Source organism: Bufo bufo, chromosome 2 (genome assembly GCF_905171765.1).
Source record: "Bufo bufo chromosome 2, aBufBuf1.1, whole genome shotgun sequence".
NCBI classification, from domain to species: domain Eukaryota; kingdom Metazoa; phylum Chordata; class Amphibia; order Anura; family Bufonidae; genus Bufo; species Bufo bufo.
The window spans coordinates 43,398,580-43,542,758 of NC_053390.1; the positions used below are offsets into that span (position 1 = coordinate 43,398,580).

Genomic DNA, 144,179 nt, shown 5'->3' on the forward strand with positions numbered 1-144,179 from the left:
ATCTGTCCGTTCTGCAAAAAGATAGAAAAAGTTCTATCTTTTTGCGGAACGGAAGCACGGAACGGAACCCCAGGGAAGCACTCCGTAGTGCTTCCGTGGGGTTCCGTTCCGTGCTTCCGTACCGCACCGCATCTCCGGATTTGCAGACCCATTCAAGTGAATGGGTCCGCATCCGTGATGCAGAATGCACACGGAGCCCTTACGTTCGTGTGAATAAGCCCTAACCTTGTCTATTGATCTTAGTTATAAATGACAAATCCAACTCTGCTACATCCCCCAGCTATACCTATAATATCATCTTAAAGGGGTTGTCCAAGATTTTGACATTGATGTCCTATCCTCAGGATCCAAAAACTCTTTTCACTTTTTAGAAAAATGATCATAGCGTTAAATGACAAACCCAGCTCTGCTACATCGCCCAGCCATACCTATAATATCTTAAAGGGGGTTATCCAAGATTTTGATAGTGATGGCCTATCCTCAGGATCTGGAAACCCTTTTGACTTAGTAAATTGATCGCGGCGTTCACTGACAAACCCAGCTCTGCTACGTCCCGCCGCGACACCTATAAGATAATCTTAAAGCGGTTGTCCGAGATTTTGATACTGATGGCCTACCGTCAGGATCGGAAAACCCTTTTCGCCTGGTCAACTGATCATAGAGCGAAATCACACACTTGGCTCTGCTACATCCCGCCGCGACACCTAAAATATAATCTTAAAGGGGTTGTCTGAGATTTTGATACTGATGGCCTACCGTCAGGATCGGAAAACCCTTTTTCACCTAGTCAATTGATCATAGAGCAGAATCCGCACACTCGGCTCTGCTACATCCCGCCGCGACACCTCTTAAAGGGATTGTCTGAGATTTTTATATTGATGGCCTACCGTCAGGATCGGAAAACCCTTTTTCGCCTAGTCAATTGATTATACAGCGAAATCACACACTCGGCTCTGCTACATCACGCCGCGACACCTATAAAATAATCTTAGAGGGATTGTCCGAGATTTTGATACTGATGGCCTATCCCGAGGATCAGAAAACCCTTTTTTACCTAGTAAATTGATCCTAGCGTTGAATGACACCTCCAGCTCTGCTACATCCACAACATCATACTAACAGGGAATGAATGGCGCGACGTCAAGCGCTCTGCATTCTCGGCATGCTTTTATATTATTTTGCAGATTGCCTGCATACCAAGAAATGGCTGCGCTCCCGTAGGCGCCTCTAGGGGACCCCTCTGCTCCGTCACCAGCTCCCAGTCATTTTGGCTGTCAGTGATTTTTTTTTTTTTGATTTTTTTTTTTTTTTTTCCCTCCTTGCCTTTAGACAATACCCTGCCGCCTGGAGGAGGTGTGTTCAGCTTTAAGAAGGAGGCGGGTGTGCGAGGAGTGACGTGGGGCGTTAATAAGTAACCCTTGGGGCTCTTGTGCCTTCACCATGTGCTGATAGGCTCGCCCGCTGCACTATTTAAAGAGAGGATGATACAGTAAGGAAGAAGGAGAATCAATGAGACCCATCAATGAGGCTGTAACCTTAGAGAACCCTTCCACCGCAGAGTAGTGTTCACACTGCGCAGGGTCCGCCACACCTGAGGAGTAGCGCTTCTTCTTTAAGGATGACCTCTTCTCTGCTCTTTGACCTCCTGGCGGTGGCTTTGGTGGTCGTCCTAGTAAAGAGCGCCCCCGCGGACGATAAAAAAGTCACCATGTTAGTGATCTTACCCAAGGATGACAAGTACATGTTCTCAATAAACCGGGTGCGACCCGCCGTAGACTATGCCTTGCGAGCCGTAGAGGGCAATGCCAGCCTGCTGCCCGGCTTTGCGTTCAACGTCACGTATCGAGACTCCGACTGCGGCAACCAAGCGCTCTTCAGCCTGGTAGACGCCGCCTTGAAGGAGCGGAAACCGGACGTGGTCCTGGGTCCGGTGTGCGAATACGCGGCTGCCCCAGTCGCCAGGTTGGCCTCCCACTGGGACATCCCCATGATCTCTGCCGGGGCGCTGGCCACCGGCTTCATGCAGAAGGCGGAGGAGTATTCCCACCTCACCCGGGTGGCACCTGCCTACACCAAGATGGGCGAGATGTTCCTCGCCATGTTCCGCTACCACAAGTGGAGCAGAGCCATGCTGGTGTACAGTGACGACAACGTGGAGCGGAACTGCTTTTTCACGGTGGAAGGGGTCCACACGGCCTTCAAGGAGGAAGGCTACCACATGGCCGTCCACAACTTCGACGAAGCCAAGCATGTGGACGTAGAGGACATCATACACTCCATCCAGAATAAGGAGAGAGGTAGGTGCCCCTTGTCCGCAAAAAGTGCAGATGCAGCAAAGATGAGTTTGTCATTTGGTGCAATTTATGTGGAGAGTATGGTGACTGTGTTATCTGAAGGCAGCAGAGCTGAGTTTGTCATTTGGCACAATTTCTATGGAGATCACAATGATTGTGTTATCTGAGAGTTATTTCAAGGGAGTAGAGCTGAGTTTGTCATTTGGCACAATTTTTATATGAAGAGCATGATGTTATCCGGAGGCAGCAGGGCTGAGTTGGTTTGTTATTTGGCACAATTTATATGGAGAGTAGGATGATTATGTTATCTGAGAGCTAATTGGAGGCAGAAGAGCTGAGTTTGTCATTTGGCACAGTTTATATGGAGCTCAGGATGATTGTGTTACCTGAGAGTGATAGTGAGGTAGCAGAGCTGAACTTGGCACATTTTATATAGAGATTGTGATGAGTGTGACAGAAGAGCTGAGTTTGTCGTTTGGCACAGTTTATATGGAGCTCAGGATGATTGTTGCAGTAGGGCAGAGTTTGTCGTTTGGCACAGTTCACACCAAAATCAGGATCATTGTGTTATCTGGATGTAGAAACGATGCAACCTCAAAGGTGAGGAGGCACCGAGCTCTGCTCCATCTGTAACTACTGTATGGATTGTAGCAGTAGAATATTAACCCTTCACATCGTAAACTCCAACCAGAATAATAAGGGGATAGGTAAGTGCCCCTCGTCAACGCTCCACCAGTTAGTTCCCCACATAAAAGGTGCAGACACAGCAGAGCTGAGCTTGTCATTTGCACAGAGATCATGATCCTAATCTGGATGCTGCAGAGCTGGGTTTGTCATTGGAACCATGAGTATTTTATCCGTGGCTGAGCGTTGATAATGAAGCAGCCTAAAAGTAAAAGTGAGGCACCGAGGTCTGCTGCATCTGTAAAAACTGTATGTCATGTAAGGGGAGAATATTAACCCTTTGCATCATATACTACATCCAGAATGAAGAGACAGGTAAGTGTGCCTCGTCCACTTTTCACCAGGTGCAAGTGCAGGGGTGCCGAGTTTGTCATTTGGCACAGTTCATTGAGTTTATTATCTGGATGCACAAATGATGCAACCTCAGACTAAACTTGAGACACTTAGCTCTGCTGCATCTGCGATACTGTAGGCATTGCAACAGTAGAGCATTAACCCCTCACATGTCTCTTAGCTGTGCCCCTATAGATCTGGTAAATTGATAGGGCTGCAGATCAGGTGAGTCACCTGCAGGGGGTACATTCAACTGCAACAATGTAACAAATGTATTGTGCTACGAGCTAGTTATTAGCAATGTAGTAGAGCCGAGTTTGTCATTCACAAAACCAAAGATGAATTCACAGTGTGTGGTGATAGGTTTACAGTACCTGCAACTAACTGACAACCAACTCAGCTCTGCTACATCATGAATCTTGTAGAAATTTTTTCAAATATGCCGTGGAGATTTAGATCCTCCTCCCACGTTTAAGGATGACTTTTTTTTGTCAAAGTGAACCCCCCCCCCAAATCTCCAGATATCTGGGGAGATCTCTGCCGAAGATGAGGATAAAGAGAAAGTATATTCAATGCAGATGAATTGCTTGTCATCCAAACTGAAGCTGGAATGCATACAACTCCATGCAGCATCGCAACACACCACATCATATCGGTGCACTTTTGATGACAAACTCAGCTTTGCTACATCTACATCTCAAATAAAGTCCATCATTACTCAGCCTTGTTTAACATTTAACTGATGTCAGTGCAGCAAAGCTGAGTATGTAAACTGGCACAGCTCATTGTGACCTCCTCATCTGCGATTTGCGGTTTTCCAGTACTAAGCAAAGGAAATAGTCAAAGTCCACATGCAGCAGAGCTGACTTTGTCATTTAGCTTAGAAGTGCTGTATTTCGCACTGTGGAATCTTATCAGGTTCCGTTTTCAAACCGAGATCCGTTGTAGGTCCAGATGTAGCAGAGTTGACATTCAGCCCTGCTCATTGTGATCTTCTGTGGTTTTTCTTAGGGCTGCAGATAAACCTACTGGATTGTTTAAATGACATATTCAGCTCTACTACATCTGTATTTGCATCTGCTCATAATCCTGTACCTTGGCACCCGGTTGACCCGCTATCTGGAGCTGGGAGCGCTGAGAGTGCGCGCAGGGATATAGAGCGGCTTGTTGTCACCTATGCCCGGGGTTGCCCAAGGAGAAGGGTGAAAACGTTCCACGTTTCTCCTGCGAGGTTAGACTGAAGTTATCACGGTAATTACTTTAGTTTTACACTCCAGCAGTCGCCGGACATTCCACGCCGCGCTCAATTCCAAGATTTCGTTAATGTCATTAAACCGTATGAATTGTGACACGTCTTGCTTAAGCAGTTTTTCCTGCAGTCCCATGTAAAACTTTAAACACTATGCACAGAGTCCTGCTCTATAGGATTTTCAAGACCATAACATGGCATAGCTTAGGCTAGGTCTACACGACGACATTTGTCGCGCGACCATTTTTATAATGATAGTCTATGGTGTCGCACTGGCGACGCGACAGTCGCTAAAAAATCCTTTCGAGGTGGATTTTTCTAAGACTGTCGCAGTATGTCGCATGTCGCAGCGCGACACCATAGACTACCATTATAAAAATGAATGTCGCGCGACACATGTTGCAGTGTAGTTGTGCCCTATGTGTCGCGCGACTTATTGTCGCGTGACACATGTCGTTGTGTAGACCTAGCCTTAAAGGGGAACTCCATCGAAAAATACATCTAGACTCCACTGATTCTTAGGCCTCTTGCACGCGTCCGTTCCGTGCATTGGGGACCGCAATTTGCGGTCCCCAATGCACGGGCAACGTCCGTGCGGCGGCCGGGACGGATAGAGACCCATTTAACTTGAATGGGTCCGTGATCCGTCCGCACCGCCAAATAAATAGAACAAGTTCTATTTTGCGGGGTTCCGATCCATGCTTCCGTTCCGCATCTCCGTGATTGTGGACCCATTCAAGTGGATGCGGAGTGCATCTCCGTGTATTGCGGACCCACCGTATGCGGGCACACAGCGTTCTTAAGTCACACTGTGCCTGTTTGGCGATTTCTATCAGTCGGAATCTCTGACACTAGAACCAGGGCACAGTATGCGTAACATATAGTCTACAATATACAGCAGAATTATGGTAAATGACAAATTCAACTCTGCTACATCTGTATCTCCCAGAACTAAATGTCTAGAGAGCTGCCAGACCGCTATCAGATCAGAAGTGAGATACGGTAGGTTCTTCCCAAAGCTGTACCAAGGTACATACCATGGATATAATACAGATGTAGCAGAGCTGAATTTGTTATTTAGCTCTTCGAGGATGCCTTTGTGCATTAGGATGCCTGAGTTAGGAGTTAGGTAGGTTAGCAAGTGTACAATCAAATCTGATGAAGATCTGATGATTAGAACCATATGACAAACTTAGTTCTGCTGCATCTGTATTATCCTTCGGCAATGTGGAATTGCATCACCTTTAATGATATTTGTTTGTAGATAATGTTTCCATCCAGTTCTATAACATCTGGCTGCGGTCCCATACAGGAATAGCAGGGCGGTCTTGAACACCACGATTGGTTGTGGTTGTAACATACAGAGCCTTTTTTTCCCCAGGAGACACTGGGGCGGTGTCAGTAGGTGCGGGCTGTTTTTTACGACAGAATATAGGGCGCCTTAAACAGTTGCCCAGTCTGTCCGTAGGGGCGTCCCTTCACCGTATCGACCTCATCATACATTCTAATGAACATGGAAAATTAGAGAAAACTCACTTGGTCACAGGTCGATCCCCAGAGATCTGGGAGCAAGTGCTCAGTTTCCCTGCAGCACCACCGCAGGTGAAATGAAGTATTACACCTGGTCCATTGAACTCAATGGCTTATCTGTATAATGCATGGACATGCTGGGTCCTCCAGTGCGAGTGATGCTCAACTGCTCTCCCAATAGGATTATCAGGACTTCAGAGAGGGGCTCCTGGGCCCCAATACAAAATCTGTTAAGGGTCCCCCATTTATAACACTGTGTCTTCTTATGTGGTAGAGGGGAGCTTAGCACCCGTCAGACACCAAGGCCCTTATAGTTATGCCCCTGGGGGGGGGGACGTGACGGTCAGGCTTCCCCCCCTCCCCTAAACATTGGATTGTAGGCAGATCCCGTTGATTTTGGAGGGGTGTGCGTCGAAATCCTGTGCCCAGCGTTAGGTCAGTCCCGCTGAGGATTCTTCGAATCCAATTCCCATGGAAATCCATCCAGGTTAATGACCACAGAAAATCCTTGACCCACATCCCCCCCCCCACCCAGCCGTGCTGTACGTGACAGGTGGACAGTGACCATCGCGCTCCTCCAGCTACAGCCGCCGTAAAGCGCACACTGCAGCCATCGCCTGAGCAATGTCCCCTGGACGTCATTCCATAGAAAGGGACTTGTACAGCTCCAGATGTTTGCAACTTTGTTCAGATCGTCAGTGACGTCGTATGTTGTACTCTAGTTGCATCCAGAGCTGCATTCAAAATTCTGCTGGATTCCTATTAGAAGTCATACGAAATCATTCCCATCAGCTCTTCTATTTCTGTAATAAAATAATGACCTCTTACGCCCGCCGTCTCAATCGTACCAGCCAGCGAGTGTGTGGGCAGCAGCTCTGGTGGTAACTGTATATGTCCCATGATGCCATACTCGGGCGTGGCTAGCAGATGTGGTCCTCTAGATCAATTGGTGAGCAGAAGGCTGGAGGAACATAAATGAAGGTCTAAGGCGCAGGAGAGGCGTCAGGCTGCGCTCCGTACAGCAGCGCGCAGCGTGTTGCAGGCGGCGTACTGACTCTAGTACAGAAGCAAGGGGCGTAAAGGATTAGTCGGCAATGGCCTTACTACATCTACAGGAGACCAGAAGCAGGATGGACCATCAATGGTCTGATCGGTGGGGGACCTGAAGAGCGCCGCAACCTCTTCAGGCAGCTGATCAGCCGGGGTGCTGAGAAATTAATGGCCTTACTACATCTACAGGAGACCAGAAGCAGGATGGACCATCAATGGTCTGATCGGTGGGGGACCTGAAGAGCGCCGCAACCTCTTCAGGCAGCTGATCAGCCGGGGTGCTGAGGAATTGATGGCCTTACTACATCTACAGGAGACCAGAAGCAGGATGGACCATCAATGGTCTGATCGGTGGGGGACCTGAAGAGCACCGCAACCTCTTCAGGCAGCTGATCAGCCGGGGTGCTGAGGAATTGATGGCCTTACTACATCTACAGGAGACCAGAAGCAGGATGGACCATCAATGGTCTGATCGGTGGGGGACCTGAAGAGCACCGCAGCCTCTTCAGGCAGCTGATCAGCCGGGGTGCTGAGGAATTGATGGCCTTACTACATCTACAGGAGACCAGAAGCAGGATGGACCATCAATGGTCTGATCGGTGGGGGACCTGAAGAGCGCCGCAACCTCTTCAGGCAGCTGATCAGCCGGGGTGCTGAGAAATTGATGGCCTTACTACATCTACAGGAGACCAGAAGCAGGATGGACCATCAATGGTCTGATCGGTGGGGGACCTGAAGAGCGCCGCAACCTCTTCAGGCAGCTGATCAGCCGGGGTGCTGAGAAATTGATGGCCCATCTTGAGGACAGGTCATCAATATATGAATCCAGGAAACACCCCTTTAAATGAGTTTGATTTAAATATAATGAAAAGTTCTACAACTTTCTAATATGCGTTCATCATTGTAAAGATCTCTGTTTGCTTTCAGTGAATGAGCTTGAAGGACGAAAACCTGGATACTGTAGATACTGGATATACAGTCATGGTATACATTTTACTGGCACTGATACATTGTAGCAAATTGTTGTATATTTCCATTCACTTTCAGGAAGCGGAGATACTGTATTATAATACAATGGGTAATTCTTCATTATGTGCTGACTAAGCTTTATATAAACCCTGAAAAACCTATTTGTGCAGCAGAAAAAAAACTTCCTGTCACTACTTCTGTGCACTGTGAGGGTGGTCACCCAGGTAGTGTGGGAAGTGGTTGCTAAGCGATGAAGATCTGTAAATCCTGCATAATACATTAACCCTCTCAAGCACCGTGATGTCCATCTATGCCACATGGGCGTGGGGGGTGTATGGGGTGGCCGGCTCCGCACACAGCAGCCGGGATCGGAGAGAACTTGCAGAATAACAGTAAAACCGCAATACCCTGCAATACAAAACGAGGTCAAACCATTACAGGTTCAGGTTCTCTACAGGGACCAAAAAAAACAGATTTTTTAAAAAGTTTTAAAAAATATATATAAAAAAAAAACATTGGTAAAAGCACTTATTTGGGTGGCACTCCACTATCTGATGGTTGTAGATCAGTATACCGTAGTTGTAAAATGTATATTTATTAGTACAAATATGAAAGAATAATTGATCAACTGTGAACTTAAACTTTAAAACATCGATGTCAATTAGAAAATACACAAAGTAGCTTGGAAGTGAAATGAATAAAGATAAAAGTAAAATAAAAATACTCCAAAAATCCAGCAATTGATGTGTTGTCTGTCCACGTGTAGTACTTATTAAATCTGGTGTTTGTGATACTTTTATAGTATTTTTAGATACTGGGTTGTTCCCATAGGATCAATTTGAGACATGCGCGGCGTCGAATGTGTTAATAGCAATCAGCCGGGTGTATTGTTAGTCTTCTGAGGACGCGGCTCGTGAAGTGCGGTGTAATAAATGACGGATTATCGATATGGTCTTTAGGTAAATAACCGATCATATAAATAAAAGCCGGTCCAGCGCGGTATGAATGGCTAATCCAGCGGGATGAAACAAAGCAGCAACAAGCTATACAGTCGTGTAATGGTCCGTTACCGATCCTGGGGATAGCGGTGTGACGACCGCACTGGTGTGTGGATGGATCCGCTGGATACATCCCCTTCTTATGTAGCCGGCAGATGTTAGATATTCAAATACAGTCTGATTACATTGAAGCCTGCTGTGGTCTCCCATTGCTCCGATACCTGCTCCTGTGTGACCGTGGCCTCCCACGTGGTCACGCATTGGTGCTCAGGTAGTGGCTTGTGTTCACTCCAAAAGCCGGTGTAGATGCAATCAATTTTCCAAAAAAAAAGGGCCGAGCCTTCATAGTATTGGAGAAGTGGTGAGGATCGCGGTCGAAGTCTATTCACTGCACACAAAATCCAGCGTGCAGTGAATAGACCACCGCAATCCTCACCACTTCTCCAATACTATGAAGGCTCGGCCCTTTTTTTTTTGAAAATTGATTGCATCTACACCGGCTGGGTGGTTGTTGGTTGATTGCTATTAAGGCCTCTTTCACACAACCGTTTTTTTTTTTCTCCGTTTACGGGCCGTTTTTTGCGGTCCGTATACGTTCCGTATACGGAACCATTCATTTCAATGGTTACGCAAACAAAAAACAGAATGTACTCCGTATGCTTTTCGTTTCCGTATTTCCATTGAAAGATAGAACATGTCCTATTATTGCCCGCAAATCACGTTCCGTGGCTCCATTCAAGTCAATGGGTCCGCAAAAAAAAAAACGGAACACATACGGAAATGCATCCGTATGTCTTCCGTATCCGTTCCGTTTTTGCGGAACCATCTTTTAAAAATGTTATGCCCAGCCCAATTTTTTCTATGTAATTACTGTATACTGTATATGCCATACGGAAAAACGGAACGGAAACGGAAACACAACGGAAACAAAAAACGGAACAACAGATCCGTGAAAAACGGACCGCGAAACACTGAAAAAGCCATACGGTCGTGTGAAAGAGGCCTAACACATTCGACGCCGCGCAGGTCTCAAATTGATTATATAGGAACCACCCAGTATCTAAAAATACTATAAAAGTATCACAAATACCAGATTTGATAAGAACTACACGTGGACAGACAACACATCAATTACAGGATTTTTGGAGTATTTTTTATTTTACTTTTATCTTTATTAATTTCATTTCACTTACAAGCTATTTTGTGTATTTTCTAATTGACATCGATGTTTTAAAGTTTAAAGGGCTTCTGTCACCCCCTTACAGTCATTTTTCATTTTTTTGGCTACTTAAATTCCCTATACTGCGATATATCAATATATAGGGCTCTTACTCTTTTTCGTTCAGTAGTTTCTTAAAAAAATGGACTTTTATAATATGTAAATGACCTCTCTACCAGCAAGTAGGGCGGCTACTTGCTGGTAGCAGCCGCATCCTCCTTTCATAAAGACGCCCCCTCCGCATGTTGATTGACAGGGCCAGCGAGCGCTCTCGTCCTCTGACTGGCCCTGTCTGCGTTCTAAATCTCGCGCCTGCGCTGTACCGGTCTTCAGTTGGCGCAGGCGCACTGAGAGGAGGGCGCTCGCTCGGCCGCTCCTTCCTCAGTGCGCCTGCGCCGGGTGTAGATGTGACGTCATCCGCGCAGGCGCATTGAGGAAGGAGCGGCCGAGCGAGCGCCCTCCTCTCAGTGCGCCTGCGCCGACTGAAGACCGGTATAGCGCAGGCGCGAGATTTAGAACGCAGACAGGGCCAGCCAGAGGACGATCGCGTTCGCTGGCCCTGTCAATCAACATGAGGAGGGGGCGTCTTTATGAAAGGAGGATGCGGCTGCTACCAGCAAGTAACCGCCCTACTTGCTGGTAGAGAGGTAATTTACATATTATAAAAGTCCATTTTTTGAAGAAACTACTGAACGAAAAAGAGTAAGAGCCCTATATATTGATAAATCGCAGTATAGGGAATTTAAGTAGCCAAAAAAATGAAAAATGACTGTAAGGGGGTGACAGAAGCCCTTTAAAAGTATAACTGACATATATATTTTTTGGAGTATTAGATTGTGGGGATTAATATAACCTTGGTGGCCCTATTTCAACTTTTCACTGTCTATTCAATTACCCCTTAATTCCATATTCCACAGTTTTGTTCCCTGTACTGCCTACTTTTACCTGTGCTTAAAATAGGGTTGCTAGGCATTGTCAAAGGACGGAGGACGCTGCGTGCAAGCTCAGATTACTGACAGCCAGGGACTGTAAGTAAATGATTAAAGCCAGGTCCTCCCCAGCAGCTGATAACAGTGCCTGCGCTGTGTGCACTTCTCCCTGTGCCTGCGCTTGGCAGACGCTCCCTCACTCAGCAGAGCTGGAGGATGCAGAGTTGGAGCAGCGCAGACCAGGGAAGGGAGATCTGCCGTCTGCTCAGTGTATAAATGAAAGCAACATGTGGTAAGAGGGACCCCTTTGTGCTGCAGGAGATTAACCCTTTAGGGGGAGGGCTCTGGTTACTGACACTTTTGGGGGGCTATTGTTACTGGCTAGTGAGGGCAGGTGGGATTAGCCTCAGGGGGAGGGCAGTGGCGGCCATCTTAACTGAATAGTGAAACTGCAGTTTTATGCCGACTGGTTGCTAAGGGCTGAATCTTATTAAATATGGGGTAAGTCAGTCTAATAGGAACTGATTCTGGAATATCATGTTATTAGTAACTACATATATGAAAATTGAAATTAGGGTCTAAATGTGACAGTTATCCTTTAAGTTCACAGTTGATCAATTATTCTTTCATATTTGTACTAATACATATAAATTTTACAACTACAGTATACTGATCTACCATGCAACCATCAGACATTTGAGTGCCACCCAAATAAGTGCTTTTACCTATTTTTAACTCCGTATACGGTGGGTGTGCCGTACGGGTTGTGCACCGACCCACTGTTATTTGATTGGGTAGAGCCGTTGGTATTTTTATACATAAAAAAATAAATAAATAAACGTTGTCATATAAAAAACGAACAATATAATTGCATCCAAACACGTCCAAAATCTTACAGTGTCCCATTATTTATGCCGTGTGGTGCATCCTGTAATTAAAAAAAAAAAAAAAAATGCACAATGCCAGAATTCCCTTTATTTTTTGATCACCTTACCCCCCCCCCCCCCCCCCACAAAAAAGGAATTAAAAAATTATCAAAAGTCATCTATATCCCAAAATGGTACCAATAAAACCTGAAGTTCGCGCCACAAATAAAAAACCACAGCTCTGCCAATTTTTTTTTGTTTAAAAAAAAAAAAGTTTTTAAAGGGAGTCTGTCAGCAGTTTTGACCATGTTATACTGCTGACAGCACCAGGTAGAGGCTAGGGAGAGCAAGATAAACATGCCTTTTGAGGAGTAGTGTGAATATGATGTTTTGTTCTGCTCCTCTAAGTGCCCAGGAGGTGGAGCTTCACTGTGAGGCGCTCTCTGCATTGAGCTGCTTCGCTGCCCCTCCCCTCTGCTCTGATTGGCAGCTGTAGTGTTGGAGTCTACAGCTGCCACTTATACTGGGTACAATATGTAACTCTATGGATACTACCTCTGTGTAGTTGGGTCATCTTTGACTAGAGCCGGCCGTGTACGCGAGATACAAGGTGATGGGTATCTGGATGACTAATTGGACATATGACCAACCCAGACCCATCCATTTTTGACATGCTTGACTGTTGTAAGTCATGGTAGGGCCCAAGCCAACTGGCCAAAATCTATGGTCCACAAGCAGCCAGGTGCCATCTGCTATGACCAGTCATATATGGCATAAATGAATCCCGTAGCTTTTTTTAATCCACCGCCCCTTTCGTCAGCCCTCGGCTCCCCCTCTGTCGGCCCGCGGCTCCCCCTCTGTTGGCCCTCCGTTACATGGACTGGTAAAATGGATGCTATATGGAATGATATATGGACCTATATAAGGTATATAGGCTAATATATAGTATACTGTATGGAGTGATATATGGCCTGATGTATAGGATATTAAATGGGTTGATATATAAGATGATATATGGGAAAATATGTGAGATCATATATGACCTGATATATAGGATATTACTTTAAGGGGTGATATGAGATGATAAATGGGATGCTATAAAGTATATTATATGAATTAATATATCGGGAGATATAGCGGGTGATATATAGGATATTAAACTGTTGATATATGAGATGATGTATGGGCTGATGTATAGGATATCAAATGGGGTGATATACAGTATAGGATCATATATGGGAAAATATGTGAAATGATACATGGGTTGACATATTGGATATTACTTAGGATGATATACGAGATGATATATGAGATGCTTCATGGGGTAATGTGAGATGATATATGGGATACTATAAAGTATATTATATGGACCAATATATGGGGTGATATATGGGATGATATATAGGATTTTAAACAGGGTTATATATGTAATAATATATGGGCTGATATGAGACGATATATGGGCTGATATGAGACGATTTATGGTCTGATATGAGACGATATAAGAGACAATATTTGGGCTGATATATGAGATGATATATGAGACGATATATGGGCTGATATATGAGATGATATATGGGCTTATATGAGACGATATATGGGCTTATATGAGACGATATATGGGCTGATATGAGATGATATACTGGCTGATATGAGACGATATATGGGCTGATATATGAGACGATATATGGGCTGATATATGAGACAATATATGGGCTGATATATGAGACGATATATGGGCTGATATGAGATGATATATGAGACGATATATGGGCTGATATATGAGACGATATATGGGCTGATATGAGACGATATATGAGACGATATATGGGCTGATATATGAGATGATATATGAGACGATATATGGGCTGATATGAGACGATATATTAGACGATATATGGGCTGATATATGAGATGATATACTGGCTGATATGAGACGATATATGGGCCTATATGGGATTTTGACACCATATCCAATATCTCAGCCAATGAATTGGCTCCTTATAGACTTGCTGTATTCTCCGCATCTTCCCTGTTGTGGAAATTTCCAGGAGATGTGGGCGGATTCCACGGGTTCCTGATCCTAAAACCTCATCAATTTTGTGTTGTGCTCTTACGTCAGCGGGGGGGTCAGCGGCTCCGGGAGGAACTTTTACAAATATTTATTTCCAGCCTTCCTTTGTTTTCATTGCTTGCCAACTGAGCATCACCAGCCACCCGAGCTGGGAATGGGAACCATTGGGCGCGCCACCAGTATCCCCCATTGCTTAGGTGATCACATCTCGGAATTTAGGGACCCCCCTAGTACTTTAGCCTCAGGGACCCCTCAGTACTTTAGTCTTCTATCTGAAATATAGGTTTCATTTTGATGGGCGCTCGAGGTACCCCTTGTATTTTGCACATACAAACCACATCAGGTATAAAAGATCAGGCACGTCTGTATCCAGGGGCGCTGGGTAGATGCTACAGGGGCTCATCTCAAGCTTCCCAAATTGTATTTCCACCAAACTTGCAGTTCTTGGGCCCCAATGAAAATCTGTAATGGGCCCCCACCTTCCATGTGCCATTTATAATGCTGGGCCCTTCTACCTCTGCACCCCTATAGACGCACCCTTGCATCCAGCAATCTCAATCTCTCATGAATCCTACAAATTAGGTCAGGCTTTAGCGGCAGCTTATTGGCATTGTTGAAGAAGGGGGCAGTTTGCTCTCTCTTTTTTTTTATGTAGGGGGTCTGGTAAGAGAGGAGTAAAGGGCCCGGATGGTGGTGGGGGGAAGGGGGGGGGGACATGATATTTTTGTTGCACCCCATAGAATGAGCTCAGTTCTATCCTCTGTATATGATTTCCAGCCGTCAGTGCCCGTCCTTGGGATGAGCCCCCAATGTATTCCTCTCCTCTTCTATGAAATGTTCTTAGTTTCTTTTTTTTTTTTTAATTCCTTGTAAAAAGCGGCATATTCAGGGTAACCTTATCATGTGGCAGAAGGTTACTGGCATAAACAGGCATGGCTGGAAACGGAGGCCGCCCTCACTGACACCTCCGCACAGCTATCAAAGCAGGCTTTAATCCCTGGGACGTGTTACGGTAATCTCCTGACCAGGACCTCATTACCATAAACCCTAACAAGGTGATAATTCCCATTTAGAAGCTATTCAGACGCTGGAGTTGGTAAAGATGTAGCAGAGCTGAATTGTTTCTGAAAGCCTAAGTGCACTGAAAATATGAAAAAGGGCCATGTGCGACTGCAGCGAAGGCCATATCCTCCCATACGGAAGCTGAGATATACTGGGATATACTCTCTTTAGGACTGCTGATGGACACCAGTGAATATATTTATAGTACAAGATGGTAGAATGAAATGGTCAGAATGGATTTTGTCCCTTCAGATTCCCCGTTGGGAAGGAAAACATTGATTTTGGTGACGCCGAGGATGCATGTGTATGGGGAGGACGGGAGGTCCTGGCAGTGGTCAGGGGGCTAGTCAGACACTGCTACCCCCAACAGGAACAGCTGTCCAGAGGCTGTCATGTGTCAGTCCATGGCGATCAGCTGAGCCTGCATTACAAGAACGCTGCAAACAGCCCCCCATAACTCAGCTTCCTAGGAATCAAAGGGGTCAAGAGGTTAATTTCAATTCCACCTAAATTTTCAGATTTGGAATCAAGTTTTAAAAGAATGCAGTCATAGCAAGGCCTTTGAGGGGCGTTTGGGACCCCCTAAGGTATGAGTGCTTGGGCAACTCCTGGCTGATTGGCATCAGGGGTGCTTCCATGATGAAGCGAAGACTGTGAGAGGACCATCTAGCACCATATATGAATTCGGAGAGCTCCTCATTAGATGCTATAGTCCCGTCATAGTGACAGACCCCTTTCATTTTGGACTCCTGATCACATTGAGAGACGCATGGTACGCCCGCAGGCCCTCCGTAGACGCTTTCCATGAGAATGGTGAGAACTTGAAGTTCCTGTACTTTTTGGCTCCATCCACAGGTTTATGAATCACGTGTAATTATTATTGTACGTATCTGAGAAAATTAGGTCATTACCTGCAGCGATTTCCTTCCGAGACGTCTATTTTAACGAGCATGGGAACTGGTCTCCCTTTTCAAATTGCATTAATTAATCATTCACACGGATCGTTACAGTATGTAAAAGTCTCCATATAGAGAAAATGTACATATACAGCTGAGTCACTGTATGCACGGTGATGTAACGTATCCTGTACTGATCCTGAGTATTATGCTCCAGAGCTGCACTCACTATTCTGCTGGTGCAGTCACTGTGTACATACATTACATTACTTATCCTGTACTGATCCTGAGTTACATCCTGTATTATACTCCAGAGCTGCACTCACTATTCTGCTGGTGGAGTCACTGTGTACATACATTACTTATCCTGTACTGATCCTGAGTTACATCCTGTATTATACTCCAGAGCTGCACTCACTATTCTGCTGGTGCAGTCACTGTGTACATACATACATTACTTATCCTGTACTAATCCTGTGTTACATCCTGTATTATACTCTAGAGCTGCACTCACTATTCTGCTGGTGGAGTCACTGTGTACATACATTACTTATCCTGTACTGATCCTGAGTTACATCCTGTATTATACTCCAGAGCTGCACTCACTATTCTGCTGGTGGAGTCACTGTGTACATACATTACATTACTTATCCTGTACTGATCCTGAGTTACATCCTGTATTATACTCCAGAGCTGCACTCACTATTCTGCTGGTGGACTCACTGTGTACATACATTACATTACTTATCCTGTACTGATCCTGAGTTACATCCTGTATTATACTCCAGAGCTGCACTCACTATTCTGCTGGTGCAGTCACTGTGTACATACATACATTACTTATCCTGTACTAATCCTGAGTTACATCCTGTATTATACTCCAGAGCTGCACTCACTATTCTGCTGGTGGACTCACTGTGTACATACATTACATTACTTATCCTGTACTGATCCTGAGTTACATCCTGTATTATACTCCAGAGCTGCACTCACTATTCTGCTGGTGCAGTCACTGTGTACATACATTACATTACTTATCCTGTACTGATCCTGAGTTACATTCTGTATTATACTCCAGAGCTGCACTCACTATTCTGCTGGTGGAGTCACTGTGTACATACATTACATTACTTATCCTGTACTGATCCTGAGTTACATCCTGTATTATACTCCAGAGCTGCACTCACTATTCTGCACCCACTCAAATGACTTACCCTGTATTATCTGTGCATTATTAGACCTGCAGTGTTCAAAGATTTTATTTTTATTGTGCAATTTTCAGACACATTTTATGACTGTTTTTACTTCTTTTATGTTTTCTTTTTTTTTGTAGTTTTATGTATTTTCTTTTTATCCCCCTGCTGAATAATATAGTCATTGTAAATTTGCTGTACAATGTGACCTGTGTAGGTTCAGTGTGTGATGTGTGCGGCAGGGTTACATCTGATTGCTGCTTCTTGGCCATTACATTAGATAGTGGACAATGGGTCCAAGCATTCGCCCTATTGATCAGGCATCCTAATTGAGCTTCTGTTGACTCCATTCATGAGAAAGTTCCCTGATCGCCTGGAGCACCAACCTCCCTATGGAGTAGGGTTTCTGTGACAATGGCTCGGTTTCACGCACGGGAACAAGCTGTGTTTCATGGCACACAGAACAATAACACAAGTTGTGGACGGAAGAATTCTGGAGCCCGGAGATCCACACTAGAAGGTTCTCCACAGCCAAACAATTCAAGAGCTTGTGAAGGTTTAGATTTCCTGATAACCCAAACTCCTAGTGAGTGCCAGGCCGCTGTATGGGGCATTATGTGGAGGAAAAGAGAAGGCACAAAACACCATTGTCTCCCTCAAAAATGTCACTTACACTGCTGCCCCTGAAGCCGGGCCCAATCCTCCTCCTTTATACTCTATTGACATGGCCGCTCTTACACCAGCTTCTGTGCAGTGGTGGAGGAGGGAGGCGGTGACGGACTGGGGTTTACTGGACCCCATTACGTAAGTCAACCCTCTATCGATGGGATGCACTTATAGTTACATTATACACAGGAGGTATCATCTATAAGACATGGTAGGTTCCCATAGACCCTATGGTAAGTGATGGTCCCAAAATCACCTCCAATGGGGGTGTCCAATGACCGACCAGCAAGATTGATTATTTTCTGCTGGACCAATGGTGTATTATTACTGTGGGGATTCGCTCTGGCAGTTAGGATTAGCGGGTGCAGCACAGAGGCAAAGTACAAGTTCTTGGTTCAAAACATCAGTGTTTATTTAAAAGTGAAAGCAAAACAAAACCGCAAGTTCCTTGGTGATTGTTCACACACATGAAAAGTTCTTATACAAAACTATCACCTTTTCTCCTGGGTGTTACTTCACACCCTGTTGGAAGTTCTGCCTTGTCAAGTCCACAGGCAGGCGTTAGGCGGCCTGTTCGCCCTCACAGGGGTCTGAGCCCTCCAGCCCGGCTCAAGCCGCGGATCCGAACACAGCCCTCATATCACAGCACACAGACCTCCTGAGCTCCACTGTCAGACGGAGGTAATCCTCATCACCTGGCAGTGCTGGCTGGTTTTTATGCCTGACAAAACCCGGCCTGGAACATGGGGAGTAGTCACCCACCCAGCACTTTGACTACTCCCAGTAAGAGCCGTCCCGGATCAGCTATTACAGCCATACTAAGTATCAAGGTGTCAAACAGCAACTGCTGCTGACACATAAAAACCGTCTCTTACTCCACCGAGGCCAGGAACCTTGGTGACACGTACCTATCATCCACGATGATTCCTTGTACCTTCTTACATACCTCCCTCTGAGGGGGTGAACACATGCCATACAGTATACTCAGGACAGGGCATCCGCGTTTCCCTCAAACGGCTTGCCCTGTGTTCTACGGAGAACTTAAAGTTTTGTAAGGACAGGAACCACCTGGTGACCCGAGCATTCCTCTCTTTGGCCTGGCTCATCCACTTGAGGGGAGTGGTCAGTCACCAGACAGAATGTTCTTCCCAACAAATAATAGCGGAGAGACTCGAGTGCCCACTTGATAACCAGGCACTCACTCTCCACTATACTGTACCTGGTCTCGGCTGGGGTGAGCTTGTGGCTTAGGAAGACAACGGGATGCTCCTCCCCGTTGACTTCCTGAGACAGTACAGCACCGAGGCCTACTTTGGAGGCGTCTGTCTGTACTATGATGTCGGGCGTCACCAAAACCGGGGACCCACTTCAAAGCTGAGAAAGCCTCTTCCGTCCGGTCATTCCAGTGAACAATCACTGACTTGCGTCCCTTCAAGAACCCTGTCAATGGCGCGACCACCGTAGCAAAGTGAGGAATAAATCTCATGCAATAGCCTATCATTCCTAGGAATTACTTTACTTGTTTAGTGGTGACAGGTCGGGGCCAATTTCTTATCGCCTCTATTTTGTTTACTTGGGGTTTGATCACTCCGCTCCCAATGACATACCCCAGGGATTTTGTCTCCTCTAACCCTATTGCGCATTTTTTTGGGGGTTAGCGGTTAGTCCAGCTTTTCGAAGGGAGTCCACTACGGCCTGCACTTTGGGCAGGTGACTTTCCCAGTCTCGGTGACACGTACCTATCATCCACGATGATTCCTTGTACCTTCTTACATTACATAAATAGGCTTTCTTTCTCTCTTTCGCTCTCTTATATTTCTATCTCTCTCATATCGAAGGAAAACAAAATACAAACGCAGCATCAGGTAAAAGAAAGAAAGGCCACGGTTCAGGATCCTCCAAACATAAAAATTTGAAAAAGCAATGCAGCACACCAAGAAGTGTGAAAAAAGGGGACCTACTTTATTCAATCTATTTAAATCTATATTTTTAGATCTTTATTTTAATCTATCTATATATCTATCTATTATGCCTTGAAAAAGTATTCATACCCCTTAAAAATTTTCACCTTATACCCACAAACTTAAATGTATTTTTTTTATTTTTTTTTGTGATAGATCAACTCAAAGTGAAGTGAAAAGAAAAATGATACATGGTTTTCAGATCTGTAAAGTGTGGTGTGCATTTATATTCATCCCCTTGTTTATACCTCTAAATAAAATCCAGTGTGATCAATTTCCTTCAGAAGTCACCTCATTAGTACATACAGTAGAGTCCACCTATGTGTACCTTACTATCAGTATAACTACAGCTGTTCTGTGAAGGCCTCAGAGGTTTGTTAGAGAACATTAGTGATCAAACAGCATCATGAAAACCAAGGAACACAGCAGACAGGTCAGGAATAAAGTTGTGGAGAAGTGTAAAGCAGGGTTAGGTTATAAAAATTTTTTTTAAGCTCTGAACATCTCACGGAGCACTGCTCAATCCATCATCCAAAAATGGAAGGAGTATGGCAACTGCAAATCTACCAAGACATGGTTGTTCACTTAAACTGACAGCCTAGGCAAGGAGATTACTAATTAGAGAAGCAGCAGAGGCCCATGGTCACTCTGGAGGAGCTGCAGAGATCCACTGCTCAGGTGGGAGAATCTGTCCACAGGACAAGTATTAGTCGTGTACTCTACAAAAATGGCCTTTATGGAAGAGTGGCAAGAAAAAGGCCATTTTTGAAGGCAAGCTATAAGAAGTCCCATTTGCAGCTTCCACAAGCCATGTAGGGGACACAGCAAACACGTGGAAGAAGGTGCACTGGTCAGATGACACCAAAGATGAACTTCTTGGCCTTAATGCAAAAAGCTATGTGTGGTGGAAAACGAGCACTGCACATCCCCCTGAACACACCATCCCCACCGTGAAACATGGTGGTGGCAGCATCATGCTGGGGGGAGGCTTTTCTTCAGCAGGGACAGGGAAGCTGGTCAGAGTTGATGGGAAGATGGATGAAGCTAAATACAGGGCAATCCTGGAGGAAAACCTGGTAGAGGCTACAAAAGACCTGAGACTGGGGCGGAGGTTCACCTTCCAGCAGGACAACGACCCTAAGCATCCAGCCAGAGCTACAATGGAAGGGTTTAGATCAAAGCATATCCATGTGTTAGAATGGCCCAGTCACAGTCCAGACCTAAATCCCATTGGGAACCTGTGACAAGACTTGAACATTGCTGTTCACAGACGCTCTCCATCCAATCTGATGGACATCGAGCTCTTCAGCAAAGAAGAATTAGAAAAAATGTCAGCCTCTAGATGTGCAAAGCTGGTAGAGACATCCCCTAAAAGACTTGCAGCGAAAGGTGGTCCTGCAAAGTCCTGACTCAGGGGGGCTGACTACAAATGCACGTCACACTTTCCAGATTTTTATTTATACATTTTTTTAAAAACCCTGTATCATTTTCTATACACCTCACACATACTCGCTACTTAGTGTTGGTCTATCACGTAAAATCCCAATGAAATCTATTTACGTTTGTGGGTGTAACGTGAAAAAATGTGAAAAACTTCAAGGGGTATGAAGACTTTTTCAAGGCACTCTCTCCCTCTCATATCTTCCCATCTATCTATTGAATTGGAATACTACATTTCTTTGACAAGTTAATTGTATTAAATAATGGGAATAATCCCCTAATATCCATAGATTATTCGCCGCCCACGTGTTTTTTGTTAAACGACCCTTGCGATGAAGCAGAGCGGTAAATGAGCCGGCGTCACATCTATTCCGGGTCAGTCATGCATGTCCTGGGTACATGGCGCTGCTGCCCTCAGACATATTTCCACTAATCTCTTGATTTCCAGGCTCCGCGCAGCTTTCGGCTGATGGTAATTTCCACGTAAGAGGCCGGAGCCTTGCGCTGCTGTAATGAACGCTTGCGACTGGTGCCCCCAAATGTAATTGCTGGGGGATTATCTAGTCTACCATAAAGGTATCATTATAGTCTTACATGTCTGTAAGGGTCAGTTCACACTGACACACAGGGCATCTCCTGCCTGCAAAAATTGCCATTAAAGGGGTTGGTCAGAATTTCGGAAAAATCATTGCCAACTTCTTCCAAAACAGTGCCCAACTCATCTCCAGGAGCTCTTCCTTGGTGGGGTCAGCCATGGGTTACCTGGGCATGGCCAGCCACGTCTGTTCCCTTCTTGATCTGTGCCGATCAGCTCATCACTGATCCGTCTTCAATTTTTAAAGGGGTTCTCCCATGACTAATGTAAAAATAAAAAATCAGACATCATAGAGTACGTATGAGAACCAGCCCTGCACCTCACATGGATCCAGAGATCTCCACATCTATTGCTCTGCTGGATGTATTCCAAGCTGGCAATTTAGGGGACGTGCCATTCATCAGAGGGCATGTCCTGTCTGCTGCAGCTGATGGCGGTTGATGGATAGAACTGAGCATGTGCTTCCGTCTCAGTGATCAGGACAGAGACATTAGAAAAGGAACACACACCAGGTGGCGCTATACAGATAGATTTCACTGAATAAGGCCTCTTTCACACGACCGTATGGCTTTTTCAGCGTTTTGCGGTCCGTTTTTCACGGATCCGTTGTTCCGTTTTCTGTTCCGTTTTTCCGTATGGCATATGCAGTATACAGTAATAACATAGAAAAAATTGGGCTGGGCATAAAATTTACAATAGATGGTTCCGCAAAAACGGAATGGATACGGAAGACATACGGATGCATTTCCGTAGTTGTTCATTTTTTTTTTTTTTTTGCGGACCCATTGACTTGAATGGAACCACGGAACGTGATTTGCGGGCAATAATAGGACATGTTCTATCTTTCAACGGAACGGAAATACAGTTTTGTTTTTTTTTGCGGACCCATTGAAATGAATGGTTCCGTATGCCGAACGCAAAAAACGGCCCGCAAACTGGAAAAAAAAAAATCGGTCGTGTGAAAGAGGCCTAACTCACATGCAATTACAAAAGTATTCAGGTCCAAGTGCTGCTTTGAAAACTGTAGAATATTTTTGCGGGACAACCCCTTGAAATGGAAGTTGAGCACTGATATAACAAGTATGCTCGATCCTAGGCAGCTGCTGGCCGCGCTCCTCCGGAAAACCGCTCGCTGGAGAGAGAAAAAAATAAAATAAAATGGCTTCTCTCTTCCAAAAACAGCGCCACACCTGCCAACAGGCTGTCGGCGGTATTGCAGCTATATTCCATTCACTCCAGTGCGGTTGCGCTGCAATACTAGACACAACCTATGGACAGGTATGGCGCTGTTTCTTGAAGAAAGCATCCGTGTTTTATCAATCCAGTACATCCCCTGGGATCTGATGGCATCGAGGGCCTTCCTAAACTGAGCATTACTGAAGTGCGAGGGGAGCACAGTCTCTTCCAGCAACTCATTTACATGGAATGCGAAGCGCACAAACAAGCTGCCTGCTATTTGCAAAAAATGATATTTATCTGGGTGAATGTGCCCATTGTGCCCGGCTCTGCCGCTCCGCTGGTCAATTAGCACAGCCTGCGCTCACAATAAGGTTACAGCAGCTCACAAACCAAGTTTATTTTACCTTCTGAGGGTTTTAGGTTTTCTTCTGCAGAATATTACCGCAAAAATGTGAAGAGCCACTGATGTATGGAGTAACCCTTTAAATAGTGGGGAGCATGGCACTGCAGTTGGGCAGAGTCGGGGTCAACTCAAAGGGGGTGCATCAGGACCTGCTGGTGCAAACTATGTTAGAGGATGTTGCGCCTATTTCTGTCCAGTTCATTTGTCATTGCATAGTTTAACTCTAGCTGCGCTGGATGTAGCAGAGTTGAATATGTCTTCTGCTGCTTTGGGTTGCATGATGACATTTCTGTGAGTCAAGATAATACATTGGATTTCTCAGAATGTCATAATATCGGAATGACAAAATCAGCTCTGCTACATCTTTTTTTGCGATACATCGCTACTGCCTAAGCTTGATGTGGAGTGGTGTTTGACTTTCTGCTCTCTCTTCTTCTCCCTCAGTTGTGATCATGTGCGCGAGTAGTGACACCGTCCGGAACATCATGTTGGCCGCCCATCGACAAGGACTGACTAAGGGGGACTATGTCTTCATCAACATTGAACTCTTTAACAGCTCATCATATGGTAAGTTTGTATGTGCTGAGGAGGGCTTAGAAATAATAGGAGTAGTAGTCGCAGCAGTACGTTGAGGTGCACTACATATGACCCATACTTTACTAGCCAGTTCTGTTGAGGGTCTCTGTTCTTGTCTGACCTTGTCCAGATTAGACAGGTCACTGCCTATCTCATAATCAACATACTCTTCTCCTGCGGAAGTCATCATTTACACACTCTCATTGGCTACAAAGTGTTCTATTCCCGCCCTCTGTATGTCACTGGCTCTATCTCATGTAGCCTCATTTATATAGTCACATGACTGGATACCTCACTATCTGCCACAAAGTCACCATTGGCCATTTCCATAATCTACCTGGGCTCACAGACATAACTTGAAGCTCCTGGGCCCCAATGCAAAATCCTGTTCCAGGTCCCCGGCCTACCATGTGCCATTTATATTATTATTTTGGACCAGAGCCTGAGTGCAACCGCTACCTCAGCACCCCCCCCCCCTTGTGGTGGCACAATGTTACTACATACAGCTTTGCCTTGTCCTTACTAACCTGGACATATTTGGCAGGTCACTACTGCTCACATGTTCGGCACACTCTTCCTCTGCTGCTGTAACCACTCCTCTGATTGGATGAATAGTGTTCTGTCTTTACCTACTTTAAGACACTGACTCTGCCATAGAAAGCCATGTTATTTATAATACAGTAACAGGAGTGGACTGGTCACTGCCTCTCACAAGATCAGCACACTGTCCCTCTGCTGTAACCACTCCTTAGATTGGCTATATAGTATTCTGTCTTTACATACTTTATAGCCCTGGCTCTACCATAGGAAGCTGTGTTATCTATAACACAGTAACAGGAGTGGACAGGTCACTGTCTTTCACAAGATCAGCACATTCTTCCTCTGCTGCTGTAACCACTCCCCTGCTCTTATTGACTGTATACTGATCTGTCTTTACCTATGTACTTTATGACTCTGACATAGAAAGCCATGTTATCTATAACACAGTAACAGGAGTGGACAGGTCACTGGCTCTCACAAGATCAGCACACTGTCCCTCTGCTGCTTTAACCACTCCCCTGCTCTTATTGACTGTATACTGATGTGTCTTTACCTACTTTATGACACTGACTCTGACCTAGGAAGCCATGTTATCATCTATAATGCTGTGACAGGAGTAGACAGGTCACTACCTCTCACAAGATCAGCATCCCCCTCCTCTGCTGTAACCACTCCTCTGATTTGATTGACTCTACAGTGATCTCTCTTTACTTACTTTATGACACTAACCCTACCATAGGAAGCCATGTTATCTATAATACAGTGACAGGAGTGGAGAGGTTATTGCCTAACTAATAATCAGCACACTCTTCCTCTGCTGCTTTAACCACTTTTATCATCTGATACACTGCCTAGTGCTCTTACATTACCTATTTTATGACGCTGACCCCGATTTATGCATCAATGTTCTCAATATTACAGTCACATAGGTGGCGAGGTCACTGCCTCCCACAAGGTCAGCACGTTCCTCACCTTCTGCTTTGCTTCTGTTAATACGTATGTTATGTAGCTGACCTTTTTGTACTATTTGCTCTTATAAAACCTACACAGTCTTTCATGGCAAGAGATAAATAAATCGATTGATGAGTGAAACCAGGTTACCATCTGCCATGTGTGTGACGACCCTGGAAATCCGACTTTACAGGTTTGTTTAGAATCCTGAAGGTGCAAAGTGTTCGAAATGCTTTCTGTGTCCTGGCATCGATGTGTCAACAAATCCGAGTCCTTGACAGAGCCAGATGCTGTTTGCTATGAAGCCTGATGAAAAGTAAACTTAGCTTATGGCTTTTCAGGTGGAGCATTAATCTTGTAAATTGTAAGCTCAGGGCCCTCGCTTAGGGAAAAAAGGGGATTTTCTTGCATAAGGCCTCATGCACACGACCGTTGTTTTGGTCCGCATCCGAGACGCATTTTTTGCAGCATGGATGCGGACCCATTCACTTCAATGGGGCTGCAAAAGATGCGGACAGGACTCCACGTGCTGTCCGCATCCGTTGCTCCGTTCTGTGACCCCGTCCTATTCTTGTCTGTTTTGTAGACAAGAATAGGCATTTCTATTATGGGCGGCCCGTTTCGTTACGCAAATTGCAGGAACACAGCATCCGCCTTTTGCAGATCCGCAATTTGCAGACCACAAAACACGGCACGAGGCCCTAGGTGAACTACGTGGCTGCGCTCCACTAAAATCAGCTCCACGTCTCGTATTGTAGCTCTACTCTAGTAAAGTGAATGGGGTTTGCCTGCAATACCACACACAACCTGTGGACAGGTGTGACGCTTTTTTTAAATATTTTTTTGGAAGTAAGCAAACATGTTTTTCTAATTCTGGACAATGTCTTTCAGATTAGAACTAAGAGTTTGATACAATGTGACAGTCTAGTTAATCCTCTGTAAACTAAACAGTCACTTACCTGCACTGATACATTGTTGTAGGCACCTATAATCAGAATGACTGCATGGTGGTCTGTCCTTACCTATTTTATGACCCTGACGCTGCCATAAGGAGCCATAGTATCCATAGTACAGTGATAGAAGTGGACAGGTCACTGTTTCTGTCAAGATCAGCACACTCCTCCTCTGCTGCTGGGATCATTCCCATAATCTGATTGGCTGGATAGTGGTCTGTTCTTACTTACTTCATAACACTTCCATAGGCAGGCTTAGTGTCTATAATTTAGTGACAGGAGTGGACAGGTCACTGCTTCTCTCAAGATCAACACTCTCATCATCTGCTGCTGTAACCACTCCTATCACCTCATTAGATGCATGGTGTTCTGTCCTTTCCCCCTTTATGACACTGTCATAATGAGCCACGTTATCAATAATACAGTAACAGAAGTGGACAGGTCACTGCTTCTCTCAAGATCAACACTCTCATCATCTGCTGCTGTAACCACTCCTATCACCTCATTAGATGCATGGTGTTCTGTCCTTTCCCCCTTTATGACACTGTCATAATGAGCCACGTTATCAATAATACAGTAACAGAAGTGGACAGGTCACTGCTTCTCTCAAGATCAACACACTCATCCTCCGCTGCTGTAACCATTCTGATCATCTAACTGGCTATATGGTATTCTGTCCTTACTTACTTTATGACACAGTCATCAATAGCACAGTAACAGAAGTGGACAGGTAATTGCTTCTCTCAAGATCAACACACTCATCCTCCGCTGCTGTAACTATTCCTATCATCTGACTGCCTATATAGTACAGTATTCATTCCCTACCTACTTTATGACACTGCCATAAGGAACCATTTTATCAATAATACTGTGACATGAGTGGACAGGTCACTGCTTCCATCAAGATCAGCACACACCTCCTCTGCTGCAATCACTCCTATCATCTGATTGGCTGTATGTTAGTCTGCCATTGCCTATTTTATGACACTGACCATGCTTTGTATTTATGAGGACATGGCTATATAATCACATAAGTGGCAAGGTCACTGCCTCCAACAAAATCATCATATTCCCATCCTTCTGCTTTGCTGATGTCAAGCAGATCTTGGATTAATTAAAATGCAACATGTGTAACAAAGTTGCAAATGTTTTCACTGTACAGTGCTTAAAAGCTTATTCCTATAATATCACCAACACGTTCTGCTCAGTGGGGGTTATAATACAGGTACAGGACCCCAATGATCGGGAAAGTAAGGGGGCTGCAAAGTTTCTCCTGTCTACTGCAGAGCCCTGTCAACTTAAATGGAGCTGTGTTGCAGTTCCCTGCCCAGTGGGCGGCTGGTACTAACTTTTAAGGCACTTTCAGCCCATTTTTTCCCACTGTAATACATAAAAAATGATGTCATTCGTGTACACCAGGCAGCAGGGTGGCACGGTGCTTGTGCAGTATTCACCAATATTAAAGGGATTACCCTTTTTTTTATGAAACTTCTAAAATAATATAAACTGATGTGTACTGGCATAGGAAACACTAAAATGCCCCAAGCTGAAGCCCCCCGCTGTACATGGGTATAGCATGTAAATATTAGATGTGGTAGTCACTACTCCCAAAGCTCTCAAGATGGCGGCAGGCATGTGACTTACCCACCCAACGTATCTCCAGCTGCATTCTCTTGAAAGTGTTCAGCGCATGTGCAAATACAGGTCGGAGAAATTCCCGGGCCTGCACATGCGCAAAGAGGAGGCAGTCAAGTGGGTAAATCATGTGACCGCCACCTATACCGCGTCCACTGTTTACATGCCGTTTCCATGTGCAGTGGGAGGCTTCAGCTTGGGTGCGGTGCTAAAGAGGGAAGTTGTTTTAGGATTCCCCATCACTTTTATGACATTTTAGAAATTTCATTACAAAATGGACACTCCCTTTAAAATTTTCCCCATTGTTCCTATCCCATGAGCAATATACAAAATCAAATCCATCCCGGGGGCCAGAAAATGATAGACAACAAATACCTTAATATAACATAATCTGGGCCGGGTGCAATGGCGGTTATGACAGGTGCACAAATCCCGTCTTTCATGCAGAACGCCTCCCCCTCCCCCTCTCCCTGCATTATCAGAATGAAATAACGATCACTAAGTAAATACATTCATTTCTATTTGTGTATTACCAGGAATTTCCCCGTCACCTGCGCCGGGCAGATCCGCATTCTGACATGCCGCAGGGGATGAGCTTACAATGGAGCACGCGCTTCGTTTCCTTGTGCAATATTTTCTTTGGAATAAAAGCCTGTTGACTTTTGAAGGGTTTTAGGACTATAACCATCATCTCCTGCTCACTGTATCTCTGCCCCATACGAGCTCTGAGATGGACAGCCATGGTATGGCACCTATGGAAGTCTACCGACCAGATGTCTGATTTACGGCTGCAGCTATCAATCATTATAGCAATCAAGTATTCTACCGATTAATCCAGGCGTGCTCAACCTGCGGCCCTCCAGCTGTTGCAAAACTACAACTCCCATCATTTTCTAATAGCTGTAGGCTGTCCATGCATGCTGGGAGTTGTAGTTTTGCAACAGCTGGAGGGCCGCAGGTTGGGCATGCCTGGATGAATCCAACAATTAATCAAGTACTCTAATAAGTTAAAACAAATTAAAAGAACATTTTCTATAAAAACTCATCATCCCCCACATGCCATCATCAGCCCCCCTCGACCCCAGACTGATACATTGTAACAAACTAGCACAGTTGTATCCAGTGTAGACAATGCTCTGTGAGCTAAACAGCCCGGACTCCAGACTGATACATTGTAACAAACTAGCAGAGTTGTATCCAGTCTAGACAATGTTCTGTGAGCTAAACAGCCCGGACTCCAGACTGATACATTGTAACAAACTAGTACAGTTGTATCCAGTCTAGACAATGCTCTGTGAGCTAAACAGCCCGGACTCCAGACTGATACATTGTAACAAACTAGTACAGTTGTATCCAGACTAGACAATGCTCTGTGAGCTAAACAGCCCAGACTCCAGACTGATACATTGTAACAAACTAGCAGAGTTGTATCCAGTCTAGACAATGCTCTGTGAGCTAAACAGCCCGGACTCCAGACTGATACATTGTAACAAACTAGCAGAGAGATTTGTGCAGCTGCTTTCACACTTGCGTCGCTGGATTCCAGCAGGCAGTTTCGTCGCCGGAACTGCCTGCCGAATCCGGCAATCTCTATGCAAACTGATACCATTTGTAGACTGATCCGGATGCGGATCCCTCTCACAAATGTATTGCAATACCGGATCCGTCTCTCCGGTTGTCATCCGGAAAAACGGATCTGGTATTTATCTTTTTCAAATTTTTAAAGGTCTGCGCATGCGCAGACCGCAAAACCGGATCCGTTTTTTCCAGGACACTTAGGGCCGGATCCGGCATTAATGCATTTCAATGTAAAATAATGCCGGATTCGGCATTCCGGCAAGTGATCCAGAATTTTGGACGGAGAAAATACCGCAGCATGCTGCGGTATTTTCTCTGTCCAAAAACCTTACAGTGACTGAACTGAAGACATCCTGATGCATACTGAACGGATTGCTCTATATTCAGAATACATTAGGATAAAAATCCGTTTTTTTTTCCGGTATTGAGCCCCTAGGACGGAACTCAATACCGGAAAAGAAAAACGCTAGTGTGAAAGTACCCTAAAGCTAGTTTCACACTAGCGGCAAGGAACTCCGACAGCCTGTCGGATCCGTCCTGCCGCTAGTGCACGGCTGTCCCCGGACTACCGCTCCGGCCCCATTGACTATAATGGGGGGGGGGGGACGGAGTTCAGGCGGCAGCACATGCCGAGAGGCGGCCAGATTAAAACTACGACATGTCTAGTCCGGCCGCCTCTCGGCATGTGCTGCCGCCGGAACTCCATCCCACCCCCATTATAGTCAATGGGGCCGGAGCGGTAGTCCGGGGACACGCGTGCACTAGCGGCAGGACTGATCCGACAGGCTGTTCACCCGCCGGCCGGAGTTCCTTGCGAAAGTACCCTAAGCTTCATGTACAGGGTTTGAACTTTCCATCCCCGAAGCTCTGACTTGTCTCAATACAAGGTGCGAATAGACTTTCCCATGTTATGTGCGCGGATTGGACATATTGATCCCCTGTGCACATCGTCTCACTGGTGCTGAATCATTCTTCTCTATGGACTGATGATGTCACCGTGTGGAGGGAATTTAGTGTTCAACCTTGGATTGGCCTTGGTGTCCAGGGAGTGTGAAAAACCATATGGAGAAGATGTCATTGATCTCTATGGGGAGCGCAAGTGAATGCATGTCCACAGGACATGGCTGGTCTGTTCCGTCACAGCAGGGATGCAGAGGAGGCAGCCTGCACCGTGCAGTGCATCCCCAGATAGTTTGACATCTGCTCTCCATTGAGGTCATTGACCTCCATCGGCCTCATCAGTGTTTCTGGCCTAATGGTTGTTCACCCAGAGCACAGGCAGCAAGCAAGCACGTAGACTAACGTTGGCTTCCCAGGTGGCAGATCTCCGCGCTGCTACTTTTCCCTTCCAAATAATAAAGCAAACAAAAGTGTTCCACATGTGACTGTTTAATCTGTTCTCCCAACAGGAACAGTAATTATGACAGTAAACATGGCTCTATAACCCATTCAAGTCCATAGAAGGGAGCAGTCATGGGACACATTACAGGGTGCAAAAATAATCCCATAAGAGATCAATGCCAAAATCCATGGCATTTCTATCACTAGGGAACATTACTGTAAACACCCCTGGTGGTCTGGGAATAGGAGAGGTTAATGTATTTATTATTGATGTCAATAATATGTCAACATCCCTGGAGGTCGAGGGCAGACGAGGTTCATGTCAACATCCATGGTGGTCTATGGGAGTAAGGGATTAGGTTCAGCATCCTATAAGAAGTAAATACCCATATCCCTGGTGGTCTTGGGTAGGGTTTTAATGTCCTCGTCACTGCTGGTATAGGCCAATGGATGAGTTAGTATAAGGATCTCTAGGTTGGTCAATGTTAGCATCATTGATGATCTAATTATGTTAATATCCACACCCCTGGTGGTCTAGGGCAATGGTTGAGTTAATATAGCGGTTCCCGAATTGGGGCATGTTAATATCATTGGTGATCTAGGGCAGGGAATTGTTTAGCAAAGACCCATGGGTTGGGGAATGTCAACATCATTGGTGGTCTATTGTATTACGTCAATATCCATATTCCTGGTGGTCTAGGGCAGGGTTTAATATCCACATCCCAGGTGGCCCACGTCAATGAATGAGTTAACATTCAAGGATCCTTATATTAACATCATTGCTGGTCTAGTGAATTTGGTCAATATCCATATCCCTGGTGGTCTAGGGCAGGGAATGGTTTAATGTAAAGATCTATTAGATGGGAAATGTCAACGTCATCTATGGTGGGTCGTTGTAGGAACATGCGGTTCTCCTTGTGAAGACATTTCCAGGAGGAATAACAGAGGGACAGAACAATGCAGAGTTGTAGAATTGTTAATTCTGGGGGGAATACCTGTTAAATTCAACATGGCCGACCCTTTTGTCCCCCAGCATGATCTGTAGGGCGAGTGTTGCCGAAATCGTAAGTTCATCCAACTTTGCTCTTATGTCTATGGGTACCTTAAAGGGGTTGTCCAGGATATGAATATTAATAGCCTATCCCTAGGGGTTCTGACACCCCACAACAGCCAATGGGTAGAGCAGGGATCAGCAACCTTCGGCACTCCAGCTGCTGTGAAACTACTACTCCCAGCATGCACACTTTCTTGGCTGTTCTTTTAACTCCCGTAGAAGTGAAAGGAGGATTCTGGGAGTTGTAGTTTCAGAACTGGTGTAGAGGACGGAGCTAGTCACCTTTCGCTTCAATGGGAGCAGCGCTGCAGTGACCAGCTCTGTCCACTACCCAATGGGTGGCGCTGTGCAGTTCGGACTTCTGACATGAAACAGCTGATTGGCAGGGGTGCGGCGAGTTGGACCCTCGCCGATCTGATATTGATGACCTATCCTGAGGACAGGCCGCCAAGATCAAAATCCTGGAGTCCCCCTTTAAGGCTCTGTTTAATATTAATTCTGGGGCCCTTTGGGACGTCTGATGCCACCACCGCTTGCAGGAAGCAACGCATAGAGACGTATTCATATAGACACGGCTATGACCAACCTGCGTTGTAATGTTCATGGAAAGGCCGGTGACTGTGACAGACGAGGTGTCTTCGAGAGGCGGGACAGGCCTAAATAAAGTGCTCCCCGGGCACATTCCTGCCGTTTTTATTTTCCCAACTCGCCTGGAACTTTAGTATCTTGCAGACAATAGGCTATACTGTTATTTACTAACATCTCTATTCACTGCGGGGGAAATGGCCGGGGAGAAACGGCTTCTTTCTGGTGGCCGGCCGAGATGGTAAATATTTTTATGTGTCCCCTAGGAGATGGCTCGTGGAGGCGAGGAGACAAGCACGACCTTGAGGCGAAGCAAGCGTACTCATCCCTGCAAACAGTCACCCTACTCAGGACAGTGAAACCCGACTTTGAGAAGTTTTCCATCGAGGTGAAAAGTTCTGTTCAAAAGCTGGGCCTGACCGAAGACGATTACGTAAGTAGCTGATGACCGGCCTAGCGCGCTCGCTGTCTGTAAACAACCTCATAATTTAATCAAAGGTGGCAAAATTCTATGTTCTGCTCCGCCGGCCGCAAGAGCTGCTCCCGAAAAAATATATATTTTAAAAAATAAATAATAAAATTTGAGATGTGGTTGAGCTGAGTTTGTTATCTGTCACAACTCCTATTGATATCCTGAAGCGCTTGACCTGTTTTCAGTTCCTCGCCATGTTCAGGATCTCTACTTGCAGTCAATGAACGGGAACCTTCTTCTTTTGCATTCACCCATGCAGAACTAACTCTAGCGCACTCCAAATCCGGCCCGCGGCCTTGTTTTTTGTGGCTCGCCGGCGATATGGGCGGCTGATAAGAAATAAGGCCCGTAATATGTTTGATTAGTGCTGCAGCAGCGCGACTCTTATCAGACTCTCTGGGGGCGCAATATGGCAGCAGGCTCTCTGAGGGCGCAATATGGCAGCAGGGTGTCCAGGGGCAATATGGCAGTAGGCTCTCTGGGGGCAATATGGCAGTAGGCTCTCTGGGGGCAATATGGCAGCAGGCTCTCCATGGGCAATATGGCAGCAGGCTCTCCGGGGGCGCAATATGGCAGCAGGCTCTCCAGGGGCAATATGGCAGCAGGCTCTCTGAGGGCGCAATATGGCAGCAGGGTCTCCAGGGGCAATATGCAGCAGGCTCTCTGAGGGCGCAATATGGCAGCAGGCTCTCCGGGGGCAATATGGCAGCAGGCTCTCCAGGGGCAATATGGCAGCAGGCTCTCTGAGGGCGCAATATGGCAGCAGGGTCTCCAGGGGCGCAATATGGCTGCAGGCTCTCCGGGGGCAATATGGCAGCAGGCTCTCCGGGGGCAATATGGCAGCAGGCTCTCCGGGGGCAATATCGCAACAGGCTCTCCGGGGGCAATATGGCAGCAGGCTCTCTGAGGGCGCAATATGGCAGCAGGGTCTCCAGGGGCAATATGGCAGCAGGCTCTCCAGGGGCAATATGGCAGCAGGCTCTCCGGGGGCAATATGGCAGCACTCTCTTCGGGGGCAATATGGCAGCAGGCTCTCCGGGGGCAATATGGCAGCAGGGTCTCCAGGGGCAATATGGCAGCAGGCTCTCCGGGGGCAATATGGCAGCAGGCTCTCCAGGGGCAATATGGCAGCAGGCTCTCCGGGGGCAATATGGCAGCAGGCTCTCTGAGGGCGCAATATGGCAGCAGGGTCTCCAGGGGCAATATGGCAGCAGGCTCTCCGGGGGCAATATGGCAGCAGGCTCTCCAGGGGCAATATGGCAGCAGGCTCTCTGAGGGCGCAATATGGCAGCAGGGTCTCCAGGGGCAATATGGCAGCAGGCTCTCCAGGGGCGCAATATGGCTGCAGGCTCTCCGGGGGCAATATGGCAGCAGGCTCTCCAGGGGCAATATGGCAGCAGGCTCTCCGGGGGCAATATGGCAGCAGGCTCTCTGAGGGCGCAATATGGCAGCAGGCTCTCTGAGGGCGCAATATGGCAGCAGGGTCTCCAGGGGCAATATGGCAGCAGGCTCTCCAGGGGCGCAATATGGCAGCAGGCTCTCTGAGGGCGCAATATGGCAGCAGGCTCTCTGAGGGCGCAATATGGCAGCAGGCTCTCCGGGGGCAATATGGCTGCAGGCTCTCCAGGGGCAATATGGCAGCAGGCTCTCCGGGGGCAATATGGCAGCAGGCTCTCCGGGGGCAATATGGCAGCAGGGTCTCTGGGGGCAATATGGCAGCAGGCTCTCTGAGGGCGCAATATGGCAGCAGGCTCTCCGGGGGCAATATGGCAGCAGGATCTTTGTGTGGGGGTTGGTTATTTGACAGCAGGTTTTCTGAGGGGGCACTTATGTGTCCTAAAGGACATCTTGGTCTTTTACTTAGGTGGAGCATCACAACATCTCTGGTGGAACATGATGGCATAAGTTACATTTATACAGTCGCAGAATTACTAACGGCCTTTTGAAGACAACCATAAGGGCTCATGCACACGGCCGTTGTGTGACCGTGGTGGTATTGCGGCCCGGATATGGCGGGTCTGCAATACACCGGCACCGGCCCGTGTGCACTCTGCATCGCGGATGCGGACCCATTCACTTGAATGGGTCCGCAATCACGGAGATGCGGAAAGGAAGCGTGGATCAGAACCCCACGGAAGTACTACGGAGACCTTCCTTGGTGTTTCTGTCCGTGCCTCCGCACCGCAAAAAAGTAGAACATGTTCTATTTTTTTGCGCTGCGGACGGATCACGGACCCGTTCAAGTTGAATGGGTCTGGATCCGTTCCGGCCGCCGAAAGGATGCTGCCCTTGCATTAGGGACCGCAAATTGCAGTCCCCAATGCACAGAACGGCTTCACAATGGCCGTGTGCATGAGCCCTAAGCCTGATGTGGCCTGCTTTAGCGGCTGAGAGTCGACTACAGTTGTGCTACCAGAGAGGTGTCTTGTAGAGTAAGGGTCCATTCACACATCCGTGTGTGTTTTGCGGATCCGCGGATCTGCAAAACACGAAAACCGGCAATGTGCGTTCCGCATTTTGCGGACCGCACATTGCTGGCACTAATAGAATATGCCTTTTCTTGTCCACTATTGCGGACAAGAATAGGACATGTTCTATTTTTTTCGGGATCGGAATTGCGGACCCAGAAATTAGTGGGTCCGCAATTCCGTTCCGCAAAATGCGGAACGGAATTGCGGATGTGTGAATGAAGCCGAAAGGCCTCATGCACACGACAGTTGTTTTTTGCGTCCGCAAATCGTGCGTCCGCCCAAAAAAACTGATGCGGCATCCGTTTTTTTTGGAGGATCCGTTTTTTTCCCACAGATCCCTTGTAATAAATGCCTATCCTTGTCCGCAAATGTGAATAAAGTAGGACATGCACTATTTTTTTTGCTGAAGGGAAACACGGACAACGGACGCGGAACACAAACGGATGAACTATCAGCATTTTTTTGCTGACCCATTGAAATGAATGGGTCCCCATCCTATCCGCAAAAAAAAAACGGAACGGAGGTCGAGAAAAACAACTGTCGTGTGCATGAGGCCTAAAGGGAAGATTTATTACCAGGGGAATATTTGGAATCTGCTTTGCCATAATTTTAAACATTTTTGATAAATTTGGTGCCACTTTACAAATACCACTTTGGACAACAGATTTTACTCTTTTTTTTTTGCCATCTCCCCCTTTACTTGCGCAACTTTTTAAAAAAGTGACATTTGACACTGGCTCACCACCCCCCAATTTCCTACCCACTATTCAAAAGCATCGAGAGCGGCACAACATCACAAAAAGTCACAATTTTTGCTGTACGCCCCAAAAAAAATTCAGCCGTGCGAACTTTCAAAAACATTCTATGAACAGTCTGCACTTCAGGCTGATACATTGTAGCAAACTATCAGGGGAGGAGGGACAATTGTGCTTTGTTTTAGCTCTTAAAGAATTAATTGATCAGAGGGTTACCGCTATGCGCGTAGCGCGACATTTTTATGGCAAACTCGGCTCTGCTAAATCTGATCAATGTAATCTTTGGGGAGATTTCTTTCATAATTTAAAGGGGTTGTGCTGTGGTTTAAAATTGATGACCTATCCTCAGGTCGGCGGGGGTTAGACTCCCAGTACTCCCGCGGTTTGAAGGGGGTGCGGCGCTCGTCTGAGCGCAGCTTCCTCTTCAAAATGACCTGCGTGTTGTCTTGCTTGCATCGGCTGTGTAATTACAACTGCTCGGCCCGTTCAAGTGACTGCATTGTAATTACACTGCATGTAGTTTTTGAAGAGGAGCAACGCACAAGCGCTAAGACCCCTTCAAACCGCTGATCGGGGGTGCCGGGAGTTGGACCTGATATTGATGACCTATCCTGAGGATAGTAGTAATAAAGGACCGACGCTCGCTCTTAAAGTTTTGCTAATATTTCTTTATTGCCCCATATCTGTATCTGTAACAGATACGTGGCAATAAAGAAATATTTGCAAGAGTTCAAGAGCGAGTGTCGGTCCTTTATTACTACTATTACACGGGGCGCCAACCCTAGGACACGTGCACTGCCACGCCATAGCCGCAGTGCCGACTGACTTACAACATACACTATCCTGAGGATAGGTCATCAATACCTTTGCACTGCACATCCTCATGCACATGACCGTATGTATTATGCGGTCCGCAAAAAACTGATCCTAAAAAAAATACAGATGACGTCCGTGTGCATTACATATTTTGCGGAACGGAACAGCCGGCCCCTAATAGAACAGCCATATCCTTGTCCGTAATGCGGACAATAACAGGACACGTTCTATTTTTTTGCGGAACGGAAATACGGACATACGGAAACGGAATGCACACGGAGTACCTTCCGTTTTTTTTTTTTTTTTGCAGACCCATTGAAATGACTGGTTCCGCATACGGTCCGCCAAAAAACGGAACGGACGCGGAAATAAAATACGCTCGTGTGCATGAGCCCTAAGGCCTCATGCACACGACCGTATGTATTTTGCGGTCCGCAAAAAATACGGATGACGTCCGTGTGCATTCTGTATTTTGCAGAACAGAACAGCTGGCCCCTAATAGAACAGTCCTATCCTTGTCCTTAATGCGGACAATAATAGGACATGCAATATTTTTTTGCGGAACGGAAATACGGACATACGGAAACGGAATGCACACTGAGTAACTTCCATTTTTTTTGCGGACCCATTGAAATGAATGGTTCCGCATATGGTCCGCCAAAAAAACGGAACGGACACGGAAAGAAAATACGTTCATGTGCATGAGGCCTAAAGGTTTAGATTTACTAATCAAAACTTTTTTCTAGTCTAATTCTGATTAAAGATTTTTTTTCTTTTATTCTATTTTCGGTACGATTATGGTGACGGCCATCTTGCCTGAATTGCCGCTTTTGTCTGTGAGCAACAGTTCAGAGATTTACTTTACAGCAGATACATGGACATAGGACACTAAGGCCTTTTTCACACAGGCGTCGCGGGTGAGGGCCGGATGCGATGCAGGTGCGTTCAGGGAAAAGCGTGCGAGTAGGCACACAATTTCAGTCAGTTTTTACTGCGATTGCGTTCCGTTGTTCAGTTTTTTCCGCGTGAGTGCAATGCGTTTTGCACGTGCGTAAGAAAAAACTGAATGTGGTACCCAGACCCGAACCCTTCTTCACTGAAGTTAATACAGAATGCTAAGTATAATGTCAATTGAGGGTTAAAAAATAATAAAAACATAACTCACCACATCCAGCCGGGATCCTCTTCTTTGTTCTTCTTGAAGGACCTGCAAAAGGACCTTCGCTGACGTCATCTGAAGGACCTTCTATCTTCATTCAGCAGGACCTGCGCTGACATCACCACGCTCACCACGTGATCACTTCAGCGAAGGTCCTTTTGCAGGTCCCTCAAGAAGAACAAAGAAGAGGATCCCGGCTGCGCGATCGAGTGGATGAGGTGAGGTGATTTTCACGCAGCCCCATTCATTTTTATGGGGCCTGAGTTGCGCGAAAAACGCAGAATATAGAACATGCTGCGATTCTCACCCAACGCACAAGTGATGAGTGAAAAACATTGCTCATATACACCGTACACCGTACATCGCTCAAGTTCACCTCACGCATTGCACCCGCGTGGAATACTCGCCTGTGTGAAAGGGGCCTAACAGTCATTGAATTCTTTGGGCATGCTCTGTGACCTTTTGGAAAGGTCATTGTGCAGGGAGGGGGAGAAGGTGAGCTGTGAACATCACCTATCATGAATGGTGAATTCTATGTAATCTATATATAGATATTATCTGTCATTCTACCTGCAATAATAATGAGATGACTGCTGTGAAGTGATCTCTACGGAACTAGAAGTGTCCGCTTATTATGAGGCTCAGTGTAAAAAGTGTAGGGTTTCAGGATTTAAAAAATGGAAAATTAAAAAAAAAATTGGTTCAATATCAAAATGTGATATAAGCAATAGCTAATTTTCTAATCATGCATTACCTCTTAGCTTTTAACCCCTTCCCGACATTTGCTATACATGTACGGCAGATGTTGGATTTTTAAACATGGGGACTTTTAGAACTTTGGGGTACAGACTCATAGTTCGACTTGGCATATCTGGGGAAAAGATTCAGTTTTCTGCCCTAGCCCTGTATCTAAATACCCAGGCCAAGGCAGAATGTCATACTGGCCTACCGTGGTAGACATCTTGCCCTCGTATGTCCACGCTGCGGATCCAGATTGGCCAAGAAATTAGATTCGGGTACGAATAGATTCTACCAGAATCAAAAGTACTTTGAATGCCTGGAAAAGTGTCTCTCTGTCTGTGTGTCTCTCTCCGTCTCTTTCTCTCTCATAACCTTGGAAATATTCTCCTGAAACAGAATAAAAAAATAAATAAATCTGGGTCACATTTTGCTCATCTCTAGTCGAGGATGATACTTAGCCTCTCCTTCCCCTCTGTTCCTAAGACGTGCCTTTGTGGTTTTTTAGCCTTTTCTCTCTCTAGATTCTGACGTTTTTTGTTTTTTTAAATTATTTTGAGAATTAAAGGACATTCAGATAAAAGATGTTCATGGAAATCCTCCGCGCCGCCTGGGTCTCCTGATAACAGGGACTATCATGAACCATTGTAGGGCCTCAAAATAGACAGCTTGTCCCTGACTTTTCTATGGAAAGAATGCTATCTGCCGTAGCATATTGTTGCACGGACAAGACAAACATGGGCCGGAATCCAGCGTCATCTAGTTTCAAAGAAAAATATTTGCTCCATTGAAAAACCATCAAAAATGCAAGTGGTTTGACTTTGCACAAAGTTTATTAGGGGAAATTGGCCTTTCTCATCAGAAAGTAAGCAGCACGGTAGGAAACCTTTTTATATTCCCCTTAAAACTCTTAAATATCTGACAACTCAAAAAAAAATGGACATTTTATGAGGGAATGGACTGTGACAACACTGATGACCCTCACCTGGGAGGTCCATGGTGGCTTTCCTGTTGACTCTCTGTATATCATAGAAGATCCTTTGCTTATCTCCACTATCATGTCCATGTAAACATGACCTTCAGTCCACAGCCTTCATTAGCATGAGAACGCAATAAAACATTAATTATAATTTCCCTGTATTTGTAAATCCGGCTCTGAATCAGAATTTATATCCAGTTATATAAATGTTTACTGCCTAAACCCTCTGCAAACAAATATCTAATTGGGACTGTGTAATACACAGGTCTGTTTAGGTTGCCTAGCAACCGCTGTAGGTGACCACTGTTTGAGCCCATGTAGTTGTGCCAGGAAGACTTTTCTTTACACTCCTCCCACACTGGAAATGGTGGGGCGGTTGTACAATAAATTATGCTGGTAGTTTTAGGATTCAAACAAGGATAGTTTTTAAAAAAAAAAAAGAAAATTGTCAGGGACTATGACATCTGACCTGTGGGACCCATGCTGGTCAGCACAATGAAGGGGCTCAAATCAGTTCCTTCTTTGTGCTGATTGATTGTTGGGGATCAGACCTCAGGAACCCCCACCAAATATTGATGGATGTCATAGTTCAGGAAAACATCTGTAAGGAAGATCTTTCCCTGAAACTTGAGTCTTTTTCATGTTTTTGACAGTTGGATCCGTGCAGGAATTTTTTGAAAATATAACAAGATTGGATTACACTGGAAATGGAGGGAAATGGTCATTGGGTCAGCCATAGCTTGAATCTTCTTCAGGAGAATGACCATTGAACAAAGTCATAGCTTGATTTTCCTGGAGGAGACTGGTTATTAGGCAGAAGTAGATCTTGAATCTCTAGGAGGAAACTGGTCATTCGACAGAGGTAGAGGTCAAATCTTCTTCAGGAGATTAATCTTTGGACAAAGGCATAGCTTGAATCTCCCGGAGGAGAGTGGTCATTGGACAGAGGTAGATCTCGAATCTTCTTCAGGAAACTGGCCATTGGACAGAGGTAGAAGAACTTGAATCTCCTGGAGGAGAATGGCCTATGGACAGAGGTAGAACTTGAATCTCTTGGAGGAAACTGTTGATCGGGCAGAGGCAGAGCTTGAATATCCTGAAGGAGTGTGGTCATTGGGCAAAAGCAGAACATGAATCTCCTAGAGGAGAATGGTCTTTGGGCAGAAGCAGAATGTGAATCTCCTGGAGGAGACTGGTTATTGGGCAGAGGTAGATCTTGAATCTCCTTCAGGGAACTGGTCATTAGACAGAGGCAGAACTTGAATCTCTTGGAGGAAACTGGTCATTGGGCAGAGGTAGAGGTTGAAACTTCAGGAGTAGTTATTGGACAAAGGCAGAACATGAATCTCCTGGAGGAGACTGGTTATTGGGCACAGGCAAAGCTTGAATCTCCTAGAGGAGACTGGTCATTGGGTAGAGTCAGAGCTTGAATCTCCTATAGGAGGCTAGTCATTGGGCATAGGTAGATCTGCGACACATAGACTAATGCACCTGATAACTGTACACAGCTCAGGATACTACAGGCCCATACATGATATCCTCCATCAAGTGTCAGCACCATGGACAGTGACTATAATATAGTGGTTTATCCCTGCACCAATCTGCCCGAAACGCTGAAATCTACAGTACATTGGCTTTGTGGAAAAATGTGCACAGCATAGGTGTCTTCTCGGGTACAGAGTAAGAAAAATGTGGTTATCGGGCACACATGCATTTGGTCGTACATTCAAGCAGCAGATGTGATGCTAGGATGACCACTAAACCCTAGCACTGAGCAGAGGTGACCATTAGGATGCTTATTTATTAGAAATATTTCTCCTATTTTTTGCTGGTTCTCCCCACATCGGTCTTGAGTTCCATTTATTAAAGGGGTGTTCCAGTTGTAGCAAGTGGCAGCATATCGCTCTGATTCAAGGGGTTCTGGCCACTAAGACTCTCAATTGATTTATACCACCTCCACCAAAGATGTCTGGGTGCTATGCCAATACTGCGGGGCTGAGTTGCAGTTTTCTGAGCAGTGCCTGGATGTGAATGGCAATGTACAAAGAGTGCCTAAGGGGCTTTGTTCTCATGATTGGTGGGAGTTCTTGCAGTTGGGCACCCAGTGTTCGGCATGTAATGTCCTATACAAAGGATGTTGTGAAACTTCAACTCCCAGCATGCTCCATGCACTTGTTCTGAGTACAGCTGGGCAAGTGTGGAAGCTGGCACTCCAGCTGTTGTAAAAACGGCATCTCCCAGAGGTTGCTGACCCCTATCATAGTTGGAATACCGCTTTAAGCATGGCTGACATTGTCAAGGACAGGGTCTGGTCAGAACAGGTCAACTTTAAAAAAAAACTTTTTTTTTAAGTTTAGTCTTCAGTTTCTATAGAGGCTATCAGGGATCTCAGGACATGTGCCTCTGGTGCTGGGTGGTGCCACTATGCCTTGGCCAGGCTGTACAGATGCAGGACTTAGGGTGGGTAGTAAAGTGAACCTCTGCCTCGGGTGAAGGAAACCCTGACTATGACCCTGCAGTGAGTATCATCTTTAGGGCTTGTTCACACGATCGTGTGAAGCCTGTGCCCGTGCTGTGGACCGCAAATTGCGGTCCGCAATGCACGGGCACCGACCATGGCCCAGCCGCATGGGGATCACAGACCCATTCACTTGAATGGGTCCCCAATCTGTCCAATCCGCAAAAAGATAAAGCAAGTTCTATCTTTTTGCGGTGCGGAGGCACGAAACGGAACCCCAGGAAGCACTCCGTAGTGCTTCCGTAGTGTTCCGTTCCGTGCTTCCATTCCGCGCCGTTCTGCATCTCCGGATTTGTGAACCCATTGAAGTGAATGGGTCCGCATCCGTGATGCGGAATGCACATGGAACGGTGCCCGTGTTTTGCGGATCTGCAAATGCAGTCCGCAATACGGCAACGGGCAGCCCGCGTTCGTGTGAATAAACCCTTAGGCCTCTTGCACACTAACGTTTTTTTTCCCGTTTGCATTCAGTTTGTTGCGTTTCAATGGATTCGCCAAAAAACGGAAGGTACTCCGTATGCCTTTCGTTTCCGTATTTCCTTTTTTCCGTTCCGTTCAAAGATAGAATATGTCCTATTAGGGTCCATTCACACGTCCATAGTGTATTGCAGATCCCCAAATTGCGGATCCGCAATACACCCGGCCGGCTCCCCCATAGAACTGCCTATTTTTGTCCGTTATTGCGAACAAGAATAGGACATGTTCTATTTTTTCCGGAGATGCAGACCGGAAGTTCGGGGCCGCGCTTCGGAAATGCGGATGCGGACAGCACACTGTGTGCTGTCCACATCCATTCCTGCCCATAGAGAATGAATAAGTCCGCACCCATTCCGGATAATTGCGGAACGGGTGCGGACACATTCTATGGATGTGTGAATGGAGCCTTATTGTCCGCATAACGGACAAGGATAGTACTGTTCTATCAGGGGCCAGCTGTTCCGTTCCGCAAAAAACGGAATGCACACGATGTCATCCGTATTTTTTGCGGACCGCATAATACTGAACAAGCCATACGGTCGTGTGCAAGAGGCCTAATGCATGATATTTCTGGGAAATGATAGTAATTCAGCTTTGGTATCCACGTACCTTTGCCTCTGATGCCACCAGGTGTAAGGTAGCCATCCTCCATGTTCAACCTTTTAAATAAGGCCTTTTAGACATAAGGCTACTTTCACACCAGCGTTTTTGCTGGATCCGTCATGGATCAGCAAAAACGCTTCCATCACGATAATACAACCGCCTGCATCCGTTATGAACGGATCCGGTTGTATTATGTCCTCTATAGCCATGACGGATCCGTCATGAACTCCATTGAAAGTCAATGGGGACAGACAGACCAGTTTTCTATTGTATCCGAGAAAACGGATCCGTCCCCATTGACTTACATTGTGTGTCAGGACGGATCCGTCTTGCTCTTGCAGCATTATTCTGTCCGTGATGGGGGCGCATCCAAACAGAACGGGACGCATTCTGGTGCACTCCATTTCGTTCAGTTCAGTTTTGTCCCCATTGACAATGAATGGGGATAAAACGGAAGTGTTTTCCCCCGCTATTGAGATCCTATGACGGCTCTCAATAGCGGAAAGGGAAAGCGCAGATGTGAAAGTAGCCTTAGGATTTTAGCCAAGCCAGTACCTCATTTGCAGACAACAGTTTCTGGTCCATTGTCCCTCATCAGCGCAGAGCAGAGAGTACAGGCTTAGAAACCTTTGTCGGGGATCTTGGGGGGAAGGATGGGGGGTTCCTTGTAGATGTAAGGAATCTTATAGGCCAATCAGTGCTCCTCTGGGAAAAAGATATGCAAATGAGTTCTCTTTCCAAAAAGAAAAGAAAATTGTGCCTCTGATGCCACCAGATGTAAGGTAGCCATCCTAGAAGTCAGTGTTCGACCTTTGAGACAGAACGTAGGATTATAGCCAAGCCAGTACCTCATCTGCAGAGAGCTGCTTCTGGCTGATTGCCCCTCATCAGTGCAGAGCAGAGATAGCTGGCCTAGAAATCTTTGTTGGGGATCTGTGGGGCAACTGTGGAAAGCACCTGGTAGACATAAAGCATCTTATAGACCATGCAGCGCTCCTCTGGGAAAAGGTTAGGCAAATTAGCTCTCTTTCCAAAGAGAAAAGAAAGCTGAGCCACCAGATGTAAGGTTGCTATCCTAGAAGTCAATGCTCCACCTTGTAGACATAACCTAGGATTGTAGCTAAGCCAGTACTTCATCTGCAGACAATGCCTCCTATCAGGAAAGAGATCTAATTTGCATAACGTTTTACTAGAGGATCATTACATGACCGATAAGACTCCTTACCCCTGTCAGGCATGCTCCAGGAGGGGAAATAGCACCCCCTGGATCATGAAATGTGTCCAACTATTGTTAGGATACAGTGAGGGAAAGACACACGTATGGTCAGGATTTCTCCAGTTCCTTCTCCTCTTAGTGGTCACCACCATAACATACATATATATGCTATAAATGTCTCTGGAATACCCCTTTAAGGAACAGCCAGTGTCCCCATTGTAGCAGCCAAAGTGCACCATAAGAAAGTCCCCTTAAGTTTCAGCTTGATTTCGATCACAGTGTTCCCGTCCTTGTCCGCAACAGGGGCATGCTCATCTTCGAAGCCCAGACTTGGACCTAATGTGGTAAAAGAGGTGCCACTTGGCAGTCAAAATCCACACTGCCCCGGCCTTGGTGCCCTTGGAGGGTCATCTACTCCACTGTGAAGGTTTATTCATCCTTGGTGCATTGAAAAGGATGGCAAGTGTAAAGACAAGTTGCTTCCTTGATCAGTATAGGAAAGGCTTCTTTACAGTAAGAGCAGTCAGGACTCCCACGAGATATAATGATGCAAAAATAAGGACAGCGCCTACCAGTGACATTATGCATTATTACACTCCTGTATATTATAACTTCTAGTGTCAAGGAATTTTGGGCGCCGGATCCAAGACCGCTCCCAAACCGCCAAAAATACCCTGAAGCCATGTACCTGGGGACTTCCTGTCTAGCTCCACGGCTCGTTCATATTAGGAAATGGATGAAACAATGAATAAAATGCAGTAATCCTAACTGAACTATGAAATGGGTGTCTGCACATAGTGATGGGACATGCGTGTGGCAGGGTGGGTGACACTTCTGGGGTTGTTTAGACTAATGACATCATCATGCCCTGCTCCATGATGTCACTCAGTGTGTAACATTCAGCCACTGTCTGAGTGAGGAGGACAGGGAGCTGTAGGGGCCAAATTAGCTGCTGCGTCTAACTGCCGACTGCGCTATAGAATTCTATTGGTGTGTCCAGTATATATCTATATATATACCCATCCATCATTGAATAATCTCCTGTCAGCAGGGACAACAATATTAAACCAGGCAAACTGTCCAGTAGGGTTGATCCTGCAGATCAAAGTGAAAATCCTGAGAAAAGGGCTTTCATCCTTTATGCAAATGAGGGCTTCAGTGCCCTGAGGGGCGTGGCCAGCACTGGAAATTCAAGGTCCACTAAAGGACTAAGCCCTGCCCCTTGGTGCACAGAAAACCTCATCCGCGTAAAGAATAAAAGTATTTGTTCTCAGGAACATGGCAGGCTTCATTTTAATCGTCTGGTTCAACCCTACTAGGCACATTGTTGTTCCTGCTGACAGGTCTTTTTCAAAGGGGTTGTCCCACGAAAAATATTATACAGTTTACAAACCAGCACCTAAATCTGAATACTTTTGTAATTGCATGTAATAAAAAATTTAGCATAGCCACTGAGTTATTCAATAAAATGTATCTGTATAGCGCCACCTGCTTTTTTTTTCCCTATTTCTTTGTCCTGCTCGCTGAGATGGCCGCACATGCTCAGTTTCATCCTCCAACTTCCTCCTGAGCTGTGATAAGGAGAGCATGGACACACCTCCTGAGCTGTGATAGGCAGAGCATGGACACGCCCCCTACACTGCAGCAGAAAAGACACTCCCCTTCTGCAGACAGCTTGATATAAATCCAGCAGAGCAATGAATGGTGAGATCTCTGGATCCATGTGAGGTACAGGGCCGGTTCTAGCTTTGTTAGGAAGAGATAATCATGTACTAGACGATGTCTGATTTTTCATTTATTACATTAGTCATAGGACAACCCCTTTAAGCGTTTGATTTGATGCACTCGTTGCACTCCATTTTGCTCAGTTTAGATGCAGCAGAGCTCTGTTTGTATTGGCAAAAACTGTCCATGATATCGCACAGTATATTGCAGCTTTACATAGGACTGCAGCTAAGCATATTGACTTTTGACCTATCACAATACACAGACCATGCAGTGAGCGTTTCAGCTCTGCTACCTCTACACTCAGCCTCATCATAAAAGAGGTTGCACATGGAGTTGTCCTCAAAAGTCCTTTTCTCATAGGAATATCGTGAACATAAGAGGCGTATTCCCAGCCCTGAAATGTTGCATCAGGCGGCACAAGCAACACAACGTCGAGCTTTGGCCTCCAAACAGCATTCCTTTATGTGAAAATAATTCCAGATAGCGTGCTAAATCTCCCAGTGTTTCACCAGTAAACTCCAGTTTCTATAAAATAATTCCCAACACTTCCTTCATAGAGATTTTCTTCAGCACAGATTGAACTCGGGTTTCGCGCTCGTTAATGCCACCTCTGTTCTTGGCATGACGAGAATTCCCTAAATGCTGTTTTCGTTCTCTTGATCGGCATTCTGAAATGGAATGGTTTTTCTGTCCTGGATATTTGGCCGCTTTGTATCGTGAAGGCCACCCGTGCTATAAAGTCCCCGATTAACCCTTTACCGCTGGCAAAACATGGAAGCAACGTTTTGCAAGTCTTGGGCTAATCTTCATGTGGATCCACTGGAACATCCACAGCAGAAATCTGAGTGTCAGCCATTGATTTCTGCCGTGGATGTGCCACCTGATCCACGAGGAAATTAGCCCAATTATGATCCAATAGCGTTTACCCGCGGTTTGTCAATTAATGAATTAACTCCACAGGGCGGTCGTTATTCCGCTGCCTGTGAATGAAGTTTGAGATTCTCAGTTCTTTTGCATCGGGTTGACAGCAGGTTTGATGAGCAGCAGGAGCAATCCTCACCTAAATACTTTTCCTTCCGCTTAGCCTGAAATACAAGGTCATGGAGCAATGAAAGGGTTAAAGGGAAGCTTTGGGCAACTCCTCATACAAGAGGCTGATCACAGACTCCAGACTGATACATTGTAACAAACTAGTACAGTTGTATCCAGTCTAGACAATGCTCTGTGAGCTAAACAGCCTGGACTCCAGACTGATACATTGTAACAAACTAGTACAGTTGTATCCAGTCTAGACAATGCTCTGTGAGCTAAACAGCCCGGACTCCAGACTGATACATTGTAACAAACTAGCAGAGTTGTATCCAGACTAAACAATGCTCTGTGAGCTAAACAGCCCGGACTCCAGACTGATACATTGTAACAAACCAGCAGAGTTGTATCCAGTCCAGACAATGCTCTGTGAGCTAAACAGCCCGGACTCCAGACTGATACATTGTAACAAACTAGCACAGTTGTATCCAGACTAAACAATGCTCTGTGAGCTAAACAGCCCGGACTCTAGACTGATACATTGTAACAAACTAGCACAGTTGTATCCAGTCTAGACAATGCTCTGTGAGCTAAACAGCCTGGACTCCAGACTGATACATTGTAACAAACTAGCAGAGAGATTTGTGTTGAATGACAAATTCAGCTCTGCTCCATCTGCATCGAGTAGCTCCAGAGATCTTTACATGTATATGTGCGAATGATATTAGCAGTTCGCCAGCTGCACATTTATAAACGGTAACTTTAGGTTTGACGGCCCTTTAAAGCTCGTCATGGGGTCTCATTTTAATATTAATAAGTGATTACCTCATTTCAAGCCCTCAATATGCTAATTAATCCAATTCCTTTTCAGCTTGATTGCCTCTCACTTAGACAGACCCACCCCATAGACCAAAGTTGATTTAACGTGTTTTCATTCGGCACGTCCAACCCCATTAAATCCCGCTCTGTGTCATCCCAGAGAGTTCCATTCCTCGGATAGCATGCCTGAAATGCAGGATACCGGGAATGAATTAAAACGGCCACCAGGGATCGCCAGAGAAACCACAAAAACCAAACGAAATGAAAAAGCATAATAACGCCTTCATCTTTCGGAATTTCTGACAAGGGAAAAAAAAAAAAAGTTTATTCTTGCAAAAAGGTGGACGCGTCGTTATGTGTACGCAGCACCGCGCGCTGGACGGGGGAAGCCAGAAAGCTAGTGAAACAAAGTAATTAGGCGAAGCGAAAAGTAGCGTAAAAGTTTATTATGTGAGGTTAGCAAAGCCGACCACATGACATACGAGCCAGTTTGTCTTAGGTTTAGTGGTGGGCGATACACTTCCAGTCACTGCTTGCTTGTTCATTGGCTTCTGTGTAAATGGAGAAAGAAGGTGAAGGTTCTTAAAGGGACACTAAAGACATAATAAAAATCATAAAACTTTTTCATGGTCTCCTCCTCCCTGATTCTTTTTTGTTTCATATCCAAATTTAAAGGGTAAAAATCAAAGAAACGGGTTGTTTACAAGCATCCTAGAAAGCATCCATTTTGACCTTCCTCATATTAAATGGCTGTTGATATGGAGGTGGGGCTCAGACTACTTTGGCTGTAAAAGGAATGCTTACCCCTTCCCCCCTCCCCAACTACAACTATACTTCCAATATATCTGCCAAATACTTAGAGGAGTAACTTAAATGGGATGTGCAGTGAAAAATATTTTTCAAATCGGCACCTGGATCTGAATATTTTTGTAATTGTATGTAATCAAGTATTCAGTGTAGCCAATGAGTTATTTAATAAAATGTATTTGTACAGCGCCACCTGCTGTTTGTTCTTTTCCTTTTTTCTTGTCCACCTCAATGAGCTGGTCGCACATGCTCAGTTTGAATCTGTTAGAAGCTGTGGCAGTTACAGGGAAAGATATATATCAGAAATGACACCTCCCCTGAGAAAGGACACGCCCCTGAGCTGCCAGCCTGAAATAAATCTAGCAGAACAATTGGAGCACTAAATGGTGAGATCTCTGGATCCATGTGAGGTCCAGGGCTGGTTCTAGCTTTGTTAGACAGAGATTGTCATGTACTATATGATGTCTGATTTTCATTGTTTGCATCAGTCATGGCCTAACAGAGTTGCCAACAGTCCCGAATTTGCAGGGACTGTCTATAATTTTTAGAAACAGTCCCTGCAGACTTGGGGTGTCCAGAGCTGGAGTTTATGTAGACCCTGCCCATAAGTGGACAGGCCTGTCTGAGTTGGGGTGTTAGCAGCGGTAGGGCTTGCATGTCCCAAATATCCAACCACAACGTTGGTAAGTATGAAAGGGGTAGTCCACCTTGCGCATACTCTTTTTGTTAGAAGAGTCCCTTGACAACAATCTGATGAGAGTGTCCCACTGATAAAACCCCTGACAATCAACTGTGATCTGGGGGGAAATTTGGTGTCAAGTGTTCAATTTCCCTGCAGCTCCCCCACAGGCTAAATCAAGCATTGCATGACACCTATTGAAATGAAGGGGTTGTACCAGGGCACCCCTGCTTGCCGGTTATATTACCCCTCGCATACAGCGGCTGACACAGTTTGCAACCCCTGAGTCCCCTGCTAGTATACCTAGCCTCCTCAATTGAGGACTGGCAGCCATCTTTTTTCCCTGTAAAGTGGCACATGAGCAATATATGGTATACTTTCCTCCCCAAGAACTTGAGATACCCCAGCGGGGTGATTGCTGCCTACATAGTAGGCACGGTGCCTGCAGGGACTGCTCATTAGGATGTCTGAAGCCGAGCTTAACGAATAATTACAATGGGAAAGTCTGTGTTTTTTTGCACAATTTCCCATTAATTAATGTTCCGTGGGATTGTTCTCGTTATGTCCGCACATTAAGCAGCGCTCGGTTACACTGTACCTTCTTTATATTCCATTCCTCGGTGCCCGTCTGCGTGACAGAGACTTGGCACAATATACCGCAGTTTCATCCATTTCTATGGCCTTCAATGTTTGGAAATCACTTTGCAAGGAAAATGATCTGTCAGGGAGGAACAAAAAGACTTGTAAGAAATCCTCAGCTAGAGGAGGGGGGTGGCATCAGTCATCCATTATGCCCCGTTATGCCCAACACAGTGTGGGGGGCATCAGTCATCCATTATGCCTAATCTAGCGTGGGGGGCATCAGTCATCCATTATGCCCAATCTAGCGTGGGGGGCATCAGTCATCCATTATGCCCAATCTAGCGTGGGGGGCATCAGTCATCCATTATGCCCAATCCAGCTTGGGGGGCATCAGTCATCCATTATGCCCAATCCAGCTTGGGGGGCATTAGTTATCCATTATGCCCCGTTATGCACAATTAAGAGTGGGTGGCATCAGTTATCCATATTGCCCAGTTATGCACAATTAAGAGTGGGTGGCATCAGTTATCCATATTGCCCAGTTATGCCCAATCTAGTGTGGGGGGCATCAGTCGTCCATTATGCACAATCCAGCGGGGGAGGGAGGGGGGCATCAGTCATCCATTATGCCCCATTATGCCCAACACAGTGTGGGGGGCATCAGTCATCCATTATGCCTAATCTAGCATGGGGGGCATCAGTCATCCATTATGCCCAATCTAGCGTGGGGGGCATCAGTCATCCATTATGCCCAATCTAGCGTGGGGGGCATCAGTCATCCATTATGCCCAATCCAGCTTGGGGGGCATCAGTCATCCATTATGCCCAATCCAGCTTGGGGGGCATCAGTTATCCATTATGCCCCGTTATGCCTAATCCAGTGTGGGTGGCATCAGTTATCCATATTGCCCAGTTATGCCCAATCTAGTGTGGGGGGCATCAGTCGTCCATTATGCCCAATCCAGCGGGGGAGGGAGGGGGGCATCAGTCATCCATTATGCCCCATTATGCCCAACACAGTGTGGGGGGCATCAGTCATCCATTATGCCTAATCTAGCATGGGGGGCATCAGTCATCCATTATGCCCAATCTAGCGTGGGGGGCATCAGTCATCCATTATGCCCAATCTAGCGTGGGGGGCATCAGTCATCCATTATGCCCAATCTAGCATGGGGGCATCAGTCATCCATTATGCCCAATCCAGCTTGGGGGGCATCAGTCATCCATTATGCCCAATCCAGCTTGGGGGGCATCAGTTATCCATTATGCCCCGTTATGCCCAATCCAGGGTGGGTGGCATCAGTTATCCATATTGCCCAGTTATGCCCAATCTAGTGTGGGGGGCATCAGTCGTCCATTATGCCCAATCCAGCGGGGGAGGGAGGGGGGCATCAGTCATCCATTATGCCTCGTTATGCCCTATGTATGGGGAACCTCTTGCATTTGCCCCCATAGTGTCTGTTGGCATACCCTATGGTATTTGGGGCAGGAATGGCGCTGATCCAGTACAAATCTGGGAGGAAAGAGGGACCCTTGGGTGGAGCATAGGAGTGGCAGATCTGGGACCACACAACAGCCAAGGCCTCAGTTTATGGGGCTCTCTTTTGGGGTGGAGAATTGAAGTGACTGAACTGGGGATCAAAGTAAACAGTGGGGGCCCTATTTTCCTTCAGGTTGGCCCCTATATTCGTTCAGGTCAGGGGCCAAGACAACACATTTTGGGGGCGTTTTATCAAAACTGGTGTAATGGAAAACAGTAGTTGCCCGTAGCAACCAATCAGATTCCACCTTTCATTTTCTAAAGGAGCTGTGAAAAATGAAAGGTGGAATTTGATTAGTTGCTATGGGCAACTAAGCCAGTTCTACTTCACACCAGTTTTGATAAATCCCCCCCACACACACACACACACACACACACCCCCGAATGGGGAACCCATTTTGTTTTAGTATAGAGCCCACTGGAGTGAAAGGTCTCACACAGTGGATTTCACTATGGAAGTCTGATAAATTGGGGGCCCACACGATTTGGGCTGCTTTTTTCACTGCTTTTTGTAGTGACAGATCAGTGGCCCATACAGCAATTCAGGACTCCGTTTTACTTCTATTATGGGACCTTCTTTTACCACAGGCTTCCATTACAGCCCCAGATCTGGAGCTCCTCCCCCTTTTTATTATGGAGGACTCCTTAGAGGTAACAGATCAGGGCCCACATGATATTTGGAGTCCTAGTCATTAGTCACATTCATTGTATGCAGCTGAATGGTTTGACCCATGGGTAATTATAATGGGCCCTTAGCAACCACCATAGTCATAATACAAACATAAACAGTAAGATTGTCTTTGTTGCCCATAGCAGCCAATCAGGGCTCAGCTTTTAAAACTGAAACTGATTGGTTGCTCTGGGCAGCAGACAGTTTCAGTAATGAAAGCCGAGCACTGATTGGTTGCTCTGGGCAGCAAACTGTTTCAGTAATGAAGGCTGAGCACTGATTGGTTACTACAGGCAGCAGACAGTTTCAGTAATGAAAGCTGAGCACTGATTGGTTGCTGCAGGCAACAACCAGTCTCAATAATGAAATCTGAGCTCTGATCGGTTACTACATGCAGCAGACAGTTTCAATAATGAAAGCTGAGCTCTGATTGGTCGCTACAGGAAACAAACGGTTTCAGAAATGAAAGATGATCCCTGATTGGTTGCTACAGGCAACTAAAAGTTTCAGTAATGATCATCAGACTCAGCCTATACGTACTCTTAGCGGGTGTGACGCATCACAAAGGAGAGTGGCCTACACAGATAGGGGTGTGGTCGTAAAAGGGGCGTGTCCTTGGCCCCAAAAAAATCACTGTACTTCCTCCCAGATGCCATCTTTCCATAGTTGTCCAGTATAGTATAAGGATGTTTTGATAAATGAGACCCAGACCCTATATTAAGGACCCCACGGACAGTTCAGACCTGGGGCCCCAGTTTACCCCTAATAGGACACATTTCTTTAAAAAGTCTATGGTCACGGTGACGGACGCGTAGCAGCCATTATACCGCCACGTTATTAGCTTTTGTCCTTGCTTCATCTGCAACAGAATGGTGGGTATTCTTCCCCTCCGCCAGAGAATAATTAGCTCCAGTGAATAGGCCCTTTCATTCGTTAGAGTGCTTCACTAATTGTGTTGGGAAGTACAAAAGCGGACCACAAGCGGGCGAGAGAAAGCGGCGCCATGGTAACTCTGCAGCCGTAAAAATTATCTCAGCCGGCAAAACCCAACACAAAGGTTTAAGTAAGACTCAGTGACCCAAGTGTGCTGGGCGGCGGGGGGGGGCGGGGGGGGGGGGGGCAATGTTAACACCAGGCGCTGCGCTCAAGTGCCCCAGTCATGTCCTTAAAGGGGTTGTGCCAAGTTTATAAGTTATCCTCTAACTATCTGGAGTCCGAACACTGGAACCCCCACAATCCTGATAACAGGGGTCCTCTTCCCCTATTCCGATGAGAGCGGAACAAAGTACAATGCTCAACTATCCTCGGCGCTCCTATGGAGGGAGCATGCTCGACCCAGGGGAAGATTGGCCGTAGAGCTTACAGGGAAATTTCCCGGTGGGGCGATGCCCAATAGGCCGCCTGAGCCCTCTTCACGGCCGGCCAGTGAAAGTTTTTGGTGATGTATTTTGTGCTGCTGTCAGTATTTTGTGATGGACTGTGGTGTTTGGCTCTGTTGGGGTTGTATAATGTGCCACAATATGGTATTGCTGGCCCTGCCTTCCATCAATTTCGATTAGACTACAAAACGGGGCCACTTTTAGTATTTTTTCCAGGGCCACTTTAAGTTCCCAGTCCCCCCCTGGCTCGACCTGTCGCTCCATCAGAACCGAGGAACAAGACCCCTCTTCTTGGGATCGGTGGAGGTCCCAGCAATCAGCTAGTTATTCCCTATTCTGTAGATAGGTGATAACTAGGGATGAGCGAATCGACTTCCGATGAAACATCCGAAGTCGATTCGCATATAACTTTGTTTCAATGCTGTACGCAGCGAGCACTCTGTACAGTATTAGAATGTATTGGCTCCTATGAGCCGAAGTTATTACTTCGCAAAGTCTCGAGAGACTTCGCATAATAACTTCAGAAATTGATTTATACTGTAAACAAGCATTTCCCGAACTCGGGTTCGGTTCCAAGGTGCCACTTGGAACCGAACCTGAGTTTGGGAAATGTTTTTTTACAGTATAAATCAATTCCTGAAGTTATAATGCGAAGTCTCTCGAGACTTTGCGAAGTAATAACTTCGGCTCATAGGAGCCAATACATTATAATACTGTACAGAGTGCTCGCTGCGTACAGCATTGAAACAAAGTTATATGCGAATCGACTTCGGATGTTTCATCCGAAGTCGATTCGCTCATTCCAAGTGATGACTTATAAACTTGGCACGCTCCCTTTATTAAGTCCATGGCCAGAATTTGTTATCCTTTCAGTTTGTGCTGTAAAAAAGGCACAAAAATTATCAACTTTTTTCATTTTTTTTTACAGCACTCTTACTACTTCTAAAAAATAAAATAAAAACTAGATGGGGCTTAGCAGGAGGGGGTTGGGCAACTACTGTAACTGAAAAAAAAAATGTTTTTTTAAGGATACGGCACCACCCTTGTCCATAGGCTGGATCTGGTATTGCAGCTTGGCCCCCTTCATTTAAAAATTGTAATACCAGACATAGCCAGTGGCAAGAGTGGCACTATTTAGGACCACAAAAAAAAAAGCATCCTCTTTCAGCACCATGCAATGCAACCCCTTTAAAGCTAATCTCTGCCCAGGTAGCTTAAAGTAGCTGTCTGCCACACACTCATCTCCTGACTTCCATGCACATGCTGAGTGTACATGTGGTTTCACTGGGGAGAGAGGTAAAGAACCTGCCAAACACCTCTATTTCCCAGGAGAACAAAAGGATTGGGCCTTGAAATTCAGCACACCTGATCCTTCTCTCCCCCGACCTCATCAGGAGCTCCTCATACACATGAGATTATTGGCTACTCCATAAAAATGGCAGGTTTAACTCATCTAAGGCTACTTTCACACTTGCGTTGTTAATTCCGGTATTGAGATCCAGCAGAGGATCGCAATACCGGAATTTAACGGATTCGTTTTGATTTTGCACATCAGGACGCATCCGTTCGGATGCAGTTGTGTGAAATCAAAACGAAAGAAAAAACCCATATCCGTCACTAAATACATTCAAAGTCAACGGGTGACGGATGCTTTTTTTAGGCTCCTTTTTTTCAGTGCCGGATCCTTTTTTTTTTTTTGCTTCCGTTTTTATGACCGGACACACAATCGCAGCTTGCAGCGGTTTTGTGTCCGGTCACAAAATGGAATCTTGCCGGAACGGAGGACATCCTAATGCACCCTGAACGGATTTCTTTTCATTCTGAATGCATGAAGACTAAACGGAAACGTTTTTTTCCGGTATTGAGATCCTCTGCCGGATCTCAATACTGGAAAACAACGACGCAAGTGTGAAAGTAACCTTATAGCAGCACGGTGGCTCAATGGTTAGCACTGGTACCTTGCAGCGCTGGGGTCCTGGGTTCGAATCTGACCAAAGACAACATCTTCACAGAGTTTGTATGTTCTCCCCATGTTTGCGTGGGTTTCCTCCTGTTTCCTCCCACACTTCAAAGACAGACTCATAGGGAACTTAGATTGTGAGCCCCATTTGGACAGTTGATGATAATGTCTGTAAAGTGCTGCGGAATATAGTAATGATAAAATAAAATAAATAAAAAATTGCAGTCAGTATTGTGTATGGGGGCCTTTACATGAAAATGTGCCATGGGTTTCCTTTCTTAGAGCTGCAGTTTGTCCTCCACTGCTGCTCTTCCTCCTATTCAGAAACCAAAGGCAGCCATCTTAAGGGCAATAAAAAGCTGTCTTTGGCCATAGACACTTCCTTTCTCCTTCCTCTGGAGTATGTGCCTAGTGGCTTTTAGGATTAGTACTCAAGCGTCATGCAGTCCTTTACGGAGGTTAAACAATCCATGTGAGAGTCCTGAGTAAATAGACCACTATAATTAGTTGGAGAGAAGAGTTACAAAGAGCCTCCTCATTCTGGAGGACCCAAGATGTCGATGCATTTACACAGACACTGATTTCAATGTGAATGGTGTAATTCTTTATTTCACCTGTGGCGGTGCTGTAGAGAAATGAAACACTTGTCGACAGCTTCCCTGAGCTGATCGATCAGGGATCTTCCTTTTTTTCCCTTCTTCACATCTCAGATTTGTTTGCGCTCATGCACACGACCGGTGGATGTTTTGCGGTCCGCAAATTGCGGATCCGCAAAACACGGATGCTGGCATTCTGCATTTTGAGGAACAGTCCTATCCTTGTCCATAATGCGGACAATAATAGGACATGTTCTACAGTCAGGTCCATAAATATTGGGACATCGACACAATTCTAACATTTTTGGCTCTATACACCACCACAATGGATTTGAAATAAAACGAACAATATGTGCTTTACCTGCAGACTGTCAGCTTTAATTTGAGGGTATTTACATCCAAATCAGGTGAACGGTGCAGGAATTACAACAGTTTGCATATGTGCCTCCCACTTGTTAAGGGACCAAAAGTAATGGGACAGAATAATAATCATAACTCAAACTTTCACTTTTTAATACTTGTTTGCAAATCCTTTGCAGTCAATTACAGCCTGAAGTCTGGAACGCATAGACATCACCAGACGCTGGGTTTCATCCCTGGTGATGCTCTGCCAGGCCTCTACTGCAACTGTCTTCAGTTCCTGCTTGTTCTTGGGGCATTTTCCCTTCAGTTTTGTCTTAAGCAAGTGAAATGCATGCTCAATCGGATTCAGGTCAGGTGATTGACTTGGCCATTGTATAACATTCCACTTCTTTCCCTTAAACTCTTTGGTTGCTTTTGCAGTATGCTTTGGGTCATTGTCCATCTGCACTGTGAAGCCCCGTCCAATGGGTTCTGAAGCATTTGGCTGAATATGAACAGATAATATTGCCTGAAACACTTCAGAATTCATCCTGCTGCTTTTGTCAGCAGTCACATCATCAATAAATACAAGAGAACCAGTTCCATTGGCAGCCATACATGTCCACGCCATGACACTACCACCACCATGCTTCACTGATGAGGTGGTATGCTTAGGATCATGAGCAGTTCCTTTCCTTCTCCATACTCTTCTCTTCCCATTACTCTGGTGCAAGTTGATCTTGGTCTCATCTGTCCATAGGATGTTGTTCCAGAACTGTGAAGGCTTTTTTAGATGTTGTTTGGCAAACTCTAATCTGGCCTTCCTGTTTTTGAGGCTCACCAATGGTTTCTATCTTGTGGTGAACCCTCTGTATTCACTCTGGTGAAGTCTTCTCTTGATTGTTGACTTTGACACACATACACCTACCTCCTGGAGAGTGTTCTTGATCTGGCCAACTGTTGTGAAGGGTGTTTTCTTCACCAGGGAAAGAATTCTTCGCTCATCTACCACAGTTGTTTTCCGTGGTCTTCCGGGTCTTTTGGTGTTGCTGAGCTCACCGGTGCATTCCTTCTTTTTAAGAATGTTCCAAACAGTTGTTTTGGCCACGCCTAAGGTTTTTGCTATCTCTCTGATGGGTTTGTTGTGTTTTTTAAGCCCAATGATGGCTTGCTTCACTGATAGTGACAGCTCTTTGGATCTCATCTTGAGAGTTGACAGCAACAGATTCCAAATGCAAATAGCACACTTGAAATGAACTCTGGACCTTTTATCTGCTCATTGTAATTGGGATAATGAGGGAATAACAAACACCTGGCCATGGAACAGCTGAGAAGCCAATTGTCCCATTACTTTTGGTCCCTTAACAAGTGGGAGGCACATATGCAAACTGTTGTAATTCCTACATCGTTTACCTGATTTGGATGTAAATACCCTCAAATTAAAGCTGACAGTCTGCAGGTAAAGCACATCTTGTTTGTTTCATTTCAAATCCATTGTGGTGGTGTATAGAGCCAAAAATTTTACAATTGTGTCCATGTCCCAATATTTATGGACCTGACTGTATATTTTGCAGAACGGACATACGGGGCTCCATTGAAGTGAATGGTTCTGCATACAAGCCGCAAAAAAAAACAACTGAATGGAAGCGGAAAAAGCTTGTGTGCATGTGCCCTTACATCTGACAAAGTGATCCGATTTTATTGATGACACCTTCTCTTTTTCTTTTTGATTATTTTTATTTTTTTAAAGGGGCGGATACTGTTCATCTCCTAGAAGTGAGAAGTCCTCTGGTATAAGGTGGACAATGCGCTATTATGTAAGGAGACGTTCTGCATTATAGCATTCATACGTCAAGTGTCAGGAAATCTCTGTCTTTGACACGTGAATAAACAATGAAGCCATACTCGCACGTTCAATGTGAAAAGATATTCATTAAGGGCACGTGAGCGGGGCTGCGTGTAATTACACTATCCCACAGGAATAAGCTCTGGCTTCAGTTTAGACTGCGCTAGTAGTGATTAGCGCTGTGTGATCACACAAGGCTGCCAGGAAGGATCACAGAGGAACAGCTTGGGATGATTAAGAGCCTGTGATGTGGAGGAGAAGCAAAGTCTCTTATCTCTTCCCTCTCACCCCATTGTACCCCCTTGGAGTGGAAATTTCGGACAACGTAACATTTTGTTATGAATACTCTGGGGTACGTTTACAAAGTGTCATTTTTTCACAGACAAAAAAAGTTCCGCGTACAAGGTTCGGGTTATCTAACAATTCCGTTATTGATTCCGCTACCACGGATTATAAGTTATATGGTCCGTTGTAGCTGAATCCATAACGGAATTCTTCGATAACCTGAACCCGAACCTGGTACGCCGAACTTGGAACACAAGTTAGCTCATCCCTACTTATGCCCTATCCACAAAAGAGGATAACCACTGAGACCCCCACTGATCACAAGAACAGGGACCCTGTACCACGTGGAGCCACCTGAAATGGACGGAGTGGCCCATCGGCATGCGCTCAGCCACTCCATTCGTTTCTATGGGAGTTACGGAGAATGGCGAGTGCTGTACTCGGCTATCTGCAGAACTCCCCTAGATAGGAATGGAGCGGCAGCACACATGCCCGACCAGCCGCTCCATTCATTTCAGGCTGCTCCATGGGGTCCCCATTCTCATCATTGGTGGGGGTCCTAGCAGTAGGACCTCCTCCGATCTAATTATTGTCATATGGATAGGTTATAGCTTTTAACAGCCGGAATACCCCTTTAAGGCTCATGCACATGGATATATTATGGATCTGTGTTCAGCTCTTCCTATGGCAATAACTGCTAAATGGGAGGAGTTGATCTGGACCCGTGTTTATTGATGAGGAGAGAAAGGGGAAAGTGTTGTCTTCATGAGTTACAGATGTTCGGCTGCACTACTGAGACTGCCTTGGCCCCTTCTGATTCTTGTCAGGTGCACTGCTGTCATTGATGCATTTTGTGATTTGACTCCCCAGATCCCCATGATAACACTGAAATTGAAATGGATATGTGATTAGAATCTCTCAGTAGTGCAGCCACAGGCTTTGGGCCTGTATTCCCAGCAACCTTATGGGCATAAAAGAAAAGGATTAATGGACAGTTGTTTAATCTGGTTGATCATGTCTGCAGTTACCTGCAGAGAAACCTTTTATACTGTTACAGGAAGAATACAGCACATAGAGTACATCTTAGAGTATGTCTGTTTATAGCTAGACGGCTCCTCTTGTGTCCAGGAGGGGAATTGCAAAAATATGTGACCACCTCTTTAAATTAAACTTTGCTTTGGAAACATGCAGCAACATATTCCCGATGCCTGGTAATACCCGCATCTATGCAGTAACGATAGATTATTCAATGCAAAGAAGCTTTAAGAAAAGTAATCCTATTTCTGAAATGACTTTCCGAGGGTCAATTACCCCTCAATGTAAATATCACGTAGCAAAGACCAAACAGTCCTTGTTCCCAGCAGGGCTCACGATACACATTTTCCCTCCACACGCGTGTGTATTTCATAGTAAGGAAGATAATCTATCAGTATGTTTTGAGATTTGGAATGAAAATGATAGAATGTGTTGAAAATTCAGGTCATTTACAGTTTGGGAAAAGTATAGGTCAGCAGCATGGAGGGATAAAGGAAATGATGTTCTTTTTTGTGGGGGAAACAAATGAAAAAGGATAGAAAAGATAATAACGAAAGAAAGAGGAGAAAAATAGAAAGTAAAAGGGACAAGCGATGGAGATGAGGAGAAGAGACAAGACTAATAGAGGAAGACCGAAAGGAAGAGGAAGGACAGATGTAAAAAGGGCAGAAGGAAAGGAAAAGTAAGTAAACGAGTGAGAGTGGGTAAAGGGAGAAGGAGAGGGTAAAGTGAGAGGAAGGTGAGGGTAAAATGGGGAGAAGGTGAGGGTAAAATGGGGAGAAGGTGAGGGTAAAAGGAAAAGAAGGTGAGAATAAAGGGATAAGAAGGTGAGGGTAAAGGGAGAAGAAGGTGAGGGTAAAGGGAGAGAAGGCGAGGTTAAAGGGAGAAGCAGGCAAGGGTAAAGGGAGAAGCAGGCAAGGGTAAAGGGAGAAGCAGGCGAGGGTAAAGGGAGAAGAAGGCGAGGGTAAAGGGAGAAGAAGGTGAGGGTAAAGGGAGAAGAAGGTGAGGGTAAAGGGAGAAGAAGGTGAGGGTAAAGGGAGAAGAAGGTGAGGGTAAAATAGGAAGGTGATGGTAAAATGGGAAGAAGGTGAGGGTAAAGGGAGAAGGAGAGGCTAAAGAAGGATAAGGGGTGCATCTGGGGAGAAGTAGGACAGGGTAAGGGGGTAAATAAAGAAGATACAGGGAAGAGAAATAGAGGAAGAAAAAGGATGAATGGAAAAAGAAGACGGACAGAAGAAGAGAGCATGAAGGAGTGAGAGAGTAAAGCTATTAGAGGGTAAGGGGGTAGATAAAAAGATACAGGAAAGAGGGGAAATGCAGAAGAAAAAGAATAAAAGGGAGGAGGAAGTAAAGGAGAGCTAGAGTAAGGGTCCATTCACACGTCCGCAATTTCGTTCCGCATTTTGCGGAACGGAATTGCGGGTCCATTCATTTCTATGGGGCTGCACGATGTGCTGCCCGGATCCGGAATTGCGGATCCGCACTTCTGGGTCCGCAATTCCAATCCCGAAAAATATAGAACATGTCCTATTCTTGTCCGCAATTGCATTTTCTATTCAGGGCCGCCGATGTCCGTGTTTTGCGGATCCACACACACGGACGTGTGAATGGACCCTAAAGGCAATCGATTCATTGGTTAAATGGAAAGAACGTAAGGGAGTAGAGGAAGAGATTTACTGGGTAGAGAAAGAAGTGGGAAAGGTAAGTTAATAGAGAGACAGAGAAGAGGTTTATGGAATAAGGAACAGAGTAAAAGAGAGAGAAGACTAAAGAACAGGGTCATTGGAAGAGGTGAGGAGGAAAAAGAGAGTGAAAGAGTAGAGTAGTGGGAGAAAGGAGGAGAGAAAGATTGAGAGGGGAAGACTGAGAGAGAGTGGTAGAGGGTAAGAGGGTTAAAAGGGTTTTCCGAGATTTTAATACTGAAGACCTATTCTCAGGATAGGTCATCAGTATCTGATCAGTGGGGGTCCAACACCTGGGATGGGCATGAGAAGGCACCGACACTCCTGTGAGCTCTGCGGCCTTCTCCGTGCTCACCAAGAACAAAGCTGTACATTGTATAGTGGCTGTGTTTGGTAGCTCAGCCCCATTAAGTTCTATGGTGATCAGCTGCGCCTAGGCCACGTGACCGATGAACGTGTCATCACTCAGCCTAGGGAAAGCAGTGAACAGCTGATCGGCGGGGGTCCTGGCTGTCAAACTATCACCTATCAGATGCTGATGACTTATCCAGAGGAAAGGTCATCAGTATTACAATCTCAAAAAATCCCTTTAAGGTTTAATGAAGAGAGAAAAATGAGTTAGAATAAGAGGGAACGAAAGAGGAAGAGAGTCAAGGGAAAAAAAGAGAGAAAGGGGGAGAAGAGGAAGAGGGAAAAAGATAAAAATAAAAGAAGCAGTAAAAGGAAGTGGGGAAAGGCCCAGGGGAGAAACAAGACGTCAAGAAAGAGGGGAAGGAACAGCGTAAGTGATATGAGAGCAAAGACGAGAGGGAAGAAAGAAGGAAAGGAGTGTGATATATGGTGATACGATGTACTTGTGCCTTCTCTATGTTGTGATTCATAGATTGTGACAATGCCTGATATAATGAGGAATTGTCGATCATTGTGAATTTGTAGCAGGATCCTCTATATTTCCACTGCACTCAGAACTGACAAGGTCATGTTTAGTCGCTGCCGCACGTTCCCCGTTGAAGAGATAACGTTTGTCTCCATGTTCCAGCTGTGCTCCACCATGAATTCCTATCTTTATCATTTCCTCCACGAATGTGCGTGTATTATGTACGGGTCTTCCTATTGCTAGAACTGGCTTGTGGTCAGCGCTTGTGACGTGTGTTTCTCTGCACTGAACACACCCAGAACATGGTGATAACAATGCGAGGTGATACGGAGAGGGGCATTTATTTACACAAGGAATCGGACATCTGGACAACGACTTCAGAAAACACTTATAGGAACAAAATGTGACGGAGATAAATGAAGCATTCGATGGCGCCCAGACTCCATTGGCATTTACTTAGACTCCTGGGCTCCTAATCAGGGCAGTTTTTAGGGAATTTGGCCAACAAAAAATGTATCAAAAAGCGTTGGATTATGTTAATTATTCTGTATCAATAAGTCAATGCAAATTAAAGAGGCTCTGTCACCCAGATCATAGATCAGAGCATATAGCCTGGTAGGGCCAACGATGGAGACAAAAAACATACCTTTATTTCTCATATCAGCGGTCCGGTTAGGCAGAAAAAGCTACTTAAAAAAATATGCTAATGAGGAATTTGAGCAGTCGGAGGCGAGCTTATGCCTTCCGAGCACTGCTCCTGCGACGCCCCCGTTCATTGCTAATGCTGGCCTTCTGCACCTATTCACACCCCCATGTCTTTTGATTGACATCTCTAGACCCATCGGTCTAGCGCTGAGATCCCGCGTCTGCGCACTCGCTTCCTGGATATTTTCCGTTCTTCTTGTGTGTGTCTAGTGCACAGGATAGTGGATAACTATTCGATTGTTGTGGGTCCTACTGCTTTGACCACCACCAATAACAAGAACGGGTACCCCACACCCCTCTGAGTAACTGAATTGAACGGAGCGGCATGTCGAGCATGTGCACTGCCTTTCCATTCATCTCTATGGTTCCGGAGACGGCGCTCAACTATTTCCGAAGCTGCCCGACCTGCTGCTCTGTTTATTTCAGGGGGGCTCCGAAGAGTATGGGATACCCATTCTTGTGATTGGTGGGAGTCCCAGTGGTAAGACCCCTACCGATCTAATAGTTATCCCCTTTAACTCCATTATGTACATCTTCAGGCTCGCCGTGCCGACATTCCTACCATTGTGCGCTGGATTGCAACTGGTTGCCCCAATTCTCCCAGACTCTCGAAAGGCATTCTTGCTGTTCAGGAGGAGAAAGACCATATCTACCATCCAATGTAGTATCACCACAATTATGACAAACTTAGCTCTGCTACATTGCTTAGAAAGAAATTGGAGTCTAGGCATGGGTGATCCCCGGAGATGTGTTCTACGGATTATCTCATATGTCAGCGTCAGTCACTGCTCGCTTACGTTTCCACATTGTGTTCTGTTCTTCTTGTCTTGGGTTCTGGCATTTCATGTTACTCTTGTCACTTATCTGGAGGATGTAGAAGCGTTTTCTTGGCAGCGCTGAGCAGAGTGTTATTGTGCAGAGTGCGCGGTCTGATTCTTGCTCTGGTCTGGAGATGGTATGTCAAGCAGAATCCAGACACAGCAGTGGGAGCGATCATGAAACAAGCAAAAGATAGATGAGTCTGCAGAAGTATTAAAAAAACATTTCTGTAGGATTAGATTAGCTACCAGTGTGGCCGCCATTACAGCCACCAGGCCTTTCCAGACTTCTGGCAAATCTGCCTGATTCAGCTTTGATACTATCATAAGATTTATTATTCTGTTCTAAAACTGTCAGTATCCCCCCCCCCCCACCTCCTTTTATAATAATGAGATGACTCTGCTTACTGTGTCCCAGTCTACACAGCAATAGAAAACAGGCAGCATCAGCCTACTGTGTGCTCTAGTGGCCAGTGTGAGTAATGCAATATTCGAAGGTTACCGTAAAAAATGTTGGATGGTCGCTAAAGTTTTTTTGAAAGTTTAAAGTTAAAGAATGAATGTTCATTGCCTGATAACACATACCCTTTAAAAGTGTAGTTTGTATTCACCATTACCCTCTTCTATTTCAGGTCAACATGTTTGTAGAAGGTTTTCATGATGCCATCATCCTTTATGCCCTGGCCTTACATGAACTAGTGAAGAGCGGCTACAGCAAAAAGGACGGAGAGAAACTTGTGCAGCGGATGTGGAACAGAACGTATGAAGGTAAAATCCAGGGAACCGTCAAACAACCTGCGCAGTACATTTTCCATATAGTCTGCCTTGCGACAAAAGAGGGGCAGCTGGGGGGAGGGATATCAAATTCTTTCATATGGCCCTGGAACATGGCAGAGCATTGGCAGAGTACAAGCTGCTGTACTGGTAGTCACCTACAGCAGGGAGGCCCAACCGGTGGCCCTCCAGCTGTTGCAAAACTATAAATCCCAGCATGCCTCAACAGCCTACAGCTATTAAGACATGCATGAAGTTGAAGTTTTGCAACAGCTGGAAGGCCGCAGATTGAGCATCACTTACCTAGAGGAACCTACAGAGCATCAAGACGGGACTACAAAATCCCTGCAGCCATGGTTGGGGGGATATCATAGACTAGGACAGATGTGGCATTTTTGGGGGGCCCCAAGGAAAGTTTTATTTGAAACATAGAAACGCCAATTGTGCCCACTTAGTATTAATGTCAATGGGACCAGAGTTCAGTACAAACTGGCACCACCTCACGCAAAGTGACGTTTTCAGTAGAGACCTTGACCTCTCACCCTTTATTCCCTCATTTTTTTTATTTTATTTTAATTTTTTTCACTTAAAGTGAACATTTGTTAGGAAAAAAAAAATTATGAACATTGCATACAATGTAAGGAGTCAGATTGTGAGGAAAAACTGAGCTTTTGCTTGAAACTTGAACAACAATTGTGCCCACGTAGTAGGAATGTCAATAGAAGCTCGCAGGTCCTTAGTCTCCACATACACACAACACCAGGCGTAGTCGTCCGTTGCAGAAAAGGGGGTAGTTGGTTAAGGGGATGATTAGATAAATTGAGTCCAGACCTTGGGTTGAAGTTGATAACTGATTTACTTCGGTAAACGTTCATTAGGAAACAATCTTCCAACTTTGTCTTGGTCACCAGCAGGCGTTGGCATTAATTCTGGCATGCAAACATACTCGGCTATGCTACATCAGTTGCTCTCTGGCTCTGCTGTACTGACAGGATTAAAAAGGAAACTTTTCCTCTATGCTGTACAATTTCTGTAGTCTAGTCTCTTTAGTAGTATCCAGGGAACTTCCTTCCTGGCTTTTGAGGCTCAAGGCTTTGGCCTCTATGTCCAGCAGAGCTGAAGGTGCTCTAGCTGGCCTAAGAAAGGCTCGTCCAGGAGGGACGGGCTCCTGCTTCCTTCCCCAAGCAGGGGGTACTCTCCACTGACTCTAAGTAAACTCCTCACTCTCCTAGAGAGAGCTAGAATGGAAAGAAGGGCTCCATTCTAGGCAAGGTAGCTCTGCCATTACTGCCGCAATCTGCTGGTGGACCAGGCATATCCCACTTGAACATAACATTTACATGGAAAAGAATATCCACATTATACAGGACCTGGAAATGAATATATATGATGACATTATATTAACCATAGAAGACAGTGAGGAGGTGTAAAAGGCGGTAATGCACCTCAGGGGCGTTACATAGCTGCCACAGAGATATCGTCCTGAAGTGCTAGCCACACATGCCCCTATACAGTGCCTAAGACACCCCCAGGGTCACTACTACTACTACTACTACATACAGTACATCCTTCCAAACCCATCCCGATACCTCATGTGATACCCCACAGGGGTGCTGCTTGTCCTATGATTAAAGCCGCCCTGAGGACAGGTCGGGCATGAGGTTGTCTACTAAAGGGGTAGAGAGATGCCAAGTGTAACATTTGTAGCCCAGGGCAGAACTTCTCTTACTCTGCTGCTACAGTAAGCCCAACTTTGGCCCCAGGACCTCGACTCTGCTTCATCTGCTCATGGACAATTCGTTTTTCTTTCCATTGCTTGACATGTTGTTGTGAAAGGCAGAGATTAATAAAAAAAAACTATCTAGCCGTGTGGTCTGGAAACCACCGTGGACCTTACATCCTGGTTCCCGAATGTCATCTTATCTCAAGACACAGAATCCTCTCCAAGTCTAATCATGTCCTGAATGTGCTGGATCCAGCTATCTTTCAGCCATTTATAAAGAAGTAACCAGCTCAGAGGAAAATGGTTTTGGGGAGAAGATTGCGTAGAAATATGATGGGAGTGATTTCATAGATGCAGAATAAAAGTTCATCGAGGCAGCAGAGTTCAGTGTTCATGGTGCCATGGAGCCGAGTTGCAGTGGGCCCAGGAATGTCAGGTGAACCAGTGCCCGGTTGCCCCGTAGCAGCAGGGCCCGGGCTGTCCAGGGGATAGTCTAACAATAAAGGGATGTCGAGGGTTAGGAAAACACTGTCTACTTTCTTCTAGTGTCCATGATCATGTTTACACTGCCTGGCCCTGTCAGTCAAAGTGCGAAGTGCTCGGCAGTTGGAGGTGTAACGGCAACTCAGCGATGCGGGCACATATGTACATGGTGCCTTCAGCTGGCAAGCGCACATGTAACAGGTCAGCCGGTGTCATAGGCACAAAACTGCTGACAGATGCCCTTTAAAGTCAATGGGATCTGGTAAGAATAGATCTGTCAGTTATAGCAGTCTTGCCTCCATGTGTATTTTATTTATTTTACTCACTTATATAGCGCCGACATATTTCACAATGCTCTACAGACACCATCACCTCTGTATACTGTACATGTGCACCTGTATATACCGTAATTTATAACATGGTTGTATACACTTCTATCTGGAAGCTGAATAGACAGGAATAATCACAGACAAGTGGCGATAATTGTCACAGCAGCGATGACAGCGGAGTGCCTCCAGACATAATGAGTTTTCCTAGGAGTTGGTGGGTGACAACATTTGCGTGTTTATATTCTCCGGGGGAGTCCTTATTTGACTTTCTTTTTCCTGCCAAGCAGCACAAGAGATGGCGGAAGAACTTGTTAATTATTAGATGGTCGCGGCTGTGTTTTATAGCACAATGTTTGTGTAGTCTATTTATACATACAAGCACTGTCACCACTGCATCCCAGATATAGCTGTCTATTATCTGTCTATTATCTATTATCTGTCTGTTATCTGTCTATTATCTGTCTGTTATCTGTCTGTTATCTGTCTATCTGTCTATTATCTATCTATTACCTGTCTATTATCTGTCTATTATCTGTCTGTTATCTGTCTATCTGTCTATTATCTATCTATTATCTGTCTGTTATCTGTCTGTTATCTGTCTGTTATCTGTCCATTATCTGTCTATTACCTGTCTATTATCTGTCTGTTATCTGTCTGTTATCTGTCTGTTATCTGTCTGTTATCTGTCCATTATCTGTCTATTACCTGTCTATTACCTGTCTATTATCTGTCTATTATCTGTCCATTATCTGTCCGTTATCTGTCTGTTATCTGTCTGTTATCTGTCTGTTATCTGTCTGTTATCTGTCTATTATCTGTCCATTATCTGTCCGTTATCTGTCCGTTATCTGTCTGTTATCTGTCTGTTATCTGTCTGTTATCTGTCTATTATCTGTCTGTTATCGGTCTATTATCTGTCCATTATCTGTCTGTTATCTGTCTGTTATCTGTCTATTATCTGTCTGTTATCTGTCTGTTATCTGTCTATCTATCTATTATCTGTCTGTTATCTGTCTATTATCTGTCTATTATCTGTCTATTATCTGTCTATTACCTGTCTATTACCTGTCTATTATCTGTCTATTATCTGTCTATTATCTGTCTGTTATCTGTCTATCTATCTATTATCTGTCTGTTATCTGTCTATTATCTATCTATTATCTGTCTGTTATCTGTCTATTATCTATCTATTATCTGTCTATTATCTGTCTATTACCTGTCTATTACCTGTCCATTATCTGTCTATTATCTGTCCATTATCTGTCCATTATCTGTCTGTTATCTGTCTGTTATCTGTCTGTTATCTGTCTGTTATCTGTCTATTATCTGTCCATTATCTGTCTGTTATCTGTCTGTTATCTATCTATTATCTGTCTATTATCTGTCTGTTATCTGTCTATCTATCTATTATCTGTCTGTTATCGGTCTATTATCTGTCCATTATCTGTCTGTTATCTGTCTGTTATCTATCTATTATCTGTCTATTATCTGTCTGTTATCTGTCTATCTATCTATTATCTGTCTGTTATCTGTCTATTATCTGTCTATTATCTGTCTATTATCTGTCTATTACCTGTCTATTACCTGTCTATTACCTGTCTATTATCTGTCTATTATCTGTCTATTATCTGTCTGTTATCTGTCTATCTATCTATTATCTGTCTGTTATCTGTCTATTATCTATCTATTATCTGTCTGTTATCTGTCTATTATCTATCTATTATCTGTCTATTATCTGTCTATTACCTGTCTATTACCTGTCCATTATCTGTCTATTATCTGTCCATTATCTGTCTATTATCTGTCTGTTATCTATCTATTATCTGTCCATTATCTGTCTGTTATCTGTCTGTTATCTGTCTGTTATCTGTCTATTATCTGTCTATTATCTGTCTATTATCTGTCTGTTATCTATTAATCTATTTATCTATCTATCTATCTATCATCTATCTATTATCTATCTATCTATCTATCTATCTATCTATCTATCTATCCAGGGGCAAAGCTAAAGGCTCATGGGCCCTGGTGCAAGAGTTCAGCTTGGGCCCCCCTTCCCTCAGTACTTTGTGGCAAGGGACAGGGAAACACATAGCCTTCATGCCACCTGAGGCAAAAATTGTACTTTCTATAATTCCAGTGTCCTCCTATATGGCACAAGGGTCTTTGGGGCCCCTCAGGCTCCTGGGCCCGGTAGCGACTGCTACCTCTGCACCCCCTATAGCTACGCCCCTGTATCTATCTACCTATCTATCTTATATCTATCTATCTATCTATCTCATATCTATCTATCTATCTATCTATCTATCTATCTATCTATCTATCTATTATCTATCTCTCCCATATCTATCTATCTTATATCTATCTATCTATCTATCTCATATCTATCTATCTATCTATCTATCTATCTATCTATCTATTATCTATCTATCTATCTATCTATCTCATATCTATCTATTATCTATCTATCTATCATGTCTGTCTCATATCTATCTATCTATCTATTAATCTATCTATCTATCTATCTATTATCTATCTCATATCTATCTATCTATCTCATATCTATCTATCTATCTATCTATCTCATATCTATCTATCTCATATCTATCTATCTATCTCATATCTATCTATCTATCTATCTATCTATTTATCTATCTATCTAGTGGTATAACTAGAACTGACTGGGCTCCACAGCAAATTTTTAAACAAGGCCCCCCTTGGTTCCCTTTATGCAGACCTCACACCAGACCAAAAAAATAAAAAAAATACTACTCGCCTCTCTTCTTCTCCTGCGGGCACCTTTGCTCTTCATGCCGCACTGTCTTGTCTTGGCACGCACTACAATGTAGACATGATGTCGCACAGTGTCAGGTCACAGTGCGCTCCACTACATCCCGTCCTGAAGCTGTGTGCCACCAGAAGTTAATGCAGAGCAGGTGCCTGGAGAAGAAGACGAGGGAGCGGTGAGTAAAACCAGTGCTAGGACTAGGAGCATTCTACTCACCACACCCTGGGCCCTGAAAATAAAGCGGTTTGTCCTCCTCCTGGGCCCCTTCCTGAGTTTGGGCCCCATAGCAGCCAATATCCCTGCTTCCATGGTGGCAACACCTGTCTATCTGTCTATCTATCTATCTATCTATCTACTATTTATCTTTTTTACATCACATTTTATGTGTTACAGACTGTAGGCTCAGTAAACCCACATGTTGCATTCTTTTTACAAAAACTGTAGCAAAAAAGCTGCTGTTTTACCACAATTGTTCAAAAAATATATGACCTTAAAATGAGTACACACATACAGTGTGGGAGTTTTTTGCTTCCTTTATAAATAATCAGATGTAAGAGTAAAATGAATCAAAATAGAAATATTTGCTATGAAATTCTTCTGCAGGAGGTCGGGCAGAATACTCTTTAGTCATAAAGATCCTTGCTGTCTGAAAGATCTTTAAATAATTGCAGTAGTTATTCTGAAGGAGTTTTTTTTTTTTTTTTTTAAAACATCTGTTTAAAAGTGTGATTAGGAAAAATCTCTGAGGTAAAAATCCAATATTGCAAGTTAAGTGCGTGTTTTCTTAAATTATAGATCCATTTGAAATTCTGGATTTTTTCCTTTTAAAGAATAATATTTTTATCCAGACAAGTAGGGGATTTTCTTAGGCTCCCCAGGGTTCATTAAAATCAATCATGTTGAGCTGGAGATTTGAGTACTTCACCATAAGCATGTTAAAAGTTAGGAAAATACGTACTTTTATTCAGAAAATAAAAAAAAGTTTTGTAATGAGCATGATCATCGTTTCAATGTAAATAGAAAAATATTCAGAAAAAGTTTTGTGGTACACAATTTTATAATACTCATAACTTAGAGATATGAAGTTTCGTCCTGTATTATACTCCAGAGCTGCACTCTTCTGCTGGTGCAGTCACTGTGTACATACATTACATTACTTATCCTGTACTGATCCTGAGTTACATCCTGTATTATACTCCAGAGCTGCACTTACTATTCTGCTGGTGGAGTCACTGTGTACATACATTACATTACTTATCCTGTACTGATCCTGAGTTACATCCTGTATTATACTACAGAGCTGCACTCACTATTCTGCTGGTGGAGTCACTGTGTACATACATCACATTACTTATCCTGTACTGATCCTGGGTTACATCCTGTATTATACTCCAGAGCTGCACTCACTATTCTGCTGGTGGAGTCACTGTGTAGATACATTACTTATCCTGTACCGATCCTGAGTTACATCCTGTATTATACTCCAGAGCTGCACTCACTATTCTGCTGGTGGAGTCACTGTGTACATACATTACATAACTTATCCTGTACTGATTCTGAGTTACATCCTGTATTATACTCCAGAGCTGCACTCACTATTCTGCTGGTGGAGTCACTGTGTCCATACATTACATTACTTCTCCTGTACTGATCCTGAGTTACATCCTGTATTATCCTCCAGAGCTGCACTCACTATTCTGCTGGTGGAGTCACTGTATAATTACATTACTTATCCTGTACTGATCCTGAGTTACATCCTGTATTATCCTCCAGAGCTGCACTCACTATTCTGCTGGTGGAGTCACTGTATAATTACATTACTTATCCTGTACTGATCCTGAGTTACATCCTGTATTATCCTCCAGAGCTGCACTCGCTATTCTGCTGGTGGAGTCACTGTATAATTACATTACTTATCCTACCATCCCAGGAGAGCACGTTAACAAGACTTCATAGCTGAGAATTCAGCTGCTTACAGTTTTTACACAGATTTTTTTATGCCTATTAATCTTTAATAAATGTTGTGAATGCCGACCGGTCTCAGATATTTAGGAATGCAGACATTATGGTAAAGCTTCAGTGCCATTTGAAAAAACCAACAGAAGTACTGGAGGTTGATGAGACTTCTCATTGCATGGGTTGGTCAAGAATTCTTCAGACTCCCTTTGTTATGTTTGACTTGGACTGGTGAGGCGAGAGAAGTAACTCCTTCCCTAATTCTCGGAATACCATTCTGCAGGTATCGCTGGGCAAGTGTCCATCGACGCCAATGGTGACCGGTACGGGGACTTCTCGGTGATTGGCATGACTGACCTTGAAGCAGGCACTCAAGAGGTAAGATACGATCTTCTCTGGTGACATCACATCATCCAGAGGTTGTTTTCTTGGATCCTAACTATTCCTCTGGTTGACCTCTAAGTTCTGGACTGGAGACCGAGCAGTGTATATACACCAGCATACTTGCATTGTTCCGAGCGCCATCTGTGTGTTTGCCAGGATTTTAGCTTATTTTACTGAGATTAAAGCAGCTCCTTTATACTTGTTGTACAAAAATGTAATGATGTAAGCTGTTTATGTACAATGTGGGATCCGCATGAAATTCCTCTGTAGCCTGGTCATTTTCTTCTCAGATTTAGTCCAGATAGCTGCATAGATAGGAAAGAGCAACTGCAGCCTGATTGTTAGATTAGATACATGTACAGGTCCCTTCAGCTAGATATGGGGTTTTTTTGCTTATTTTTATAGATTTCAGCTTATACTGTGGAGGGAAAGTCCCAAAATATATATTTTCTCCATATGTGTCCTTGGCCAGAACCAAATTTTACAGTTCTGGCTGTATTCCCACACCTCCTAAAAAATACACTTAAAAACCCCAAAGGCGCATCACCAAAGAGCTCTTTTGGGACCCAGTGTTTCCTGCAGTGCAAACCCTCCTTAATTACACGTTGCACGCTTGTAGAAGAAATGTTGTTAAAGGGGTTATCCGATTTCTGAAACATCCCCCCGTGTGCCGGGCCCCTCACAGGTAATATACTTACCCCGCTCCTGGTCCCCACACCGCCGCTGCTGCTTGTCCCTGAACACCGATGAAAACATCCGGTGTCAGGGGGAGGAGCAGCCAATGGGAGACAAGGACGAGCCTCCCTATCATCGCGGGTGATTGGGCTGGCGTTAGGCGGGGGAAATAGGGCAAAAGGGGCCCCCCACTGTCAGCTCTGTGTTTCCCCTGTGCCCCCTCCTGTGTGGACCCTGTGCCCCCTCCTGTGTGCTCCCTGTGCCCCCCCCTGTGTGCTCCCTGTGCCCCCCCCGTGTGCTCCCTCCTGTGCACTCCCTGTGCCCCCTCTTGTGCGCTCCCTGTGCCCCCTGTGTGCTCCCTCCTGTGTGCTCCCTGTGCCCCCACCCTGGGTGCTCCCTCCTGTGCACACTGTGTGAGCTCCTGGTGCATGCTGTGTGAGCTCCCTATGCTCCCTGTGCCCGCTGTGTGTGCTTTCTGTGCCTCCCCCCCCATGTGACCCCACTGTGTGCGCTCCCTGTGCCCCCCCGGGTGCTCCCTGTGCCCCCACCCTGGGTGCTCCCTCCTGTGCACACTGTGTGAGCTCCTGGTGCATGCTGTGTGAGCTCCCTATGCTCCCTGTGCCCGCTGTGTGTGCTTTCTGTGCCTCCCCCCCCCCCCCCCCCCTGTGTGACCCCACTGTATGAGCTCCCTGTGCCTCTGTGTGAGCTCCTTGTGTCCTGTGGGCTCCGTGTGACTCCAGGGCACAACCAAACGACATGCTCGTGTGGTCCTTGTGAAGTGGCCGTGCTGCTTTCAATTACCACATGGCTGTCTGAGCCATAGAGGGCTCTAGTTAAACTAATGAGGACAACATTGTTTAGGTGGTCTGCATTGTTAATGGGGGGGGGGGGGGGGGGGGAAGATGGAGTATAGATTAAGAACCTGAGTCCAAATTAGCAGTGTCTTTTATTTTCCCCAGTACTTGGGGGGAGCAGACCAGGACTGCTAATAAAGGAATCTGTAAAGCTATGTCACACATTGTGGCCGTATCACAGCCAGATCCCCCATAACAGTGTGTCCTCCACAGATCCCCCATAACAGTGTGTCATTCACAGATCCCCTATAACAGTGTGTCCTCCACAGATCCCCCATAACAGTATGTCATTCACAGATCCCCTATAACAGTGTGTCCTCCACAGATCCCCATAACAGTGTGTCCTCTACAGATCCCCATAACAGTGTGTCCTCCACAGATCCCCAAAACAGTGTCATCCACAGTAGGGTTGTTGCAATACCAAAATTTTGATTAGATTTCGATACCATAGAAAAGTATTGCGATACTCCACTTCCACTGCCACCAATGAGGAGGGGAGGGGACCCTGTGGCCACTGCCACCAATGATTATAATACTGGGGGGGTTGGGGGACGCAGTGCACCACCAATGTTTTTAGTACTGGGGGAAGGGGGGGGGGGCGCACTGCGCCACCAATGAAGATAAGTAACCTTTTAATACAAATACAGGAGGCAGGTGCCGGCGGCAGAATCACATAGCCGGCACCCGACCTCTATGACAGGGTGCTGCGATCCGCAGCAGTTAACCCCTCAGAGTGACTCCTCCCCTGTGCTGCTGAGAACATGGAGCGCACTGAGAGCAGCACGAGCCATGTTCTCTGATACTAGGCTGTGCAGTAGCGCAGCTTAGCACCGGTAAATGTCAAATCCCGGTATCGAATCGATACCGGTACAAAAGTATTGATTATTTGATACCTGCAACAACCCTAATCCACAGGTTCTCCATAACGGTGTCATCCATAGACCCCCCATAACAGTGTCATTCACAGGTACCCCATAACAGTGTCATCCATAGACCCCCCATAACAGTGTCATCCACAGTGTCCTCCACAGGTCCCCCATAACAGTGTGTCCTCCACAGGTCCCCCATAACAGTGTGTCCTCCACAGGTCCCCCATAACAGTGTGTCCTCCACAGATACCCCATAACAGTGTGCCATCCACAGGTACTCCATAACAGTGTCATCCATATACCCCCCCATAACAGTGTCATCCACAGAACCTCCATAACAGTGTGTCATCCACAGGTCCCCCATAACAGTGTGTCATCCACAGGTGCTCCATAACAGTGTCATCCACAGGTACCCCATAACAGTGTCATCCATAGACCCCCCATACCAGTGTCATCCACAGATCCTCCATAACAGTGTGTCCTCCACAGGTCCCCCATAACAGTGTGTCCTCCACAGGTCCCCCATAACAGTGTGTCCTCCACAGGTCCCCCATAACAGTGTGTCCTCCACTGGTCCCCCATAACAGTGTGTCCTCCACTGGTCCCCCATAACAGTGTGTCCTCCACAGGTCCCCCATAACAGTGTGTCATCCACAGGTCCCCCATAACAGTGTGTCATCCACAGATACCCCATAACAGTGTGTCATCCACAGGTCCCCCATAACAGTGCCATCCACAGGTACTCCATAACAGTGTCATCCATATACCTCCCATAACAGTGTCATCCACACAACATCCATAACAGTGTGTCATCCACAGGTCCCCCATAACAGTGTGTCATCCACAGGTCCTCCATAACAGTGTCATCCACAGGTACCCCATAACAGTGTCATCCATAGACCCCCCATACCAGTGTCATCCACAGATCCTCCATAACAGTGTCATCCACAGAACCTCAATAACAGTGTGTCATCCCCAGTCCCCCATAACAGTGTGTCATCCACAGGTCCCCCATAACAGTGCCATCCACAGGTACCCCATAACAGTGTCATCCATAAACCCCCCCCCCCCATAACAATGTCATTCACAGATCCTCCATAACAGTGTGTCTTTCACAGATCCTCCATAACAGTGTGTCATTCGCACGTCCCCCATAACGGTGTGTCATTCACAGGTCCTCCATAACAGTGTGACATCCACAGGTCCCCCATAATAGTGTATCATCCACAGGTCCCCCATAACAGTGTGTCATCCACAGGTCCCCCATAATAGTGTGTCATCCACAGGTCCCCCATAACAGTGTGTCATCCACAGGTCCCCCATAACAGTGTGTCATCTACAGGTCCCCCATAACAGTGTGTCCTCCACAGGTCCCCCATAATAGTGTGCATGCGCAGCATTATCTCTATTCACTGCTATGGAATTGCCAGTGATCAGCTATTATCAGAACACTCATAGTATAATGGAGGAGAACCAATCATGCACATTGTGCTCTCCCTTCACTTCAGGGATCCGGATGGGACATCCCTTTTTTTCCAGCTTGTGGTTTTTTTAAACTGCATCATGGAAAAACAGAAGTGCCCTGGCCATTCATAATGCGGGGTCCATGTCCAGAATTCCCATTGAAAAGAAGGAAAGGAATAAAAATCCACGCCAAAAAATGCATCAAAAAGTGTTTTATAAAATTAGTCAGAAAAAAAACACATAAAAAAAACCTGATGCAGATTCTGCATTAGGTTTTTTCAAGCACAGAAAATACTCTGTGTGAACATACCCAAAGAGGCTGCAGGATCGGTAGTTTACAGTGGGAAGGCTAAAGAGAGATGATGTGGCATTCTGCACTCAGCTGCTGTGGTTGCAACCGCTGTCCGTGCCTACAAAGTCCTGTCAGACTGCTAGTCCAATATTTCAGGATTTGGGGCCCCACTTTTGGCCTCAATTTTGGCCAGGGTCACACTTTGTCTAAAACCGGCCCTGGCTGCTCCAGCGGTGGTGTGGGGACCAGGAGTGGCGCCGGGTGCGGGGTAAGTATATTACCTGTGAGGGGCCCGGACACATGGGGAGGATGTTTCAGAAATCGGATAACCCCTTTAATGTTCTGATGCTTTGTGGATCGGCCTCTTTGTGGACGCTCCTCTTCTGAAAATCTAGGGTCCATCAACATCATATACTTTACCCAGAGTCAGAGTGGCCCACCAGAGTACCCGAGGATCTTCCAGTGAGCTCAAGTTCAGACACAGTAATGGGCACTTTATAAAACAGGGCCCTTTATGAAGCTGGGCCGCTAAGGTCTAGCAAAGGGTGAACCTAGAATCATTTTCTCTGGTGGGCTCAAGAAAATTCAGTCCAAAGCTACCTCTGCTATGCATGGGACCTCACTTCTACTGTGGACGAGGTCAGCAATATTCCTCTCCAGGTCGCATGCACTGGTGTGGTGGATTTAGGAGTTTGAGCACCAGGGAGAGGAATAGTTCTGGTCCCATCCACAGCAGAAATGATGTTCCATTCACAGTCCAGATCCACCGACATCATGTCCTTTACCAGGTTTCCGGCCTCTGCTATGGACAGGACGTCACTTCTGTTGTGCAGAGAGTCAGATCCAATCCTCTCCCTGGCGCATGCACAGATGAGGTGGATTCAGCAGTTTGTACATGCGCCAGGGAATTTAATAGTTCTGGCCCCATCCACATCAGAAGTGATGTCCTGTCCATTGCATAGGCTGGAAACCCGGTAAAGGATGGGCTTTCCAGACAAGAGAAGATCCCACCAAATCAGGCAGGATCTGCCAACAAATATCTCATGCCTATGCCCTGTTATATTGTCTCTTGCTGGTTGTCCCGCTTCTGTGAGGGCACAAGGGTGAAAGAGCTCTAGGACCCCTGCTAATCCTGACAACTCCATATCTACTATTTACTTTAATAGAGAGTGACCACACATGCTTGACACTTCTTCACTGGGACCAGCTGTCTGGCTCCTCCGCCCTTAGGACCAGTTGGGATGACAGTCTTCGACTGACTTGGCTTTTCTGGTCTATCAAGAAGTTTCTATAAGAGAACTCCTTTAAATTCTTCCAGTGGTTCCGTAGACTACTTGGTGACAATGGTGGCCATTAGAGTTGAGCGAAGCTAGCTTTGGATTCTTAATCTGAAGTCGCTTCGTTCAAAACTTGAAACCAAACTTGGCTTCCGTTCTGACTAGTACCTCGGAACCGAAGCTGAGTTCCGTTTCAAGTTTTAAAGTTGTTTTCCACTTTAAAAACCAAGTACGGAAGTCACGCGCGACTTTGTGAGCCCTTACATTCGGCTCATTGGAGCCTATATATTATAATACTGTACGGAGATGGAGCTCCGTACAGAATTATTCTGAAGCATCCGAAGCTCGCTTCGCCCAACTCTAGTGGCCATGATAGAAGCATGGAGATTTGGTGCTGTCACCAAGGTTTTTCTATGAGCATATGGTTAGTTTTTTGCAGAAATATGGGATTTTTGACCTTTGAATGTGCAATATAAATCTAGACGCAAGTCCAACATACTCCATGATATTCATGGTGCTTACACTTCAAAATTATGACTTGTATTTAGAGGTATAATCTTCCCTTGGCAGCGCGATTACAAGCCTGTAATGCATGAAAATGTGATTCCTGTTTTTATGAAGGATATTACACGTTGCACATTATACTCGGTACGAGGGGCGAGCCAGCGAACTTCCTTTGACCTGTAAGAATATTCATGTCACCCTGTCCCATGCTGAAACCATAGCAGCATAATGCATATCCCTCCTTCCTCCTGACCTTAGCTGGAGAGCAACACTGAAACCAATAGGCTTGATTTACGAAGTTGCTCTTAGCCTGCACATAAAAGAAGAATTACGTATGTAAATTGGCCAGATCTGATATCAAGCGATTACTCTAGACAATACAGCGGGCTTCAGAAAAGTATACATTGAGATCTAATGCACTAAAGCCCAGAAGAAGGTGAGGTCCTTAACCCATTGTTGGATGTAGAGCAGCAATTCTGAAATTCTGTACAATGGACTACAGCCGTTCAGATGTTGTAGAACTAGATCTTCCAACAAGACCATCCCGCTACCTGACGTTTTGTAATAGGATGCTAAAAGAGAAAAGTCACTTTCAGCTTTACATGATATACAGTAGACAGAAAGAAAGGGTGCAGGAGCAGAAATCACAATTCATCTCAAATGCTGTTCTGCTGGTGGAGTAACAGTGTACATACATTATTTAACCTGTACTGATCCTGAGTTACATCCTGTATTATACTCCAGAGCTGCACTCACTATTCTACTGGTGCAGTCACTGTGTACATACATTACATTACTTATCCTGTACTGATCCTGAGTTACATCCTGTATTATACTCCAGAGCTGCACTCACTATTCTGCTGGTGGAGTCACTGTGTACATACATTACATTACTTATCCTAAATTACATCCTGTATTATACTCCAGAGCTGCACTCACTATTCTGCTGGTGGAGTCACTGTGTACATACATTACATTACTGATCCTAAATTACATCCTGTATTATACTCCAGAGCTGCACTCACTATTCTGCTGGTGGAGTCACTGTGTACATACATTACTTATCCTGTACTAATCCTGAGTTACATCATGTATTATACTCCAGAGCTGCGCTCACTATTCTGCTGGTGCAGTCAGTGTGTACATACATTACATTACTTATCCTGTACTGATCCTGAGTTACATCCTGCATTATACTCTAGAGCTGCACTCACTATTTTGCTGGTGGAGTCACTGTGTACATACATTACATTACTTATCCTGTACTGATCCTGAGTTACATCCTGTATTATACTCTAGAGCTGCACTCACTATTCTGCTGGTGGAGTCACTGTGTACATACATTACTTATCCTGTACTGATCCTGAGTTACATCCTGTATTATACTCCAGAGCTGCACTCACTATTCTGCTGGTGGAGTCACTGTGTACATACATTACATTACTTATCCTGTACTGATCCTGAGTTACATCCTGTATTATACTCCAGAGCTGCACTCACTATTCTGCTGGTGGAGTCACTGTGTACATACATTACTTATCCTGTACTGATCCTGAGTTACATCCTGTATTATACTCCAGAGCTGCACTCACTATTCTGCTGGTGCAGTCAGTGTGTACATACATTACATTACTTATCCTGTACTGATCCTGAGTTACATCCTGTATTATACTCTAGAGCTGCACTCACTATTCTGCTGCTGCAGTCACTGTGTACATACATTACATTACTGATCCTAAATTACATCCTGTATTATACTCCAGAGCTGCACTCACTATTCTGCTGGTGGAGTCACTGTGTACATACATTACATTACTGATCCTAAATTATATCCTGTATTTTACTCCAGAGCTGCACTCACTATTCTGCTGGTGGAGTCACTGTGTACATACATTACTTATCCTGTACTGATCCTGAGTTGCATCCTGTCCCTCTGTCTCATAAGAAGACACCAGTTTTATATATGGCACATGGGGGCCATGTCTTCAGATTTTGCACTGGGGCCAGGAGCTCCTATGTCTCTGATGGTTAACTGCCCAGTCGTAGCTTCTACCCATTGAATACAGACCAATCCAAAATGTTAGGAAAGCAACCAGTTTTATTGTCTTGAACTCTTTGCAGTTCTCCCTAAACCCAAGCAAATTTTGCCGTCTGCCTGTAAATGTTTTCACATAATTGACATTCTTAAGGCAAAATATGCGCCGGACAAAAATGCAAACAATCGTTGTGTTCTCTCGGTTTTTACGAAATGGAATCGAATTCTGAAATATTATCATTAAATTCTGATTACTTAAGGATCAGTCACACTTTGCTCGCACAGTACCCGTCTGTGTTAATCATGTACATGTTCCTACCACAGTCTAAACATGCTCCAACCACAATTTAGTAAAATAAGCCGCAAACAGAATTTAAAATAATAAAATTTAGTCTCGTCTTTGGCTGTTACTTTCACATATAGGAAAAATATGAGAACTATTTACTTAGATTTTTTTTTTTTTCTTTTTACACTTTTGGCTCACCTCTATCTCAATGAATGGCGTAAAGTAAGAAAACCCGGCATTTGACTTTTGCTGGTCACTCTGTGTCTAGACCCACCGGGCTGATTTTGTGTGCTATCAAGCATCAGGTCATACAGCAAAAAAAAAACTAATAGTATGCAGTCACCTAGTGGTGGTTCTGATGAGAAGTACTAAAAAATAAAAAAAATACCAATTATGCCCTGAAATTGTAACACAAGCCATCCCTGCACCTATTCCTGTCATGATGCAAGTAGTTTGGGTAAGCTAACTTCCACCCCTTTCAGGAGCTGTGACCATGTTAGGGGTCTGTCATGCAATTATGAAAATTAAGGTAGTAAATGTAATAAAAAAACTAAATAACTTAGACTTGTTCATTCCCCCATTGCTCCAGAGCCTCAACTTGGGTGGTTTCCATTGGTCTTTCTCTTGTCCTGTAGTGATGGTATTGCAGAAGAAGACAATTTGCTGATTTAAAGGGAACATCTTTAGAATTATTCTCTTATGAAGAACACCCATTCTGTCAATATGCCCTACTAGACAAGAGGGTTCGCCAGCTTGGGACTCCTGTCTATGAGCAAGAAAAGAGTACCACTCTGTAAGACTCGAGCCAATATTGGTTTACATGGACAGCCATGATGGCAACCTCTACAAGAACAAAACTGGTTCCCTTTGAATGCAATATTCAAGGTGGAAAGCCAAGATCCTGTTCTCCTGGTATTGCCTTGAACTTTCCTGTGGGAAGACCGCTAGCTGATCGAGCCTACCTTAGATCCTCAATTCTTGGCTTCGAATTCCCTGTAGTGCCTTCATGCTTTGAACATGCTTCCATCGATGTACAGATATATAGACAACTACATCATTATCATCCATCCCACACCGTCATAATTTAAGAGAGATCAGGACAATTTTAATCCCTTTCATATACTGCTTGGTGCAGTATATGCAACCAAAATAAGAACTTCACTGTAGACAGTTGGGTTGTCCACGTTATAACCTCTTTCCATATGCCTTACTAGGTTTAGAATGAGGCTTTATTAGCCTGAGCAGTCAGCCTCTACCTAGAGCTTCAGTCATTATGAAGGACCTCTAGTGTCCTTGTAGTCTAAGGATGCCCAATAAGTTCAATCTTGCAACATGCAATGCTTCATTTTGCACACACACACACACACACCCTACCAATAATTAGAGGAGTGTCCCAGCAGCCAGAAGTTGCATAATTAGCAACAAGGGGATGTGGATAATGACGTGGGATGTCCAAACTGGACAATCCCTTTAAATTCGAAGGTTGAATCACCATGTTTTAATTGACAACTTTTGGCTCTCTAATGTTCCTGGTCTTCAATGGTGTCCGCATTCAATGTCTGTCATACAGTGTGAATTCTGTTCTATGGGAATTCCTAGATTGTCAGAATATTATCAAAAAGTTTATCATGTATTCCTCTATTCTTATTCAATAGGTTATCGGAGATTTTTTTGGCATTCAAGGAACTTTTGAACTTCGACCAAATCTGAAGACTATATGGGGAACTGGAAGGATAAGACTTGCGGAGATGAAAGTGTTTGAAACCATAACTCCGTGCAAAACATGTAAGTAATTCGGTTCATTGAATCTTTCTGTACTGTGGAGACCAGACATGCACAGATCTATGTATAATAGTATATACTGTATGAGTGAATGTCTTATAAAACATCCACGCATGGAAGGGTCAAGATTTATGAAGGGTTGTTCCTTGGTTGTGAGCAGGGACTAGCAATGGCAAGTCACCAGAGGTTGTCTCAGGTCTCTTAATAACTAACACTGTGATTTTGGATGTCCTAAATTGAGTCTATAGGGTTGTGCACATACACAGAGGATCTCATTGTGATAAAAAAAAAAAAAAAAATATTTGGCCAGGTCAGGGCTCGAACATGTTTATTAAGTGGACTTATCCCACCTGACCCCTATTGCAACCACATACAGGAAAGGTGGCCTTGCATGAGAGTGGTCGTCTACTCTGAGGTCTATGGGACTTCATTGCACAGTATAGGAAAGATGCCCAGTAGAAAATGAATCTGATATCACATAAATGTGTAACATGTGGAGGTCCTACTGCTGGAACCCCATCCTCCATTCTTGAGAATCACCATGGCCACACACTAATGAAAATGTGGGACCAGGCTACCCCATTCTCATGATCCATATAGCATGGATCAAATAGAAATGTTTTGCATGGAAAATCCCTTTATTAGCTGGTTTCTCTTCTTTCAAGTTCCAAAATTCAGTTCTGATATTTTGGGTGACCTTGACAATTAATATGGTGCCAAGGAACGCCCCCAAGCCTCAATTATATGCAAGTGGGTCCCAGATATGTTCTACAAGCCCGGAAAAATGAAGGTCGCGATGAATGCTTCATCTTCATACAATCTTAGATTTGAAGTGTACCTCTAGTTATAAAACAAATTGGCATAAGTGAATAAAGCATGTAGTATATCATATTAAAGATGGCTCTACCACTGTTTAGTGTGAGGAAATAAATTACTTACCAGCTGACAGCAGCCTCCTCATCCCCACCTTCCTCTCTCCGTAGACTTTTGTGTGTGAGGCTGGAGATAGAGAAGGAAGCTACAAGAGATAAGAAGCTGAGTGGGGAGAGAAAGAGGGAAAGCATACTAAGAAGCCCAGAAGGAAGCATAATTCTTTAATAAGATATATTACAAAGTTTCTTATATTCACCTATATTCACCTCATAACTGGTATAAACTGGTTTATAACTGGTGGTACACTTTAGTAAGACTCTTCTAAGGAGAGGAACCTTAGACCACAAGGCTGTAGAAAAGGGATGAGATGGTGACCTGGCAATTTTTTCCTTTTTTAAATACACCATGAACTAGTTCAAATCCATTAAGATCTGCTAATACTCCCATCTGTCAAAGGCACAAATTGTACTGTCTCTTTACAATGCTTTTTTTGGCATGGGAACTTGTTCCGTGCAAAATAGGATGCAGGAAATTTCACACCCATTGTCCACCGCTCCAAAGTCAATTACCTTTAATTAAAAACTTCACAGCTATTTGCAGAACGGAAGAATAATCGGCACCTGTTATTGCCATAACTTCCTCAATCGATGGGCCTGGCAAAGTGTCTGACTGCTACCGCCTGGGTTTTCATAAAATGTTCCCAGATGCTGGAGATTAATTGAAGTTTCATAAAAGTCACATATTTCTCCTTGCATTTCTATATTTTTTCATGCATACTGAATTTTTTATCCAAAACCCCTCCATAGACACAGAGTTAATGTTAAACGTTTTGGCAACCTGCCGCACCCACTGGGGGGAGCATAGGAGTTCAACAGGAGTGCTCTTCTGTCCAGCTTCTGGGCGGGAAACCTATATGGCCAACGTTACAGTGTCATTCAGCATTTCTGGCCTCCTGAGCAGGAGAACGAGGACAGATTTTGCCATTCTGGATTCCTTTCTGGCAGCTCTAATGGTGTGTGTCTGATTTGTTTCCTCAAGCAGGTGGCTTAGGAGAATCTGCAGTAACCGGAATTGTGGTTGGCGCCTTCCTAGGCACGGGGCTCTTAATGGCCTTCTACTTTTTCAGGTAACTTTAAATACTGATACAACTAAAATGGACACTGAATATTATGTACAGATGTAGAAGAGCGGTCTGGCACCATACATATCACAATATGGATTTACATAGCCTATTAGAATATCACAATTCCCAGCCGCAAGTACCCATATGATGACATCAGTGTTCAGAATGTCGCTTGGGCCTAGTGAGAGTGTTACTTTCATTAGGTTGACGCTGGCCTGTAATATACATTATCATTAAGGACGTTTCAGTAATTATAATTGAAAAGTCCTACAACGTTCTAATAGGCTGTTTCAATTCTTCATTATCTTCAGTGTATCTGCTTCCCATCAGTGAATGAGAGTGAGAAGCAATGAATGCTAAAATGGGAGGAGGGGGAGATGCGGCAGTATCTGTCTTTCAGTGTTTGTGCTGTGAGAGGGGAGAAGGAAGGAGGGGGCAACATTGTTAGATTCTCCCAACATTCAAATTCCGGTTTGTGGGATGTTTGTATTGTTGTCTTGTATTGATTTCCTAAACATGACCACTAAACCATCCAGTTTTGGGGGGGACATATACATTAGCTTTGTCCCCTTGGTGTCCATTTCACAAGATTATCTCTTGAAAAATGGGACAGTCTGTAGGTATGCACAAAAAATCCAGCCATGGAGGTCTGGCAAAACATGAGCTTTATTAGGCAATGTTAAATTCTTTGCAAATACATTTTGTCTAAAATTATTGGTGCCTGCCCGCCAACGACAAGGCTCTCTCTTTAGGACAGGAACCTAACACTAAATACTATACTACATCCGCTGGTGCCATACTGGCCTCCATTAAATTTAGGGAATGCTTGTTCCACATGCATGCTGAGCCCACACTGTATTATATCTCTTTTGGTGCCACAATGACCTCCATGAAATTCAGGGAATACAGGTTCCACATGTTAACATAGGGGGTCATAAACTATCAGAAATATGCCTATATTAGGCATATTTCTGGCACAGGTTGTGGCGCAAATTTTTTTTGCTCCGGAATTCGTGACTTTTCCCCGCTCACGCCAGGTCTAAAAAAGTGGGCGCGGCGAGGAAGGGGACGGGCCGGTAGGCCCATCTCATTCATCATTTTCTATGTCTGTTTTAGGCGTACAAAATGGTCTAAATGTAAGACAGCGAGGAAGCTCACGTAGAATTAGACCAGGGCTGGAGAAGCCAAAGTGATGTAGAGGCCGGCGCCTCTTCATCACTTAGGCGGATCTACCGCCAGCTATAGGGGTTATAAGACTGGCGTTTTAGACCAGCGTTTGATAAATAAGCCCCACGCTTTGTGGGCTGAGCTAGCCCTTAGTCAAAGTTGTTTGTAGAGCATGCAGTTTGACTTCTGTAAGAAAGCTCCTGTTTTACCGGCCCTTCACAGAGCTGGATTCTCATTGTCTGAATCTACAAATGGCTCCAACATACTGGAGCAACGCGTTTTGATCCGGAGGGTTTAGCATAGGAGGACCCCTGCTATCTACCACCTGGATGTTTACTTTGGAGGTATGCCTAAATGCTCAGAGGCAGGAGTGGAAGCAGCAAGCTCAGAGGGCACAGCGTGATCTCATGCCTAAATAAGCCTGTCTACTCAGCATGCTGTATATTTATAGAAAACAACAGAGGGAAGCACCGATCCTCCTGTGGGTGTGGCCTAATTCACAGCATCTAGTGTGAGAGAGCAGAGCTGCAGTGTAAAGAATGGGGAATACACTGTGCAGCAATATACTGATGAGAGAGGAGAGGACAAAATTGAATTTTTTTTTCTTTTTAATTTTAATTCTGTCTTTTTTTCTACAGCTTACTTAAAAAATAAAATTGATTTCTCAATTGCAGGAAGAAATACAGAATAACTATCGAAAGACGAAACCACCACGATGACTGTAACATCGGAAAGCACAGACAGCTGAGGGAGGATTCCATACGATCTAACTTCTCTGCGGCTTAGGGAAAATAGTTTTGTATGAAGATGCAACCAAAGACATCGCAGTACGCGAGAAGGAGCTCTTGTAGAAGAGGAGTAGAGTCCTGTTAGTTTTTTTTTTTTTTCCTTCAAAAACTCAGGAAAGATTTAGAAATCGTATGATGCCACATGGCCTTTCATCTGGGACAATTTCATGATTTACAAATTTGGACACTATCTGCTGGATCATGACAAACGGTAGATTTATTTTTATTGACGTAAGAATTTAAAAAAAAAATTGAGCAGCAAAAGAAATATTGGCCAATAACTGTAAGGTGATACTGAATTTTTTTTAATTTTTTTTTTATTGTATTCATTTGCCTTGACCTGCAAATAGCAGATATTATTCTCCAAGGGGTCACCAGGCTTTTGCTTAATTTTTTTTTTTCAAAAACATTTTTTTCTGAGGTACATTAAAGAACTCGTTTTGACTCGAGAGTCAGACGTACACAGTGAAGCATTGATGCTTAAATTCGGCCCATCTTGTTAAATTTTTCTGGTTTGCTCAGTCCCTACACAGATATTTGAGATGACGTCGAAGCGTAACTGAAAGGTCAACCTTGTGTGAGCACAGGCCACGATTGTAATCCTGTGGATGTTTAAATGCTTTACCGTAGAGTATATTCAGGATAACTTAGCTGGACGGCTAATTCAGGTTTTATATTGTATAGATTTTATTTAATGATGAACACTATCGTTGCAGGTGATACCAATGGCTCCTACTAGCTCTCAAAAAAAAAAAAAAAAAGCAAAAAGTTGGGACTCAATGATATGTTGATTGAAATGGTATAAACTCAATTTGATTTCATTTTCATATACTTTACAAGCTACGCATGACAACACTATATGTAAAAAATTCTCTAAGTAAAATTGGAGATTTGGACCAAAACATTCATTGAATTCGTATTCAATAAATGTTTTCGTCGAAATCTCCTATTCGTAATTAATTATTAAAAATTACTCCTCCTATTAAGGACTCATGCACACGAACGTATTTTCCTCCGTTTCCGTTCTGTTTTTTTACAGGTCCGTATGCGGAACTATTCATTTCAATGGGGCTTGAAAAAAAACGGAAATGTCCACATGTCCGTTTCGCCCCAAAAAATTAAAAATAGAACGTCTTATTCTTGTGTGTTTTGCGGACAAGGATAGGCATTGTTACAATGGATCTGCAAAAAAAAAAAATGGATGTGACACGGATGTAATCCGTTTTTTTTTTTTGCGGATCCGTATTTTGCAGATCGGTAAATGCATACGGTCGTGTGCATGAGGAGCCCTAAAGGGGTTATCCACCTTGGACAACCCCTACTTGTGAGAAGCGACCCCTTACAATTAAATGATCACAAAGTGTCCTCCTGCTGGGACTCCAGCAATCAACTACTGTTTGTGAGAAATCTGGTAGCAAGTGTAGATTTTTTATGAAGCACCCCCACAGGAGAAATGAAGTATTACACATTCACATCAAAAGGTTCTCTGTGTAATACAGGACAGGTCCTCCAGAGAGAGAGGTGCTCTTTGTAACTGACCTCCAATCTGAACAAAAGATGAAGATCCTGAACAGAGGAACCCCCTTTATTAACTCAGATGTCCTAATTGGGTTCTAAATTGGACACCCTTTAAAAGTCCACATGCAACAAAATATTAGAGCAAATGTAGTATCACATGGCGGCCATTCAGATGAATGACCTTTCTTGTAAAAGATGGACAGTAGAGCCTGTCAGAGTGGGAGCTTAAACCACTAAATCAATGGTAGTTTTAAATTGTCTTAAAATCCTGTTTCTCTGAATTGAAATATTCCTTTTTTTTGTGTTTTTAGAATTTTTTTTATTGAAAATATACTAAACTGAAATGTAAAGAAATTCACAGAAACGAGGGTCAAAAAATAAAATTAATGTCACAATTATTATTGTTATTATTAATAATATCAATTGACATTTTTTTGCATTAATACATGTTTTTGAACATCAATATAATTTAGGAAAAAATATTTAACTTAATTTTTTTTAATTAGGAGGTCCCGAAGATTACAGCTAATTACCAAGCTGTATCTGTACTTACCATTGTTTCAAAAGTCAAGTATAGGTGCAGCCTGGCAATTAATAGTAGTTAAGCAGACATTGAAAGTTTATGGTTTTTGATAAAATTTGTGTGTGTGGGGGAAGGGGAATTCATGAGTCAAGGAATTGAGATCAGTTAGGGTCAGCTAGCTTTTGTATGTGAAGTTGAAATTTTTGGGGGTCGGAAAAAAAAAAGGCCCATAAATTCTACCAAATAGAGAACCTTTGATTTTATACTGAAAATGTAAATATTTTATCTTATATTCTTGTACATAAATAATTTAGATTTTTTTTCAGTAAAAAACATTCCATTCTAACATTTTCAACATCTAACAGTCATTTTTAGATACTACGTTCACTTTTTTAAAAATTTTTTAGTTACGTGAGAGAGGAGCAAAAGTGCTGAGATCACACAAAGTAGAATTTTTGATCAGTGTTCACTGTAAATATGTTATTTAGTAGTCGTATTGTGTCTAATAGACATTCAGGAATGTTTTTGTTTTTTTATGTAGGTCTAATTATATTGGAATTTCTTGTAAACAACTTTGGAATGAAATCGACATTGTTATATTTAGGGCATTGCTACAAAGATGATGATTATAAAAATTCGACCAAGACATTAATATATATACAGGGGTATATATTGTGTATAATATTTCAAATGCGATAACAATAAACTCAGAGCTTATCACATAAACTAAAACCACAAAAAGTTATAAAATATAAAAAATATATAAAATTATTTTCTCATAATGTCGCAGGTGCCAATTTTTGTTGTACTTCAATACATCTTTAAATCTGAAACTTTGAAGACATTTTCCCCATTTAGATGCAACGCTTTGGTTTGAAATATGAAGGTCGACATTTTTTAAAAACCCATTTAAGGGGTTGGCAAGCTATAATTTTTGGAATGATTGAAATGATTTATGAAGGTCAACTTTAAAAAAAAAACATCTAAGGCATTGTCCAGCTGTAATTTTTCAGAATAGGTTAAAAAAATTAAGAGAAGTTATAGGCACCACACTGATCCCCGGCAATCCCATTTTTATACTTTCTGGAACCCCTGTTGGTCTCGGAAAAAAAAAAAAAATTGCAGGCTGGGCAACCCCTTTGAGTGTTTATTGATATAATATTATAATTTCTCTTGTCTTTTATAATTTATCTTGTAATGTAATATTATTTTTTTTGTCTTTTTTCTGTAATATTTTCTTTCAATATTTATAAAGTCCTTTTTATAATTGTATTATAAAGGGGTTCTCTGGGCCTGTATCTAAAAAGTCCCTGCTAACCTGTGGACAGAAGACACTTTGATCAGTACTTGTTCCACCGATTCTGCAATCTCAACTGGAATCATGTGATCGCCTGACTAGCTGGGGTCTATTCCTCTGATGTTTAAACAAGATATGCTCTTCTTTCTTCCTGTTCAGCTACAAATACATTATGCAGCTGAACAGGAAGAAGGAGGAGAACATACGGTCAACAAACATAAGAAGAGTCTGTTGGGTGGTCCCGTGATTTCAGCCAGGATTGCAGAATTGGCGCAGAGATTGAAGAGTAAATACTGCTCAAAGTGTCTTCTGTCCACAGCTGAAAGAGCCTTTATAGGTACAGACCCCTTTAATACTAATAATAGGTACAATGAATTTCCCCGGATGTGCAAAAAGTAATAATATTGTTTTATTTCTCCTGTCAAAAACTACATTCTTAATTATTTTATTTTTAAAAAAGTTTTTTTGTCACCGTTATTGGGGGGAGGGAGATAAGATTTGAAATCTATTACATTAGTATAAAGCAAATGGCTATAGGTGCTGCAGAATGATTTTGTATTTTTGGAACCACTATTGTTTTTGAAAGAAATTTTATCTATAGACTATAAATAAATTTATGTTAAAAGAAATTCTAATTCCTTTCTACAAATTTCTGGTTTTCTGTTCTACATATTTAACACTTTTGATGCTCCACAGAGGGTTCTTATTTTATGATGTACTGAACAATGAGCATGTATTTTTGGTTTATGTTGGATCGACTGCCATACACTTTAAAAGCTGAATATTTTTTGGTTTATTTTTGCCCTATTTGTACTGGTAAAGGGAGATGGAAAAATATAATTTTAGATTTTTTTTCGAAAGTGAAATCGGACACTGGTCACGTGTTGGGCAATGCTTGGTTCATTGTGTGTTTAATCTGCAGATGATGCTTTTGTTAACAACTTTACTATCAAATATGGTTAGCCAACTAAAGGAATCTAAAAACGTAAATTGTAAAAAAAAAAATTGTCTGTGCTATTCACAATTATATCATCATAGCGCTCACCACCCACACACAGCCATATTATGACTCTGTGTTGTACATCTCCATAACATGTCACCCATGGACTATGATGGGGCCCTTCTGTGGCTGTCTCATACCAATTGCTTTTTCTGTTAAATTCTGTATGAATCTAACAGTACAAAATTTGGTTATATGCTTTATTCAGTAGCATATTAGGGAAAAATGTCCATAATACAGTACCATACAGAGGCAAAGGGAGTGGCTCTCAAATAGGACCACATGTCGCTAGGTACAGCCTTTATATAAAGAGTTATGTATGTTTATGAGGTCTAAAAGTGAAAAAATTGAACATTTTGAAAATCACCTTTTTGGTCTAGCTCATGAAAATCTAAATCAAATTAAAATAATTGACTATAAATTGAAAAGGAGTATGTGACGAGACAGATCTATTTAAATGAAGGCATTAATCATGAATCATGACCAATGGGTGCAATGCCCCCCCAAAAGGGCCCATATGGGACAATGGAATAATGGCACTAAGTATATGCTAATGTCACCAATGCTTTAGTAGACCATCTTGATCAAGTAGTGGCAAGGCGATTCACATGACTTCAGATGGAAAAAGACTCCTTAAGGCCAGGGAACAAAATTTACGTTTTTTTTGGAATCTTAATGACCAAGTTTTTGGGATAGACCATTAATATCAGATTGGATGGGTCCAAAAAGGAGCTGCTGTTTTTGGAACCAGGCACTGCCTGGTTACTGGCAGGTTGAAGAGTACCCAAAACCTTTGTGAAAAACACAAAGGGGCAGAAGCACTGCTTGGAGCCCTCTGCCCCTTCGGCTTTCAACAGCTCTGGTCAACTTTTCAAGCATGTGGACTGCAGATCCATACTCCACATGCTCAAAAAGCCCAGTAGAGCCCATGAAAGTGCAAATGGTTCTGAGCAGCGCTTCTGCTCCTTCGTGTTTTTCAAAAAGGTTTAGGTGCCCTTAAAGCAAATGGGAGGAGCACTGCAGTGACTTGGAACTGCCACTATAAAGAGCTGTGATCTTCCGGCCACAGTTGATCGGCAGAGGTGGCGAGAGATGGACTCCCTCCGATCTGATATTGATGACTTAGTCATCAATGTAGACTCCTGGAAAACTCCTTTAGGTGCAGTTTATTTTTGCCCGCAGATCAGAACATCGGTATAATCCTATACACAGTTACTATGAACGGCACTGACATATTTTTTTTTTTTACATTCCCATTTTTGGATTCCTCATCAGAGTCCTGACAGTCTTCATGATGCTATTGTACTGATGTACGCAGCTTTGCCTGCGAATAATGTGATTTTATTTATTGTCTTTTTTTTGTTCTTGTAGAGCACGCGTCTTCTTCAGGAGGTGAATTTTTCTTTTTCTTTATGTAATATAATTATTCTGTCAAAGTGATGAGTTGGTCAGTTGTGCTTTGTGTGATATCTGTTCACTATTGTGTACATCTTTGTAAGCATTGTTTTTGTTTTCATATCCAGATACAACGATACGTTCCAATTAAAAATAAATGAGTTAGATGTTGATGTGACCGGGTTCCTGTGAATTAATTTCCTGATTTGTGACTTCACACTATAAGAAATTTACTCCAACACAGGGCAAGGGAATATAGCGGACGACCAGGTGGCGACTTCATTTTCTTCACTGGCTTCTAAGAAATAAGAGGCATAAATTTGGTTGCTATGGGCAGCTCCTCCCTTTTTCCCCTATTGAATAGCAAAATGTTCTCTTGCCCGGACTGGTCTTCGTATGTGGAATCCAAGGCACATCCTGAAAGTTACTAATTCTCCCTTGGGAGATTAAGATGGAATGGCAATGCTTTCTCGGAGAAAGTATGTAAATTAGCTCTCCTCCAAAAGGAAGAAGCTGTGTCTCTAGCATTACCTATAGGTGACTAACAACTTTTAAAATCAATGTCCAACCCTTTCTAGAGTCTTCAAGAATGACTCAAATCAGGAATGTCTATTTGTAGATGGCACTGTTTAGGAGTAGTTGCTCCTTCTCATCCCAGACATTGGTGGCATCTCACTAGGATATGCCACCAATCTAGGTGCAAGTCTCATCTCCTGAATGGGCTCCCAAAAGTAGAACGTGAGTGCCCTGCGCATACGGCATGCTCTCGATTAATTTCTATGGGAGTTTCAAAAATAGCCGAGCGAGCACGCTGGTCCATTTTGGGAAGTCCTATGAAAAGGAATGGAGAGCACACTGCGCAAGCGTGGCCACCGCTCCTTTTAGTTCTATGGGTGTGCCAGAGATGGCTGTTTTTGGCAGTCCCATAGCAAATGAATGGAGGGCACAGCTGCTCTCCTCTCACTTTAAGGGCTCTGTTCTGTAGAAAGGTGCAGGTCCCAGAGGTAGAACTTGCACCTATCTGACATTGGTGGCATATCCTAGTGATATACCACCAATACAGTGCTATGGAATGAATGGCTCTTTAATAATATTAATAATAATATCCCTTCAAGAATGGCCTTGTTAGATGTTTTTTGTGCATCTCACATAGCTATCCATAACCCTAGTCTGTGATGACAATGAGCACCTATGCTCCTCCTGTTTCTTCTGCCAGCCCCTTCCTCTCCTTGATTGACAGACCTACAGTAGGTGAGATGCCTATGCAGGATCCTGACCCTTCAATCAAGATGGAGAGGGAGGGTCTGGCAGAGGAATCAAGTGGACCAATGGTGCACAGAGTGGCTTGGACCCACCCTCGGTGCACAACTGCATTTGCAAAAAGTACTTTATCTTGAGAATGAAGAATCGAATCGCTGAGTAAAAGGTATCATCACATCCAGCTGAGCTAAGCTTACAAGGCATTGCAACAAGCCTGTGTTTAGCAGTGAATTTCTAGGGAGACTCCCTTTAAAAAAATGCTGTAATATGTTTGGATGACTAGCAAAGCTGAAACTATTAAAAAACTAAATAAAATACAAAATAGAAGCAAAAACTATACATCTATCCTGGTTCACTAAATTGGCAGCCAGTAGCTAATCTCCACCACATCTCTTCTTAGGGAAAATATTAGATCTTGTAGACATAAATGCTAAAAACACAAAAAAAGAACACCCAATCAATTATGGATTTAGGCAAGTTTGTCATCGTCAGTAGAAGGTGATGTCATTAGCACCAATTAAGTATGATGTTTGCCAGAAGCATTTATACTTTACATAAAGTGACTACAAACAGACCAGGCCAAAAGGGTCTCCTCATCCCACAGTAAAAAGGGTCTGGTGATTGTAAATGCTCCACAAGTGACAGGGGCGACGTGCAGTAACTTTTACCAGTAAATCAAAAGCTGCTCTATGTCTAGTGAGGTTTCACATAAATACATAGGGGCTGGAGTAGTGGTGGCTTTGGTGACCTCATGTTGGGATCCCAACTCCTCCAAATCAAATCGTATCATAGTTTCTGTGTATATATAGATATGTATATGTATATATATATATATATATATATATATATATATATATATATATAATGCCCACTAGCTAATATCCAGAGTAACCACCGTGTGCAGCACGGACAGCAGCTAGATGGTCTGGAAGTGACTCAATAAGGTCCTGGTAGGTTGTCACAGGTATCTGGAGCCATGCTGACTGCAGAGCATCCCACAGCTGCTGGAGGAGGAGCATCCATAGAGTGAATACGACCATCGAGGTGGTCCCACAGATGCTCAATTGGGTTCAAGTTTGGGAAATTAGGGGGCCAGGGTAGTATTTGGAAGTCTTGGTCATGCTCTTCCAGCCAACGTCGGACATTTCTAGCTGTGTGACAGGTCACATTGTCTTGCTGGAAGATCCCATCTGCCCCATGGAAGACAATCAGCAAGTATCGGTGTATGTGATCTGCAAGGATGGATTCATACCCAAATCAGTTCAGAGTGCCTTTCCCAAGATGAGTGGCCCAGAGAATAACATGAAAACCTTCCCCAGATCATAACGTTGACCCCAGCAGCCTATGTTCTTCCAGCAATGGTTGCAGGGTGGTTGTTTGTTCTCTGATGTTTCTCTTCTGACACACCAACGTCCATCTGTTTCATGAAGCAGAAAACTTGACTCATGCAAGAAGACAAGTCTTTATCAATCAGCAGAGGTCCAATTCTGATACCGCCATGAAAATTAAAGACTTTTCTGTTAATGTAACTTCGTTAGTAGAGGTGTAGTGAGCATCTCTCTGCTTCGGAGCCCCATACGCAGTAGGGTTTGCTGAACTGTTGTCAGGGCCGTCTTTAATATTGATTGGACCCTGGGCACAAATTTACTTGGGCCCCCTGGATCCCGCCTTCCCACACCTTAGCAGGCAATCACGGCCTCCACCACAACACACACACAAAAAATCCACACATCTGGTAGAGTACAGTGAATGACTGTAAATACTTCCAGTTCTGAAGACTAAAGCGGCTCAGGATCAGTGCTCTGGGCAGCTGGGCTCAGGCTGGAAGTGGGCACCGCTCTGCAGGAAGGAGACCGGGGCTCGGCTCACCCTAGCGTTACAGTGCACCCCAGCACCCCACAGTATGCAGTATAGCACCCTATAGTATACAGCACCCCACAGTATGCAGTATAGCACCCTATAGTATACAGCACCACACAGTATGCAGTATAGCACCCCACACTATACAGTACCCCACAGTGTATAGTAGAACAGTATAGCAGCCCACAGTATATAGCACCCCACAGTATACTACACCTCACAGTATACAGTAGAGCAGTATAGCACCTCACCGTATACAGCACCCCAAACTGTAAACGATACAGCACCCCACACTATACAGCCCCCCACACTATACAGTACAGCAGTATAGAACTCCACAATATACAGCACCCACAGTATACAGCCCCCCACAGTATACAGCCCCCACAGTATACAGTACAGCAGTATAGCACTCCACAATATACAGCCCCCCACAGTATACAGTACAGCAGTATAGCACTCCACAATATACACTATATAGCCCCCCACAGTATACAGCCTCCCACAGTATACAGACCCCCCCACAGTATACAGGCCCCCACAGTATACAGCCTCCCACAGTATACAGCCTCCCACAGTATACAGGTCCCCCCCCCCCCCACAGTATACAGGCCCCCCACAGTATACAGGCTCCCCACAGTATACAGGCTCCCCACAGTATACAGGCTCCCCACAGTATACAGGCCCCCCACAGTATACAGCCCCCCCCCCACAGTATACAGCACCCCACTATATAGTAGTTTATAGTATATTAGAATAACAGCCCCTGTCACCCTTTTCTGATGTAATCTTCACAAAAAAAAGCTCCACAGTTAAGGTAAACTTCTGTCACAACACTCCTGGTAGGACCTGTGATGACTTCCTAGCCATGTGACCAGTAATATTGCTAGGTTACTGGTCACATGGTGATGATGTCATCTAAGATCCTAGAGAATCACAGCTTTCACAGACAGTTCGCTGGCTGGACTCAGTGCCGGCAGGCATGGCATGGCAGCACCCTTTTGTAGCTGACAGCCTGACACCCGGGGCAGTGGCTAGCAGGGCTCAAGAGGCAGCTGCCTTGGGCCCCCCAGGAGCAACTGGGCCCGGGGCAGCTGCCACTTTTGCCCCTTGGTAAAGACGGCCCTGACTGTTGTGTTAGACACACGTCTGGTAGCCCCCAGTTCATTTTGGTGATGAGCTGCTCCACTGTATCGTGTCGGTCCACCCTCGTTCGTCTATGTAGCCATTGTTCACGTCTCCTCTCTGCTTATTCACAATGGTGCCATTTGTCTACTCACAATACACTTTCACCACAGCAGCACGAGAACAGTTCACATTGCGCAGTTTCAGAAATATTGCCACCCTTGGCCTTTTTCAAACACTGGTACCCCTTTTACACAAGACAGCAACGAGGGATATGTGTGCAGACAGCCAATCGCACACCTTATATACCCACCGAGCCGGCTCACAACACGGGACTTCCTTCATGAGCTACAAGGTGCTGACGTTGAAAGTAGGAAGTGGTCATAATAATGTGACTCATAGCTAATAAATCAGCAGCTTATTGGTGCTGACAGGCTGTGCTAAGACTTCTTGCTGAGAGAGAGGCAGAGAGAGTTGCTTCCTTTGGTGTCTGACCTCTAAATGAGTCATTGTTTCCTAAATCAAAATAGATTTAAAAAAATACATTTCATACAATTATTTATGGTCCACCCTTTAGAAAATGAACATTGTAGATGATCTGTGATCATCAGGTAAATGGCAGACCTTACAGAATCTTTGTCATCCACTTGCACTTGGATCCTCGTACAGAACCATTTCTGCAGCCTTTTCCTTTGAAGGTCAACTATTTGTGCTGCAGAGCTGTCCTTCCACCTAATTCACTAACAGGAGGTAAACACGAGACACCTCACCACTCACCCTTCTCACATTACAGAGAAAGAAGGAGATAGACACTGCCTTCTGGAATCAGTGCAGAGGCTGCTGTGATCACAGGCCTTCATTAGCTAGCAAGTTCCCATTTAAGGTCAGAAACAGCATGTGATTCCCTGTTTCATTGACAAATTTCCTTGGTTTGAATTATATCTCTGCCCGTCTCAATCACTCTGGGACAGCAGGGAGAAAGGTAAGGGGCTGCATTAATTCAAGTGTCATCCTGCACTGCCCCCCATTTAAATGAAGGGTGTGTGCTGCCTACAAGTGACTGAACCTACTAAACCGCATAGAGCACTGGTTAGTTTTTTTCTTTAATTAGATACCACATTGTGTTGCATGTCCTCATAGAGTTATAAGTGTATCACTGGAGGTATGCTTAAAAGGGACCTGTCCTCTCTCCTGACATTCTCCTTGTAATAGCAACTCTAGAGCATGTTTTTCTTTTAACTCTATGTTGTGCCATTCCTCTATTTTTTTTAATAGTGGTTTGCAAGCAGTCTGCAATAAAGGCCCGCCTGCACAGTCTGACACTATCCAATCAGTGCTGCTAGTGGTAGAATGTGCAGGGACGCCCCCACCCCAACTGGTAACACCCATCTGGACCTTCATTGCAGACTGCTGACAATTAATTCTTGAACGTCTAGTAAGGATAATAGAGGAACGGCACATCATAGTCTCATAAGAATAGATGCTCCTGGTCCTGATTAAATTGATACCTTTATATTTTAATGTCAATTCCTGCCCCCTACCCCAAAAGAGGTGGTGCAAAATCTAAATTCCTGATCTATTTTTCTGTTGAATTTTGACTTTTCCTTCAGTGATATCACCCCGTCCACCGCTTCTAACGTGTCAACCACTGCCGTGACATCTATTAGTGATCTCACTCAAAGTCTCTTTCACACAACCTTATTTTCAGCACACACCCCCCCATCAGCCTGGTGTTTACTCTGCGTACACAGCGCGCACTGTAAGGACCAGGCGCTCAATGCATGTACTATAGAAGCCCGGCCCCGTCATGAATACCTCATCTATGATGCAGTCTTAAATCATCAGCAGAAAGGCCGGCGTTTATTTGGCTCTGCACATTACATAAGCAGAAATCTGGCCTTGAAAATAATTACAATAATTGGTTTTACTAACCTTCAGCTGACGGCGCTGCGGTTTTTCGCCTATATGTTTAAGCACCTGGCGGAGCCCGGTGTTATTCTGTGCTAGGTGTACATGAGGCTACGCCGTTCCAGAGGCGCTGACCTTTTGGCCGCTCCTCGCTTAGACACATCGATTTTAAAATTCTCCTTTTCGGCAAATCTGAAAAAAAAAAAAAAGGCTTTTGAATATTACTTTAAAAAATAAATAAAAAAATTTCCCACTTTCGTTAGGCCTTGGCTTTCCTGCATATTTCACATGCCGCTGTCACCTCAGATCCCTTCTCATTTAGTCTGGATAGGGAACAGCCTTCAGCTTCGCTATGAATGAGGCATTTGTTGCGACAGGTGTGTTAAAAATCTGCATTCTGCGTAGTTTTAGGCAAAGCATGAGGACAGGAGCCGTGTCCTGCACAAAGGAGCTCGTCTTCCTCATAGAACAGCTGTGACTTTACTGCAGATTGCTTTATGATTTTATGGCAAACTGACTTTACGGCAGATTGCTTTATGGCAATGGTTCTACTGCAAACTGTCACTTTGCAGCATATCGCTTTATGGTTATGGTCTTATGGCAAACTGACTTTACAACAGATTGCTTTATGGCAACGGTGTTCAGAAACTGCGACTTTACCGCAGATCGCTTTATGGCTACAGCGTTAAAGAGGACCTTTCATCTGTTTTACTTATAGGAGCTAAATACCTGGACTTGCTCCTACGCCCCGCTGCGCCCGCCTGAAGTTTTCGCTCTCAGTATGCTAATATTGAGCATCGGAACAGGGTTTCTCAATGGGCGTCTCCTTCTCCCTGGCTGTGCCGCGATACAATCACAGCGGACAGCGTCACAGCGTAGGGAGAAGGTGATTATTTTTTTCTCTCTGGCTTTGACGCTCTCCGCTGTGATTGGATCGCGGCACAGCCAGGGAGAAGGAGACGCCCATTGAGAAACCCTGTTCCGATGCTCAATATTAGCATACTGAGAGCGAAAACTTCAGGCGGGCGCAGCGGGGCGTAGGAGCAATGTTTTTAAAAAAACAACGGATGGCAGAATCAGCAAGTACAGGTATTTAGCTAAAACAGATGAAAGGTCTTCTTTAAGACAAACTAATGTTAGAGCTGATTGCTTTATGACCAGTGTTACAGCAAACTGTGACTTTACAGCAGATCACTTTATAGTTATGGTGGGGGTCATCTATCAAAGACCGGATTTTTATGACAGTCCCTAATTGGAGTAGATTTCAATCGTCATTTACACCAGGAAACTGCATAACGGAAACGGACTCCCCTGCATAAAAAACCTAATGCAGAATCTGCATCATTTTTTTTTTTTATGTGTTTTTTTTCTACATAATTTTATAAAACACTTTTTGATGCATTTTTGCCGTGGATTTTTATTCCTCCCCATTTTCAATGGGAATTCTGGACATGGACCCCGCATTATGAATGGCCAGGGCAGTTCTATTTTTCCATGGTGCAGTTTATAAAACCACAAGCTGAAAAAAAGGGTTGCCCCATCCGGGCCCCTGAAGTGAAGGGAGAGCACAATGTGCATGCATGGTCCTCCTCCATTATACTGTGAGTGTTCTGATAATAGCTGATCACTCACAATTCCATAGCAGGGAATGGAGATAATGCTGCGCATGCACACTGTTATGGGGGATCTGTGGAGGACACACTGTTATGGGGGATCTGTGGAGGACACACTGTTATGGGGGATCTGAGGATGACACACTGTTATGGGGGACCTGTGGAGTACACACTGTTATGGGGGATCTGTGGATGACACTGTTATGGGGGATCTGTGGATGACACTGTTATGGAGGATCTGTGGAGTACACAATGTTATGGGGGACGTGTGAATGACACACTGTTATGGGGGACGTGTGGATGACACTGTTATGGGGGACCTGTGGATGACACTGTTATGTAACAGTGGTAACTGGTAACACCCAAAAAAAATTTCCCACTTTCGTTAGGCCTTGGCTTTCCTGCATATTTCACATGCCGCTGTCACCTCAGATCCCTTCTCATTTAGTCTGGATAGGGAACAGCCTTCAGCTTCGCTATGAATGAGGCATTTGTTGCGACAGGTGTGTTAAAAATCTGCATTCTGCGTAGTTTTAGGCAAAGCATGAGGACAGGAGCCGTGTCCTGCACAAAGGAGCTCGTCTTCCTCATAGAACAGCTGTGACTTTACTGCAGATTGCTTTATGATTTTATGGCAAACTGACTTTACGGCAGATTGCTTTATGGCAATGGTTCTACTGCAAACTGTCACTTTGCAGCATATCGCTTTATGGTTATGGTCTTATGGCAAACTGACTTTACAACAGATTGCTTTATGGCAACGGTGTTCAGAAACTGCGACTTTACCGCAGATCGCTTTATGGCTACAGCGTTAAAGAGGACCTTTCATCTGTTTTACTTATAGGAGCTAAATACCTGGACTTGCTCCTACGCCCCGCTGCGCCCGCCTGAAGTTTTCGCTCTCAGTATGCTAATATTGAGCATCGGAACAGGGTTTCTCAATGGGCGTCTCCTTCTCCCTGGCTGTGCCGCGATACAATCACAGCGGACAGCGTCACAGCGTAGGGAGAAGGTGATTATTTTTTTCTCTCTGGCTTTGACGCTCTCCGCTGTGATTGGATCGCGGCACAGCCAGGGAGAAGGAGACGCCCATTGAGAAACCCTGTTCCGATGCTCAATATTAGCATACTGAGAGCGAAAACTTCAGGCGGGCGCAGCGGGGCGTAGGAGCAATGTTTTTAAAAAAACAACGGATGGCAGAATCAGCAAGTACAGGTATTTAGCTAAAACAGATGAAAGGTCTTCTTTAAGACAAACTAATGTTAGAGCTGATTGCTTTATGACCAGTGTTACAGCAAACTGTGACTTTACAGCAGATCACTTTATAGTTATGGTGGGGGTCATCTATCAAAGACCGGATTTTTATGACAGTCCCTAATTGGAGTAGATTTCAATCGTCATTTACACCAGGAAACTGCATAACGGAAACGGACTCCCCTGCATAAAAAACCTAATGCAGAATCTGCATCATTTTTTTTTTTTATGTGTTTTTTTTCTACATAATTTTATAAAACACTTTTTGATGCATTTTTGCCGTGGATTTTTATTCCTCCCCATTTTCAATGGGAATTCTGGACATGGACCCCGCATTATGAATGGCCAGGGCAGTTCTATTTTTCCATGGTGCAGTTTATAAAACCACAAGCTGAAAAAAAGGGTTGCCCCATCCGGGCCCCTGAAGTGAAGGGAGAGCACAATGTGCATGCATGGTCCTCCTCCATTATACTGTGAGTGTTCTGATAATAGCTGATCACTCACAATTCCATAGCAGGGAATGGAGATAATGCTGCGCATGCACACTGTTATGGGGGATCTGTGGAGGACACACTGTTATGGGGGATCTGTGGAGGACACACTGTTATGGGGGATCTGAGGATGACACACTGTTATGGGGGACCTGTGGAGTACACACTGTTATGGGGGATCTGTGGATGACACTGTTATGGGGGATCTGTGGATGACACTGTTATGGAGGATCTGTGGAGTACACAATGTTATGGGGGACGTGTGAATGACACACTGTTATGGGGGACGTGTGGATGACACTGTTATGGGGGACCTGTGGATGACACTGTTATGGGGGACCTGTGGATGACACTGTTATGGGGGACCTGTGGATGACACTGTTATGGGGGACCTGTGGATGACACTGTTATGGGGGACCTGTGGATGACACTGTTATGGGGGACCTGTGGAGGACACACTGTTATGGCGGTTCTGTGGATGACACTGGTATGGAGGATCTGTGGATGACACTGTTATGGAGGATCTGTGGAGGACACACTGTTATGGGGGACCTGTGGAGGACACACTGTTATGGTGGATGTGTGAATGACACACTGTTATGGGGGACCTGTGGATGACACTGTTATGGGGGAGGGGGCACAGGGAGCGCACAGGAGGGAGCACAGGGAACGCACAGGAGGGAGCACAGGGAACGCACAGGAGGGAGCACAGGGAACGCACAGGAGGGAGCACAGGGAACGCACAGGAGGGGGCACAGGGAGCGCACAGGAGGGGGCACAGGGAGCGCACAGGAGGGGGCACACAGAAGGGGGCACAGGGAGTGCACAGGAGGGGGCACAGGGAGCGCTAGGGACCACATAGGAGGGGGCACACGGAGCACACAGGAGGGGGCACAGGGAGGGCACAGGGAGCACACAGCAGGGGGCACACAGAAGGGGGCACAGGGAGCACACAGGAGGGGGCACAGGGAGCACACAGGGAGCGCACAGGAGGGGGCACAGGGAGCACACAGGGAGCACACACGAGGGGGCACAGGGACCATGCTTCTTATTAGATGGACTTACCAGGTGCTTTATTAGGAGGGTCCCGGGAGCTCCTGCAGTCCAGCAGCTAAGGTCAGAGCCTGTGGGTTGGACACAGCAGAAGGCCCAGTCCTCCCAGTCTGACATTTGGGCCTTGCAGCCTGGAGCAAGTGCAGGCAAAGGATGGCGGTCAGAACTATGTTAGCTCCGCCCACACAGAACGTCCTGATGTCGGTCTGTGGCCCTGGCCTGTCATCGAGCTCTAGGGGAACAGGGGGTCCGGTTTCAGAGCTGAACCCGGACATACCCTTATTTTCACCCTGGCAGCCCCCCTGAGGCTAGCATCGGAGTATCTCATGCTCCGATGCATTCCATTGCCCTGCGCTAGATCGCGCAGCGCACAGGCTCTTTTGTTTATCATAACACACTGCCGGGCGGAACCTTCCGCCCGGCAGTGTGTTCGGTGACGTCACCGGCTCTGATGGGTGGTCTTTAGCGCTGCCCTAGCCGTTTTACTGGCAGCCCCATGGAGAGCCCCAGTATGTCACCGAAACTCCCAAAAATGCCTTTGCCCTGCGCGATTTAGCGCAGGGCAAAGGAGAGAATCGGTGGATGAACTGCTCCTTTGCTCATGTCAGGGGGGCTGCCTGGATGAAAATGGAGGTATGTCCGGGTTCAGCTCTGAACACGGACAACCCCTTTAATTATCTAACAGGGGGCCCTGGGCAATTGCCCTGTTTGCCCCACCCAACGCCGTCCGTGCCCAGAACATCCCACTGCCTCCTTTACATGAAGTCCACATGATGCAACATGAATCATCTGACCAGGCTCCTTCTTCCATCACTCCATGGTCTAGATCTGACACTCACGCTTGCACAGTCTTAGATGCTTATGGCAGTGGACTGTGAATACATGCAATGCTCTGTGTGCCCTCTGACACCTTTCTATTATAGGCAGCAGTACGTTTTTCAGCAATTTGCTGTACAGCAGCTCTTTGGTGGGATCGGACCAAACGGGCTAGGCCTCATCCTTCACATGCATCAAAGTTCCTTAGGTTCCCATAAAACCTTCCATTTTGGAGATGCTCTGCTCAGATCCTTACACTTGCCCATTTTTTCTGCTTCACATAAACTTCGAGAACTGGCTGTTCTCTTCCTGCCTAGTATAACCCACCACCAAACAGGTGGCCTTATTCACTTCACTTGACAGTGGTTTTAATGTTATGTCAACTTTGTATAAAATGTAGACCCCCAACTGTGGCATTAGGGCAGCACAGGGGAGCCATAGGTCTCTGTGCACTGCCTGACAAACTCCATACACATAGTGCCGCCATGTGCATGGGCCATTATCCTGCCAAATGCTGTCAGTTTTATGTTGTTGCTTTTATTTCGTCCTTTCTTCACATGTGTGTTACTGTACAGATAGGTGAAGACATTAACGACTTCCTCATACTTCACATTCAACACTTGACGTCAGCAGTTCTTGATAATAACCTCATGGGAATGTTATCTCAAGTGGAGTCAGTAAAGTAACATAGTTTTCTCAGTCCGTTCCACATTACGGATGCTGATCTTCCTGTTCCAGGACCTTGGGCAGTTATTTATTTCGCTGCAGTCATTAATTTCCCCTTGAAAAGTGTCAGAGTTTGGCTGTTGTGGAATGCGTAAAATGATGCAGACTTGGGTGCAGGGACCGCTGTTGTACCAGCGCATTCTCTGATCGTTGGTTCCTATTTTAGGTTGTGACAGAAAGGCTACAGAAAGATCAGTTTTGCCCTAATTCATTCTGAATGGAAAAGGATCTGCTCAGAATGCATCAGTTTGCATCAGTTCAGTCTCCATCCCGCTTTGGATACGGACACCAAAACAGTGTGCTGTCTTCCTGGTGCTAGAGTTCGGCACATCGCGGATCGGGTTGACAGATTACTGGGAGGGGCTGGAGAAGATCCAGCGGTCATGGTCCATATCGGAACCAATGGCAAAGTTGGAGGTAGGTGGAGCGTCCTTAAAAATGATTTCAGGGATTTAGGTCAAAAGCTTAGAGCGAAGACCTCAAAGGTAGTATTCAAAATACTGCCTGTACCACGAGCCACACAAGAAAGGCAGCAGGAGATTAGGGAGGTTAACAAGTGGCTCAAGAACTGGTGTAGGAAGGAGGGGTTTGGGTTCCTGGAGAACTGGGCCGACTTCTCTATCAGCTACAGGCTCTATCGTAGGGACGGGCTGCACCTCAATGGGGAAGGGGCAGCTGTGCTGGGGAGAAAGATGGCTAGAAGGTTGGAGGAGTGTTTAAACTAGGGACTGGGGGGGAGGGAAATTACATTATAGGATGGGAAGATAGGGCAGATAGAGACCGGGGCAAGGTAGTGGGACTGGGGGAGAAATGGAAGGAGGGACTAGAACAGCTCAGAAGGAAAGGTGTAGGGTAAAAAATATACATAAACCTCTCAAATGTATGTATACTAATGCCAGAAGCCTGACTAATAAAACTGGGTAACTGGAATTAGTGATGTGTGAGGAGGACTATGACATAGTGGGAATAACTGAGACATGGCTGGATGATAGCTATGAGTGGGCGGTTAATGTACAAGGTTACAGTCTGTTTAGAAAAGATCGTCAAAACTGGAGAGGGGGAGGGGGGGGGGGGATCTGCCTTTATGTAAAGTCCTGTCTAAAGCCCACACTCCGTGAAGATATAAGTGAGGGACATGAACATGTGGAGTCACTGTGGGTAGAAATACATGGAGGCAAAAACAATAATAAATTACTAATAGGAGTTTATTATAAACCACCTAATATACCAGAGTCCAAAGAAAATCTACTACTAAACGAGATAGACAAGGCGGCAAATCATAATGAGGTGGTTATTATGGGGGACTTCAACTACCCAGATATAGACTGGGAAACTGAAACTTGTACATCTCATAAAGGAAACAGGTTCTTGGCAATAACCAAAGACAATTACCCTTCCCAACTGGTTCAGGACCCGACTAGAGGGACGGCCATACTGGACTTAGTATTAACCAATAGGCCAGACAGAACAACAGACGTGCAGGTTGGGGGACACCTGGGAAATAGTGACCATAAAGTAATAACCTTCCAATTATCATTCAAATTATCATACCAAACTTCAAAAAAGCTAAATTTTGACAACTAAGAGAGGCCATAGGCCTAACTAACTGGGACAAAGTCCTCAAAAATAAAAATACAGCCACAAAATGGGATATCTTTAAAAGCATCCTAAAATCTCATTGTGAGAGGTACATACCGTATGGGAATAAAAGGTTAAGGAACAAAAAAGAAACCAATGTGGATAAATAAAACTGTAAAGAAAGCAATAAATGACAAAAAGAAAGCATATAAATCACTAAAACAGGAGGGTAGCACGGAAGCACTGAAAAACTATAAGGAAAAAAATAGAACATGTAAAAAACAAATAAAAGCGGCCAAACTAGAGACTGAGAGATTAATTGGCAAAGAGAGTAAAACTAACCCTAAAATGTTCTTCAATTATATAAATGTTAAAAAGTATAAATCTGAAGGTGTCGGCCCTTTAAAGAGTAATGAAGGGGGGAGTCGCAGAGAGCGACGAGGAGAAAGCAAAGCTGTTAAATATTTTTTTCTCCAATGTATTCACTAAGAAAAATAAACTGTCAGATGAAATGCTGAATGTAAAAATAAATTCCCCATTAAAAGTGTCCTCTCTGACCCAGGAAGAAGTACATCAGCGACTTAAAAAGATTAAAATAGACAAATCGCCAGGACCGGATGGCAATACACCCCCGTATCCTAAGGGAATTAAGTAATGTCATAGCCAGACCCTTATTTCTGATATTTGCGGACTCTATACTGACAGGGAATGTCCCACAGGATTGGCGCATAGCAAATGTGGTGCCAATATTCAAAAAGGGTCCAAAAACAGAGACTGGAAACTATAGGCCGGTAAGTTTAACATCTGTTGTGGGTAAACTGTTTGAAGGTTTTCTAAGAGATGCTATGTTAGAGCATCTCAGCAGAAATAAGCAAATACCGCCATATCAGCATGGCTTCATGAGAGATCGATCATGCCAAACTAATTTAATCAGTTTCTATGAGGAGGTAAGTTCTAGACTTTACAGCGGCGAATCAATAGATGTCGTATATCTGGACTTCTCCAAAGCATTTGACACTGTACCACATAAAAGGTTAATATATAAAATGAGAATGCTCGGACTGCGAGAAAACGTCTGTATGTGGGTAAGTAACTGGCTGAGTATATATACTACAGAGGACAGTATACACTAGCAGTATACACTGCTCAAAAAAATAAAGGGAACACTTAAACAACACAATGTAACTCCAAGTCAATCACACTGTAACAGTCCTACAGGCTCACCTAAGTCAGAGGACCGCTGGCTGGAGGTAGGAGTGGAGCCCAGTGGCAAGGACCACAGGCAGGTAGTAAGCGTGGTCAGACAATCCGGATGGCAACGGTGGTAGCAGTTCAGTAGGTAGGGATAAGGCAGAAGAGTAGTCGGTAGGCAATTCCTGGTCAGCAGTGGACTTCCAGCAGTAGCAGGAGCAACAGATGAGGAGAAGCTTGATCAAGGCTCAGGAGCTCAATAATCAGCAAACTGGAGTGCAAGGGGCTGGACTATATAGGGAAGTACCAGGTGTGGGGAATCAAGGGTAATGAGCAAGGCTAGGCAAGACTGAGGTTAACTAATAGGCTTCAGGGAGGAATGTCCAGAGAGGACGGTAGCCTAGTAAGCAGGGCTACCGCCTGGGATGTGGCTGGTCACGGGTTCGAATCCCGACAGTACTCCCCCCCTTCCAAGGTGACCTCCGGGCACCGCAGGGGCAGGCTTACCGGGGGTGCCGTTGGTGGAACTCTTTTACCAGTCTGGGGGCGTGGACATTTTCTTCTCGCTCCCAGGAGTTATCCTCGGAAGGGTAACCCTCCCACCCAATTAGGTATTGTAGTCTTCCCTGGTGGATCCTGGAGTCGAGAATCTTTGCGACAACGTATTCTTCTTCACCCTGTACCCTCACAGGTGGTGGAGGGGGCGAGTGGCGGCCTGTGAAGGTGTTCTCCACGTATGGCTTGAGGAGAGAGCAATGGAAGACAGGGTGCACCCTAATGGAGTCCGGGAGGTCGAGCCGGAACGTGACCTCGTTGATTTGTGCGGTGATCCGGAACGGACCCATGTATCTTTGGGCAAATTTTTTAGAGGGGACCTTCAATCTGAGGTTCCTGGTGGACAGCCACACCTTGTCTCCCACATGGAAGCCCGGGGTGGGTTTGCGACGTCTGTCTGCTCCCTGTTTAAAGCGCCTCTGGGCAAGCAGGAGGTTGTCTATAATGTTCTCTTGTGCCTCCTGTAGGGTTGTTAGGCGTTCGGCCACTGCTGGGAGGGTGGAGGCAACGGGTAGGTGGGGAATGAACACCGGGTGCGAGCCTGTGTTAGCAAAGAAGGGGCTGTGCTTGGTTGAGCTGTGCTCAGCATTGTTGTAGGCGAACTCGGCCGTGGGGAGATGATCAAGCCAGTCATCCTGCAGGTGGGAGCTGAAACAGCATAGGTATTGCTCTAGGGTCTGATTAGTTCTCTCCGTCTGCCCGTTTGACTGAGGGTGGAAAGCAGAGGACAGGTTCACTTTAACCCCGAGCGCCAGGCAGAAGTTCTTCCAGAACTTTGAGGCAAATTGTACGCCTCGGTCGGAGACCACGTCGTCCGGGATCCCATGCAGCCTGAAGACCTCTCTGAGAATAAGATCGGCCGTCTCTCCTTCTCAGCTGTAGATAGAGACCTACGTAGAGCGTCGACCTGCATAGGTTCAGTTGCTGATTGGGGGTCGCGCTGGGCGTTGGAAGAGAAGGAGTAAGTGGGTCTGTGGTCCGAGGACCAGAGTCTTTCTCTCTTCCTCTCGGAGAGTCTTTAATCTATCCGGATGCATAACTGAATGAAGTCATCCAGATCGTCCGGGGCCTCAACTCTGGCGAGTTCGTCCTTTATTAATTCTGACAGGCCTCGCCGGAATTGGCTCCTCTGTGCCGCTGGGTTCCAGGTGGTGTCCGTGACCCAACGGCGAAACTCGGCGGTGTATTCGGCGACGGAGCGTCTCCCTTGCCGCAGACCATGTAGTCGCGCCTCAGCTGTCGCACAGCGGTTGGGGTCGTCGAAGACTTGGCTCATGGCGGTGATGAAGTTGTTTAGGTCGTCCAGGAGCTGACTGTTAGTCTCCACGTAAGGTGATGCCCATGCTAATGCTTCTTCCGTCAGGAGATTGACCATGAATAGCACCTTCTTTTTCTCGGTGGTGAAGGGGGCCGGGTACATCTGAAAATAGATGCGGCATTGGTTTAGAAACCCCCGATACTGGCGTCTGTCGCCGCCGAATCTTGATGGGAGTGGCATGCGGGTGTCTGCGGCCGCGCCGCGGACGTCCAGGTGTTGCCTCTGTAGTTCAATAATCTCCCTTTGCTGGCTTTGGACTACGCCTTGGAGCTGGGCAAATTTCTCCTGATATGTAGTACCAAATTCTTGAAGTTCGGAGACCTGCTTACGCAGAGTGGCCATTGCGGACTCCATAGTGTGGCTGATTATTCTGTAACAGTCCTACAGGCTCACCTGAGTCAGAGGACCGCTGGCTGGAGGTAGGAGTGGAGCCCAGTGGCAAGGACCACAGGCAGGTAGTAAGCGTGGTCAGACAATCCGGATGGCAACGGTGGTAGCAGTTCAGTAGGTAGGGATAAGGCAGAAGAGTAGTCGGTAGGCAGGCGGTGAGTCAGGGCAGGCGGCAGTAAGCGTGGTCAGACAATCCGGATGGCAACGGTGGTAGCAGTTCAGTAGGTAGGGATAAGGCAGAAGAGTAGTCGGTAGGCAGGCGGTGAGTCAGGGCAGGCGGCAGTAAGCGTGGTCAGACAATCCGGATGGCAACGGTGGTAGCAGTTCAGTAGGTAGGGATAAGGCAGAAGAGTAGTCGGTAGGCAATTCCTGGTCAGCAGTGGACTTCCAGCAGTAGCAGGAGCAACAGATGAGGAGAAGCTTGATCAAGGCTCAGGAGCTCAATAATCAGCAAACTGGAGTGCAAGGGGCTGGACTATATAGGGAAGTACCAGGTGTGGGGAATCAAGGGTAATGAGCAAGGCTAGGCAAGACTGAGGTTAACTAATAGGCTTCAGGGAGGAATGTCCAGAGAGGATGGTAGCCTAGTAAGCAGGGCTACCGCCTGGGATGTGGCTGGTCACGGGTTCGAATCCCGACACACACTTCTGTGAAATCAAACTGTCCACTTAGGAAGCAACACTGAGTGACAATCAATTTCACATGCTGTTGTGCAAATGGGATAGAAAACAGGTGGAAATTATAGGCAATTAGCAAGACACCCCCAATAAAGGAGTGGTTCTGCAGGTGGTGATCGCTTCCTGGCTGATGTTTTGGTCACTTTTGAATGCTGGCGGTGCTTTCACTCTAGTGGTAGCATGAGACGGAGTCTACAACCCACACAAGTGGCTCAGGTAGTGCAGCTTATCCAGGATGGCACATCAATGCGAACTGTGGCAAGAAGGTTTGCTGTGTCTGTCAGCGTAGTGTCCAGAGCATGGAGGCGCTACCAGGAGACAGGCCAGTACATCAGGAGATGTGGAGGAGGCCGTAGGAGGGCAACAACCCAGCAGCAGGACCGCTACCTCCGCCTTTGTGCAAGGAGGAACAGGAGGAGCACTGCCAGAGCCCTGCAAAATGACCTCCAGCAGGCCACAAATGTGCATGTGTCTGCTCAAACGGTCAGAAACAGACTCCATGAGGGTGATATGAGGGCCCAACGTCCACAGGTGGGGGTTGTGCTTACAGCCCAACACCGTGCAGGACGTTTGGCATTTGCCAGAGAACACCAAGATTGGCAAATTCGCCATTGGCGCCCTGTGCTCTTCACAGATGAAAGCAGGTTCACACTGAGCGCATGTGACAGACGTGACAGAGTCTGGAGATGCCGTGGAGAATGTTCTGCTGCCTCTAACATCCTCCAGCATGACCGGTTTGGCATTGGGTCAGTAATGGTGTGGGGTGGCATTTCTTTGGAGGGCCGCACAGCCCTCCATGTGCTCGCCAAAGGTAGCCTGACTGCCATTAGGTACCGAGATGATATCCTCAGACCCCTTGTGAGACCATATGCTGGTGCGGTTGGCCCTGGGTTCCTCCTAATGCAAGACAATGCTAGACCTCATGTGGCTGGAGTGTGTCAGCAGTTTCTGCAAGACGAAGGCATTGATGCTATGGACTGGCCCGCCCGTTCCCCAGACCTGAATCCAATTGAGCACATCTGGGACATCATGTCTCGCTCTATCCACCAACGTCACGTTGCACCACAGACTTTCCAGGAGTTGGCAGATGCTTTAGTCCAGGTCTGGGAGGAGATCCCTCAGGAGACCGTCCGCCACCTCATCAGGAGCATGCACAGGCGTTGTAGGGAGGTCATACAGGCACGTGGAGGCCACACACACTACTGAGCCTCATTTTGACTTGTTTTAAGGACATTACATCAAAGTTGGATCAGCCTCTAGTGTGTTTTTCCACTTTAATTTTGAGTGTGACTCCAAATCCAGACCTCCATGGGTTGAAAAATTTGATTTCCATTTTTTTATTTTTGTGTGATTTTGTTGTCAGCACATTCAACTATGTAAAGAACAAAGTATTTCAGAAGAATATTTAATTAATTCACATCTAGGATGTGTTAATTTTGTGTTCCCTTAATTTTTTTGAGCAGTGTATATATACTACAGAGGACAGTATACTACTACAGAGGGATCTGGATAGATTGGAGGCTTCGGCAAATAAGTGGCAGATGAGGGTTAACACTAAGGCTACTTTTACACTTGCGTTCGGGGTTCCGCTTGTGAGTTCCGTTTGAAGGCTCCGAACGGATCCGTACAGCCCCAATGCATTCTGAATAGATAAGGATCCGCTCAGAATGCATCAGTTTGGCTCTGTTCCGCCTCCGTTCCGCTCAGGTGCGGCACCTGAGGGGTTAATTGTGCGTATCACAGCCCCCTGTAAGAGATCGGGTGCTGCCAGGCAGCAGGGGGCAGTTATGTACACAGTTCTTTTAGTATATTCTAACTTGAAACGTCCCCATCACCATGGGAACGCCTCTGTGTTAGAATATACTGTCGGATCTGAGTTTTCACGATTTTCGATGACACAATATGGCACAATAGAAAACGGATCCATCCTCCATTGACTTTCAATGGTGTTCAAGACGGATCCGTCTCTTGGCTTTGTTAAAGATAATACAAACGGATCCATTCTGAATGGATGCAGACGTTTGTATTATCTGAACGGATCCGTCTGTGCTGATCCATGACGGATCCGCTGCAAACGCGAGTGTGAAAGTAGCCTAAAATAATGAGGCACCATAATGACAATGGGGCCAAAGTGAGAATTTATTTGTCAAGAAATGTTTCAAATGGCTGGGTTGAAAATATCCCTTTAGTCTCTGTATAAAATTCAGAAATTTTCCTATTCCTTCCCATTTTCAAGATTCCTGCTTGTGGTCTGTGAATGTCAACACTAGTTTCCATTCAGAGGCTGTATACCTGTCCATAGCTAGTCTTACTGCCAGCTGAGAAGTGGATACAATTGTATCCAGTCTAGACAATGCTCTGTGAGCTAAACAGCCCAGACTCCAGATTGATACATTGTAACAAACTAGTACAGTTGTATCCAGTCTAGACAATGCTCTGTGAGCTAAACATCCCGGACTCCAGACTGATACATTGTAACAAACTAGTACAGTTGTATCCAGTCTAGACAATGCTCTGTGAGATAAACAGCCTGGACCCCAGACTGATACATTGTAACAAACTAGTACAGTTGTATCCAGTGAAGACAATGCTCTGTGAGCTAAACAGCCCGGACTCCAGACTGATACATTGTAACAAACTAGCACAGTTGTATCCAGTCTAGACAATGCTCTGTGAGCTAAACAGCCCGGACTCCAGACTGATACATTGTAACAAACTAGAAGAGAGATTTGTGCAGCTGCTGCTGATGGCTTTAGCATCCAGGGCATTGTCTAGACTGGATACAACTGTGTTTGTTACAATGTATCAGTCTGGAGCTGCATCAGGAGGGCAATATTAAGGTATTCCTACAATTGTATGACATAAAAATTAGCAAAATTTTCTAATTTCTGCATCAGTTTATGGTTTTCAAGATCTATGCTTACTGTCATTCAGGAAAACCCTTTCATTATTTGCCCCCAGTCTACACTTATCAGAACTGTGCGTTGGAAAGAGCTGAACTATATAGCACTAGCATTATAAATGGTACATGGGGCCCTATCACAGATTTTGCATTGGGCCCAGGAGTTCCCAGTGACGCCTCGGTTATGTTTTCATTTTGACGTGGGTACTGAAAAACGAATTACTCATATGTGTCTGGTATGTATGGTATTCAAAAAATGGAAGCCTTTCAGATAATTGTGTCCCTTTAAATCCTAGAGCCCTGCAGCAATCTGTGAAGTCTCCCATGGTAATACATGTTTACTGGAGTCTAATTGCATTGGTTATTCTCGCATGGGTGTCTGTGGCATCTGGCAGCGGAATGGCCATTGCTAACTGAAAGGAATCCATGTTCTTTATTATGTCAAAATGAATTCTGCTTTTTGCTGAAGTTTTGTTTCTATGTTAGGTACTAACTCTGATTGCTGTGAAACTAATATACTGTAAGGTTTCTATTCTCTGTAACCCTGAATCTTATCTCTTTGGCACTACTCCCGGACAATATTCCTAATATGGAAGTTCCGTTTTTGTTTCTATTTCTCTGAGCGTAGAATGAAACGTGTTAATATGATAGGTTAAATACATAACATACGATGATATGCTAATAAAGAGGGTAAAGCCCCCTCTATATAACCTGTGTGCATTAAAAATAAACCTCAGAGTGTTCATTCAGTACATCACTGTTGTGTCTTTTGTTACCTACTGAGTGAAGCGCTCTCCTGACGTCAGAAAGGGACTCAAACCAAGCCGATACTAGAAGTTTGGTGCCAGGGGTACCAAGTGGGACTCAGAGATTCCTATCAGTTTGGGGGCTCGTCCGGGATCGAGAAGGTTTTCCTCGTGTTCGGTAAGGAAGGCATCTGTTATTGTCCTCTGGCCGATCCGAGGACCACGTCTTGATCTAGTAAGTAGAACCTACAACTTCTAGTATAATTACTGTATCAGGGATACAGGGTACAGACTCCGGGAGTCTGGGGGAGTGACCCGGGGACTCCGGGAGTCCGCCGTGAGGATCACTCAGAGAAAATATAGTGCGCACTACATAATATTGTCTCAGGGAGACAAGGATGGAGCTTGGTTTGACTCTTTTAACGTTGTTTTAAAGTATAAGATTATTAGAGTTGAGATAAGGATACTGATGTCCGGGTGGTAAGTGTACGGACTGAAGTTCACTATTTGCATAGAGTTTTAAGGACATTGCATTGTTGTTTTACTGTGTTGCGGAGGTCTGCAATACGCCCCACCCCCGGCTGGGAGCAATCCATTAACCCGCAGATAGGTGAACACAAGCGGCAGACCAAAGCAACAAATTATATGTTTGATGAGACACTCTGATATTTTCTGATCAGACCTGAGTCCTTTGCCTAGTTGACAGCATTAATTTGTCGAATCCTTAACGCTTCAGTGCAGCCAGTCCTAGGAAAGTAGCATCATTAAAATATCAGACGGAATGGGGTCACAAGGGTCTAAAACAAATCATCCCAAACCTGAGACGGGAGAAACATGCAAAGTTTATGTTGCACGGTGTAGTCCCACAAATTACTTCCTATTTAACCCATGGGTGGATAACTTAGCTGGATGGACTGAGTTCATGCAAGCTGCTAGCCCCTTTTTCCCAGGGACGGCGATAATAGCCCGTACCACATGGACATGATAAAGGGTCTTTGTCTGGGAGACAAAGAAGCATGGCCACATTTTGACCATGACCCATCCTAGGATATGGATTACATGATACAAAGGAGTAGGGAATCCTGCAGAGTAAGTGATGTTATATGTGTAATATTATTATAGAAGACAAAAATTGTTCAATAATTTTCTTTCCCCAGCAGTGTAATGTGAGAATCCAGTTTTTAACAAGAATTATTATATATGTACAACATTAACTAAGAACACCTGACATATAAAATGATTTGGGTTTAACAAAATGACTTTATGATTATAACATGTATATTGTCTTACAGCGACAGACCATCAGCAATTCTGGGTGTGGTGTGGAAAGCTGTGTTTGTCTGTGCTGCAAGTTTTGGGATGAAACAAAGACAATTGTGTGATTAGGTTGGAAGACAAATGATTCAGTGGAATGTGAATGGGTGTGGCTCTGAGTTGTAGTGGAGTTGAAAGTGTGAAAGAGCCCTAATGGATGCTTTAGGCTGCGTTCACACGGGCGAGATTTCCGCGCGGGTGCAATGCGGTAGGTGAACGCATTGCACCCGCACTGAATCTGGAACCATTCATTTCTATGGGGCTGTTCAGATGAGCGATGATTTTCACGCATCACTTATGCGTTGCGTGAAAATCGCAGCATGCTCTATATTCTGCGTTTTTCACGCAACGCAGGCCCCATAGAAGTGAATGGGGTTGCGTGAAAATCGCAAGCATCCGCAAGCAAGTGCGGATGCGGTGCGATTTTCACGCATGGTTGCTAGGTGACAGTCTATAAACTGTATTACTTTCCCTTATAACATGGTTATAAGGGAAAATAATAGCATTCTGAATACAGAATGCATAGTACAATAGGGCTGGAGGGGTTAAAAAAAATAAACTCATTAACTCACCTTCTCCTCTTGATCTCGAAGTTCCCGGTCTCTTCTTTACTTGAGTTGTGGGCTAAAGGACCTTTGAGTTGAGTTTACTGATGAGTTGTGGGCTAAAGGACCTTTGGTGACGTCAGATCTCATGCTCCAATCACATGGTTCATCACCGTGGTGATGTACCATGTGATTGGAGCATGAGATCTGACGTCACCAAAGGTCCTTTAGCCCACAACTCATCAGTAAACTCAACTCAAAGGTCCTTTAGCCCACAACTCAAGTAAAGAAGAGACCGGGAACTTCGAGATCAAGAGGAGAAGGTGAGTTAATGAGTTTATTTTTTTTAACCCCTCCAGCCCTATTGTACTATGCATTCTGTATTCAGAATGCTATTATTTTCCCTTATAACCATGTTATAAGGGAAAGTAATACAATCTACACTACAACTACCCCAAACCTGAACTTCTGTGAAGAAGTTCGGGTCTGGGTACCAGTGTCGGTTTTTTATCACGCGCGTGCAAAAAACATTGCACCCGCGCGATAAAAACTGAACATCGGAACGCAATTGCAGTCAAAACTGACTGCAATTGCATTCCTACTCGCGCGGTTTTGCCGCAACACACCGGGACGCATCCGGAACTAATCCGGACACGCTCGTGTGAACCCAGCCTTAGGAGAGCTGTGTGTGCAATTCAGTTTTTATGTGTAAGGGCGTGGTTATGAGCTGTTTTGTGAAGATGAGTACATGAAATGTATATGAATGTGTATGGAGTACGATATTTGTTTTCATATAATATGCGCATTGAGAATTTTATTTTATTTTTCTTGGAAGTTTTTGGTTTTTATTGGTGCCAACAGCATTGATCAAGCTGTAAATTTTTTTTATTATTGAAGTCAATGAAAAGTTTTTATGGGCCTTTTGTGCGTTTATGTCTGTATTGTCAGATCTGTTTGTTTCAATGTTTGAAGTTATGTGTTACATGTTAAGTGTTGTGCTTCACATCAGAGCTCTGTTCTCACGGACAGAAGGTGGACCACAGCGTCCGACTAAAAGGGGTGGACTTAGATGACAGAGTAGGATTCATGGTAGATAGCAGTGCAACCTCAAGTGTGTTAAGTAAAGATTTGTTCATTAAGCTTGACTTACAAGTGTCAGCCAAAAATCAGGGCATAAGAGTACACTCAGATCTCATTCCAGTCTCTACACCAGTGCCACTGATTCTTGCAAACATACAGAACCACCCAGAACTTAACAACATTAACCCTGCATTATGGTCTTCAAATGAATATGACACAGGATTCATAGATTGCACACCTTACAAAGCTACTGTAAAACCAGGTGTCATTTCAGTGTTCCAGAAACAATACCTACTGCCAAAAGAGAAACTTGATGGACTTAGGCCAATGATAAAAGAATTCCTACAAAAGGGAATCCTGGAAGAGGTGATTTCACCCTACAGCACGCCCGTGAATCCAGTGACAAAGGCAGATGGTACTGCCCGCTTTGTACAGGATTTAAGGGCCATCAACAACATCATTGTGCCTATAGCCCCTGTTGTACCTGACATCACTCAATTACTATCTGCCATTCCAGCAGACGCTGTTTGGTTCAGTGTGATAGATCTGAAAAATGCATTCTTTTCTATCCCAGTTGACAAGAAGACCAGACTAATTTTTGCTTTTTCCTTTGACAGATGTCAACTGACCTGGGGCAGAAATGCCCTAGGGATGTGCTGATTCACCTGTAGTGTACAGCATAGTCCTCCAAGCCACGTTAAAACCATGGCACCCCCCCCAAGGTTCCGTGTTGTTGCAATACGTGGATGATTTACTGTTGTGCAGTATGTCAGTGGAGGCCAACATTGAGGATGGTATATCACTGTTACAATGGTTGTTTGAATGTGGACACAAAGTGTCATTAGGGAAAATGCAATGGTGTAAACAGCAAGTCGAATACTTGGGGTTTGTCCTGAAAAAGGGGGAAAGGAGGATCAGTCCAGGGAGAGTTCAGTCTGTAGCGGGATTGGTCACCCCGCACTCCAAGAAGGAAATGCTATCCTTCCTTGGAATGATAAACTACTGCAGACAATGGATCCCAGACTGTTCCTACTATGATAATATCTTAAGACAGGCAACACTGCAGGACAAACCTGATTTAATAAGATGGTCTTCAGAAATGTACAATGCATTTGATTATCTGAAATGTTCATTAATGTCAAGTCCAGGATTAGGCCTCCCTGACTACAAACTTCCACATGTTTGCACGACAAAATTGTAAAACCATGGCGGGTGTACTGACACAAGAACACGGAGGCAAGTTGCGTCCTTGTGTATTTTTCTCAAAGGTAATGCCCACCCCTGTTCAAGGGATGCCGGCATGTCTGTGTTCTCTTGCAGCCTGTGCTATGATGGTAGAGTTGGCAACTCCTTTCACAATGTGACGTTACACCATTTTTGCACACTACACATGATGTTATAGGCCTACTCAAGGACATCCGCACTCAACACAGCAGGCAGCTGAGCTCATTGCACTCACTAGAGCATGTATTCTACATACTGATAGATCTGTCACCATTTATACTGATAGTAGGTACGCACATGGGGTAATGTGGGACCATGGTATGATTTGACAGAGGAGAGGATTCACGGCAACAGATGGTAAGGATCATGTCTCACAGGGCAATGCGCTGGCAGATAAGGTGGCGAAACGAGTGGCCAAATGCAACCCCACAGGTCCATGTAACCATTGGGAGATGCCATGTTTGGCACCTCCAACCCCTGAGATGTCACAAATGCTTACTGATCTTCAAAGATATTCCACTGAACAGGAACAGCAGGACTGGTGTTATCCAGTATTGCAGAAAAATCCTAAGACAGGATTAGTCTGCAAAGAGGGGGTAGGATATAACAGCATTGAGAATCCTTACAGATACTCATGGGAAGGCCTTTCCCCACCCCCTGGGCAAGACGCCCAATGATAGTGCAGGAAGGTGATCTTGATTTAATAAGGGAAGAAAATGTCACCAAATTGATACAGGTTCTTAATACAACTGAGGAATAAGTTGCTTGTAAGTCTCCCTCTCTTCCACAGGAACCCACCCACCCATACAGGGTGGGGGATGAGGTAGTGATCAAAACACTGAAGAAAGGAAAATCCCAAGGTGACTTCGCATATGGCCCACCCACTACAGTGGTCGCGGTAACCAGAACAGCCGTGCTGACTGAACAGTCTCCAACTTGGATCCACGCCACCCGAGTGAAGCTTGTGAGAACAAGAGAGGAGGCAGGAACGGAGGCAGACAGCCTTGGCCTTGAAGAAGGACAAGAGGTACTAACGGGGGCAGACAGCCCTGACCTCCAACAAGGCCCAGAGGTACTAACGGGGGCAGACAGCCCTGACCTCCAACATGATGAGCTCCTCACCCCTTTCTGGGAAATGGTTGAATGTACTGACTAAGATTGCTTCAATAATCTTGTTGATTTTACCAATTAGTAGTAAGGGAGAAGTAGCCGCAACTAGCAAGGGCGGCGTCATCACCTTTTGGTATAATTCATCTAACACTCACGTAGCTACCTACACCTTTTGCCTTTGTGATATATTGAAAACATGTTCATATTATAACTATTGTTCCAACGACTATGTAGAAGGACAGGCCTATATATGTGTAACAGACTCATACTGGGGAAAAGGTTGTGGATACTGGGGATCAGTAGGGTGGAATACAGGGACAAAATGGGGATATAAACCAGAAAGCGCCCTCAAAAGGAGGGATAAAAATTCTAAGTCCCTTTTGACTAGAATGACACTCCTTGAGAGAGGGACGTGTTATGTGGACACCTCCTCATTGAATTATTGCAAAAAAAGGTCAGCGCAAATGAAAATTGTATTGACAATAGATAACCCTGGTAAATATGATGAAGGAGATTATGTATTGGGATGGTACTTCCATAAAATGTGGGGAGCTGAGACTTCTCAGGTAACACAAATGTTCAAACTTAGAGATATGTATAAGTCTAAGGAATACCAGCCCATCACAGGTGTCCCCAAAAACCCACTAGCCCCGCATATAGTTTCTCTAAAAAACCTAAGGGCCATATCTAATCCCACATATGAGGATACTTTGGCCATGGGGACGGGTTTTTCTGATGTTAATTTGTGGCTGGAGTGGATGAAATATAGTGCAGCCTCTGTGAATAAAAGTAACTGTTACATATGCGGTGCTGCCAAGCCACACCTAGGTACCGTACCCCTAGTGTTACCAGAAAGTGTTGAAGAATGTTTTTTGACTCTTTTTGTTAATATGTCTTATAACCACAGTGCATGTACAGAATGGAAATCAAAATACCCTCTTTTGTTAAAAAATCCTCGCCATGGGGCAGGTATCCAGGTATATCCAGGTAACTACACATGTTACAAGGGGAGTACACATGGGAGGAATGTACAGAATTTCACCAAAGGTTATTGTCACAAATACAGCAATCTGAATATATCCCTCACTCAGAACCAAGTGTACTCCATAGGAGATGTGTACTGGATCTGTGGAGATGGAAAGATAAGATCCAGATTGGAAGGTGCCTGGAAAGGTGAATGTGCGCTTGCCAAAGCTATAATGAACATGCACATTTTTACTGAATCAGATATTATAGACAAAGGGGTGCTAAAGATAAACAAAAGAAGCAGCCCCCTTTCAAGTTTTGACCCCCATGTGTATATAGATGCAATAGGTGTTCCAAGAGGGGTCCCAGATGAGTTCAAAGCTAGAGATCAAGTAGCTGCCGGATTTGAATCAATATTTCCCATTATTACTGTGAATAAAAATGTGGATTGGATAAATTACATATACTACAATCAGCAAAGGTTTGTAAACTATACCAGAGATGCATTACAAGGGGTAGCAGAAGAACTACAAGCGGACTCAATCATGACATTCCAGAATCGAATGGTGTTGGATATGATTCTTGCAGAGAAGGGCGGAGTGTGCCGAGTATTGATTGATCCAACCTCCTGCTGCACATACATACCAAATAATACTGGCCCCACTGGTAAGGTCACAATAGCTATAAAGAAGCTTGAAGATCTGTCAGTAGAACTGAAAAAGAACTCAGGTATAAATGATCCATGGGATCAATACTTTGGATGGTTCACAAGTTGGAAACAAGGTCTCATGCAACTAGGGATTGTCATACTAATAGTAATTGTAGTAATAGGTGTAGTAGCATTATGTGTTATTCCCTGTGTGAGACGAATGCTAGAAAAAGGGCTCTCTAATATGTCATTATATCAGACTACTGTACCCCAGGAGGATCGAAGCCCAGATGGGTATAAGAATTACCTAATATCGTATAGAGAGAAAAAGGACAAGAAAGGAAAGAACCATGTAGTGTGATCCACTAAAGGTTCTAAGAGGGGATTTGAAAGGAATCCATGTTCTTTATTATGTCAAAATGAATTCTGCTTTTTGCTGAAGTTTTGTTTCTATGTTAGGTACTAACTCTGATTGCTGTGAAACTAATATACTGTAAGGTTTCTATTCTCTGTAACCCTGAATCTTATCTCTTTGGCACTACTCCCGGACAATATTCCTAATATGGAAGTTCCGTTTTTGTTTCTATTTCTCTGAGCGTAGAATGAAACGTGTTAATATGATAGGTTAAATACATAACATACGATGATATGCTAATAAAGAGGGTAAAGCCCCCTCTATATAACCTGTGTGCATTAAAAATAAACCTCAGAGTGTTCATTCAGTACATCACTGTTGTGTCTTTTGTTACCTACTGAGGGAAGCGCTCTCCTGACGTCAGAAAGGGACTCAAACCAAGCCGATACTAGAAGTTTGGTGCCAGGGGTACCAAGTGGGACTCAGAGATTCCTATCACTAACCAGTTCCTGCTCCTTTACGAAATGTTATATATAATTTACACAATGCAACAATAACATGCTTAGCAATTAAAGGCACATATATGTTAGACTCTGCTCCTTATAACTACACCAGCCCATGTCAGGCATGTCATGCTTGTAACACACAGAGACACTACTATAACCTCTGCAGCAGAGGGTTCCATATCCATCATCAGGAGAGCAGAGACAAGAAGTGGTCAGGGAATACTGCTCCAGTGTGTGCACATGTGTGCAGAGCCTGGGTGTGTAGCTCAGCCAGAGCTCACAAACCGGAGCAACCAAAGTGGAGAACCTGAGCCACAAGTGATGTTATGGCCTGGTGAAGAGTATCTGCAGTTGTCAGAAGCAATCAGATACCAAGAAGCTGGTGGAAAACAGAGCTTAAAAGGAGCCTAGACATTTTGCTGCTGGAGAACATATGCAGTACCCCAAAGCAGGGGGCATCTGCAAATGGTTTATCATCCAAGATATTGTATTGTTATGTAATGTGTTCCCAGCATAGATGTGTATGGAAGGCACAGCCAGGGTTAACAGTCCTGATTGAGCCCTCATAGGAGGTTAGATGTGGGCTGGTCCCACCCCTAACCTGGAGAGAGTCTACTGTTTGCAGTGTCGGAGAGAAGAAGCAACGTGCTTTTGCTCCACTCCTAGTCTTCAAGCTACAGAGACTCATTAATCTCTGCATGATCTACAGAATGAAAGAGAGAGAGACAGAGGAGAGAACTAGAGAACCTAGAGTGTGTATGGCTGAGCAGTGGAGTCAGCAAGGTAACGTGCTACTTCAGCTATTCAGACTTTGCTGCAGTGAGGGACACTTTTAAGACACCCGTCATACTTGGACACGGTCCGGTCACTTCTATCACTAAAGCCCTGTATCCTGCAGTGGATATTACAGCCACCCTTATAAAAGTACAATTGTTCACCATAGATTCTGCAGGAAGAGAGGGAGAGTCTGGAAGAGACCTACACTATGTACACTTGGAACTGTGTCTGCTATAACTGGATGTACTACAACTCCTATTTGGCACTTAAGTAAAAGAGACCTTTGTTCTGCTACATCTAGCCTGGTTACTAACTCTTGCACCATACGCTGGCCACTGCACTCTACATGCCCTGCCTTGCACCCATACAAGCACCTAACATTACGGGCACCCCAGCTACCATCAGCCCCAGAACCAGCACTGCACTGGCCCTAGGGAGTAACGATGTGAGGAAAGCCATTGTGATAGCCAGAGCCACTATTACCCCCATCCTCTTCTCCGGCTCGCTGCACATAGGTAAGATACTTCCCCAGGACAGACATCACCAAGAAAAGTGTACCTGGTATATTAAAATTTTTTTTTTTTTCAGAAATCGTCCTTCAGATCGCTCAGTAATGACTGCTGAGTGCAGAGACTGATCAAGCATTATATTATGATGACTATGACCCATATGAAGACTGTATATGCAGCTTCATCTCATCTCTCACAGCTTACACATGTTTTCCGCATCCTCTTCAGTAAAGCAAGAGTTAATCACGGTCCAGTCTAAGGTGAAGGAGGACTGGCGACAATGTGCACTACCTGTTGTTTATGGTTCTGCGTGCCCATCGAAGATTCTTTAGTTCTCCACATACGTGTAATGTATCTTTTAGATCCATGAGGAATTTTTCATCCACCTCTACTTCCATGGTCTTGACTAGAGATGAGCGAATTTATCAAAAATTCGATTCGGTCGGTTTGCCGAATTTTCCGAAACGATTCGATCCGAATTAATTCATGGCGAATTGCGTTAAAAAAAATGCTATTTCCTGGCTGCAGAGAGCCTTTATAGGGGTGTAGAACACTGTGCCTTGCAGTAACACGCATAGGGAGTCTGCTGTGGTAGAGAAATAATACCGTCAGTCAGTATGACATGCAGATGACAGGCGTCACTCTTAGAATCACTGCACACTTCACTTATTTGGGCAGTCAAGGGGCCAAAACTGACCAAATAGCGCCAAGAAGAGGCGCACTCCTTTTACACCGTCGTCAGCTGTTTCCACATAGATGTCTACAGAACCTGTTCTATTAAACGCTTATACTAGTAGAGCCCCTGGCAGAGCGGAGAGGGTGTCAGCAGTAATTTTGTGTTGACGTCACTGATTATTTTGCCCTTCCTCTGATCCGTCAGAACAATAACCCCCAAAAAACGGATCCTGTCTGTTGAGCATCCGCCTTTACTCGTGTGCATCCAAAACAGAAATGACATGTGAATGGAATATTTGCATGTCTTCTGTGTTTTGTACCCACTCCTCCTGCTTTTGGCTACCAAATCACAAGCCAATTCTGATGGGACCATAAAGGCCTTACAGCCGCCATCTTGATTGAAGATCTGGAGCGAAATCTCGTCATCATAGTATCAGGCTAGAACACAATAGATGCAAGCATTATATATGGACTAAGCCCTCACTTTGATATGATAAAATCTAAGACTCTTAGCCAATATATTTTGATCAAAACACATCTGTGCCCGCCTACCCACTCCAAGGTGGTCTCAGTCAGGCAGGTCCTACTCTATACCTACCAATGCTGTATGGGCATCTATATTCAGGAGAGCAGACCCTGCACATATAGTGTGCTGCTCCTAGTCACCTCTTTGTGCATGTAGTAACGGATGAGAGGAGGAGCACACACACCTATATGTACCACCAATCAAGGTCACCTGTGGGATAGGTGGGGCAAAAGTGCACAAAAATGCTACTCCCCAGATAATAGGAGTGCATTCACACATGAAGGTGCCACTCCTTCAAGAGTATACTACACAATAAAAAAAAATCACAGAAAAAGATTTTTTAAAAAAATAGTACCATACAGCATCTGGACAGTGTATATAGTGTCCGGTTACAAAGTGTCAAACAGCTTACACATAGATAAATAGTGTATTCGGCACTCACAGAGTTAGTGCCATAGGGTACAAACATGTACAAAGCTGAGTGTCCAGATAAAGTACATCGCCTAGATAAATAGTGCTATACACATGTCCTCCAACATCCCTGCAGGTACCTGTTATGTTGGTCACCACCGGGCGCACAGGGTCCAGTGTTGATACTCTGCTATACTGAATTGCTCTTAAACTGAGGGAAGAGAAGGGACCATGGGGGTCGTGAGCACTAGAGATGAGCGAATTTCTCAAAAATTCGGTTCGATTCAAATTTATTCGTGGCCCATTGCTTTAAAAAACGGCTATTTCCTGGCTGCAGAGAGACTGTATAGTGGTGTAGAACACTGTGCCTTGCAGTAACACGCATAGGGAGTCTGCTGTGGTAGTGAAATAATACTGTGAGTCAGTATGACATGTAGATGACAGGCGTCGCTCTTAGAATCACTGCACACTTCACTTATTTGGGCAGTTATGGAGCCAAAACTGACCAAATAACTCAAGTGTGAACTCAGCCTTACAGGTCGATGCTAGCGTCAGGTATAAAGAACCGTACAGAGGCCCAAGATCCTACTATAGCGTGAAAGAGCGCACTCCTTTTACACTGTTGTCAGCTGATTTCACATAGATGGCTACAGAACCTTTTCTAATAAACACTTATACAAGTAGAGCCCCCCTGACAGAGTGAAGAGGGTGTCAGCAGTAAGTTTGTGCTGACGTCACTGATTATTTTGCCCTTCCTCTGATCTGTCAGAACAATAACTGTGGAGGTGGCAGCAGCAGCATGAGGAGGCCACAGAGTGGAAAGGTGACATAGTGTTAAGGTAGCAGCAGCATCAGGAGACCACAGACTGGCAAAATGACAGAGTGTGGAGGTGGCAGCAGCAGCATGAGGAGGCCACAGAGTGGCAAGGTGACATAGTGTGGAGGTGGCAGCAGCATTAGGAGACCACAGAGTGGTCAGGTGACATAGTGTGGAGGTGGCAGCACCATCAGGAGACCACAGGGTGGCAAGGTGACATATTGTGGAGGTGGCAACAGCATCAGGAGATCACAAAGTGGCAAGGTGACATAGTGTGGAGGTGGAAGCAGCATCAGGAGACCACGGAGTGGCAAGGTGACATAGTGTGGAGGTGGCAGCAACATCAGGACACCACGGTGACATAATGTGGAGGTAGCAGCAGCATCAAGAGACCACAGAGTGGCACAATGACAGAGTGTCGAGGTGGCAGCAGCAGCATGAGAAGGCCACAGAGTGGCAAGGTGACATAGTGTTGAGGTAGTAGCAGCATCAGGAGACCACATAGTGGCAAGGTAACATAGTGTGGAGGTGGCAGCAGCATCAGGAGACTACAGAGTGACCCGGTGACAGAGTGGGGAGGTGAGTGGCACTAACAGTACCCGCTGACGATTCTGGGTGTTAGAAGGCGCACTTGGCATCAGATGTGTGGCATCAGGCGGGTGACAGCATCAGAATAGTAGCTGAGGCAGGTGGCCAGAAGAAACCAGTCTCTTTTGTCAAGGTTTAGGTGAGGCAGCATGGATGATCTAATCTGATGCATCAGGCATTGGTGGGTGGAAATCCTGGCTGATCCACGCCTGATTCATCTTCACAAAGGTCAGTCTCTCCACATTTTGGGTGGACATGCGACTTCTCCTTGGGGTAACTATGGCCCCCACTGCACTAAACACCCCCTCTGATGCCACACTACTGGCCAGGCAGGACAGCTTTTCCAGGGCAAACTCGGCCAGTTGCGGCCACAAATACAGATTGGCTGCCCAGTAGTCCAGCAGATCTTCAATGACGGCTGGCATGGTGCGCTCCAAGTATGCCACCACCTGCTGCTTCAGGTTCTGCTCTATGTCTAGCTGCTGGTGGTGAGTAGTTTCTTCACTATGTGGGTGAAGAAAACTGCTTATCAGCGACTCTAGACTCAGGCTGCTGCTGATGGAGCTGATACTGCTCCTGCCACCCTGACCCCCCCCCCCAGCAGCCATGGCAGTGGAACGCGAGCGCAGAGGGCCCCCCTGGTCAAACCTGCGAGAGGATGGACGATGGTGCAGATAGGCAGCGGCCAACTGACTACATAGGATGTCTCTATAGTAGTTCAGTTTGTCCTCCCTCTCAGCAGGTGTAAAAAAGGCCCCCATTTTGGACCAGTAGCGAGGGTCTAACATAGTGGAGAGCCAGTAGTCATCCCTCTGCTGAATGGTGACAATTCAGCAAGTGAGCATGCATCGGGCCATTTGCGCAAGTGACTCGGAAGGACTACCTGCGTCCATCTCCACTGCATACTGCCACAGTGTGTCTGGGTCATCTGCCTTGTCTTCCTCATCTCTCCTCCAGCTGCCCCTGCTCCTCCTCTCCTGTCACCTGTGTAGAAAAACCACCCATTTCCCTACACATTGCTTGTGCTCCAATGTCCTCCTCCTCCAGTTCAGCCCCCACAGGGCTCCAGTGGCAGTGAGATATAGGCACCACGTCTCCAGTCCCCTGACCAGCCAGATTTACCAGCATCTTTTCCAGGATATGAATCAGTGGAATCAGGTTGTTCATCCTGTAGTTCTGGCGACTGACAAATAAAGTACCCGCTCAAAGGGCACGAGCAAACGGCAGGTGTCACGCATGAGCTGCCACTGGCTAACATCGAAGTTACACAGGGGAGTACCTCTGTCCGCCTGTATCATCAAGAAATCATTGATGGCCATTCTCTGTTTGTACAGTCGGTCCAACATATAGAGGGTGGAAATCCAACGGGTGGATACATCGCATATCAGTCTATGTTGGGGGGCGCTGTTCTGCCGCTGTAGCTCAAGGAGGGTGTGCTTGGCGGTGTAAGATTGGCTGAAGTGCATGCAAAGTTTCCTGGCCATTTTTAGGACGTCTTGCAGATGGGTGGAAGACTTCAGGAAATGCTTGACAACCTCCTTGACGCCGAGCCGACACCATGTTCTTCCCGTTGTCGGTCACCATGGTTCCAATTTTGAGTTGTCACAGAGAAAGCCAGGATTCGATTTCTTGATGAAGGACGCAGAGCAGTTTCTCCCCTGTGTGAGTCTGTTCGCCCAGGCAAACTAGGTGCAGAACAGCGTGACACCGCCTTGCCCTGCACATGCAGTATGCTGGACGGGCACTGTGAATTGTCCCAGCAGTGGAGGCTGAGGACAAGGTGGAAGATGAGGAGGCAGAGGCGGACATTGTTGCAGGACCAGGGTGTGAGAACATGGAGGCGGAAGCGGCGTCACCTGGCCAAGTTGCTGGTTTGGCTGGGCATAAACCACATTTACCCAGTGGGCCATAAAGGACATATATTGTCCTTGACCATAGTTACAGCTCTACACCAAAAAGCCCTTTTTTCCCCCCCACAAATACACAACAAAAAAAGAGATTCGCTCATCTCTAGTCTTGAAAGATCTGAGGCCGCGAACGGCAAATAAAGTTTTTTTTGGGCACTTATACACGCCAAAAAGAACTTTAATTTTCTCACCTCACCACACAACGGCTAATAAGCCCCCCACTAATACACAACAAAAAAAGGCTTTAGAACATATACTGTATATAACTGCACCACACAAGGGCTAATAAGACATAGAAATATTTCCTAGTAATAAACCCTGTTAATGGCTGTATCACACAGCACTTGCACCCCAATAACAAGAACGATTTGCTGGAATTACAGAGGTATCATTTATTGCAAACCTGAAAGCAGCAGTATAATGGCAATTTGGATCCCCAGTCAGCGCAGCAAGGTGTAATAGGATTGCTCCTATTACCCAGGCTGTACACTCCCCTATTAAACCCTATTCTGCTCCAATAATGTGGAATAAGTCCTCCCTGTCCTTTCCCTACACTTCTAATGCTCTTTCCCTGAACTTCTATTGAGCAAAATATAAGTTTTCAAGTCTTTCCTACCACTGTCCCTAGCGCCTGCTGACGTCTCTCCTTGCACTAAGTACACTGAAAAATGGCTGAACCCAAGATGGCTGAGGCTATTTATAGGCCTGTGACATCACAGGGCTGGCTGGCTGCTGATTGGCTACATGCATAGCATTGTGGGTGATCCCTTGTTCCCAGAGTTCCTTGCTCCATGTCCTAACATGTGCAGCAATTCGTTACCACGAAGCGTGAGGAAATTCGGAGCGAATCTAATAATTCCTGAAATTCAGATCGAATTCCACTTTGTCAGCTTCGATTCGCTCATCTCTAGTCTTGACAGATCCATAAAGATGTATGAGATATACCGTAGGTTTATCATTTGTATTCAATAACAAGACTCAGACAGGGAGACGTCGAAGAGAGTTTAGAGGACAAAGTTCAGAAATGGACATCACCCATCACAATCTATTTTCAAAGGACCAACAAGCCTTTGCGTACAGGGTTTTCCAGGACTTTGATATTGATGGCCAGTCCTCCAGTCAGACGTGTAGAGGACTGCTGAGAAGTGACCTGTACCGAACTTATTGGATATCCCATAAATGTGACATAGATGCATGTCCCACCTCTGGGACCTGGTCTTCTCCACTCCAGAATGGGGACAGAGAGCAAACCGCACATGTGTCCATGTAACAGCGGCTGCTGTGTGCCACTTTTACCCTGCTTACCGCTGCGGTCCCGGGCGCCCTGTTTAGCACTGATTTGCGGCCAGTGCTTCTCATTTACCCCTGCAGTCCTGGGCTCTGTCTGTGTAGGTACTGTTGTTCTGGGATCCGCTCCACAGTTTCCTTTCAGCCCTGGCCACAGTATGCTTGCTGGTAGTTTCCTGCAGCACTTCCTTAAGGGAATATATAAGTGGCTCAGCCCCCTTCTCAGATGCCTCAGTGGCAAGGTCCTTGTGTCCTGCTAAGGTTCCTGATATCCGCTTGTGTTCCTGACTCATACTTGTGTTCCTGGATTCTGCTATCCGTTTGATCCCTGCCTGCTTGCCTTGACTCTCCTGTTGCCGAACCGGATTGCCTGACCTGTACCTGTGCCGCCTGCCCTTTTGCCTGTCTGACTTCGCCTTTGCCTCATCCTTCGGTCCTGCACTGTTGCTCCTGGTAACGACTTAGCCTGCTGACAATGCCTGTACCTCTGGTACCTTTCTCAGGTACCTCCTGGTCCGCCTGGACCAGCTGCCTCGTGTGCCTATCCTCCTCAAGAGGTAACAACCTGGTGTTCCCCTCGGGAAAGTCTATCCCCACCATCAGGGGTACTGTGAAGATCGAGGGGTTCACTTAGACAACGCCCTTAGAGGAGGTAGGACACGTGGCACAGTGGGTTCACACCCGCTGGTTCTTTACATTACACTGAGACCATGGACCCCGCTGGTCACCCCAAGCCTGTCGTTCAGGAATTGTTACATGAAGTGAGGCGTCAGGGCGAACGTCAGGATGTCATAATGCAGTTCATGCAAAATGTTACTGCTTGTCTGGATGCCATCTCTTCTCTAGCTACTAAAGGGTCGCCAGTTGCTGCTACTCCTGCAATTCCCACACCGGTGAATCCGGATTTGGGTGCCACTAGTGTGCAACTCCCTCTGGAGATGGTGGAGATCCAAAAACCTGTCGTGGATTCCTGAACCAGTGTCTGATCCACTTTGAGTTGCATGGGCAGAAGTTTCCCACTGAGCGGTCCAAGGTTGCCTTCATTGTGTCCCTGCTGTCTGATGAGGCCCTTGCTTGTGCAAATCCTATTTGGGGACATGGAGGTCCAGAGACCACAAATCTGCAGTCTTTCCTGGCTACCTTCTAGCTAGTCTTTGAAGAGCCTGGCCGCACGTCTTCCGCTGCATCAGCTCTACTGCGTCTATGACAGGGTTTCTCGTCTGTGGGTCAGTACGTCATCCAGTTTCATACCCTGGCTGCCAAACTTGCATGGAACGATGAGGCTCAACTGGCAATGTTCTGGGAGGGCTTTTCTGACCAGATTAAGGATGAATTAGCTGGTCGCGACCGTCCGTCTACTCTGAATGACCTGATCACCTTAGCCACAAGGATAGATATGCATTTCAGGGAAAGTTCTAAGGAGGTCGCAGGCACCAGAAGACCTCCTCGTTTGACTCCATCCTTCCAGAGGCCGGTTCTTCCTCTAGTTTACACCCCATCTGAAGAGCCCATGCAAATAGAGTGCCTTCGATTGTCTGACCAGGAACGTTTACGACACAAAGCAGAGAACCTGTGCCTGTATTGTGAGGCAAGGCCCACTTTGTGTGTAATTGTCCACAGAACCCAGGAAAAGTCAATGTCTAGGATCAGTTGGAGAGGTGGTCCTAGACAAGGAGAAGTCCTCTCCGAAACTTTCAGTTCCGGTGACTCTCTCTAACAAGGGAGTCACACTGTCTGTGCCTGCATTCTTGGACTCTGGGTCAGCCGGTAACTTCATTCAGCAAGCTCTGGTTCATCAGTACCAGCTTCCTATCATCCGTCTAGAAAGGCCTCTGTCAGTGGCTTCCGTAAATAGACTGCCACTCCCTGAACATCTGCTTTCTGTTACTATGCCTCTTTAGTTGCAAAAAAGGGTTCTGCATTCAGAGATGATCTCCTTCTATATGCTGCCAGCGTCCGTGAATCCGGTTCCCCTTGGTCTTCCCAGGCTGCATCAGCACACTCCAGTTCTGGACTGGCACTCCGGTCAGATTCTGCGTTGGGGATCTTCCTGTCAGTCTACCTGTTGATCAGAGGTCCGACCTGCTTCCTCGCCTACTGTACCTGAAGACCTGCCTGGACTTCCACAGCAGTATGCCAGTTTTGAGGATGTCTTCAGTAAGAAAGAGGCCGAGACCCTGCCCTCCTCATCGTCCTTATGATTGTCCGATTGACCTTCTGCCTGGTGCCACTCCTTCTCACAGTCGAGTCTACCCACTCTCACTTCCTGAGACCCAAGCGATGTCTGATTACATCAAGTAGAATCTCGAGAGGGGGTTTATCCGTAAATCTACTTTACGAGCCAGTGCCGGGTTCTTCTTTGTGCAGAAAAAACATGGATCCTTATGGCCCTGTATCAACTATCGAGGTCTGAATCGATACCCTCTTCCGCTAATCTCTGAACTCTTTGACAGGATCAAGGGAGCTAAGGTCTTCAAAAAATTCGACCAGCGTGGCACAAACAACCTTATCCGCATTCGAAAAGGGCGATGAGTGAAAGATTGCTTTCAACACTCGTGATGGACACTACGAGTATCTCGTCATGCCCTTCGGTCTGTGCAATGCTCCTGCGGTATTCCAGGAGTTGGTAAATGATATCTCCTGAAAAATTTAATGCAGTAATAGACTGGCCCGGCCACAGGGTCTTCGTGCTATACAGCACTTCTATGGATTTGCTCATTTCTTTTGTTAGTTCATCCAGAATTTTTCATCGCTTACATCTCCGATCTCCGCTCTTACTAAGAAAAGGGTGAATGCCAGAGACTGGACTCCTGAGGCGGAGGCCGCCTTCGTCTAATTAAACAGGTCCTTTGCTTCTGCACCTTTTCTGCGTCATCCCGATGTCTCCCGACAATTCTTTTAGGAGCCGGTGCTGTTTTACTACAGAAAGGTTCCAAGGGCAAGATGTTTACATGTGGATTCTCCTCCAAGCTCTTCTCCCCTGCTGAGGGGAATTACTGTATAGGAGACAGAGAGCTTCTGGCCATAAAAAGTGGAGTCTAGTTAACCTCTAAGCTCTGGAGAGCTCTTTGCCGGCTGCTTGAAAGTGAGCTGGACTTCTCTTCCGGTTATCATCTCCAGACCAACGGGCAAGTAGAGCGGGTCATCCAAATAGTAGAGAACTATCTCTGGTGTTTCAGCCCAACACGACAACTGGGTACAATTGCTACCTTGGGCTGCATTCTCCTATTACAACCACTCTAGTGAGTCTACGGATCCTCTCCATTCTTTGTCGTTTATGGACAACACCCTCATACTCCTCTCCCTGTTCCTACATCTTCTGGGGTACCAGCTGCGGATTCCTCTTGTAGGGAGTTTTTGAAGATTTGGCGTGACACCAAGGACTACATCAATAAAGCAGTGACCTGCATGAAAACAAATGCAGACGAGAAGAAGAAATCCGCCTCAGTTCTTGTCTTGAGATAAGGTATGGCTCTCCTTTAAAAACATCCGCTTAAGGGTTCCCAGTTTCAAGTTTGCTCCTAGGTTCCTTGGACCCTTTGAAGTATTGAGGAGGATCAACGAAGTGACATATAAGTTACGTCTGCCTCTCTCTCTGCATATTCCTAATGCCTTCCACGTGTCCTTACTAAAACCAGTAGTCCTTAATCGCTTCTCGACGGCTCCTTCTACTCCATCTCTGGTATCTGAAGATTCTGATGAGATATTTGAGGTCAAAGACATGCTGGAAATCAAGAAGTGTGGCAAGAGGACCTACTATCTTCTTAACTGGAAGGGCTTTGGTCCTGAGAAAAGGGTCTTGGGAACCAGAAGAGAACATTAATGCTCCGAACTTGACAAAAAGATTTCTGTCTGGTTGTGTACTCAAGAAGAGAAGTAAGGGGGGGGTACTGTAACAGCAGCTGCTGTGCGCCGATGTACCCCTGCTTACCACCGCGGTCCCGGGCGCCGTGTTCAACACTGATCTGCAGCTAGTGCTTCCCATTCACCGTTGCAGTCCTGGGCCCTGTCTGTGTAAGTACTGTTGTTCTGGGATCCGCTCCACAGTTTCTCTCAGCCCTGGCCACAGCATGCTTGCTGCTAGTTTCCTGAAGCACTTGCTTAAGGGCTGGCGCGCGCCACTTCCTGGGCTTTATGGGTTAGGTCATGTGACCTCGCTGACCAATCCTAGCCCTCCTGCACCTATATAAGTGGCTCAGCCCCCTTCTCAGATGCCTCAGTGTCAAGGTTCTTGTGTCCACGCAGTTGCTATGGGGCCCGTGAGCGTCGGGGCCCAGCCAGGTTGAATAGCCCCGCCTACTTTTCGACCTGAATACACGCCACATACAGATGCTGGACAGATCAATGCTAGCCCTCCTGAGTACTCCTCCTGAAGCTACTTGCCACTGCGGCCGGCATTAGCTTCTATCTGTGAGAACAGTCAGCTGGCCAATAAGCAGGGAGATGCTCTGCTCCTGACTGGTCAGCTAACTTGTAGACAGCGCCACCTAGCCTCCACTCTTGGCTTTGCTTGTCTCTTTGCCTGTGGGATATGCCTCAGTCCAGCCTCATTACAGGAGTAATGAGAGCACCATGTGAAGGCTCTTCCTGCTCCAGAGTGGCCCTCAGCTCTGTGTAACTGATTAAATCCAAGGATCCAACACCCTGAACCAACCTGCTGGTGAGCTGACATGTAGCTGCAGCATTCATCACATTGTGTGTAAGTGTAAAAAGACACATAATACTGCAATGTGGAGGGGATGTGCTGGTGTCTATACATACAGTACAACTATACACAACCCCCCATAGACAGGTCCAGTCCCTGCCCCTTATTGCTCTATTAGTAATAGCCTATTTCTATTAGGGCAATGTAGGGGAGGGGAAGGGGGGGTCAGGGACTGGACACCCCTCAGAACTTGTAGTAAGTATATATACAGTCGTGGCCAAAAGTTTTGAGAATGACACAAATATTAGTTTTCACAAAGTTTGCTGCTAAACTGCTTTTAGATCTTTGTTTCAGTTGTTTCTGTGATGTAGTGAAAAAAGGGGATAAGACATTCTTCAGATATATAAATGAAAAAAGGAAATTAAAACAAGGAATAACTAAATTAAAAACAAAGGACGGAAGGTATGTAGAAGAGAATAAAGGGCTAGCCGACTGCCTTAATGAATACTTCTGTTCAGTTTTTACAAAAGAAAAAGGAGAAGGACCTCCACTAGAAAGGATGACTAATAAATCATTTGATGCATGTATCTTTACAGAGGAAGATGTTCTAAGTTTGCTGTCTAAGGTGAAGACAAATAAGTCACAGGGGCCTGATGAGATACACCCAAAATTATTAAAAGAGCTTAGTGGTGAGCTGGCAAAACCGCTAACAGATTTATTTAACCAATCATTAGTAACAGGAGTCGTCCCGGAAGATTGGAAATTGGCAAATGTCATGCCCATTCACAAGAAAGGTAGTAGGGAGGAATCGAGCAACTATAGACCAGTGAGTCTGACATCAATAGTAGGCAAATTAATGGAAACCCTATTAAAGGATAGGATTGTGGAACATCTAAAATCCCATGGATTGCAAGATGAAAAACAACATGGGTTTACTTCAGGGAGATCATGTCAAACAAATCTTATAGATTTTTTTGACTTGGTGACTAAAATAATAGATGGTGGAGGTGCAGTAGACATCGTATATCTAGATTTTAGTAAGGCTTTTGACACAGTCCCACATAGAAGACTTATCAATAAACTGCAGTCATTGAGCATGGACTCCCATATTGTTGAGTGGATTAGGCAGTGGCTGAGTGACAGACAACAGAGGGTTGTAGTCAATGGAGAACATTCAAAACAAGGTCATGTTACCAGTGGGGTTCCACAGGGATCTGTACTGGGACCAATTTTGTTTAATATCTTCATAAGTGATATTGCAAAAGGCCTCGATGGTAAGGTTTGTCTTTTTGCTGATGACACAAAGATATGTAACAGGGTTGATGTTCCTGGAGGGAAACGCCAAATGGAAAAGGATTTAGGAAAACTAGAAGAATGGTCAGAACTCTGGCAACTGAAATTTAATGTGGATAAGTGCAAGATAATGCACCTGGGGCGTAAAAACCCAAGGGCAGAATATAGAATATTTGACACAGTCCTGACCTCAGTATCTGAGGAAAGGGATTTAGGAGTAATTATTTCAGAAGACTTAAAGGTGGGAAGACAATGTAATAGAGCAGCACGAAATGCAAGCAGAATGCTTGGATGTATAGGGAGAGGTATAAGCAGTAGAAAGAGTGAAGTGCTTATGCTGCTGTACAGAACACTGGTGAGACCTCACTTGGAGTATTGTGCGCAGTACTGGAGGCCATATCTCCAGAAGGATATAGATACTCTAGAGAGAGTTCAGAGAAGAGCTACTAAACTAGTACATGGATTGCAGGATAAAACTTACCAGGAAAGGTTAAAGGACCTTAATATGTATAGCTTGGAAGAAAGAAGAGGGGATATGATAGAAACTTTTAAATACATAAAGGGAATCAACTCGGTAAAGGAGGAGAGCATATTTAAAAGAAGAAAAACTACCACAAGAGGACACAGTTTTAAATTAGAGGGGCAAAGGTTCAAAAGTAATATAAGGAAGTATTACTTTACTGAGAGAGTAGTGGATGCATGGAATAGCCTTCCTGCAGAAGTGGTAGCTGCAAATACACTGAAGGAGTTTAAGCATGCATGGGATAGGCATAAGGCTATGGTTCATATAAGATAGGGCCAGGGACTATTCATAGGATTCAGATATATTGGGCAGACTAGATGGGCCAAATGGTTCTTATCTGCCGACACATTCTATGTTTCTATGTTTCTATATAATTACACGCACTTCATACGTTTCAAAGAAGTTGTCAGAATTAGTGGGTTTTTGTTTGTCCACCCGCCTCTTGAGGATTGACCGTAAGTTCTCAATGGGATTAAGATCTGGGGAGTTTCCAGGCCATGGACCCAAAATGTCAACGTTTTGGTCCCCGAGCCACTTAGTTATCACTTTTGCCTTATGGCACGGTGCTCCATCGTGCTGGAAAATGCATTGTTCTTCACCAAACTGTTGTTGGATTGTTGGAAGAAGTTGCTGTTGGAGGGTGTTTTGGTACCATTCTTTATTCATGGCTGTGTTTTTGGGCAAAATTGTGAGTGAGCCCACTCCCTTGGATAAGAAGCAACCCCACACATGAATGGTCTCAGGATGCTTTACTGTTGGCATGACACAGGACTGATGGTAGCGCTCACCTTTTCTTCTCCGGACAAGCCTTTTTCCAGATGCCCCAAACAATCAGAAAGAGGCTTCATCGGAGAATATGACTTTGCCCCAGTCCTCAGCAGTCCATTCACCATACTTTCTGCAGAAGATCAATCTGTCCCTGATGTTTTTTTTGGAGAGAAGTGGCTTCTTTGCTGCCCTTCTTGACACCAGGCCATCTTCCAAAAGTCTTCGCCTCACTGTGCGTGCAGATGCGCTCACACCTGCCTGCTGCCATTCCTGAGCAAGCTCTGCACTGGTGGCACTCCGATCCCGCAGCGGAATCCTCTTTAGGAGACGATCCTGGCGCTTGTTGGACTTTCTTGGACGCCCTGAAGCCTTCTTAACAAGAATTGAACCTCTTTCCTTGAAGTTCTTGATGATCCTATAAATTGTTGATTGAGGTGCAATCTTAGTAGCCACAATATCCTTGCCTGTGAAGCCATTTTTATGCAACGCAATGATGGCTGCACGCGTTTCTTTGCAGGTCACCATGGTTAACAATGGAAGAACAATGATTTCAAGCATCACCCTCCTTTTAACATGTCAAGTCTGCCATTTTAACCCAATCAGCCTGACATAATGATCTCCAGCTCGTCAACATTCTCACCTTAGTTAACAAGACGATTACTGAAATGATCTCAGCAGGTCCTTTAATGACAGCAACGAAATGCAGTGGAAAGGTTTTTTTGGGATTAAGTTAATTTTCATGGCAAAGAAGGACTATGCAATTCATCTGATCACTCTTCATAACATTCTGGAGTATATGCAAATTGCTATTATAAAAACTTAAGCAGCAACTTTTCCAATTTCCAATATTTATGTAATTCTCAAAACTTTTGGCCACGACTGTATATGTACAGTATATAATTATTATTTTTTTAATCCTCATTATCTTCTGCTACTGCTATGTACATGTACATACATGGTGCAGACACAGGAGTTGAGCTTGCACCATTACCTGTTGGTGTCCGTTATAACATGCAGGTGACACATTGCTGCAGATGGCAGGATTGGAGATAGTTCCAGTTCTGCCATTGTAACACTTTAGATGCTGCGTGCTGACATAACAAACATAATACACATACAATTATATTAAAAGTAAAAAAAAAAAAGACTCACGAAAAACACTTCACAAGCTTTTTTTCTCATCAATATCAGATTAAACACCACACCCTAACGGAGCAGCTACAATAATTACATTTTTTATTGCAAGGGGGGCCCAATTCTGAGTTTTGCTATGGGGTCCCATGGTTTCTATGTACGCCCCTGCCTATGGGGTTCAGATCATGGGGCGAAAACATGTACATAGCCCATGAGCACCATCACCTCATGAGATTATTCCTGCTACGGCTTCTGGAATTCAATTGGACAACTGTTGATGTTGATTATGAGTTCCCAAAAAGGGGATATTAATCAGAAGGGGAATTTTTTAAGTTCATTTTTCCCGATTCTGCATTGCTGTAATTCGTGCACATTGTTTGATAAATTTGGTGCATCTTTAAATGCATCTTTGTCCAGAGTAGAGAAGTCTTAACATTCGATTTTGGTCTGATTTGGGCAAATCAGTTGTCTTACGGTCCAAATAAATTCACCACAAATTGAAAGTGCTCCAATTGTCTGGAAAAGTTACTCTCTGTCTCAGAACTTTTTGAAAAATTTGGGTCTACAGATATTAGTCCAGTTTTTTTTACACCACTCTTCTGTACTGGAGTAAGAGTGCAACATGATAAACATATAATTAACCTACCTACCCACTTTATCTCCTACGTAGTGTCAAGAGCTTTGTGAAATCACAAAAAGTCACAACATTTTCCCTAAAGTCTAATGGAGCCTGTCCAGCACATGGTAAGGTATATTGAGTTTGGAGATCATGTAATGGTGGACCTTATTTCATATTCCTGATGTGAACCTGCACAATAGTCCATTATGATTTAAGGTTGGTCACAGAATTTATAATATTGGGTAACGTGTTATGGAAGGAAGGTGCTTCCGGTCTTTCGTAGCAGTAGGTTGAGGTTTTGAAAGGTTTTGTAGAATTTTCAACCACCACTGCATGTGTATTATATTTCTTGACTCTAGTAGGGAGGGAGAGTCTAGCTTTGCTGATGCTTGTCATGAAAAGGGATCTGGACTTCGCTGCAGGGAAGCAACCGGACCGCTTCCTCCTGAGATAGTCCTAGTGTAGTTGGCAGCTGACCCTCAGGGTACAGAAAATACACCAAAAGCAGGAAAACAGCAGGTATAGTCTGAACAGTCATCAAGACTAGAATGCTGGTTTTTAGAGATCCAGGCTATGCACAGTAGATGCAGAAACAGAGTAGTGATGAGGCAAAAACAAGGCAGGCAGGCTGGGGACATGACTGGAGCACAATCAGAGTAGACAGACTGGGTTAACTTAAACACAAACTGAACTGAACTTAGACTTAAAAATACAGGGGCACACAGGTAGGAAGGCACACATTCAGTGGCGACTCTAGGATCAATATATAGGGGGGGCACAGAAGATACACAGTCAAAAATGGGGGGGCACTAATAATTTTCCTGTATAATAATGTACCCTGATATCCCTTAGTTATATGACACTCGTCGGGCAGTGGCGTAGCTAGAAATGACTGGGCCCCACAGCAATTTTTTGAATGGGGGCCCCCCTCTGCCACTAACTTTCTAGGTCAGGGCCCCAAAGCAGCCGCTTCCCCTGCAGCTACGCCCCTGGCGCCGGGGGTAATATAATTAAGGAGTATCAGGGTACATTGGGTGTAATATAACTGAGGAGGGCTATCAGACATTATAAATGGGTAATATAGCTTACATTACCCCTGTATTACGTCCCCGATAGGATAGCACTCCTCAGTTATGTTACCCCTGTATAATGCACCCTGATACCCCTTAGTTATATTATATAACTAACGGGTATCACGGTACATTACACAGGGGTAAAATAACTGAGGAGGGCTATCATGGGACATTATACAGGGGTAATGTAAGCTATATTACCACCGTATAATGCCTGATAGGCCTCCTGAGTTATATTAACCCTGTATAATAATGTACCCTGATACCCCTTAGTTATATGACCCCGCCGGGATCATATAACTAAGGGGTATCCGGGTACATAATTATACAAGGGTAATATAAGTTACTCAGGAAGCCTATCAGGCATTATACGGTGGTAATATAAGTTATATTACTCCCTGTATAATGTACTCTGATACCCCTTGGTTATATTACCCCCTGTATAATGTACCCTGATTACCCTCAGTTATATAACTGAGGGGTATCAGGGGACATTATGGGTAATATTATAACTAAGGGGTATCAGGGTACATTATACAAGGGTAATATAACTGAGGAGGACTCAGTGCTATCAGGGGACATTATACAGGGGTCCTTAGTTATATTACCCCTGTATAATGTACCCTGATACCCCTAAGTTATAGGGGTATCAGGGTTGAGGTCAAACGGAATATAACGGTGTATTCAAACGGAATATAACGGAATGGCCAGATGGAATGCAAAACGTAAGCCTTTAAGAGGCATTCCGTTTTTCTCTGTCCTAATAGAAGTCTATGGGAAAACATAACCAATCCGTCTGGGTCACATTACGCAAGACGGAAAACAAAGTCTGTTTTCCGTCTTGCATAAAGGGAACCAGACGGATCCGTTTTGATTCCCATAGACTTCTATTATGACAGAAAGATAACTGAATGCCTTTTAAAGCCTTCCGTTTTGCATTCCGTCATAATACAAGTCTATGGGCTGCAAGCTGCAATCAGGCTGTCTGCTGTCATATAGATAAATTATAGAATTATATATACTATATCATATACTATATCAATATACTCCTGAGGACATATATAATTGCCCCTCTGTAGAGACGCCAAGGCTTTGCGACACCCCCATCTTTATTCCCAGCCCAAGGGATCAAACCTCATCTATCCCACTTTAATAGAATGTATAAAAACGTTTTAAACTTGATAGAGGAGATTCTCCGTCCTCAGTCCTCAACTTAAATTATCGAATTACCTCCTCCTCAGCGCAGCTGTCGTGCTGGTACTGCGCTCCTGTGTACTCTGGTCCTGGTTGACTCACTTGACTGTTATGTCTGGTTCCTCCTAGTCTGGACTCCTGGCTAATGCTGCGACTGCAAACCAGAATTGACTGGCGGGCGGCGTGCGTCTGACGTGACGTCAGTGCGCTCTACCGCTGCGCATCACTGAAGATTCGGATCGGAGCCTTACGTTTTAAAGGGAAAGGCAGCGGTACGGCTGGGAATCAGCGGGGGGGCACGCAGGGGGGCAAGAATAACCAAGGGTGGGGCAATTGCCCCCCCCCCCTTGCCCCCCTGTAGCGACGCCACTGCACACACTTGAAAAATGGCAGAAATACAGGAAGATAATGCAGGATAAATGCAGGGAAATGGCAATAGCACTAGGCTATCAAACACCTTTGCGGTTCACCAGGACTGCTGGTATCTAGGGAAACAGGGGAGCGGGTACCACCTTTAACTCACCCTTGGCCCCTTTACCTAACCTTGACCCATAACAAACAAAAAAACGACAACTGTATCCTTTTATTGCTGGGTGGTGATCGGCCACAGCTTCTTTATTAAAGCGGCAAACCTTAATAAACCATAATATCGGAGCGGTCTGCCAACCGCTGGACTCCCAGCGGGCAGTTACGCCATCTGCTACCACCATATCTCCGCTGCACTCAAAGGGCGCCAGCTGTGACTTCATAAACTCGACCAGAATTCGCAGCTCTCAAAAGCCGTAATCATTGGAGCAATATCCAAAACCGCTGGACTCCCAGCGGGGGCTCTGAAGAATAGAAAAATCAAAACAGAATAACCAAGTATCCATAACTGCTCAGAACCGTGCAAAGGGAGGGCGGGCCAATCTGCTTCCACTTGCAAGAGGAAGTGACCAGAACAGAGAGGAGGTATATGTGACCTTCAGGATTTCCTGCACCGCCCCCATCCTGTCTAAGGAGGATCCTCAGTGAATTAACCCTTAATGACCCTAATCTGCAACCTACTTAACCATTACTGAGACGGGGCCAGCTCCCTGAACGCCCCTAAGGGGAAAAGGGGGGAGGACCATCAGTCCCTGAGCACCCTCCCTATACAGTCGGGCGCTTGCCAGGAACCTAAAGCTCAGGCACCAGCTGCTGGAGAGGGTACCTTAAGTACCCAGGGATCCTCAGACATTGGCTGGGGAAGGATTTGGATTTTGGCTCTAAGGGAACATCAAGCAGGAGAATGGAAGCAGCCGCATGGAGAGGACGTCAGCGACCAGGACAAGTGGCGCAGCATCCCGGCCCACAGGGAACAGCAGGAGAGCAGTGGGCACGGTGTGCAGACCTAAAAGCTCTATCAGAAAAAAATTTAGACAATTTTTTATAATGGCCAATTGCAATCATTAAAAAAATTGCCTCCAAAGAAGTTCATAGCCTTTATGGAGATAATCTTCACTAGTACAAAATTGTAAGGACTGTGTGCTGCTCTACTGGCACTGTGCACTTGGTTCATATGATACAAAGTAAATTATAATTCTTGTAAAAGGTTATCCAATAACGTTTTTATTATTGCCTCAAAAATATGTAATGTCCAAAAATATTTCACTTTTTATTTTTATGATTTTTTTTTTAATTATTTAATATAATTTTATGGATTCTGACATTTGATGCTTTCCTAATTAACCTGCCATCGACTACCAAGTACTAAGTTTTTATTAATTCCTCGAGTTTAATGACTTCATTAAGACTCTCTATGTCTACCATTTTAGGACGGCTTTATGCAATCTCATTAAGAGCTCGCTGTAAAGTTCGCTCAGGTGGCGTTTCTAAATTCGCCTAAAATATTCATGCCCAATGTCATAAAGTTCTTGAATATTATTAGATTAACGATTTTTTGTTAACTGTGACTTATTATGAAGAAAATGGAAAATATGAAATTGAGTATGACCAACGTATTTCAAGTATGCGCCGGTTACGCCAATTAGGAGTATTTCTTGTCGAGTAACCATACCGCAAACTCCAATAAAATGCAATAGGGCGCCAAGTCTACACCAGAGAAATTCAGAGATTCTAGGAAAGTTTAGAAAAGGCCATCTGTATAAATGAATATAAATGGCGTAAACATCGGCTATATTGAAGACATTTGTCTTCTTGATTTGTAGCAGGGGATGGGATTACAAATAATGCTATTAATTCATAGGAATTGATTAAATGGGATGTGCAATGAAAATTATTCAACATTTTTCAAATAAGCACCTGGATATGAATACCTTAGCAAGTGGATGTAATTAAAAATTTAGCATAGCCAGTGAGTAATTCAATAAAATGTATCTGTATAGCGCCACCTGCTGTTTGATCTTTTCCTTATTTCTTTGTCCACCTTGTTGAGGTGTTCCATCATTCAATGGTTAGAAACTTTGACAGTTAGGCCTCATGCACATGGCCGTTGTTTTGGTCCGCATCCGAGTCGCAGTTTTGGCGGCTCGGATGCGGACCCATTCACTTCAATAGGGCCGCAAAAGATCTGCATCCGTTGGTCCATTCCGTGACCCCGCAAAAAAAAATATAACCTGTCCTATTCTTGTCCGCGTTTTGCGGACAAGAATAGGCAGTTATATTAAAGGCTGTCCGTGCCGTTCCGCAAACTGCGGAACCTGCACGGACGCCATCTGTGCTTTGCGGATCCGCGATTTGCGGACTGAAAAACACCCCACGGTCGTGTGCATGTAGCCTTACAGGGAAGAAACTGCAGCAGAAAGGACATGCCTCCTGAACTGTGATAGGGTGGGAGCTGCAGCAGAAAGGAAAGCCCTCTCGGCTGTGATAGGGAGAGAGCTCAAGCAGCAAAGGCACACCTTCTGAGCTGTTATAGAGAGAGAGAGCTGCAGCAGTAAGGACATTCCCAGAGCTGTGATAGGGAGAGAGCTGCAGCAGTAAGGGCATACCCCCTGAAGTGTAATAGGGACAGTTACAGCAGAAATGACATACCTCTGAGCTGTGATAGAGCTACAGCTTTAAGGACACACCCACTGAGCTGTGATAAGGAGACAGCTGCAGCAGAAAGGACATGCCCCTGAGATGCCAGTCTGGAGAAAAAAATAGCTAAGCAATTGAAATAATGAATGGCGGGAGAGGGGGGGGGGGGGGTTTGGACCCATGTGAGGTACAGGGCTGGTTCTAGCTTTGTTAGATAGAGATTGTCATGTCCTATTTGATTTTCATTTTTTACATTATTCATAGAATAATCCCTTGAATTTGGTATTTTTTATATTCAATGGATTTACATTTTTGAATTACAGGATTACATATTTGATGATAGGGACAGCTCAGCGCCTCCTCCTCCCTCTCTTTACACAGCAGTCCTTGTACATGTCACTGAGCAGGCGCACTATATTTAAGTGTTTTTGCATGGCAAGACCACTTACTGTTATCTCACATATATATTCTTATTATTATAGCCAAATTTACCACCCTAACTCCTCTCACAGTTTTTACACTACATAGACAGTAATATACCGAAACGTGCGGATTGTTCCCGATTGGTGTGCTATAACTTTGTGGAACGCTTCGCCTAATGGTTCACAAAATATCGTTTTTGTGGCGAAATTGGTCCCATAGGAATGAATGGCGGAATGTTCAAAACTAGAGTGGG

General features: G+C 44.9%; 1 protein-coding gene across 2 annotated transcripts; it reads left to right on the top strand.

Moving 5' to 3' along the window:
• Window positions 1–1,447: 1,447 nt before the first annotated feature.
• On the top strand, window positions 1,448–87,859 carry NPR3 (natriuretic peptide receptor 3). Of its 2 annotated transcripts, none has more exons than XM_040421003.1 (8): window positions 1,448–2,297; window positions 24,035–24,157; window positions 33,070–33,236; window positions 65,019–65,154; window positions 72,720–72,814; window positions 82,732–82,861; window positions 84,770–84,857; window positions 86,696–87,859. In XM_040421003.1, exons 1-8 carry the CDS (start codon window positions 1,619–1,621, stop codon window positions 86,805–86,807), a joined length of 1,530 nt encoding a protein of 509 aa, XP_040276937.1. In that variant the 5' UTR covers window positions 1,448–1,618; the 3' UTR covers window positions 86,808–87,859. The 2 variants fall into 2 exon arrangements, with proteins under 2 accessions (XP_040276937.1, XP_040276938.1); XM_040421004.1 differs by having other exon boundaries at window positions 84,773–84,857.
• The last annotated feature ends 56,320 nt before the right edge of the window (window positions 87,860–144,179 follow it).

Coding starts and splice junctions, on each gene's coding strand:
- NPR3 (XM_040421003.1), top strand. CDS start 1,619: ATGACCTCTTCTCTGCTCTTTGACCTCCTGGCGGTGGCTTTGGTGGTC. Junction 24,158..33,069: donor CTTTAACAGCTCATCATATG/GTAAGTTTGTAT, acceptor TGTGTCCCCTAG/GAGATGGCTCGTGGAGGCGA. Junction 72,815..82,731: donor TTGAAGCAGGCACTCAAGAG/GTAAGATACGAT, acceptor CTTATTCAATAG/GTTATCGGAGATTTTTTTGG.